Below are 144,179 nucleotides of genomic sequence, written 5' to 3'. Positions count from 1 at the left end.
TTGGTTTCTTGGTGGATCTACAAGCAAAGTAGAAATCAAATTTGTATCACTAAGCATTTTGAGGCCACAAGCTTTAAATTACTTACACAGCTGGAAAATGCTGCGTTTTCTGGACAGACTCCCTTCTTAGTCTCATTTTTAATCCCTCATTTTAGTCTTCATGCCTTGTCATATGACACTTAGCCTTATTTACTCAGATCGTATCCTTCGCTCACACATCTAGCTGAAAACCTAAGTAAATTTTGAGGAGTGCATAGAAACATTCTGTGAAGAGACGTTATAAAGAATACAGCTTTTCTAGATATTTGCTCCAATAGGAGCAGCTTCATCTTAGTCTGCCTCCCCAAAGGTAATTTCTTTCCTTCTTGAAACAGAAATCTATAATGGCTCAGATTTACAAATCCAGACCCCTCAAAATCTAGTCAAAACAACAAACTCTGTTATCTGCTGATCCATTTTCCTATCAGAAAATACAGAAATCAAATGGTTACACAGACAAGTGCCTATTTTCACATATACAATAGATAGTCTGTTTTAAATTCTCTCTAAACTATAAATTGCCACTAATCACTGGATTATATTTGTTAAATGCTTTTGAAGTCCATTGAGTATTTTTTGTAACTTTATCCAATGACTTCTCTTTTCTCCTAATATATGTGCCATACTTAGCTATACTTGTTGAACTTTCTTTAAGCAGAGTGTCTAATAAATACTTAGAATTTACTTAAAGTGTGATAAATGAAAGGGAGTTACATGGCAATTACTATGAATCTGTAGTATTTGGTCAGTTTTAGAGCTCTGCCTTGTTGAGTATCTAACACCATCTATTACGACATCTTCTGCTAAAATAATGTTAAAACCTGATTACTTAATTTTCTAAAATTGCTTCAATTTTTATTTCCTGCCATATATCTCTGTATCACTTAGTGTCATTTGCTAATTACTTCTAGGCATGTTTTCCAGAAATCTCACATTTAAATGACTGATTTGCCCAGGGATCCCTTTGCATTTTCATGGAATGCAGTTTCTTGGCTCAGAAGTAAACTTATGCAGTACCCAACTCTTACATTGTTATGTCATTAATACAAATATATTGGATATCTTTAACTTACAAAGGCTGTTCCCTTTGTATGTAACATTTACCAATGTGTGTATGTGTATATCTTTTTTGTTTCGCTTTCTGAACCATGAAGTTAAATGCAGACTAATCATTATGTTACAAAGAAAATTAGTAAGGCAACATTTGTGTTCTAATGACTGCTCAGGGAAAGCTGACAGCGTGTTCCTTGGGAACATTCGGCTCGTGAGCAAAGCTGTTTATACAGGGTGGGAGACATCCTAATGTTGGAGCTACATAAAATTACTAATCATCAATTATGGCATTTATATGACATCTGTCTTTGAGGCACACCATGTTTTGTGTGCCTTCTAGCTTTAGTACCTTTTCTCATTATTTGGCTGTCATTTCCAGCTACCAGTCTCTCCAAAGTAAACAGTTTTCTTGTTTCTCTTAGTTTTCATATGCGATGAGATTTATTCCCAGCTGCCTCTGTAAGAAACTGAACTGATTCCAGCCACTGCAGTTGGACTTTTTTGTTTTGTTTTGTTTCGTTTTTCCTTTTCTGTAACTAATACTTAAGAATCAAAGCGACGTGTTTATGACTTTGAGTGTCCTAGTGCACAGCTTCCCTCAGTGTATTCTTGAATATAAAAGCTCTGCCCAGTCATGTGCACATCCAGATGCATGCCCATGTTCACACTGGCACATATTAGCCTTTGTGCTTCCAGCATAAAACTAATTTGAATCTAAATGCAACAGTCATCACTCTTGCAAATTCAAAAGCCACCCACTGAATGGATGTTATTGTTCTGTGTGTAACTTGTGCTGAGGATACCACAAATTGCAAACAGGCTACTGAGTTGTAATGTCTTTGAAAGTTGTTGCTGCGGTTGTTTCTTAAAACAATGAGAAAACCCAACATCCAGCCCTTCACTAAGTCCATCTGGCCAGACTCATGGCCAGTGCTATCTCTTTCTAGAAACAAATCATGGAAGAACATAATATTTACAAGTTTCAATTTTTGCTAGTGTAAATAATCAAACTTTGGGCCTGATCCTGTTCTCAATTACTTAAATTAATTAATGACAGATGTCCAAAATCAGAGTGAAATTCAACCCTCAAGAGAGAATTCCCACAAGGCCTTTATATAACTGTTTTAAAGGACGTAAGTGATGCTTAGGCTCTCTGCTGGCCCTCTGCAAAGAATAAATTTTACCCAGAATGCTTATTGCTTTGATCCCTTATATATAACTCACATCCTTAAGTTTGCACAGCCACAAAAGATCTATACAGACCTAAATAGCCAGATCTTCAGCTGGTGTAAATTTATGTAACTTCATTGACCTACATGGAACAGTACCAATTTTCACTACTCTGGCTTAAAGAATCTCCATGGGATAGAGGTAAGTGCGTATGGTGGGTAAATGGATGAAAGGCTCTTCAAATGATGAAAGACTGTATTGCTCTGGAAGTGATTTAAGTTAAACTGGAAAAAAGCCACTCCTTTTCCGGAATAAATCACACAGGGAGTATAATTATGCAGTTAAATTTCTTCTCATGCAGTCAAGCTTGAACTTGCCACCACATTTGTATAAGAAATGAAATATTTCCCATCTCTTAGCAATATGCTAAGTTCTACATTTAACACACGTATATGTGAGCTATACAAGTATACATACAGATTTGTGTCCTCCTTTATTTTGAAGGGAAGAGTATTTGTAATTTTTTGTCTTATTCTGAAGGCCAAAAATTTGGCCTGGACCTGCATTCCCTATCACCTTGCTGGTAAAAAAGAGGGTGGATTTCTAGAACAATTTCAAGGGCAGTGAAGAAAACCTCTTATTTCCTGTTTTATGCTCTCTAGTCTACATACTGTTTTTTTCCTAAGCAATTGCATGCTGGATTTTTACCACCCTGTTACACTGTTAAAGCAGGTAATTTCTAGAAGTACATGGTGCAGAGCTGTCTTACGGTATTTTTGATTCTTCTGCTTGTATCTGAAATCACAGAATCACAGAATGAGTGGATCATTCAGTGAACTGGTGTGCTTAGCATTGCTGAGTTTTAAAACCAAGAATATTTTTCTGTCATGGGAATTCCTATCCTACTGCAAGGCTTTTTTTCTGTCGTCGTGTCGTCCCCCCCCCCCCCCGTTATGTGTTGAAGTAGAAATTGCTTTCTTTCCAGCTGTTACACATCTGTATTGAAGGCTGGGGAAACTGGCGGTGGTCTGAACCATTCAGTGTGGACAATACAGGGACCTTTATTCGTACCATTCAGTACAAGGGTCGGACAGCATCACTTATTATCAAAGTTCAGCAGCTCAGTGGAGTGCAAAAGCAAGTAAGTATTTGATCCAGTTTGGAAAAAATAACATGGGTAATTCATGAATTAGTCACCTTGATATTTATTCTCTCCTAGTGGGATCTGAAAAAAAACCCACACCAAGTATAACAGTCTTCTGGGGGCATTTTGGGGAATTTTTACAAGTTTTTCTTCACTTTGATATGTATCTTAGCATTTAAAAATTCAATTGCCACCATGTATTTTACATGTTCTAGTAAACATGTCTTCATGGTTAGTAAGTTTTGACAGTTTTGTTAAAGGAGAAAGTAGTAATGACCAAATTAACATTTGAAAATAGGCTTCTGTGCAGCAACTTTTCACATACTATCTTTGTAAAGAGATCTGTAATAACACTGCAGTCCAGAAGCCTGCATTGTCAGAAGCCAGAGCATGTGGTGAACATAACATGTTCAGCTCATGGATATGGCAGAGCACCTTATGTTGTGCAACAGAAATACAGCTGGTCAGATGAGAACAGTGCCTGGTGTCACTGAAAGCCCTGCTGAGACTTTGCTTGGTAGGTTGTAGCTAGAGTGTGCACCTTTATTAATGAAAAGCAAATGAAAATGGTTACACAGGGATACACATGGAATGCTCTTCCTTCATATTGCCTAGAAAAAGTCGGCTATATGTTCTGTGATAAACAATTCATGTATGATGGACAGCAACAAGTCTGAGTCTAATTTGGTAATTTTCTAGGTGGGTGCACTTAAATACAGAAATAGAGTACAGCAATTTAATGGAATTATAAGCATTAAAACAGGAAACATACTGAAAGGTCTGGAACACTGGATTGTGCTGGGAATGTGAGGTGTCGGTAGAAACCATTCACTGTGTCTGCTTAAAAAGGGCTCAGCATTCAGAGACCATCACTCTTAAAATCCAATCCAGAGCTATGTCAGCCTTGGGCAGTACTGCTGAGTTCAGTGGGAATGAAAGTGGATACATTACATGTTTCTCTCAAGCCCGGATACTGCCTTAGCAGTATTTCAGGCATTTTAATGCCTAGGTTTCTATGAAATTGCACATACATTTGGCCAACAAAAATAATGTTTTACCATTCATTGCCTTCAGCAGTGCTTGGGAAAACCTAAAATAGGGAGATTACTCTTGTTCAGGTTTTCACTCTATAATTCCATTTTGACCTTTCTTTTTCACAGTTGTTTATATATGAACTGCATATTTTTGTGTGTTTTAGATCCTAATCTGCGGAAGGCAGACCGTCTGTAGTTACCTTTCCGAAAGTATTGAACTGAAAGTGGTTCAGCATTACATTAGCCAGGATGGACAGGCCATAGTAAAAGAACACATCAACTGCCTCACAGCCCAGCAGAAGTTGCCTTCGTATGTCCTAGAAAATAATGAGCTCACTGAGCTGAGTGTGAAAGCTACAGGAGATGAAGACTGGTCCCGAGATGTATGTCTAAGTTCTAAACATACAGAACACAGCACTGTCATTCAGGTATGACTAGAAATAGGTATATGGAATATAGCATTAAAAATGTTTGAGAAAGCCAGGGACTTAGCATTTAGACTTCTGTTTGATATGATGAAATGTTGAACATTATCATCCTGAAATAATTTTAGTGTAATGCTGCTGATCTCTCTGTGTACAGGTACCGTCTTCAAAGAGTTCAATTACATATGTGTGGTGCACAATTTTGACTTTAGAGCCCAACTCTAATGTGCAGCAACGATTAGTAAGTACACTTAATGTCTCTGAAATCTAAATGTTTATGCCTTACATGTCATATAATAAATCAAGGGCAGAATGACCTACTTGAAAGATTTATTAATAGCTTGTTTCAACAGCTGTAATACTGGAATAAAATTAGCCTTGAATTGGTATATAATTTTCTTTTTGTAGATTGTTTTCAGCCCTCTTTTTATTGTAAGGAGCCATCTTCCAGACCCAATTATCATACATTTAGAGAAAAGAAGTCTGGGACTGAATGAAACACAAGTGATTCCAGGGAAAGGACAGGAGAAAGCATTGCAAAATATAGAACCTGATCTTACACACCACCTGACATTTCAAGCCAGGTAAAATACTCGCTTTCCTTGAAAATGGTTCATTTGTATGGAAAAGAAGGAATAATTTACACTATAACTTCTGGTGCATTTTTTCGGAGAGCATGGCAAATGCAGAGGAGATAGAACAGAACAAGCATATGTGACCTGAAACAATATGACAGAACATATTAAATTTGGTATAACTATCCTAAGCACATTATCATTTGTTTGCTTAAGCAGTCCACGGTTTTATGTTTTGAAAAATGAATTCTTAAATGATCTTGAAATATTTTTGGGGGAATACTGAAGAGTTTCAGGGTCTCAGACACAAAGGTCATTACAGTGTCATAACAAATTCATGCATAGCAGTTAATGCTCAGGAAGTTGTTAGACCTTGTAACTCGATTCATCCATGATTACCTTGGCAGTGTTCCTACTGCAGAGTAAGCTTGGAAACTTCATTAAAGAAAATGTTCATGCTACTAATCCTTAATCTTGTTGTGTAAGTGACTGAATCTGTTTTCAATGACAGGGAGGAAGATGATCCATCAGAGTGTGCAGTCCCTATCTCAACCATGCTAATTAAACAGATAGCGACTAGATCCCATCCAGGTGGCAATGTCAACCAAATACTGTCCGAGTTCTACGGCACTACTAATCCTCCCCAGCCTACATGGCCATATAATAGGAAGGATTCAGACAGGTAAGTCTTCGCTAAACCTTCTCCATTGTTATTGCATTGCCTTTTCAAGTAAACTTAAATCACATTCAAGAAGACTATATGTGATCAACATCGAGTATGTTTTCAGTAATTACATGATTCCTGTACGTAAGCTGCAGAATCTGTTGCAGGTGGGAAAAAATTGAAGTCAGCCTAGGGGCTGCCCTTCATTACATTGTGAAGATTGCATCAGCAAGGATTTAAAAAAAAATTAATCTTTTTATTGTGAATGCACGTTCTTTACTGCAACTCTAGAGGCTTTTGTTGTTTATTCAGCAGCTGTTTCAGTACAGAAACAGGTTGCTGCTGGAAAAAAAACCCATGGAAATGTGATTTTATGACTTGAAAAGTTACAGGTTTAGTTCTGAAGGATAGTGATAATTCTATTAAGGTATTTCTTTAATTGACCAAATCAGGTTGAGCTTATGCAGTTAAAAATATGTCTTTGTAGCCTATGCATAGCTAGATCTGTCTGACAGCAGGTGGGTATGTTCCAGAATGACGAGGAGCTTGTTTTTCTATTTCAGAACCAGAAAAGCCTTGGAAATTTCTGAAAATGACAGCTTATCATTTGTAATCTTGAATTCATTGTTCCTTTGACTACATTTTTTTGTTTATTTGTTTTGGAACAGTAATGAACAACTCTCCCAGTGGGATAGCCCAATGCGGGTAAAGTTGTCGGTGTGGAAACCATGTGTTAAAACTCTGCTGATTGAACTTCTGCCATGGGCTTTGCTTATCAATCAGTCCAAGTGGGACCTCTGGCTGTTTGAAGGAGAGAAGATTGTTCTTCAAGTACCTACTGGGAAAATAATTATACCTCCCAACTTTGAGGTAACTTTGCCATTGATGTTAATAAGCACAGTTCTGCTAAACCACCTGATTCTGAAGAATGGTTATTAGTGCAGATGATTTGCACTTTCCAGTCGCTGTTAGTCATATGATGAGTAGAAATAACAGTAGAAATTTGCCACGCTGACTCACTGAGTAGGTAGCACAACATACTTGATTGATAGCAATGTTTGAACAGCAACATGTCTTAAAGATGCATAGTTAAAAATTGTCACTGTGGAAGACTGCATGCCATCTGATTCAGCAGCCTTCTCCCTCTCAATTCAGCCAATGAATCTGCAACATGGGCGTAATGTAGCAGCCCAAGTAAATTGCTGTAAAGGCCAAATATAGGCTTTGGCCCCTGCTGTCCTGACCTGTCAATTGGGAAGTGGATTGACCGCAGCAGCAAAGCTGACCACCTGGAAGGAATGTTTGGTTTGAGAGTGGTTTAGGTTGAGTTGTTTCATAGTTCATATGCTACCAAGAAAGACTGGATAATGAGATAGGGCGAATTACAAACGAGGAAGATTCTTTAGGATACCTGTCTTCCTGAATTCAGAGTTTTGTGTAATGGATCGTCTCACATATTTTAGCTTGGCTATGCTTGTGCTTTTTTATTACAACCCCAGTATTCTTTCGTTTTGAAAGAATTAAAATAATTTGACACAGCAGCTTGTCAATTCCAATTCCCCCCAGGTATGTTACTGTTAATAAACAAAAGGTCTCCCTATTAACATGTCTCAGTGTAACTGATCTTCACGGGCTTGATTCCACCATGAGGATCAGTCCCATATCCACATGATTGTGATTTCATCTGTTGTACCACATAGAAAGAACTGGAGGGAGACAGGGAGGAAATGAGGTTGACTTTATACTGGAAACTACATTTAACTCTAGTAGAAGTGTATCAAATTGCCAACAAGTAATAATCGGTCATTTTTCACTTGCAGGAAGCTTTTCAGGTTGGAATATACTGGGCAAACACTAATACTGTGCACAAATCAGTGGCAATTAAACTGGTTCATAATGTGACCTCCCCGAAATGGAAGGATGCAGATAATGGGGAAGTAGTAACATTGGATGAAGAAGGTTTTGTTGAAGCTGAAATAAAACTTGGTGCTTTTCCTGGTCATCAAAAGGTTAGAAGAAAATTATCATGATTTATAACTTTATCATTTAAAAACAAAGTCAAATAAATAGAGAGTGAAAGTAATCAAATGTACACAGTATGAAAGCTCCTCCCCAATTATGTTAATGAGAGTATAAACAATGTATGAAGTGTAATTTAAAGAATTAGATCTCCAAAAACATTCTGCCCAACTCATTAAGATAATGCACTATTTCCTGCAAAATAATTAATGAACTCTCCGTCTTGTTTGGAAAACATTGACAAATGCAACTTCAAAAGTATTTGTTGTGGCTCCAGTTACGAAGTGCATGAATATAGGTGGGATTTTCACAGTTAAAAAGAAAATGGCAGTTCTGCCACTATATTTTATGGGTTTGTGTGTGACCTCATCATCTTTTTTATTATCTTACAGTTGTGTCAGTTCTGCATTTCTTCGATGGTTCGACAAGGTATACAAATTCTACAGATAGAAGATAAGACAACAATAATCAATAGTACACCATATCAAATCTATTATAGGCCACAGCTTTCTATTTCTAAAACCCACTCAGAAGAAGAGGTAAAGCACTGTGGATCCTGGTTTTGTTTGTCATCTGCAGTATGTTTAGATTTGTATGGTCTCAACTGCATATAGCAGAGCTTGAACAGAAATCTTTAGACATAATAATGCTGAAGTATTTTATATAAATTTAATTTAAAGTACAGAATCCTGGGTAAATTCAACTCCAGTAATTAACTGGGATCAGAAATCTGTGCAAAGCAGGAGATTCTTGCACATTGCAGAATTAGTTCTGCCTGTTCTCCATCTGTTCAGGCACTAATGGCCATTTCTGTAAAATAGGCAGCATAATCTGTAGTAGCTGTTGAAATTGTTCTCAGAATTTTTACTGAGTTCGCATGTAAAAGAGGTATGTTGGTCTGGCAGGCTGAAAACTTTTTGTTATCCTTTTGGGAAGATTCCAGTTATCTGAACAAAGCTGCAGAACTAGAGACGTGCCCAAAATCTATGTATTTCAGCGAACTGCATCAAATCATGAATATCAGTTTTCTAATAATCGCACAGTGTATATAAGGACTAGTCTGCAGGAACCAAATTGTATGCATGGTCAATATATTTTAATCAACCATTTATATGTATTTATTGAAGATTACATTTATAGTGAAATATGTGGAAAGAATTCTCAGGGTGAACTTACTGGAGGAGTTGGCAGATGAACAAATTTTTAAAGTTCCCTATTTGTTTTGTTTTCCTTCTGCATTAGTTTTCTTCACATCAGTATCTACATTTGTGCATCACGCATTTTGTGGCAGTCTTACGGGATGGGGAATTAGAAGAATGTTGAGGCTAAAACCCGTTTTTAGCTTTGTATCTATAGATGGATTTTCTTCTCACAATTTTATTACAGTGATGTAACTATTGCTTTTGGTAGAGTGATGTAGACTGGACTGTAGATAACTGTGCTTAGTTAATTGCATAAGTATACCTAAAGACAGATTTTGGCCAAATAGCTTTTAATACAATGGACTTAGTGCAACCTTCAGTAAGTTGTGGTCATTAGCTACTTGAGACTGTTCTGTTCAAGGTCACCATGAATAAATTTCCTGTTAGAAGCCAGTATGTTGTCCTACCACCATCTTTTTTCTTCCCAGGACTTCCACTCACCGGACAGTACAGTGTTCAGTGTCAGTCCAGCTGGGGCACCACCCAGCGAGGTGCTGAGTGCTGTGCCCTGCTGGGACCTGATGTCGGACACCACTCCCTTAACTTCAGGGATGCCTCTTACTGAAAAACGCATGCTGCTGAGTTTCAGTCCAGGCGGCTGCGCTGGGAGTTGTGAGCTGTGGAGTCTACCAGCTGTCATTAAACAAGAGTTTGCTAGACAGAGCGTGGCGGTGCCCACAGGGGTCCGTAGTGAAAGTGGATTTTCAACCAGGTACTGTATGCTGAACAGTCATGAATAATGATCTTTGCGTGTTGCTATAAAGCCTCAGCTAGGAAGAAACCATAAGACATTAATGCAAAAGTCAGAGTAACACATGCCCCCCATATGTAGAGGCAAGCCTTACTTTAATTTAAAATTTGTTATCTTTTGATGGGTTTGATGCTTTTATTATGAATGGTTTCATGTTATGACCATGTACAAGTTGTACAATTTTTATAATGTATGGACTGCTATTTTTTTATGTGCATACAAAATAAGAGCATGAAAAGGGGGTTTTTTGGAGATTATGGTCTTTTTTTAATTTGTGGGTAACAATTTAAGAGTTCAAAGGCAGAGTGAAATAATACAATACAGAAATTTAGGTTTCGTTTATAAGAAGTAAAAATACATTTTAGTAAGAATAATAAGAAGATAAACAAGAAAAGCAAAAAAGGAATGGAACTGGTTCGAGACAAGCAAAAAATTCCACATTTTAGAGCTTGAAATAATCCAAACGTGCATTCTACTTGCAAAAAAAAGGACCCTGCTAGTTTAAAGTAACAGTCCGATGACTTGTCAGATGCCCAACTTCAGTTCTCAGACCTCATATCTGAATCTGTTCATCCTTATACTGGTATAAACAAGAAACAATCTGCTGAAATTAGAGAAGCTGCATCAGTACATATTACCAGCAATATGATCTTTCTCTTGCCTGAAGTGCTTGATATCATTCAAACCCTCATACCATTCCTCTGTAGTCTAACAGGTATCATTGTGAAATCTAAACATTCTCATAAAGACTTCAGATTTAAAAAAAAATTTAATGGGAAGAACAAGGAAAAGATTTCTCATGATTGTGAGATGGACATAGAGAATCTTGTGTTCCTAATCCAATTTTCAGAATGTTTGGATTTTTAAAATCACCATGAGGTGAAGTTTCTTAGAAAGAGCCAGTAACTTTGCATAAGAAAAAGATGAACTTCTGTTTATGCATGAAGACATTTTATGTAGCTAATAAGTAGAACTAAATTAATTTATTTTCATTTTGGAAATTTATGTAGTGATGATCCATAAGATTAACATTTGAAGGGGTGATAGCATTGTGGATCATTCCAGGGGAGCAGTCAGTTACAGATTTATGTATTTGTTAAAAATGTCTTTCATGTGTATGCATTCAAATTCTTCTGGAAAATTTTAAAGATTTCTGTTGAAAATTTGCACCTACAGTCTCATGTTTTTAATTTAATATAAATCTCTGCTGGCCAGGGCTCTCATCTTGTAAACACACATGCTTGATTTAACTCAGGAGTTGTCTCTATTAAGTGATTTCTTCTCTAATACTGGTTCTTGTGCTGTGCTGTTTCCACGCATTTCTCTGTTTCAGTATAATTCTCAGTGCAGATATGTACTTGCCTAAATATTTGTAAGTATCTGTGAATAGGAACTTGATGATAAAGATTCTTAAAGATGCTAATTTTGAATGTTTTTATTGTTCAGGGTAATGATATGTAAATATTTCATCCAAAACATGCATAATCAAGTATACCTGCTTCTGTTTTAGAGCTATAGCACTCACTTACCAAGAGCATCTTGGCGTGACGTACCTAACACTTACAGAAGATCCTAGCCCTCGTATAGTTATTCACAATAGGTGCTCTGTTCCATTGCTTGTAAAAGAGAACTTCAAAGGTAGGTAGTATGCAGAAACAGTGCGCTGTTATAGTATAAATTATTTTACTGTATCTCCAATACAAAGTTGAGTTCAATATGTTTTGGATACAACAAGAACTTGATGCCCTCATAAAGGTCCATCTTAAAGTGAGAGACTCTGGAAGATACTGAAGCCTGGAAGCTATTGGAGCTAATCACAAGGTCAGGAATATGAACTTCCATGACTCCAGACTTTTGGGTCTCCCTAGTTCCAGCCATCAAGGTGACTCAGCTGTAGGAAACTAGTAGGCAGTAGAGTCTTGTTGACATCAGTTCAATCCCATGGAACATTTAAATTTCCTAAGATTCACAAGTGTAACACAGAACATTAATGTTAACTTCATGATCAGTAGAACATTATTTATGTAAATCTTAGTGTATTAAAAAAGAAAGAGAAAAATACCCAAACTTATAAAATTCCAACCAATAGAAAAGTAATGTTTTTATTTATTAGTGATATTTTAGACAGAAACTTCCTTGTTTGTGTAAGCATAGGTGAGTTTTGATTTTCCTGCAGGTTTTAGAAAGTCCTAATCTTGTATATTTTATGAAATTTCAGATACACCGAAGTTTGAAGTTTATTGTAGAAAGATTCCAGCTGAATGTTCAGTTCATCATGAACTTTACCATCAAGTCTCCAGCTATCCAGATTGCAAAACTAGAGATTTGTTGCCCAGCATTCTTCTGAAAGTGGTGTCATACGATGAATTAGTAAATGAATGGAGTGATTTTGTGGACGTCAACAATCAAGGAACACAGGTAAATCATTATAAACTATTTCCTAGTTCACAGTGTAAATGGTTGTCTTCCTGACCTGCACCGTATATTGTTGCTCTGCAAGAAGCATACTCTGTTGGTTAACTAAACTCTGTTGGGTTTAGGGGTTTTTTTACTTAAGTATTGGGAGCTCTCCTTCCTCTAAGTGCTGTTGTTTTTTTGGGGCTTTGGGGGTTTTTTTGGTTGTTTTTTGGTTTTTTTGGGGCAGGGAGGGGTTGGGGTTTTTATTTTTCATTTTAATAGAAGTTTTGGAAGTTCTCCTTCCTAATGCCTGTCCTGTGGAAGTTTTAGAATACAGATTACCTTCTTCACTGGCTATTTTTAAAAATAGGTAGGTAAAAATACGGGCTTTCTAGCACTGAATTTTTTCACTTCTTTTTCATCAACGTGGTGTTCCCTGGAAAAATCAATCCTGAAAATTTCTGGCCCCTGTAAGCAGAGGATCCAGGAAAATCCTTCTGTTTGGTAACTTAATTAACACAGGATTTTTATCTTTACATCTTGTAAGAATCATCACTGTCATTCTCCCTCTATGTCTTCACAGAAGCTACTCATGTCTTTCTAAAACAAAACAAAACAAAAAAACCCTTTTATTTCCTTCTGTTATTTTTCTTCTGTTTTGAGGTAAATGAAAACTTCCTTGACTGGAGTAATTCTTTTTGATGGGAATTTTTTCCATCTTTGAAGTCATTAGTTTACATGGAATCAACATAAACTGCTTGGCTCTTTGAAAGAAATACTAGTTTCAGATGTTTTCCCTGGGGACCAATCACAAAATGCTCTTGATTATTGAGTGTTATGTTATATTGCAAGTAGTTCAGTTTCATTCAGCAAGCCAGTCAAGCAATGCAAGGTTTCAAATTTCAGTCATTAATGTTATGCCAGACCAGGGTTCTTTATAAGTATCTGGCTCCTACAAGGAATTAGATGCTAAGACAACATTTGGGGATCATTGTCTACTTGAAGAACTTTCCAAATAAGAAGTGTAGCTTTCTGTTAGCAAAGTTTTAGGGTTTAGATGTAGACAATTTCCTCAGGATTTCTCAGTCCGTCTTTCTCTTAGGAAACTGTAAATATAAGTAAATAAGGAATATGCTAATAGCTTCACATACTTGGATCAGATTGTGAAATAACTGGGATTTAGAGGATCTTGAGTAATTTGTGCTCTTTCTACCTAGTCACAGATAGGTACTTATTCTATTAGAAAGAAAATGTTATTAATTTACAGAAATTAATAACATCTGAAATTGGCCTTAAAATTTCTGATCCTTAAGATCAGTAAGAGTTTTTTAGAATAATGAGGGTGTATTGAAAATTCAGTAAATGTCCTTTTTTTGTCCACTTCCATCATGCAGGACTGCAACTCTCTTTCAGATAAGCAAAGGTTTAAAACTGAAATATCAAAATTATAAATTCTCTTATATGTAATTCTCAGAAGAATAAGACATAATTTGACAAATGAAATTAAATTATCTGTACAATGTTGTTATATATAGTGTAGCGAGAATCGGTTTAAGGGCTGATCCTACTAAACTTCCAGGTGCTTTCCTTCTGGTGACTTGTTAACAGCAGTAAAGATTCTTCAAGGCAAACAACTGTTTATTTTACCTGTGCAAGCCCATTATCTGTGTGTTATTCCTTGAGTTTGTATTCCTTTAAATTATATCTTCTGTCATTACAATCTAGTAAACAATTGTGTTGATAGTAGCCTTAAAAAAAAGCCAGCTTGCTCTAACAAAGACTGCTGTGATTTTTCCAAGACTGAAAAGACCTCAGTTTTTTATATTCAGGAAAAACACAAAAGTTGCTCAGAACTATTGTTGAATTAAGCTACAAAAACAGTATGTCATTTCTTTAAGTAGAATATTTATTCCTAAGGACAACTTGTTCAGAATCAAAGTTTGCACTTCTGTAAGCAAGACACAAACCTGTTGTCAACTTCTCATTTTCCTGCCTTTTAAAATCTTTAATGCTTTTTAATGCTTTTGCTATTTCTTTGTGGCATCACCTTGTTTATGAATGTGTTCTCTCAAAAACGGTTTAGATGGCTTAAGAATGTGTTCACTGTTGTTAAACAAGTCTTCATGAATCCAGAAAGTTACTTTAATTTTTAGTCTTCATGTGTTTTGCATCATGCTATCGGCTACTCATCTAACCAGCTCTTGAGCTAGGGCATAGCAACATAATGTTAATTTAGGGTTGGTTTTCCAGAGGAGGTGTTATTGTGCAGAGCTTTAGGAATATGCCTTTCTCCTTCATCTAAAATCACAATTTAAAATTTCCTATTTATTCTCTTCTCACATAACCTCCCCCCTCTCCAGCACATCTTGCTTATTTCTGGAGAAAAAGTTTCTTATTAAAATGTATTCAGTTATGCAGATAAAAGATGAGGTGCAAATTTCATCTTGCTGTACAACTGAAATATTTAAATTATCAGAGCTGTTATTTTCTAAAGTATTGAAATCTGTTTCTGTTTTTCCTGAACAGTGTCATGATTTGAGTAAGAGATCTCACCCAGAAGGCACTAATAGGATTAATTCATATTCTGACCTTAAAAATAGTAATTTCAGTGGCATTCCGTATGTTTCTAACTCTCTTCTCTAGATTGTGTTCTTAACTGGCTTTGGCTATGTTTATGTGGACATTGCCCATCAGTGTGGAACAATAGTTGTAACCTTGGCCCCAGAAGGAAGAGCAGGACCGGTCGAGATCAACCTCAACAGGTACATAAAGCACATAAAACGTGATAAAAAAAGCATTGCCAAAAGCGTTGACCGGCCAGTCAGCTTTCTAAGTGTTAGCTAACTTACAAACTTTGGCTTAACTGTTTGTTTTTTTTAATACTGCTGTGTGCTCTGTGGCATATGTTTAGACCAGATGTTATGCTTTGTGTATCACAGTTAAAAAAGGACAATCTAACACCAAAGTCATGTCACTTTAGGGTAAACACTAGATGTTTGATACAAAAAGAAGTCCAGTGTTGTTCGTTTAAAAAAAAAAAAAAGGACAATTTCCCTTCATAATTAATTTTGAGTGTGTTCATCAGTATAAAATGTATTTAGCCAGGTCCTGCCATCTGTAATTGTACAAGCTCCCACTAAAACTGGCAGGAAGCTTGAAGTGCAAGGGCTGTAGAAATAGTCTTACAGTCAGTAATTAACTGTACTTCATTATAACACTATTCTTAGAAGATTTCCCCACTTCCGTAACACACTGCAACTTCAGCTCCATTTGAGTGCAATTATAACACTACCTCTTTCTAAGATGGAAAAAGCCTGGCCTCCAGCAATGCTGTGACAATTAGAGTGGAATTTATTGTACTGTTTTTATTTGTGCTGTAAGTAAGTATTAATCCCCAAGAAACTGGTCATCAGCAGTACATAATAGCCCACTTGCTAGTTAAACTTGGCAATGGGCAGTTAACACTGGAGGAGGGAGGCTGTCAGTGTTGTCGTGGCTTCCTTGGAGGGTACTCACTGTATGTGACGTGAAATAAATTATCCATAATAGTAACCTTCAGTGGTGGCTCTCAGAAAATATTGTAACATCTGAGGCTGTACGTGAATTATCAGAAAATTGTCATATTGTCTGCTTTAATATCTGGCTCTGTTGCAAAAAAAATAGGAAATTACTGTGTATATAGAGATGTTCCTGTCCAAACTATACTGTTGATTGATAAGAAAGAAAGAGAAACCTGGCATACATGGAAATATCTGATTTCTTAGAAGACCTCCTGGGTGTTATCCACAGTGGTGGTTGAAGCTGCCAGACAGTAACAGTAACAGGACTTGCCATAACAGTAACAGGACTTGCACAATGAGTTTCCCGTGTATTATAGAAAACATCTTTCCTGACAGCTTTCTAGAAAGCAAGATGCTGGGTGAACTCAAAATACATGAAGTAACAAAACTTCTTTTCCTTCCTGTCTAGAAGTCAAGAGCAGACCCTATCGCTGAAAATGTTCATCAGTCAGTTAAGTCTTGCTGCGTTTGATGATATTACGAACCACAAAGTGTCATCTGAACTTCTGCGTCTCACAGCAGACCACGTTTTCCTCCACATGGCCCCAGCCACCAGCTGCCTGAGACCCCTATTGCAGGAGTTCCAGCAGGACACCATGGAAGGCCTCCCACAATTTCATAGTCTCCAAGTGTATTGTGAAGACTTGCAACTAGACAATCAGTTGTACAGCAAATCCAATTTCCATTTTGCAGTCCTGCTGTGCCAAGGAGAGAAAAATGAGACTGTGCAGTGGTCCAGAGTGAACAACCTCATTGTTTGTAACAAAGATTTGGAAAGCTATAAGGAAAACTGTTTTATAAAAGTCTGCATTGCTTTTTCTGAGGAAGAGAATTTCATGTTTCACGTAAATGACCTCAGCTTTGAACTCAAACCAGCTAGGCTGTATGTGGAAGACACTTTTGTTTACTACATTAAGACTTTGTTTGATACATATCTTCCAGAAAACAAAACTGCTTTTCAATCCATGAATACTTCAGATACTACCCTGATGCTGCCTGAACAAGTGAGAGAGCATGCAAGAGCTTTAGTCAAGCCAGTGAAGCTAAGAAAATTAACAATACAACCTGTTAATCTGCTTGTCAGTATTCATGCTTCATTGAAACTGTATATAGCCTCAGATCACACCCCTCTCTCTTTCTCTGTGTTTGAGCGAGGACCCATCTTCACCACTGCCAGGCAACTTGTCCATGCCTTGGCCATGCATTATGCTGCTGGAGCACTTTTCCGAGCAGGTCAGTACTTCTCCTTAACATGTAACATTTTTATTAGGTACCAGGATTCTGTGACTGTGTCTCAAGCCGAATAACCTCGATGTTAACCATACATTATTGTTTTCCTCAGACACTCTTTGATAATGATATTTTCAGATACCTTTCATGTTCTGCCATATGACAGAAGGGAAATAAAATGGCTGAGCAGACACCAGTGGAGGTTTGTAAGGTTGTGCTAAACATTAGCCAGCCACCTGAAAGCTTTACGAAACCCTGAACACAGCATAAAAATGTATTCTAGCAGGCTTAGGTTTTGTCATTTTATATTACAGCACTAGTCAGAATCAACCGACATTCCTCACATAAACTCCCCAAAACTACATTTAATCAAATTATTCAGCATGTTACTCTGCATTAAGAAGTAAATTATAGCCCTGAATGTTTTTTTGTTGTTAAAACTCCTTTTGGTTGCAGTTTATGATTAGGAATCTGTCTTTCTTCATACAGCCTTCATGCTAAACTGGCACGCAGATGTTTGTTGTCCTTTGATCCAGGAACTATGAAGTTTGCTGTTACTAGCTTTTTCCCATATAGCATCAATAGTGAACAATTAGTCTATTAGTTTAGCAGGTACATTCTGTTTCCCATAAATATTAATTTAGAAATTACGAAATTTGGTCTCTGACATGTCTTAGTCTGGAACAGAATTTTTACCTGAGACAGGAGGAAGCTTCTCCATGATCACACATAAGTAACGTACTCTGCACTGAAACATGGGATTTATTTTCCTGCAGTACTAATGGTCAGATTTTCTGGAATCCTGATGTGCTGGAAGCATAGCTGTGACCTGATTTCTTGCACAATTACCAAAATAGTACACATGCATTTCAGGTATTTATAAATGGAAATAGTGAGATGTTGATCTGGTCTTTCTCACAGTTGTGCACCAGAACAGTGTGCACCGATTCATTATTTTCTTGCATTATTTTGCTTGCAAAAATTTGCAGGTTTTTCTTTTTACTACTTATTTGGATTTGTTTTACAGTCAAATCCCATAGTACAAAAGGGGAGATGTAGTTTCTTGCTAATTAAGAGTGAAACTATGGCCCAATGTGAATGTTTCTCCCCACAACTGCCTGTGAGTGGTGATACAAGTGGTGATAGACTGCAACAGGAAATTGGGGTTATACTGGTTTTTCATCTGCAACATCCCAGGTGAGGCACATATGAGAGTTAGGGATTTCTGAGCCTGGTCTTGGTCTCACCTGCTGTGCTACCCTTGCAGTGTGCAGTGCACAGGCCACCCCTTCCTCTGGGCTCATGATGTAGCTGAAAGCAAGCAGGTTTAAATTTTATGAAGTAAGATTTGCTTCAGTGGAACTTCTCTTCAGGAAAATTCGTAAGCATATATTTAGTCACTACTTAAACCACACTCCAAGCACTAAAACTGAAATGTGTTTTTTGAAAGGTTACTATGATTGAAATGATTAATGATATGGATTAATGTTTGCTTGGGCAAAGAAGATGCTGTATTTTGAAGAGTTTGTGACACTTGTCAGGAGGCTGTGTCAACAAAGTTAAAAAGGAGATAAAATTAAGCAAAAAGCTTTACATGGTCTGCTCACCCTGAGACCTTCCCTCACCATCAGGTGAGTTACACTTGGATTGGTCTCCTCTGGAAGAGGACCTCGCTCTCCTGCCTTTTAGCCACATTAATCTGCAAAATGACGGGTTGTTTGACCCCCTTCTCACCACTGTCCAATGCATAAATCGTTGTAGCATCTGCACAAATGGCATTCCCACACAGCTGTGCCTTATGCTCCAAGCGGTTTATAGTCTCATTTTGCCCTTAGCTGTGTGAAGGATCATTGCTGCCCTATGGGAGAGGGCAGGATTGACCCCATAGCCTGCTAAAGGGGGTGTATCATACTGCCCCATATGTTGCGAAGGAGCAGCCAGAATCTGTGTCTTGTAAGCAGTGAGTGGGGCTGGAGAGCTTTGCTCAGGTATGCTGATTACCATTGCTTGTCTCAAATTAGCAAAGCTTGCAGTGGAAATCTCCCATCCTTTTCTAATTAAGTTGGCTTCTATTTAAAAGTTAATAAAATTCTATTTAAAAATATCACTGGTATCAGCCAGATATAACCCTGTAGTTGCCTATAAAGAAAATGCAGTGGCTCTCTGCTAATATAGTCATACTAGTGGACATAATTACTAAGCATACCTTGGGAAATGGTAACCTGACATGATACTATATTTCTGCAAAGTAAAACGCAGCACAGAGCTTCTAAATGGAGGGACTATTCCTGATTCATCACTCTCCTATTCCTTACTTACTCCCACACCTTCCTTCTTGGATTGAGTGGCCCATGCTGGTAGTGAGGAGCCATTTGGTTTGCCCTGAGCGTGGGCCAAGGAGGGTCACACTTGCTGCAGGTTGCATATTCTTCCCATGTGCTCTCCAAGGGTGAGCATGCTCCTTCCAGAGCTTCCCAAAACTGGCAGCCCACCAGCCAGGGCCAGACTGTCACAGCTCACCCCCAGGATACCAGGCAGCCCCTCAGCTTTGTGTTTAACTGGTTTCATTCCTGCATTTAATGTGGTTTTCATTCCTGAACACACTGGCTGGTCAAACAGGTGAGTGGAGTTGGAGTCTCCCATGTTCCAGCCTGGCAGTGTCTGCTGGGGATGTTGGAGGGCAGCAAGGCACTAAGCTGTGGTGTCGTGCAGCCCCTTTCCATCACATGACTCACACCACCTCAGGACAAGGAATGACAAGAATATTTAGAGGGAAAAAAAAAAAAAAGGCTGTAAGGGATTATTGTAACATTATTGATCTGAGAAAGCAGAAAGAACATCTCTTCCATGTGTACGCACCTCCCCACCCCTCCAGCTTTTCAGCACTTCACACATGGCAAAGATAATTTATTAAAAATACTACAAGGAGGGAGTACAGGCCCAGCCTGAGCACTGTCCTGGCAGGGAGGGACTGCCAGGGGATGCTCCTTTCCAGGGCAGGCACCACGGGGCCACAGTGCTTGTTGCCTTCCTTGTTGCATTGGCAGTAGTACCTGGTTTTCGTTCTCATAGTCCATCCCACCCTTTCCCTTATGTCTGCTGTGGTTCTCACTTTTTATGCTACAGATACTGGAGTTCTCAACCTGCCAGGGCTAAAATGTGGGACAGATTCAACAAGAATAATAGATTTTCCAGGAGCTTAGAATGGTAGTATGAGATTAATTCATTTCATATGAGTAACATTTTCTCTTCTGTTCAGTTTCATGATTCAGCCTTCCACAGGAGTGACTGGGAGGGTCTAATAGAAAACAAGCATCTGGATAGCAGGATTTTGCAGTGATGAGATGGGAGTGAGGAGGGCAGCGCAGATCAAGGGCCCTCAGCGGGAGAGCAGGAGGACAGTCTGTCCATCTTTCAGTGTCCCAGCCCTGTCACACCCGGTGTCATTCTGACAGTGCCAGCTGGAATTTATGGTGCCAAGGCTCAAAGAGCAGGCAGTTCCCATTAAAGGTTTATTGCCATTTCTGAATCGTTCTCTCAGGGCTGAAAAAAAAAAGAAGTTATGCAGCACTATTTCCTAATAAATCTGCTGCCAACCAGCCTGAGAAAGACAAGACCTGCAAACAGCTTTCCAGCAACAGATTGCTGTGCGCTTGGCCATCCAGCAAGCTGCTGGCAACCCTGCATTTATATAGGAAACCAGATCTGCAGATACCTCTCCTGGGATATGCATAAGGAATACTCCCTTATGAGTAACCTAATCAGCATGTAGATGTCATTGCTGTTTACACAACTGTACTGAGCAGAAGACATTTGTCTGGCTTTCACTGCACTCTGAAAGAAAATGATCAGCTTAGAAAGGTTTGGGTGGATTTAAAATAACTTCTTAAGCACTTGTCAAAAATCTGCATCCCCTTTGCTAACACTCCATCGAGCAATTGACCTGCACACTCCCGTAAAGCAGTACATTGTATCAGTGTAAACTCCCTGTCACAATTCTATCATGTGAGGATGTGAAATCACCACACTGCCTTATAGTGTCTAAAACCGACCCGGCGATCCGAACTTGCAGTCCCATCCCTTTGTAGCTGTGAGGCTCTAGCATCCGCCTCCCTAGTACACTTTTAGCAGAAATACGGGAAGCTCCTGGAAGGAAGTCATTCTAAAGCTATTTGTGAGTTTGCCAAAAGAATTTCTTTGATTTACGAAGTATGAAAGATTGCCATTTCTGAATTCATAGTGGGTGAGTTATTTCCTGTGTTTTGCTCAAAGGAAGGTCAGAATGCGATGAATACTAGTGTGAAAAAGATAATTAAGGAATAACCTTTTCACAACTACTGCTTCTGCAGTTTTTGCAGCCATAACATGTGTCTTGTTTTTCCATACAGGCTGGGTTGTCGGATCGTTGGAAATTCTTGGGAGCCCCGCTAGCCTGGTGAGAAGCATAGGGAATGGCATAGCTGATTTCTTTAGGCTCCCCTATGAAGGGCTGACCAGAGGCCCAGGAGCATTTGTCAGTGGAGTTTCCAGAGGAACGACATCATTTGTAAAACACATTTCCAAAGGTAGAGCTTTCACTTTGTTGCTCCAACTACTGCTTTGTTGTCAGGCGTTGTTAAAGGATGTGTTTTAAACAATATTGCTTGCAGCTTTGTTTGGCTTGCTAGGCTGCAGTGAAGTGCTGGGAGGGTAACAAAGCTCACATATAACATCATATGTATTAAACAGATCACCGCTTAACTACAGTGTGTAAGAACATTTCAGAAACTTCAGAATTTTAAACCTCCCAATGGGAAATGGAGATTGGCTCAGCCGGTATTTCATGTGATAACTGCAGAAATATTAAAGGTGTTCTGTACTTCTGCTAACCATCAGAAATTCTACACTCTGTCGCCTCATCATATTTATTATTCCTTTTTAACAAAAGAAAAAAAGAGTAGATACAGTTGTCATAGCTGTGTAAGTGCGTGGATGGGTTTTGACAGCGGGGCTGGGCTGGCCTGAGAGCAGGAGCAGCTTTTGTGTTGCGAAGTCTGTACAAACAGTGCCATCGCGTGGCTCCGCCGCCCGCAGAGACCCCAGCGGGACGCTGCTGCTCCTCCCCGGGGGCTCCCTCAGGACACCTCCTTCCCAGCTCCTCCTGTAAATAGTTGTTTACCTTTTCATCACACACCCCCCCCCCTCCCTTTGGGTCAGCCCTACAGAAGTTTGGGACCTGAGGAGGGATGTTTGCATGTGCTGCTGTTCCCACCAGACAGGCAAACCTGGTGCAGGCTAATGTAAAAGGCGTGATGTGGACCGTAGAAGCAGTGTGGTGATGCTTAACAAATAGTAAAGCATGTTACACATGGGTGACTTTTCAGCTGACTTGCTGTTCTCATAAGCTCAGTATTGCAGTGAGGCATAGAACGCCTCCGTGTTTTAAATTAAAGCATTTTGATCCAGACCCAAATGTATATCTCCATGTATTTAGGTACACTGACGTCAATTACCAATCTGGCAACAAGTCTTGCTCGGAATATGGATAGGCTGTCACTGGATGAGGAGCATTACAACAGACAAGAAGAATGGAGAAGGCAGCTTCCAGAGAGCCTGGGAGAAGGACTGAGACAGGGGCTGTCTCGTTTAGGCATTAGCCTTCTAGGTAACGTACTATTAAATATCAAGTTGAATGATGTTATTGTTTTCTGATCTGCTCACCAGCCTTTGCTACATGTGATTTATAATTGCAAATTCTGTTTATTTTGGTGTTTTCTTGTGAAATAGCCTCACGGCATGTGTATGAGATACTGTTTCTTTTTATCAAGGTTTAGTGACTTTTGTGTATGTTTTTTGCTGATAAAATAATTACAGATATAGAATGAGTTTGCACACTCTTTGCGAAATATTTTCATTGGTACATGATGCATCTCTGAGTAGAAAAGAATAATTCTGCCCAGGGCAGGGTGACTTGTAACTAAGCACAAAGACGTCATCATGCTGATGTTTACTTTCCAGTGAGTTATAGGAATGCCTCCAAACCTGCTTGGTTTTGCTGCACTGTAGATATCGGGGATTCTTGGTTTTGTTTGAAAACCATTTGAACTTAGTGCAGATGTTAAGTAAGCTTTGATGAGGAATTCTGCTTTTACAAAAAGACCCAGATCATCCTGATTCGGTGTAATTGTATTCACTGAGCAGCCAAGTGGTTTGGTTAGTTAGAAGTAAAGATTACTCTGGCCTTTTCAAAATAATACTTAAAAATTTGAAAACTAACCCACACTGGAAGAAATCTCTGAGAGAAGTTTTGCAGTAAGGGGCTGTATTTTCTAGGTTTCTTCTGTTGTCACACAGCAAAAGAATGCAGAACTGTACTGTTTGGCAGAGTTGCTCAGTATGTATTAAAGAGTATGAATCCCTTCGAGATCAAAGTGACCAAAAGCAGTCCAGTGCAAAAGGTTAGGAGAGCTGAAGCTTGAAAGGATTTGTCCTCCTTCATAATCTTCACTAGTGTACACAACTCCTAAATTTGCAACCGCAACCCTGAAAGCCCCGAAGAGGAAGTGGTAAAAATGTTACAAGTTTGGGTTAAGTTACTGGAAATTATTTTGAGCAATAACATTAGATGATGTGAAGCCCTGTCATTTGCTAATGCCTGTAAAGCAGCAAGCAAGTGTCCTGGGAGAAATGTGTATAAAGGAGAAATTTCATATATTAGTAGCTACTTTCCCAATAGTAAGCTGTTACTGGTGTTGCAAATCAAAGGCACTTTGAAGAAGGTTTTATTTTTCCTTCTTGTTTTATTAGGCTAAGGGCAGTCAGGTTGAGTAACTGGATGAAAGATTATACTTTTAGAAGCACTGTGTCAGCCTGGTGTATATGTGCTGGTGAAATGGTTTGGTGATCTTGGCTCAGTTATTGATAAGACAGCGAGATAACGTGGTTGTCCCCTTCAATGACACACCAGAGCCCTTCGGAACTACAAGCATCAGCTGTACAGCCTGAAGAGCAAAACTTTGTTGCTTTGGCTGTGACAAGGCAAAGTTTCTACTGTTCAGGAGAGCCAGGAATTCGTACCATGCATGCACAAATACACCGCGCCTGTGCCTCCCTGCACACAAGGCTTTCGTTGCCACGGGAGTATGCCTGAGTTAAAAACAAAACCAGAAAAAAAAGACTTAGAATTTCAGTGTCCCTGAGTTCCTAGGAAATCAGACTTCATGTTAGAAGCTTAGAGCTTCATACTAGCACTCAAAACAGTGCTCCTCTGCAAGCTAGGATCTTGCTCTTACTCCTGCCGTTACGAGATTCCTGCCTGTTAAATACCTCCGTTCTTAGCAGCGAAGGCAATGAAGCACCCAGATAAATAGCTACGGATACTGTGTATACAGACTTGACAAGTGTAGGACCTCTCACTAAGGGAAGAACTGGAAATATTCCACTGAATTTTTATCAGGCATAATTATTTTTATTTAAGCCTGATTTTTAAAAGGCATGTTTTCTTTGTATGCACAGCAGCATTCATGTAAATTGTATCGAGACCTAAATTATGAATAGACCTACATTTCAGATTTTACAAACACATCAGAAAGCTGTTTCTGTCCTGACCATTTAGTTTAAAAAATATTGTGGCTTCCCTCAAAAAACAGTCATAGTTGAAGGGGAGGTATCACCGTATTGCTTTCTTTCACGAGCATGTTCAGAGTAAACATGAAGATGCTTACTCTAAAAATACTTCCAGGTTCTTCATACGTAACAAAACGAAACTGCTATCTTCTTTTCCTTCACAATGGTGAAGAGTTCAGATGAGCACAGGAACGCAGGGAGCAAGACCTTTTAAAGCCGTAATTTCGATGACTTTCTAATGGCAAAAATTGAGACATGTGAAAAAGATTTCTGGGATAGTCACAGGACTGTCATGTTTGTAAAAGCCATCTGACTCAGGCAAGCAGCTTTAAGAACTGCAAATGCAGAGTTCACGCCTAGGCACAGGCATGTACGAGCCTTTAGTTCACTGATACATTGTGGTATCTACACAAGAGGAAGAGTTGCATTTCTGATTTTTCTGAAAATCTGGCTCATGGTGGCCTTGATTCACTTAAGCACATGCTTAAGTGCTTTGCTGAATGAGGGCCAAAATCATGTACTCTTGTCTCCTCCTCAGTGCAAGTTGTTCCCTGCGGTACATTCTTAAGTGCTTTGTCCTGTCTCATTTTAAATGACTCAAGCACTGTCAGGGTGTTGTTTGATTTGATTGTTATCTTTGGCTGGTTGTCGTCATCTTTTCTAGTTTGGGGGAGACTTCTGGATCACTTTAGTAATGTTTATGCATGAAAATAAGCAAAAGCTTATGGATAGGTGTGTTTTTTCTTTTATATGATTAGACAAAAATGCAGTGGAATTGTATTTAAAATATTTAGATCGTTGGCACTCCCCACCAAGGAACTGTCTTTTGCATTTTGCCTGACAGGGTCAAGCTTTAAAATAATAATTTATAACTGTATAAAAGAGGATATGGAAACTATAAGCTTTGTTTTCAACTACTGGTCCTAGTGAAAAATATCATATTGAAGTAGCTCCCTTTAGGAAGTTGGGCATTTCAGAATAACCAAAAAGCTGACAACTATTAGAAGAGCCATTTTTCACAATGGCAAGAGTGCTCAACATTTCAGTTACTCGTGCCTGGTTTTGGGGAAAGTGAACTGATAGTAATAGGGACTGACAGTGTAACTAACTGTGCTGCTACAGAAGGTAAAGCCTGGATTTCAGAAGTTCAATTTTTTGATATTAAGGGTGGTGGTGCTTGTTCTTGCTGTGCAGCTATCACTGAATCAGAGCCACTCTACGTTTGCATATCTATAGGCAAGATACTAAGAACCACTGCTAATCCTGAAGGTGTGTGCTATTCCACACACTAATTCTGCAAATATATTAATGCACAGCAACAGGTGCTCTTTCCTGTTAGCTGTATTTTTATGTGATGTTTGCTGTGATGAGACTAGGCTTCAGCCATTTTTTCGGCGTGAAACACTTGCAGCAATCCCGAAGGACAACAGAGAAAAGAAAAGGAAGCAAAATGGTTTCAGCTTGGCTATGTTCCAGCCTCGTGGCAACGGATGGCAAGTTTCTGCTGGTGGGGGATTTTTCCCAATTATTTCTTGGTCTGAAAGAGTTTGTCACAAACAACCTGAGCTTCGCCGAGTTCTGTAAGCCGTGCTATGTTTACCAAAGACTCAGTCTGCGTGCAAACCAGTTGCTGCCCGTAATCAAATTCTTCTTGAAGTAATACAGTGATATACTCTGAAGTATCTGAATTTTGTAGTTATCAAAGTATCTTTTTTATGGTTACTGAGCAACATGTATTAACCAGAGTGCACCCCATCTGATGTTTAGCAGATGTTATGGTGTTGCTGGAACCTTTTTGTCCAGTAATGGAAGAATATGTTTTTGTTTTGTTGCTTTGGTGTTTAATTTTATTGAGGTTTTCTTTATACATACATAATCTGTGTGTACATATGTGGACATGCATATAAAATTAAATGCCTAGGGTAGGGAATGAAAATAAAATGGAGAATGGTTTCATTTAAAAAATAATAATGAGTAAAGGACATTACAGAGAAGGGACAGGGACAGCAGTAGGACACCATAGCTGCCTCCAGACTGTGCTTCCCTGATACCCTACTGAAAACTCAGGGGAGAGACCTTCTGTGGTAAGCCCATCCAGCATGGTGCTGCTACCACTAACGTTACGTTCGAAAGGAAGAAGCCACATGGACCCAGGGAACAACTGCTTCACATAGTTCCTGGTACTAGGAGACGCAGTGAACCTCACATGTGTGTCATCATTTTCTCGCTGCTGTCGGGTTTTGAGGTTGCTCAGCCTTTGACCTTCTTATGGGTTTTTTTCTCCGTTGCCCACACATGGTGCACCCAGGAAAGGAGCAGCACAGATCCGGCCTCCCTGTGCAAGGGTGGTAGGGGCAGCCACTCTTGAATGAAAGAGTAATGTTATAGCTTATTATGTGATTTGTGGGCATGATGACAGCACATGAATGAGCTGTCAGTGAGTTGCAGTTTGAGATAAGAGATTACAAAGGGTGATCAGAGAGGGAAGAGAACATCATTGGTTATATTTTTTGCAGGTAGAAAGACAGGACTTGCAGAAGGATTTGAGGTACAAAAGGGCAGTGGCTTCACAGACGAGTTTGGAGCATGCATAAAATGGCAGAATAACAGAAAGTGTGGAAGTACTAAACAACTGGTTAATTAAGCTATATATTATTTGGGATACTATATAAATAATGTTATATCACACAGTCACAGTAGTTTCCATTCTGTTTCCTTGTCCTCTGGGCCTAATTCCAGCTGAGAAGTGCCCGGAGCATACCGCAGGTCCTTTGGAGTAGGCTCTTATTTATTATTACGTTATAACATTGCTCAAGTGTATTGCAGTAAATAATTTACTAGTGCTAGGACTTAGGTGGATTACATTTAATAAGGCAATAACTTCTGTTCTGAAAGTGCAGTTGCTGTGGATGACCTCAATAGATAGGGTGACGGAGGTCACAGGGTAACGTAATACTGTAACTTAGCAGAACACCAAGTATTGTTTTATGTCTTCAAATGCATCACAATTGTACAAAAGACTGGATGAACAATCCCAATTGTGTAGTGCCGTGTTGGGGTATTATTTTAGTCAAGCAGCAGGAGCAGCTGGTGAGTACTAATGAAACAGAATTGAATTGAAAATTGTATCATTTCCGTGGCATGGCATTGAGGAAGCTTCACGGTCTTTGTGGTCCAGAGGGTAAATGCTGCATGCTCAGCTTCAGTGAGGGAGCTCAATAAAAGCTCATGTTATCATGTTAAAAATAGACCAGCATATTCTGGGGAAACACTATACGTTTATCAGTAAAGGATACACATGTAGAAGTTGGAAGCAATCTCTCTGACAGGGAGGCATTTATAGGGGATGTAAGTTTCTTGAATTGCTGATAGATAGTATCCCAGGGACAAGGATTTAGAGAAATGAGTGCTGCTTCATATCCTTGTATTTTTTTTTAATTTTTTTTTTTTGGACAGAATACCAGTGTACAAGTATGATATTAGTTCTTGTTGTTCAAAGTCAGCAACTTCTCCGTTTATCCAGTAACAGTAACTAAAACCATCTGAAAACTTGGTTAGCAGCTAGCTGACTAGGGCATTTCACGCCGGTAAACACATGGGGCCAAATACCTCAGCTGTGGTTGTCCAAATCTGTGGAATTATGGCTGGATTTGCTTCCACATACAAAGCCGAATCTTCAAAGATGTTTGGGTTGCAGTAAAAATGCCTGGTTACCAAGGTGATACTGGGTCCTACTCCTTAATTGTTTTATCTTGATATTGGCAGCTGAAGGTACCAAGGAGCCTGCAAACTTGCTTTTCACTGAGCAGAAAACCTCGAATCAGGCAGACTGTTTCCTAACTGATGTCACTTTGTCCAATCCTTGTACTCTTAGCGATTTCCAAATAGCTTATCTATCAAAATTGCAATAACTAGAGACATGTCTGTGGTTAAGTGGCTAGCGTAAACTCAAGATCAAAGAAACGTACCACCTCAAATACCTGTTTACATTTAGGAAGATTTGAGCCGGACTTCTCTGTTGATACTAAAAGCTGGGAAGGTCACTGTGTCACTCGTAGAAGTTTGACCCATGCACATTAAAGTAAAATATGATCGTTTTCACAAAATGGTAACAAAAAGTCTCAAAGTCTAATTCTGCTAATCTTAGTAATATATCAAAAGTTGCATTAGCTTATGAACATTTCTGGCAGTGGAAGAGGATATAAAAATGATGTATTGAATACAGGCACTTTTTATTCTCATGAAGTCAATCTCAGTCTTACATGAAAATCTCATTTCCATAGCAGCTCCGGTCTTCTAAACCTGGTGGACTTTAGTCTAAGCCCAGCATTTTCAGAATTGCTACACAAAATGAGCTAAATTAAACTAACTCAGGAAAAGTATTTAGTGAAAGTAGTTGAAAGATGAAAACATACTGTCAGGTTAAGTGATCTGAATGTTTGAAAAGTAAAATATGTTTAAAAATAAAAAAAGGAAGTTGAGCTTTATCTTAAACTGAAGCTAAGGTACTGTTTAGCTAATTGGTTGCATGCTAAATAGCTGTAATAAGAAGGGTGGGGTACAGTCTGTAATCCATGCAACATTCACGTCCAGCAATAAGATTTCCTCTTATTCTGGGATATTAATCTTCACTAATTGCTGGGGACTCCTGTTTTTTCAGGTGCAATTGCTGGGATTGTGGATCAGCCAATGCAGAATTTTCAGCGAGTATCGGAGGCCCAAGCTTCAGCGGGGCATAAAGCCAGAGGGGTTATCTCGGGTGTGGGGAAAGGAATCATGGGGGTCTTCACAAAGCCCATCGGAGGAGCAGCTGAGCTCGTCTCCCAGACAGGTTACGGTGAGTTTATTTCCAACGTTTAAATTTTAAAATGCTTTTCAGGTACAACCTGCTGTATCTTTCTTACCTGGCTCAGTAGCTGCGTGACTTAGAGAAAGGTTATAAATGCCACCGCTGAATAGTTATAAGTGTTGTGCTGGTTTTCTTAAAAGCCATCCTGTTGTGCTTCTCTCTTGTGTTACTGATCAGTGTTGTACAGCCACAGCAACACAGAATGCAGAAAGCATGAAGTAATTCTTGGAATACAGTAGAATTAGTTACAGAAACACATGTGCTTACAAAAGAGTTTTTGACATAGAAGTATTAGAGCAACGCTGTGCCCTATTAGAGTGTTATTTTCAGATTGCTTTGTTATGGCAAGGAAAGAGTTGTGCTATCTCTATGCAAAGAGAGAGTTATGTTCCTGGGAGAAAGAAGTGAGTCATGTAGTGGGAGCATCCCCTTTAAACTGCAGAGTTGTGAGAAGACAGTCCTGGTTTTGGAGACACGAGTAACCTTTTAACAACCAGAGGTGGGTTTTCCAGCTAGACTGAGCACTTTGTGGCAGCAGTGGTGAATCCTTTCAAATTGATGTGAATACTTCTGAATGACCAAAAACTGTAAAAGATAAAAATAAAATAACAAAATACACTAATTTCTTTGTTTCCAGTACCCATAAATCAAAGCTGTTGGTCTGGATATTTAAAAGGGGGTGGGGGGTGTCAGGAAAGAAAAGCCTGGAGACCTGTTGATACAAGAACAATGTGTCAGTAATTTTGCTTCACTAATTACACAGGATAAATCTTGAAGATTTAAGCCTTTAATTGCTAGCAATATTTATGTTTGTGATGTTGATTAGAATATGAGTAGCTCTCCCAGGGCTTAAGTTTAGGATATTGTTTCCATGCTTCCCATCACATGCAAAACTCATTCCTTGAAGCAATATATTTAAAGAAATAATGAAACAATTATTACTATTCTTTCAAATTAACTTTATCTTGTTTGTATGAGTGTAAATAATAACCATTCTCCTGAATTATGCATCCCATAGGTGTAAAACCTGTATCAGTAAAACCAGAAACTTCAGTCTGTTGCTGGCTGCCTGTGTGTTGGTTTTGCTGCCTTCAGCATTATTCTTTCTAGATTTAATTCTGCTGCAGTCTTTATCAAGAAACTCATAACAGTAGAGGGACACTTTTCATGGCAGATATGATATACGAGACATCATGTTTTCCATGAGCATGTGACAAAAAGAGTTAGCCAGGAAAAAACATAAAAACTGTATCAATAATAGCTGACAGTGCGTGAGAGGAAAACACACAGAGTTCAAGTAACTCTTACCCACAACTGGATTGGAAATGGGACCGCGCCTCTTGGGGGGGACTGAGGGGTGGGGGACCACACAGAAATAAACACATGTTCTCTCTTTCTCCATCTGTAAATAACATTTTCACGCACATAATGCTGAGAACCTCGGTAAGCCAACTGTTACAACTGGGATGCTGCTTTTAAGTATTACCATCAACATGTGTGCTAAAAATTAAAGGGTTTTTTTTTCTTTCAGTGCTGATGTTTTGTTTAAATTATTATCCATTGTGTAAAAAGGAATCTGAGTTATTGACACCCTTATGCAAAAATGCCTTTTGCTTCCATGGAATGCTTAATTAGACAAAAGAAAATGTCTTTATTTAAAGAGTAACTTTGCACTGAGCTGTCTTACTGCAGTGCTCGCTGCGTAACCTACTTCCTGTCTGCCTTGTAAAAATTTTTAAAACTACTTAATTTGTTATTTTTTTTGCAACCCACTCATTCTTTCTGGTGACCATACCTCATCTTTAAACGTTTCCAGGCTATCTGAAAGCATACATACCGTATCATCTTCAGCTTTGGATAGTCTATTTAGAAACCTGTTTAACTGCTGCTTGTAGTCTCTGTTCTGTGCTGGCATTAAGAAGAATTCACAATAAACCAGATGCCCTGGGAGATCTCATGAATGTCTACGGATCTGTGTTTAATAGCTGGATTAAGTAACTGAACATTTAAGTACAGTATCTAGGCAAACTTGCCTTCTAATTTGTACCAATCGTGACACATATATGGAGGTATTTTAATATTAAGCAAGAAAGTTAACAAAGGTCTTGATGTTTTCTACATAAATGCTAAGTGATGTGTCCGATCCTACTCTGAAATGATGGCTCTCAGGAGCATTGTGTTTCTCTTGATTGCAAGTATATGGCTGGTTTTTAGAACACGCAGTGGGGTTTTTTGTTTCTTGCTAATGCAAGATCACTGGGGTTAAGTGCACAACTCTTGTGCTGTAATATTTAATGAATTATCTTGACTACAGCTTCCAAAGATGTGACATCATTTTGGATCTGCACTATTTTATGAACTGCTCTAAACAGATGACATCACTGCAACACGTAACTGTTTTGTAGAAAACAACTACTAAAAAACTTACATTCTCTTACCACAGGTATTTTGCACGGAGCTGGACTTTCTCAGCTTCCCAAGCAGCGCTCTCATCCAGATGATCAACGTGTTGAGCGGGCTCCAAATAGCCACGTCAAATATGTCTGGTAAAATTATTTAGACACTTGCTCATTTTTACATCCACATTGTTTATTAATAGGTTCTGGCCTGTGGTCAAGTTAACAGGCTGCTTCCCTAGGAAAGGCTGAGTTATGGCAGTTTGTTTAGGAACATTAAACACAAAGGTAGTGCATAGAAACCCAATCTGCAAATGATGGGCTGCTGATCTGCTTCCAGCTTTGGAACTACAGAGCTGATCTTTATTTAATGGCATTCAGTGAGTTTTTACTTATTTACCATTGCACTGAGCCCAAGAAAAATACTGCACATCTCCAGAAACAGCTGTTAGTGAAGATAGCTTTATTTTCTGCGCTGAATTTGTAAGCCACTTCTCAGGGTAATTTTTCTATTAGGATGGGAAATAGGCTGACCTAGCACAGTTATTAGGCCAACTTTGCAGTGAAAGATTAAGGAGTTTTGATAAGTAACAGTTTCACATTCATTCTCTAAATCTTAAGTCCTACATCTTTCAGTAATGGAGATTTGAAAAATACTCCCTGGCTTACAGTTTGTAGGTGATAGCTACAGGCTTAAGTGATCAAAAAAAGTCCTGGTGGAGCCAATGCATAACACTGACTACTTTTTTTTTTCTTCTTCTTCTCTCCTCCTCCTCCACCCTCCCCTTGATAACGCAGGAAAATGCTGCAATCTCTAGGAAGGCCAGAGGTCCATATGGCCTTAGACGTCATGATTGTGAGTGGATCAGGCCAGCAGCATGAAGGTTGCTTGCTGCTCACCTCAGAGGTACTCTTCGTGGTCAGCATCAGTGAAGACACGCAGCAGCAGGCATTCCCTGTGACTGAAATAGATTGTCTGGAAGGTGATCAGCAAAAAGACCTGCTGAAAGTGCAGCTAAAACAACAGAGAGTGCCTTCTGATTCGGAGGTAAAGACCAGAGTACCATATTTTTTTTTTAAGATAAAGTTACACCGATGATGAGGCTTTTAGCAATGGGCATACTCACCTTTGGGTCAGGAGGCCAGAGGTCTTGGTGCCAAACCAGGAGACCTGCTGTTTATGTGCACCTCATGGTTGACCTTACTCTTTTCCCTTCTGTCCTCTTATTGATCATGTCATTTCGTATCTGTGACAGCAATAAAGTAGAGGAAGTCTGGGTTCTTGGTAAGCACCATCTCTTTTCCGAAGAGGTTCTCACAACTACATGTGCACGAGCTGTTTATTGTTTGGCAAGTTACAGGCTGCCTGTGCCTTCAAAGTCACAGTGAGAACAGTTCCTTTTACTCTTCTGTGAAATCTAACAGCTCCTTTCAGCATGTTTCTTACCTTGCCACTTCCAGCGCAGTGGTCTTGCTTGGCTGTTGGCTGTATTTACGTGCCTAGATCTTCCTTCTTTTGCAAATGCTAACTTTAAAATGGATCAGTTCTTTTGCTGAGTTTGGATGCACCAAGAGTTTGCCAGTAAGAGCATAAATCCTTCATCTTCATATTGAAAGATCTCTAAGCCATTTGAATACTGAGGTTTTGGATGAATTATCTTCTTTTAATGGTAGAAGAATGTTATATTTTTACACTTTCGGGAAACAATGTTTATTGTGTTAAATTCTCAAGTGGAATCATATGAGAGATCATTTCAAAAACAAAACATATCCCAGTTGTTGTTTTTCTAAAACTGTGTCAGGTAGTTCATGGACTGCCATACCAGAAATTTCTCTGTTTCAAGAAAAGAACATGTAGCACCCCATAAAGCATGGGGTGTGCCAAAAAGTAGGGGAGGCTTCAGCACCTTCAGTAACATCCTAACTTCGCTGAAGTCACTGAAGAGTTTTGCCATCATCGATTCCAGCACAACAAGGATTCATCTGTGTCATGACAGTGCTTAGATTTCTTTTGTGAAAGCTTTTTTTAGTGGTGAATTCTCTATTTACACGTATTCTCTTTCCACTAGCCTCAGTCTCACAGAGTGCTGTTGAAGTTGTCTTCTCTCACCACAAAACTGCATGAGGCATTACTTGAATTTTGATGCAAGTGGGAAAAGCTCAGCTTTTTTTATCCCTGAGTGCCGAGTGGTTGCTGGAGGCACAAATCAGACTGAATCCAGACTATCCTGCTTAGTTCAGGGCTACTGTCCTGGAGGGAAGAGGAATATAGTTTGTTCTCCCTAAGACATTTGATGCACTCAACCCATCGTAACCCTAACTTTAGCACCAGCCCAGATCTTTTTTTATTAGGCTATAGTGTGATGGCTCTTGTCTTCCTTTGTATCTGGTTGTCCAAGGGGTGAGGAGTAAGCTACTGCTCTGGGGTTAGGGCTGCTTGCCCAAAAGGTTGCTGCAAGAGGGTGATGAGGCAGAAGGGCTGCCTGTTTGGGAGAAGGGAAGGTGAGGGACAAGGAGCCTAATTCTAGTCCCCATCACTGCTGCAGCTGGGAATGTACAGGACTTCTAGGCAAGTGGCTCCAGTACATGCACAGTGCAACCCTACATAGCATGTGCAGAGCCCAGTGTTCCCATATTCACATGCTAGTACAAACAGTAAATGGGATCTGCTTTGGAGGCCCTGGACCAAATACATGGGTTTTTTTGAAGTTCTGGATAGAAATATGGGAGTCCTACTCAGCAGCGTAGCAGTGCCGGGAGCTGTAAGCTTCCAGCCACCCAGCCTCAGTACACAATCTCTTTTGCTGATGCAGGCTCTTGGGAGTGCAGTGAAAATGTATGACAAGTCACAAGCAGTGAAGGGTGCCTGTGCCCCAGTTGTGCAAAGTCACTGGAGACAAAACAGCAAAAACTGAGTGATGCTGTACAAAACAGACCTGGCAAAATATTCCTTCAGAATGCGGATGCCGAGGCTGAAATTTGTGTGAAAATCTAAAGAAAGAAATGTGCTATAAGGAGGAGCAGTTGACAGTAAGGCAAGGAAAAATAAGAAAGTTTAAATTTTTTTATGCTAAGGCAGCTACACAAGACAAGATTCCAAAAGCTTCATAAAGTTTTACTAATTACTTAAAGTAATACTCTCATATGAAGTTTGTTATATTTTTTTTCTTAGTGGATTGGGAAATGTCATACTTAGTAGCTTCCTTTCTGTGGTGCTTGCGGTGTTACATGCAGCACTGGTGCTGGCGGGAGCTTCCCAACAAGAGCTTCTAAAAGCTCTTAGAATGTGGTTAGGAAAAGGAACCTTAGGAGCAGCATGCTGTGACTTGCAGTGAGCAGCCTCAGAGCTGGAGACCTACACCTAAACAGACCTAACTATAAATGGTGGCCATCCTGTTGAACTGCAGCTGTCCTCAGCTAAAATGCAGGCACATCTGTACATGATTACATTAGTGAAGATGGCCAGAATTTTTAGCTGGAAAATGCCCAGTCAGGTCAACCAAAATATTATGGCGAGTTTAGCAAAATTGAGGTAATGTTACCAAATGTAAATTGCATCTATTTTTCTGACTAATTTTGTCAAAGATTGAACCATTTAGTTTCAACATTCTAAAAATCCACCTTTTTGTCTTACTGCTCACAAAAATAATTGCCAAAAGTTTTGTTTCACCTCTGCCCAAACCAGTTTCTTCCCTTCCTTCTCAGCTTCTTGGAACTATTAGGAAACAAAACATGAGTTATTCTACACCTGTAATCACCAGAGATGTTATAGAGCATATTTTGACTTGTTCAGCAACAGGTTTGCCTGATGGCTTGTTCGCTTCCACAATATATATATCTTAATCCATCTGGCTAAGAATAGCCTGGATGGAATCTTGAAAACTCTGGCACTGACAACATTGTTATTGAAAGGGAAGCATTAATTGTACTTGGATTATCTTCCAAAGTAATTGAGACACTGCTTTCTTCCAGACAGATATCAAACTCAAAAAGCCTGTTCTTCCAGCTGCTCTTGGTATAGCTCACAATGTCAAGAAGACAACAAAAAAAATTAATGCCCCTGAAATTTCAGGTATTCCAGAATTTCTTTGTGATGTTCTGCAACAGGGTTTCCATAATAATGCTACATGTTATCATCATGGCTGGAGCTGAAAACCAGTCTCTGGGTTTTTCAAAGCAGTGAAAAAAATCCTAAAGAACCAGAGTCAGTGTGCATAAAGCAGCCTACCAGTGCCACACACATCTGAACTGCACAACAAAGGTGCTGTATCTACTGTAGAGTTAGAATTGCTGAAGGCTTATTCTTTATAAGCTGTAATGGGAGGAATTTCAGAAAAATTCTGGATTTCGTAACACAAAAATATGGCCTTATAGCCTGACAGCACATATCTTTAAGATTCCTCTTGCAGGTGCATTAAGCAACTCTTGACTCAGTTTTGATTCATCGAATGGTCTGGCTATTAAGATTGTTCAAAATAGCAGGCTAAAGCCCTTAGTGACAATGTTAAGTCCCATTTGGAAAAAATGTAGAATAAGAAGAACAATTCCAAGTTTGTGGTGTTGTCTTGACAATATAAGGTAAACTGAAACTGGCTGGAGAAGTAGATAGTTGCAGATAAAGTCACCTGGAAGCAAGTAGGGTCCCACTTACTTACTTTGGAAGACTATCCAAGGGCAGTTAATATTTCCTCCTGAATAACTATGTTGTATTTGTGGGATATAGCCTGGGGCTGAATGAAGAATGGGTTTGCAAGAGCAGGTGTGTGGGATACCAGCACTCTTTCCATCTCCTTTAATAACTTGGGTCTTTTGGTTGGACTATAACCCAGCTTCCCCTGGGCTTACCTCTCCTGAAGAAGAGGAGAATCAGGAAAAACTGTGGAGCCACCTACATGCAGGATTTACCCCATCACTTAAAATCTACTTATGTAGGTGGGACTTCAGCATATTTCTCTCCTTTCAACTGGTAAAACAGACTGACTGCTCAGATACTTTTCTTGTGCCACCAGACTGAAGATGAAGGGGGCCTACAAGGATGCTGGAGAGAGACTCTTCATCAGTGATTGTAGTGATAGGACAAGGGGTAATGGGTTCAAACTTGGACAAGGGAAGTTCAGGTTGGATATAAGGAAGAAGTTCTTTACTGTGAGGGTGGTGAGACACTGGAATGCATTGCCCAAAGAAGTGGTAAATGCTCCACCAGGTTGGACAGAGCCTTGGGCGACATGGTCTAGAGTGAGGCGTCCCTGCCCAGTGGCAGGGGGGTTGGAACTAGATGATCTTAAGGTCCTTTCCAACCCAAACAATTCTATGATTCTATGTGGCTCAGACACCATTCTCCACTGTTTTTCCCTCCCTTTAAGGTCATTCATGGAAACCACACTCTCCTCTGCTCATTTCATCATTTCCGCTCTTTCTAGGTATGGGCTCCAACCTTGAGCTTCTGAGCTTGTTGATGAGCCTGCTTCCTTTAGCATTTTGTGGTGATGATTGAAAACAGAAGTGTTTTTACTTGCTGAGCAGCAAATGTATCTCCAAAGGCATAGTAAAAAAAAAGAGGGTCCTGTTTTGATGTGGATGTGACATCTGTCACTATCTATCAATCAATCACATTAATTCTTTCTTCAAATAAGCAATGGTTTGTTTAAAACGAGCCTTGCAGTCCAGAGATGTGACAAGATACTGATCATGGATGTTAAATTGAATCCAACAGCACTGTTTGAAAATGCCACCACATCTAGTGATGCATGTGTAAAACTCCCTGAAAGGGAGTCAGAAGATAGCAGTCTTTGAATCCTTACCATGACATCCAACAAAGACATTTTAAACCCTCCAGAAATGAAACTGGTCAGCAGTTGTCCCAAGTGTTAATGAGGAAGCATCAAAGCCCAGGCCTAGGATAGTTTCTGCTTTTTTGCTCATTTTCATATTTTGGAAGTAACTTCTATTCTGGATGACTTTGCTAGTGATACCTCTTGTAGCATCCATGGTGGTATTTCTGAAATACATTTATTTGAAACTATGTGACTAGCTTGATGCCTGCCTGCATGCCTTCCCTTCTCAAGCTGGTCATAGTCATCTCCGGTTTCTTCTTCAAAAAAGGGCACAGCAGATCAATCTTCCAAAGCCAGGTTTGCCTGTGGCTTTTCATCTAATAACTTTATCTGGAGTATATATGGTAGAAGCCACCTTTTTGTTGACAGTATTTGTTTTCCTGTATTCTTTTCCACTAGAGGTAGCTTATTAGCATCCCTCTTGCTAGAGCCTTGAACCTCTATGTATTTCAGCGTGCAAGCAGGGATTTCTACAGAGGAGTCCTACCAATTCATGGTGGTGGAAAAGGCAGTTTGCACAGACACCTTGATTTCTTCTCCAGAAATGACACGCCCAAACCATCTTTAGTAAAACCCTTTTGTTTAAAAAAATTTGACTTCGTGGGTCCTCTGACCCAGCCTGGCTTTTTTGATTACCAGAAGCAGATGGATATATCCCATCATAGAATGTTCCTCTCAAAGGTAGCTACTAGTCTTTATTTTAAATCAAGTTAAAGACTTAACTGCCCAGGTGATACAGCTATGTGCTGTCTTTGGACTTTGTGAGAAAATGTTTTTGCTAATTAGAATTGCTATCTGATAAGCACTGCTGAGAGCTACCGACATCTTTCTAAGAGGGGTTCAGATGCTTTTCCTGTCTAAAAGACTTGATCTGTTGCAAAGATCTACTCTTGACCAAGGTGTCCATCCCTGAAATTGTCAAAAGATAGTGCTTAAATTTTCTATGGCAGCATTAGAGCTTCTCAAAAGGGTCCAAAACAGTAAAGGAGAGGACTAATCCACCAAGCACTAGACTACGGGAGAACACTTGACTAAAACATCCATTAGACCATTAAAAGAAAGATCCCAAGGACGAAGATTTTTAACTACAGAAAGTTACGTGGAATTTACTGTCCTTACTACCAAGTTCAGCTACTGTCAATTACTCAGTAACTATTTTATATTATCTATATATTACTATTTAATATTTTATCTGATTTCAGGCAGATGGAGCTAGAGAGAGACTATCAGAACAACAATACAACCGCCTTGTGGAGTACATCACAAAGACATCTTATCACCTCACTCCCAGCACCTCGACAGTGCCAGCATTGCAGACTGTGGCTACTGAACACCTTCCAACTACAATGAAAACATACCAATATGTAGTTGATCCAAATTTTGCCCAAGTATTCATTAGCAAATTCACCATGGTGAAAAATAAAGCCTTGAGGAAAGGATTTAATTAATAATAATTTGGGGTGAGTATAGCAATGTCTTACTGTTTTGAAAATAATGCTTTCTCTGCAGTAACCTACATTAAGTAGAGTTGCATACAATTTTTGAGGAGGTAGGAGATGATAACAAAGCCCAATAGCTTTTTCTAATCTTGACAACATTTCTGCTCCTTAGCCAAAATACTAGTGCTGGAAGGAAAGTGCTATAGCAGACGAATAAAGGGAAAAGGAACAGCCTTGGACTATAGCTCAATCAAAATCCTTTTTCCTTTCAATAGCCAAAAATCAGAGAACAAGGCAAAATTGCGTGCATACGGACAATTTTGCCACACACACAAAATGTGTATCAATACTCTTTTTATCATATTTTAGGGTCTGCCAGTTTCTGTTATAAACCAGGTTTATAACTCAGCTGTAATAACTTGCTCAAGGCTGAGCCTTTCCCCCGCTCCATGCACACCACACCCCCACCCCCACCCCCACCATGTACGTCCTGAGGTAAAACTTTTTCCCCCACTAAATCTGAAAAACCCGATGTGGCTGGTTTAAGTTACTAGTGACAGCTGGGTTTTAGCACCACTTTAACCTTAAAATGGCTTCCTTTATTTGACTGAAGTTTTGCAGGACATTAGTCCTTAATGTAAACTAGTGCCTTTGTGTAGTTTGGAGAACAAACCATGAGCTATAACATGAATTTCTTTTTAAAACTCTCTGTATACAGAAACTTTATTTTATCCACCGTCAAATTTTCAGAAGGACTTTCAATGTATATATGACATTGTGCATTGTCTGGTCGTTAGCTAGAAGCCAGTAACATGCAGTTCAAAAATTTAAGAAACAGAGCTTAGTCTCCTTAAAAATCTACTAAAAACCTACAAGCTCAATTTAACATAGATGTGCAGGTGTTAAATATTGCCTTGCTGGGACTCACTCACTTCTGATGAGCGCCTACTACACTTGAACCCTGATTCATTTTATGTTATCATCACTGACCAGATAAAACCAGGGATATTTAGAAACATGACCCTTCAAATGTGTGCTAAGCAAAGTGAGATTTTTTTTTTTCAAGTTGATGGAAAAGTATGGACCCACAGGCGCCAGTTACATTAACAGTTCATGATGCCATCACAATACACTTATAAATATATGTTAAACACATCTCCAGATGAAAGAGCTTTCTAAGTGTCTTATTTTTCAGATGTTTTATAGTTTGTAATAGACAAGAAATGACTCTTTCTGGGCACAGTTGGATTACTTTATAAACCAAATCTGATTATGGCAGTTTTAAAACCCAAAAGCTTACTTGGTTTTCAACTATGTGTCTTACTTTTCTCCTCTTTTCTATGTACTTATGGACATGAATTTTGTATGGGGATTCCTGAACATGGCCAGAATTGGAGACAAGAACTGGAATAAAATCTGATCATCATTTGAAGCAGATGCATATGCTTTATAGTTAATAACTTCTATGCATAGTTGATATGACCAAATGCACAGTGAATAAGAATGTAGTAACTGCAATCTTTTTCTCATGAGTTCTGTTTTGTTAAAGGGTATTCGTAAAAGCCATGTCTCTTGTGTACCGAAAATAGATGCCTGGGATCTGCATTGCCCTTTTCTGACTGTGAAATAAGCCCATCCATTATCAACATTTCATACAGTGATTTGTCATTGTTGAAATAACACTATTTAAAAAATGTATATGTATATACACGCACATGCTTAATTCCTGAATATTTTATGGAAATAGTTTAATACTTCTAATTTTGCATATTGGTGGACAAATTGTAATATAATGAGATTGTTTAGAGATAATAAAGCTATTCCTATAATACTGGTTTTGTGAGCTATTTGGTCATTTGGTTACAGGGAATGAACAGGTCACTGTGTAGAACAAGGACAGGACAGACACACAAGCTTCATGTAGACCCCATTAGATTCCAGTGGTCACTGGACTTCCATCATGTCCTAAAAAATGCAATAAATCACAAGAACACATAGTAAGTAAAAACTGATGATTAGCTTGCCAAAAAAAGAGTGCTGGAAAGTTTTCTGCTTTTGTGACTGAATCAAAACAGCACTGCAGTCACCATGTGAATTAGCTTAATCTGTTCATTATTTATGTAGTACACAGACCAGCCAAGAGAATGCAAACACACCTGTAAAAAAAATGAGAGAAGGCAGCAGTTTAATTTCTAAAAGTTGGTAGACTGCAGACTGAAGCCATTGTTTAAGATACATTTGTGTTTTTCTCCTGTAATAAACACTTGCTTAAATTACACTCCATGAATTACACTCAGTGACTTAAGCTAGCATCTTTACTGTGTTAGGCAGGTTCCTTCTCCCCCTTCCAACCACATGTATGGAAACATGTGTGGAGATGGCATATAAATGAGCTTCTCCTACGTACGGGCTGCATGAACTATGAAAACAAAAAGTTGTCCAAAGAGCAGCTGCCTGTACTTGGTGGCTAAAGCACTCCAATGTGTACTCTTACAACATGCCTGCTCTCATAATGCTCCGTAGACCTGGAGAGCTCACAACTTCAAATGTGTCTTTTTAGTTTTTAGCTTTGCCTGCTGAACCCATTTTTTACACCCATTTTGTTTTACACCCATTGTGAAACCATACACACAGAAAACAACAGTTCTACCCTGCAGCCTCTCAAAGCACAGACATAAAAGCTGAAGCTCACCTGTCCTTATCATGGTTGAAGAGATTTAGCTAGAGACAGCTCTGCTGTAGGGTCAAAAAGCCACCATCAGTCACAAAACTCTCATTTTTTTAAATCAGCACGTGCTGGTAACTGAAGGAATACAGACTACAACAATAACTGCTGTTGGCTGTAACAGTTTAGAAGAAATTTAGACTTTAAAAGTAAATTAATGCACAGCAACTGGGAAGAGTAGAGAGGCTAGAGCTGCAAGGGAAGGCAGGTCTGCTAGCCGGTACACCTGGCAGTAGCAAGTTTCTTTGCCTCAGAAGATGTCAGCATGACTGAAGACTCCCGGCTATTTAAACCTGCAGACAAGCCTGAGAAAATGCTAGTCAGTACTTAATGGCATGCAATGTTTATACTGTACATTGGGAAGATAAATGGGTATCATTTGCTATTGTTAAGCTCTGGTTTACATTTATAGGAGCAGGGGTATTTTGATTACAAGATGGTTTCCCCTGCACCGCTAATGTCAAATTCTTTCTTTGCTTAAAGGAAGCACTGCCTGGATGGAGAGTTTAAAAATCCCACATTGCTCTGTAATAGTTCTCTGGATCAAATACATTACCTATGTGCTTTCATTAGTCCAAATGTTCCTCACTGATACCTATTAAGTGTTAAGTAGTTAATGATCCATTTAAAATAATAAGAGTTACTCCAAACAGGATTTGAACTGAAGACCTTCAAATACAACACAGATGGCCTAATTTGTCATGCTGCTCTGTACAAAGCCTTCCCTCCCTTCACACCGTCAGCTCCGACTCCTCTCCCAGAATTCACACCCGGCAATCAAGAGCTACAGTCCCAGTACCATCCATCATCAACCTCAGCAACAGGCAATGCACAAAGCATGTTCCACATGACAGGTATCGTGGCAGAACACAGAGCATCAGGTCTTGGACTACAGAATGTAGCAGAGATCAAAAGTACACTTAAAAAGGAAACAATACATATCTAGAAGCAGCACGCAAAGATATTCATTACCGTAATACCCTAAAATAAGTATTTCTTTTATCTTTCCCCTTCCCTGTACATCAAATACCTGCAGTTTAGAGTCATTTTCCCATCAGAGTAACATACCATGTGTAAGAGTGGGCATTTGCACAGTTTTTAAGTATAGATATAACATGTAAGTTGGCTGCTGCAACAATGGCAACGCAGTGATGACAACAGAAAGAGATAGGAAGGTTGGCCAGTATACTTCCAGAATTCCTCTCCAAAGACTTTCATCTCAAGGCCAGTTCACCCTGTGTAGCCAGAGGCCAGACCCTTCCACAAATCCAGCCTCTCCCTGTAACAACTATCCTCTTGCACATTCCCACCAGCAGCTGGGACAACCAAGCTGTAACTGCTTAAGGATACACTTTGTTATCAAACATGGAATTTGGCCAAATCAGAGGTGCAAACAGTTCCTGGGGAAATGAAAACAAGACTTAGTCACCTTGAGCATTTTATGAAGACTTTTCACCACTCCTCCCAGCATCTGAGCAGTTAAGCATTTCAACATTAATGAAGACAACTAATGCCACTGTGATGTATTTTATTTGAGTTACATTAGAGCGTGCCATGCACTAAAGTGCATTACACTTTACAATTCAGTGAACAAATAAGGTTCGGTCATCACAGCTCCTTAGACTGACGGGGATCTGCAAGGTAAAAAACATACTAAGTTAAGTTGGACAAACTTCATGCTCTAAGTAAACATTATTAGCATGTATGAATGCAAAGCAAGAGAGAAATGTTTATGTGGTGGTTTCGTCTAAAGGAATTCCCCCTGTTATTTCCTGATGGGTTAAGATTCACACACCCTTCATGTGGCAAACAGAAGTGAAACATGGAACAAATCAAGAGCTGGAACAATATTGCACAGCACGTCAGATCCACTATACATGCTGCACCGATAACTGAATCAATCTTGCTAAGGGCCTGAAAGAGAAAGGAATGCAGCTTTCAGATAGAAGCCAGAAAGGAAACAAGTGGTGTAGGCAACCTACCAAGGAAGGAAGAAAACCAAATTCAAATTGCTTCTCCACATTACACTGAACACAACCCAAGACCAGCTGCGCTCCATGACAAGTCATGCAAGTGGGGGTTAGCACCAAACTCTTAGCTTGCCCCTTTCTTCTATTACTGAGCATACTTTAGAGATAGGATACTCCTCAAATTTATACTTGCACTCATTATCAGTATCCCCACACAAACTCCATGCCAATTCACCCACAGGTACCAAGTTGCCCGCATGCCCAGCAGGAACAAACTCCATGCAACATGCCAAGCTAACACCTCAGCTAAGGAACTCCCCTCCCTATCCTCACTTTTGGGGCTAAGTGCTGATTCCAGAGTCAGTATTCAATGAGGTTAAACCACTGTAGTTACTGCCACATACAGAATATATTCCAGTAAAATGGGATATGTAGAGCATGCATGACCAGTATACTCTTTAGGTAACTATAGCAAAAAAGCATCAAATCCAACCTCCATTATCCAAGATTTAAACTACTCGGGCAAATGAAAATGTCCTCCATTTGTTCTGTGTACTTGCCCTTTTCCCAGTCTTTCCAGAACATACGAAACCCTGGCACTGCTTTCCCCTTCTTCTACTAAAGTATTCATGTGCATGCATAAAAAAACCCCAAGACTCTCTCTACTGTAAAGGAGTGAAGTATCAGTTACGATATAAACAGGCTAAGGAAAAAGAACCATCAGCAATTCAAACAAAATCCTATATAAAGCCTTGTCTTTTACATTTTCTTTTGAGCTGGTGTAATTAAGGAATGGAAGAAATGTTTAGGAAACATTTAATTTTAACAGGTGCTCACAATGTGCAACTTTTTTTAAGCTGCAAACATCAGCTAATAGACAGCAAAGCTCTATTTGCACTGAAAAAAGTCCTGTTCATGATTCCAATTTAATATTCAACATGCATCCTTGTTGACAGTGTTTGTTTCAAATGATTTTACCACCAGATGGCCTTTCAGAACACTCTGATGAATGCCACCTGACTAAAGAATGCAATTCCAGATTCTAGTTTAGAACTGCCTATACCTATATTAGCAATGGGACCAAACCAGAGGCAGAATTAACAAAAATAAAACCAGGTAAATGTAGCATTTCAATATTTATCTTTGTTGCAGTCATAGCTAAAGAACAGAAGTTTCCCCCTCACAAAAAAAAAAAAAACCAAAATCCCCAAAATCCCAAACCAAAGGGACTGTCACGGACGTTTTTTCTTTTTTTAACTTCTAAACTTCTTAGAAGAGCTCTGTTTTTTTTAATGTAATGGTGGTGTTCAGAAATCAGATAGTTCTAGCTTGTCACACAACAGAATTTAATATTAATAGTGTTGAGTACAAATCGTTTATTCAATCTTGCTGCTTTATGCAAACAGGCTGAGAAAATCCAGCTGGCCGGGATAATTAGAGCCACAGATTATCACGTAATGATCACAATATGAAAACATTCCAAAAGAATGAAAAAGCTATCATCCTAGATTAGTTAGAAGTAATTTTAAGAGAAGCAGAGAACTCAATGTAAGAAATGTGGATCAAGAAAGGGGGAGGAATTCTTTACTGAGTTGTCACACCATGAGCTTGTGCAGTTTAGTGAGTGTGGCTATTAATAACTACGACAAAGTTGAAATCAGAGCTTTTTTTCTGGTGTTATGAAGACTAAGGGAGGACAAAGTTTGATAGTCTTCAAACAGAAGGCAGCATTAAGTGCTAGGAAAACAATATCATGAACAAAGCTCTATTCAAGCTTAATTCAGGATGGCAAAAATCTGAATATTAGTACACAGAGCAGTATGCCATTGCAATTTTTGTATATGTGTGTGTGTATGTATGTATTTAAACATATTTCCTCTCAGGATTAGTTATCTTCCCCCATCACCAACTTCGAAAGACAAAAGGATGTGTGGAAGGTGCCTCTGTTCCTCACATTAAGATGCATGCTATGAGAGAGAAACAGCCTCTCCGTCTCATTCACTGTACTACCTCAAGTACCTAAGTAGTAGATATAGATAGCCTAAAGCTAAGCAGTTCAAGGTGTGACAGCAGCAGCATAACGGTGGCATCAGGCAAGTCTCCTCTCCATGGCTGTGTGAGGAGTGAAAGGCCTGGCACCACTTTCTGCAAGTCTCCTGTATCACACAAGTTAAACAAATTATCCAAAAGGTATTCAGGAGCTTTGTATTCTGTCCTTACTCCCTCTCCCCAGCTCCTACATTTCTTCATATTTTTATTACCCAGAGGTATCTCAAGCGCAATTTGTATACTTTTTCTTTAGGAGCACCTTTCCATTTGATCAAAAAGGAAGAAACTCCAAATGAAAGCAAGATGTTTCACTGAACCTAATTTACTCTTGTCCTAATGCAGAGTAGCTTACTACCTGTAAATGCAGGATGCCATCATTCGGGCGGTGCAGACTCAAACACACCGGCTCTTCTCATGGCTTCAAAGTCCTTCATGGGATCATAGTTTTTGTAGAACTCTGCATAAGCTCGTTTTCTGGGCTCAGCAACTCCAAACTGGAAAGTGACACACAGAAAATTAAACCTTGCCAAGCTTTACAACCAGGATTTTTTTTTCTACTGGCACTGTGATTTGTACCAGTGGATATCAGTCTTGAAAGCCTTTATCTCAAATTAGTAAAATATTACTTTGTTTCTGTTCAAATCCACAGTTCAGTCTACCTGACCATTGGCCAGAAAAACAACTATCTGAAGTAAAACCTTAAAAAGAAAGTCCGTTACAAGATAGCACATTATACTTTTAAGATGCAGAAACACTCCACCTATACTGACACTCAAGTGTCCAATGCCCTCCCTGTTAATATTTTTGTATGTAAAACATGCCATTATGGCAATTTTTATGCCTGTGGGCAGCTGCAGAACTCTCAACTCCAGATAAAAAGGTGTCCTGAACAACTACATTTGAGCTACACTGTAGGTCAACTACAGAAGTCTGGTAAAATTTTACAAGACCTCCAAGCCACCCGTACAGCTCACCAACACAGAAAGACACAATCTTGACTCTTTGGATTCTTATTCACCTGAAGCACACGGATATGCTCCAACAGCCCCCAAACATGTGAAGGGAAGTCCAAGGTGGGTTTGTCCAACAGTATCTAACATGTAATGAAGTAAATCACTACTAAGATCCATGCTACTCATTCTAAATATGGTCTGCTGCCGTTCTACTGTATTAATGTGGGAGCACCAAAGAAGGTATAAAACCTTCTATGTTTTATTAACTATTAAAAAAAAAAATATTGTAAGTCTGACCAAAACCAAGCTTGCCTACCTCTTAACAGAGGTCTTTAGTAATGTTGAATTTTAACTGTGCAAACTTATTTCTGAGATGTTTGCTGGTCTCTCAGAAGTGTAGGTAGATTGGGATATTTTTGTGATGAACAACCTGAAATCAACTTAATTTCTAGTCACTTTTAATAACAGCTTCCTGAGTTCTCAAATGCTGCAAATAGCATATGAATGAGTTCAACAAGCAAACCAAGATCCAGTTCTTCCACAGTAACTCTAACTGTGTTGCTTGCTTTGTGTATGAGATCCAAGAATCATTTGGTAAAGGCACACAAGAACAACTACCACTCTTATCTTTACCAGAAGTCTCTTAAGGACCATGAAAAGCAATCTGTAAGTGGATGGGGCTTTTTTTTTAAATGTAATGCTCCATTTCCACAAGATACTTCAAAAGAAAGGATAAAATGACCACACCAGCCTTCCCCACACTGAGAGCCTCAGTATCGAGGATGGGTTTTCCAAACTGCTTTTGAGCAAGTTTTCTGAAGTCAGTCTAGAAATAAGAATCTGACAACACTCTCAAGTCTTGAATACTGTGACAGAGACACAGACTATCTAGAGTTAATGCGCGTGATTAAGAGTAGTCTAGGACAAGGAGACTCAAGGTTAAGTTGTCATGAATTGCGTGATCTTGATCACACAGTTTAAAGCATCAGGTTAGTCATATAACTTCTTCAAACGAAGATTAGAAGATTTATTTATGTTCTGGAAACGTGCTTACAAAAATATGTAGCTAAAGCTTTCTGATGAACAGCTCAACCAAATCTCAAAAAAAAAAAGTTATGAATTCCTAAAGCACTCTAAAGAGTCCCATTTATAACTGAATGACTACAGAGCTCACCTTGTATAAAGCCGCACATCCCAAAGATACAAAAAATGCCCCAAATAGGTGAAACTTCATCCGCCTGGCCAGAAGGCGCCGCATTTGTGGCTTAGGTAACAGTGCAGACGACATGGTGATTTATTTTCTAAAAGGAAAAAAGAAAAAAAAGACTTGTGGGACAAAAAGCTCTACTTAAACAATTTTCTGTAGCTCTACTCTAGAAAGATTGTGCTTTTTGTATGGTGTAACAATCACCCTCACAGCACAAGCAACAGCACTCCTCTCTATCATATGACTTTTCAATGAGAATGTTTAACGGATGACATTCAAGGACAACCTATTTACGACATGAATTTATGTAAGTTTTTTTACTCTTTACCTCCAGTACTCATCAGATCAAGACTGGCTTTCACTGTTCATACTATATCCTTCTCTCTCCGCACCATTTCAGGCTTGCTGTCCTGGTGTTTACATCAGATGACATTCAGCATATTGATCACATTTTATTCATTTCTAAGGAAAAGCACATGCCTCTTGAACTCCCGAGCTTGTGTGTTGGTTTGCTGGGGTTTTTTTTAAGTAACTGCAACTCTTATTGCATTAAAGGATGTTTTCCTATTCCGTATGCTTTCACTAAAACCCCGCATGGCCTGACGCAAGGGTCATTCAGCTGTGAGCTGCCCGCAGGGTGCTGCCCTCTGCGCTCACAGGCCCACGGAGCGGCAGCGAAGCCCGGGAAGTGGCCCAGCTGTCCCCAAAGCCCTTGGTGCTGCCTACCCTCCTCTCACACTTCATAGGAACCATCCCAGAGAAGCCCCTCTCCGGCCGCACCGCCGTTACCGGAGAAAGAGGCCGCAGGGCCCATCCCCGCACCCTCAGGGACGCGCAGAGGTCACGGGCTGCGGGGCGGGCGGCGGCCGCCCGGAGGGCGGCAGCGGCCGCTGGGCTGTGGCGGGACAATGGGGACAAGGGGCCCGGCGGCATGAAGAGGGAGTGCGAGCGCGGCCTCACCTCAGCGCGCGCCCACCAACGTCCTTCCGCCCCGCCGGCCGGGCACTCTCTGCGGCTCCGCTATCCCGCATGCGCGGGAGGCGGCGGCCGGCTACGGCGAGCGGCTCGGCCCAAACCCGGCAGTGCGCGCTCTGCAAGGCATGGCAGGGAGCGCTCCGCCCCGCCCCGCCCCGCGCGGAGCCGCGCTGCGGTGCAGCGCGGAGGCAGGAGCATGGAGCGCCCCGGCGAAGCCTGCGGGGCCAAGCCGGGCCGCAGGCCTCACACCCACCAAGAGCTCTCACAGTGCTACGCACCCACTGCCCCAACCATTTCCCACACAAATAGGTGCCTTCTGCCCTTTCTGCACATACCAGTCGCTTTTCCAGACCTCCATCAAACCCAAACGGCTGGAATACCAGAGTGCTTGAAATAATAATCTTTATAGAGTTTGCTAAGAAGGGTTGGCCAAGCCTAGAAACAAATGAGGCAATCAGTAATCCTTTCTACATATCCTTTAGCCAGTTTTTGTACCTTTCTTGGAAATGAGGCACGTATGTGCTTTGCCCATGGATTCCACCTGACCTCCACCTGCATGTGGTATTGTCGTTTTTATTCCTGGGGAGTCTGTGTGGGATTTACACTAAATGCTATGAATTCCTGCTTGAAGAAACTGAAGCCCCTCCTTCGCAGCAAGATACTCATAAGCCTTGCACTCCTTTGTCGAAGCCAGCAGATCCTGACATCAAATGACAGAGGAGATGGGCCCATAAAACTGAAGAGAAATTTCTTTTCCTTTGATGGGATTGAAGAAGAAGAAAGCATCAGCAGAAAATTGCAGAGAGAAATCATACAGCCACGGCTACAAGCTGGGAGAGTGTTCTTTGCTACAGCAGTCAGAATAAATGTATTTTGGACAACGTTCCTCAAAATGAAGAGAAGTTTGTTTTAATAGTTGAGACCAAAACGAAGAATGTCTGTCCAAGAATTCTTCCCATGTGGATTAACACAAAAAGACGAATGTTAATGATGTCCTGCAGAAGGAATGGCAAGATAGATCTATAACCTGGTTGTGGGGGTCTAAAGGAAATGTGTGGGTCCACAAGCATACTGCTGAGGAGAGCTTATGCAGTCATTTGGAGAGACCAGGAAAGAAATTGCAGGGAGAGTTGTCTAGGGGATCTTAAAATCTGCACTCAACTTGCCCTCATATTTCACAATGTCAGAAAAAGAGGATATGAAATCAACTGGAATAAAAGCATAGCAGGTTTTGTGGTTACTATCATTATAAATTATAGATGAGGAATTTTCCTATAAATGCCAGTCTTGGTGAGGGAGAATATTTTGGTGGATGGACCTGGGTCTGCAAATAAAAAAATCTTGGTTGCTGTTTTCAATAGCTTACTTCATGGCTGGCCAGGTCATTGAATTCTTTTCTATGTGACCAGTTTCCCCATGTGCCTGAGATAGTGCTGGCTAGGCATCTTTGTGTTATAGTTAAGATGCTAAATGAAGTGCTAATTGTTATTATTCTTTGATGTCATTGCTGTGGAATATACAGCCAACTCCTTATTGTTCCGTATAAAGGGCAGTTCAGGACGGTGCAAATAAGGGATAAAAAAAGGATGGAGAGTACATTGGAAGAAAGAGCCATGAAAGGAGGGAAGGGATAATCAGCTCCATTAAGTCAGTGCACAGAGTTGCTCCTGTCACTCCAGTTTCTGAAGGGATTATAAGGCTGAATGTGGTTTTGGACCTGAGTAGACCTTGTGCATCCAAATGCATCAAAGCAAATAAACACCGAGGCATACAATACAGCAACAGCAGTTATTTCCTTCCCAGTCCATCCAGTCCCTGGGGTTTCTGGCACCTGCTCCAATTGCTTTTTGGACATGAATATTAGTACTGTTTGCTCAAAAGGTGCCACAGTTACCAAACTAGAATCTGCAGTCCTCTTTTCATCTCCAAAATACTGTAGCACCAGCAACAGTTGACACTTCTTCATGGTGTCCTTGAAAGGGATCATCTTTTGAGGAGTGCAGGAAGGCATTAATGCTAAATCATTTCTTGCTTGTACTCCATTGAAATGTAAAATAAAATTTACCTCTGACTTTAGTGAGAGAAAATTCAGGCAGTGAATCCTTGTTTTTTCCACAAAGAGTGCCAGCTGTGATACTTAGGACTGTACTTTCTGTGGTGTGGACAGGAGCCAACTAGGAACAGGACTGTGACAATCAAATGATTTTGCATATGCCACAAAAAGTCTTTAGATAATCATAATCTGGATCAAATTAGAACCAATCTACTGGAAAAAGATCACATGGGACATCAGCAATCTCCTGAGCCAGATGCATTCCTAAATAGTTTATTATAAAATCTACCTCTCTATCACAGAAGAAAAAGAAAAATAAAACAATGCTATGTGCAACATATGAAAGTGCATGCATTTGTGCTCCTTCTCCCTGTTCTGTGCCAGAAATTCACTAATCAGACACTCTTTTGCCATGGCTTTGTTGACATCAATCAATGGTGCTATGGAACAAACAAAGATATTGTGGCACAATAAGTTATCTAACAGAACTGGAATGACAGCTGTACAAAAAATGAGGGTGAATCAAGGATTCCTAAATGGAAAAAGTCAAAATTAGTAGGGGGAAGAAAAATATTTTTATACTTCCAAAAGTGCCTTAGAAATGGGGGGTGGGGGTGGAGGGGGTGGAGGAAGAAAAAGAAAAAGTTCAAATCAGAATAAACGGAGCAGACAGGGATTTCATAAGCCTCTGCTGATTTTACACATGCTTCTGAAATTAAAAAATCTCCAAAAAAAGGGCAATTTTTAAAAGTTTGTTCAACTCATAAAGAGACAGGTTTTGGTGTTTTTATACACATCAAATAGTGATATAATTATGTGAATGATCCTGTGTTTGTTACCATCATGAGTTATATTGTTAAGCAGAGACAGCTATTTCTCAAGTTCCCAACTTGCAGTCAAGACATGGCTAATGTGTGTATTCAGGCCCAAGAGCTACAAACACACCAGGTCCCAACAGCTGAGACATTTTCATATGACACCCACTTTCTTTTCTGGAGTATGGTTTGTGGTGTTCTCACTCTGGAGTCCTCCATGTTTGGAGGGCTTATCTGAAACAAATACACTGATTATTTTAGCAATGGGAAAACCTTGTGCAGATAAATTGGATTTTTAAACAAGTAATACTCTCTCTATATTTCATTCTTACCTGGAAGATTCATTTAGACAAGTTTAACCTCTTCACTGCTACAAACATTCTACATTATCATCTCATTTCTTAGGAAAAAAACGAAAAACACACCCACAGAAACACCTCCTTCCAGACCCTGCTCCTTACTCAAAGCCCTTTAGATGATGTCAGGATTATTCTGTCTTTTGTGATGTAAAACATTATGTAGCCTGTCTGCATTGGAAATAAAATCATCAAAGGCAATGTTGTTATACTGTTCCTTTACTTCTCTGTATTTGTGTAGAGGTACCTTATCTGATAAAGTTTTTTCATTCCTCATCCTGTTTTTTCCGGGAATCTTCGGAGTTAAACCACCTTTACAGACAAATACTCCAATCTGCAGTTTAACCAATCAACACATAAAATTGTTACACGTAATTCAGTCCCTACAGCTCAGCAACTGACAGCCCATCAGATGTAGGCCAGAAGCACTCCTAGCCTGGGTCAGCTCCAGAAAGTGTCAAGTGTAAGAACTTCACAGGAGCAGAGCTCCTCCTTTTGAAAATGCAAACAAGGACTGCAACACAAGGACAGAAGGCCAAGCTTCTCACACTCCTTTTCAAAGCACAGTTCAGGGGATGTGCTGTGGCATGGTTTAGTTTCACACCAGGCGAAACTCTCTAGCTCCAAACACCATGTACCATATGGAAACGACTGTATGGCAGAAAATGTCTGCGTGACCTGTCCAGCAATCCTGGTGAGTCTGTACACGCAAGCACCTGGTACATTCACCAGTACTCTCCTCCTTGGTCATGAATGCATTACAGTAAGTCTGAACAGAAGATTTGTGGGTGCCCTTCAGTAGTTCAAAGTCATTGGAACAAGAAGTGTTCTTCATACATTCATAGGGTTTAAACCAGACCTTCTGTTAGCTTCTATTTTTCCTTGATGTGACCAGTGACCATCTGACCTCCAGGAAAGCAGTAAGTGGCCAACTGCTGCTGTTTGTGCAGCTATAATTTTGTTCAGGGAATTATTTCTCACAGAAAATGACAGACCAACTTACCTGTGGGTATAAATCAGTGGCTGTGAAGTGGGAAAGTCTCCTTCAGATAGAAGGTAGGACTCACTCTCTACAAGGCACTGCCTTTAGCCCCTTTCTTGGTTAGGTTCAACATGCTTGCTCAGTGTGCACCTCTCAGAGGAACAAGCTGCATGGAGTAGAGGAGAAGGGGCCTTGATCGGGTTAGGGACTGCACCCTAAGAGAGTGACAGTATAGGATTTAACGTAGAGACATCTGTGCCCCTTACTCAATTCACGTGCTACAGTACAGAGCTCATTCTGACAAAAAAAAACCAACCTGGCCCAGGTTATGTATAAAGTGCCACTTTGCAATTGGTTCCTGTAGCAAGTTTTTAGACCTTTTTTCATAGGTTTCTAAACCTCTTGTTTTGGTCTATTTTCGTTCGTGTTGAGGTGATGACATGGTGAGTGTTAGGAGATGTTGACAAGTTTTCTGGGACTGAAATGACAGTCTAGAAGGAGAGGGGGTGTTTCTTTCAGGTTTGTTGTGACTTGTATCATCATACTGCAGTCATGTCAACCAAATTGTGTCCATTTGTGAAGAGTACATGAACAGAATTAAAAACAAAAATAAAATAGCAAGTACCCTAGAGATGATGTATTTCTTGACCTGGTGAATAAATTGTGAGCCTGAAAGCTTGTCCATTGTTTTCAATTACATCACTGGGTCTAATAAAAGATATCCCCTCTTCCTAAAAAATGACATTGCTTTTGTTTATTTTGGTGTTGGAAGAACCTATCAACTTAGGATGGCTACGTCCTGTAAAGGCTCCATAGCTTTTATTTTGTATTTGATGGTACTGCAAATATAGATTTACAATTCTAACTTAGGCAACACTTAAAGTCCCAGCAGTCAAGGAGTCTCTGACTCCAAAATCCTCAGTGGAGCTAAAATCCATGTCAGACTGTGGCCCCTGGTTTGAAAGGTGAGGCACAGTTAGGCATGTGAGGCTTCCAGAAAATAGTCAAATCATCTGTTCATGTTTTTTTAGCAAACTTGTTGCTGGCATAAACTTTTAAAAATACGTATGCTTAAACCAGCCTGTTTTAACTTTACTGTTTTGTTTGAAACAATCTAATTAGGAAATTGTGGATCTCAGGTTTCTACTGCATTGAAATTTTTCGGCTTTATGATTAACAAAACTGGCAATAGATAACAGCATAAGCAACCTTGGTTGAATATATTTCGATTAAATGAGTTCATTTTCCTAAGACAAATTTGGCCATGTTCAATACGGCATTACATGTAAATGTCTGGAAAAATTGCGTTTTTCCTAGCAGGAGGCATGAGATTACTATAATCCATAGCCTCCACCACAGTATTAATTAGCATGGCTCACTAACCAGGGACGTAATATTTGTAAATGAAACTCTAGAAGGGCATCAGTAAGGAACAGGATGTTGAAGCCAAATGGAAAACATGAACCAATAAAAAGGCTAAACTAGCTAGAAGTGCAAGCTCAGCCTTTGAAGTTAGTTCAAGTACTGCATGCTTTAATTTTGGCGTAATCTTATGATGGGGGTACAAACAAGAACTCAGAAACAGATTTTGTAACATTTGGCCCAATTGTAGATGAATCAGTATGTTGATGGTTACCAACAATTGCACAGCCAGAGAAGCTGTGGTCTTTGTTAAATTAGATTGAATAATTGGCTTCAGTGGGAGTTTCGGGTGCAGAGCAAATGAAGTGTCACGGCCCTTGACTCTCATAAGATTCCTTAGCAAAGGCTAAGCTTTTGCATTCAGAACAACCTAAATATGGATTCAGAGAAAGTAAGTCCCTCAAGAGTTTGTCTACTCGCTCCCCTGCCCCAATATGAGTCTCAAAATACATTCCTGGCAGATGGGCGTATCTTATCTGTTTTTAGAACCCCTCTGTTGACAACAAGGATACCGAAAGGTCTCTGGGCAGATTGTTTCCAATGATTAACTATTGTCTTGGAATACAATCTGTGATTAGTACTACATTACCTTGGCAAGCCTTGAGTTCTGATTTTGTTTTGCTTTGAGTTTTTTTTAATCTACTTTTTGTGCAGTGACAAAGCCTTCCTTTCCCAGTGTTTCTGAAGGCCTACTACTGCCAGGTGCTGAAGCACCTCTGGAAATCTGTATTAATTAAGAAAAGAAGTTTCAATATATTCAGCAAATTTAAGGATCAGGCAGCCAGGAATTAAGATGATCTTTGAACTGGAAGGTCATAACTGGAAGATGAACACAATCATACACTTTCTTTTTTAGAGCAAACAGTCCGTTCATTAGCTTGAAAATAGTACATCATTTGTCGTAGTCTTTAGTGAATGGCCCAACACGTGCTGTTAAGTACTTTTCTCATTTGGGAGAAAAAACACAGAGAAATATTTTTTTTTCTTGTATATAATTTCTAGAGGAAAAAGAGCTCCCAAAAAGTGCATTTGTTTTCTCTTTCCAGCAGCCATGCAAACCTCTGGAAAGAACCATAATCCTCAGCAAAGCAAGTGTAATGGCTGCATCCCCTCAAATGCAAGTGAACCTCAAACACAAACATTTTAATGAAACACAAAGACCTTTATTTAAATTAAAAAAAAGTACATATAAGAAAATGGTTGGAATAGGAAAAAGTTGATATACAACAAACTTAAGCCCTATGTGATTATGACAGTAAAATAGTTTACCAAACAAGGTAATTTTATGCATATATGTGTATAGTGTGTCTATATATATGCACACAAACACACACACAAATCCGTGAAGTACAGGTTTTATAGACGTGTACATGCCTGTGCACACACATATATACATACACTCTAGAGATGTGACAGACTCGTTTCCCAAAGTACCTTTTTCAGGAGTGAGTGGTATTCAAACCAATCCTGGTCGAGGGGTTTCAAAACCAGTACTAATCAGTTGGGTCTCACAGCTGGGATGAAGTTAATATAGTTGCCTACGGGTGAAAACTACTAAGAATGCTGTAAGCTTGTTGATTGCATTTACTGATCCATAGGCACCATGGCCGATCATAATGAGTATTTCCAATGAAATATCTGTATTAACTGATTTTGACAGATGGGAGATATTGCATAAGCTATTGTGTGCCTGTGCATTCCTTGAGTGTGATGCTGTGTTTTTTTCTTGCCTGCCTTGTCATTTGTTTCATTTAACTTTCTCGTTAATGGCATAATTGCTTTGCTTTGTTCAAAAATCCTCTTCTGAGAAGCGAGTATTACTTTCTTTTTAAACTTCTTGCCAACAGCAGGTTTTCAAACGCATATGGTACAGAGGAATCATGTACAAGATTGCTTTAGAGGAAAAAAATTCTATAATTTTAATCTAAAATTAAAAGCACAAATCCACTTACTACATTTCAACTTTTCCTTTGACATGAAATGAAATCTTAACGTGAGAAATGCACACTCTGAACAAATATATAATTAACATGTGGAATAAGCAATGCTGTTGTCAACGCTTTCACATATGTTACCATGAAACTGAAATATTTCAGTTAGTAGAGGAATAGAGGGAAATCCAAGTAAATGCAGCCTATGCTTGACATATAAATTAGCTTGGCTAAATGAATATTAAAAATAAGACAATCTGTGTGTTGACTACCCTTACCATACTAGGACAGCTTGATGGGTCCTGCATCATTCCAGTCTGTTCCAGCACTCTGATTAATTATTACTTGGTGGAGTGGCCATTGTGCAAATGCTTTCTCGAATCACTGGCAGAAATCAAAACATGTGAGTTCATTAGCAGGTAGGTAGAAAGTGCAGACTTTGGTAGTTTGTGTTAATCCAATGTGCTGGACTGGCAGAAACTTATTTAAAGGCTATGTAATAAGAGGGAAAATGAAAAACTATATAGCAATACCATGTGGCTTCTGATTTGGGAGCTACAGTTTAGCCTATTAGACATGGACCTGTTCCAAAAGTGCAAATTCAAACAATCATGCATGAAGGAGTTAGAAACACAGATGTGAATTATAACTCTCTGAAATCCTGGGAATGCTCCAGATCAGGCCATTAGAGGTAGATTTGAACTGTGAGCACAGATCCAGATCTAAAATTTTTGGTCAAACCTGTCTTTCCCTAACATTTTTACAGCAACTACTGAATGTATTAAAACCAGCAATGTTCCATAAGCTTAAAAAATAAATACCAGTTAACCCTATCTTAGCTGTATTCAGACATGATTCACAGTGACTGACTAAGAGCATTTCTGTAAAAGGCAGAAACAAAAATCTTCCGTTGAATGTAACTGGACAGTTTAAACAGGTTAAATTCAAACTGGATTACTGCAGCTCCATTGGCCACATACAGCTGCACAATGATCAGTTTGGCCCAGTATTAACATTAGAAACATAAATAATTTAAGGATTTTCTTTTCTGAGTTGGGACAGAACTTTGAAACATCTGGTCTCTTTTCAATCGTTTTTACACATACACAAGCTAAAGTATATAGTTCCGACTAGAGCAATAGCACTGGGTGGGATTGAGGCTGGCCATTTCGCAAGCATACAAGTGGTAGAGGATAGAAAATGTTCCCAGGTCTGTAATACTGCACAGGGCTAGAGGCACAGAAGGAGCAATGAAGGGACGCCTGCTATTTTCCAGTACTTAGCAGGAAACTGAGCACCCTGCATTTATGAAAATACCCGGTTAATTTGTGCTTTTATCTCCAGACTTCATTAATGCAGGTTTCTCCTTTTTTTAAGTCAAACTTACTTGCAAAGCAAGGCACATTGATTCTTCTCATGTAAAAGATGTAGAAGGTGTGCCACAAACCAGTCTGGCCTTGGCCACCCAATACTGTATAATAAGAGAACCAGTAAATAGAAACTGGGTCTGCTGAACCTGGTCTACTGCTGTGTCTGCAAAGCGCCTCTCTTCATTCATTGATCTCAGTGCCTGATGATTAAATACTAGATTTCCGCGCCTTGGAAGGGACAAATGAATCCACAACTTGGAGTTTTAAGACCATTCCCTGTTAATCATACTTCAAGAAACAACCCTTAAAAAGATAACATAAGGAGTACAGAGGCAATGGCAAGAGCAGCATTTTACAGATACAAATAAGAAAGCATTTTGCCCTTTTTTAAATGACCACTACCACTCTTATAAACTTGTAAGTGTGGTGTGCACCTTAGTAACATAATCCAGTGCTACATATTTTCAGGAGTTCATCTCACAGTCTGATACTTTGTGCCATGCAGTAGCAGGAGAGAAGTCAAAGCAGAATGTATAAAGCCCCTTCCTGAGGTGTGTAGTCACAGCTTGTGTTGATACCAGCCGTACTTGAATGAGCAACATCAGGACTGCACCCTCAAAGATTATAAAATGTTTTAATAAACATGCCAAGTCTGATGAGAGAAAAGTGAAATACACAGTAATAGCATCTAAGCATAAATATTTATGAATCCAAGTGATGGCTTAAAAGAATTCCAAAGTAGTCCCAATATGTTGCATTACTTTGGAGTAAACCACAGAAGTAAGTCTGAATTGGATTGTGTATTTTGAATGCCACTAAAGCATAAATTTGTCTAGAATTGTTTCTAGGGTTGCAGGTTTCTGGAAAAAGAATTGGTTTTATTGTCTGTAGTAGCAAACTCCACAGAGAACTGTTGTTCTGCTGTAGACTTCTGGAAGTCCCAAAGTATACATAGTTAAAATAGACAAGGAATAACATTTTAGTTATGTAAAAGGAGAGGTGCTAGTGTTGTTGAGTAAAACTTTCTAGCCCTTTAGAACTGCTGAGTTCACATAGATGTAGATCAGCAACCCGAGAGAGAATATTTCTCAAGAACAAGATAAAAGGCAATAGGAGTGCAAGCTTTTGAAGTAAGAGTCTTCGTTTAGTTAGTCTCTGTACCTGTTCAGTTTTCAGGCTCTGTGCTGGAACTGGCAATAGTCATTACTTGCTCCCTCAGCATGAGACTAAAAACCACGGTTCTGTTTCAGATGTACCACCAAATAGCAGTTATGGGGTATCTACCATTGCATCAGTTTAGATCAGTAACCCAGAAATGAAAGGTTCCCTGTCTCTTAATATATTCTTTGTCCAGTTTCTCAATACTTCTTCAGAATTAACACAGTAAATGGGCATAATGGTATGACCTGTGTTTCTGGCGTTACTAATAGATGTTATCCTCCTCAGTGGCATACTAGAGACATGGGCTATAGGTGACTGTGCATGTGTGTGTGCATACACATATATACACGCATATATATTTCAGTTAACATGGAGAAGAACTGCAAACTGGATTGAGGGTTGTCATCGGTTTGAAGAACTTTGAGTGGATAGAGCCAGTTTGTGAAATTTTACTCACTCATGGAAGTACAGAAAGTACTTTTTTTTTCTTTGTTTTAAAGTTTGATAGATGTGTATGGTATTAACTATAGTAACTGTCTGGGACAGTAGATTTTGTGTGGAGGCTGGTAAATTTTCATTAACAATTTGGCAAGGCTGGAACATATTCACAAAGACTTTGTTTTATCATCTGTGACAAATATCTCAATAATATTTTTCATTTTAGAAGTAAACCAAGTATGATTCAAGTCAAAGCTACCAGCGTAAGATAAGCACTGTCTACATATTATTTGTCTCAAAATGCCATGAAGGCAAGAATACAACAAAACAGAAACTGACAGCCGCGCTCCAGCATTTGGTTGCGTGCACTGTTCTGACCACAGCAGTAGAAGGTGGCCTTTCACATGTTTTTTAGACTGATATACATCACTGCATTTATGGCATTTCATGATTCTTCTTTGCCTTTCACATTAATGAGTGGTAGGCCACACAGTACCACATGTGCTCTGCTCACTAAAAGATGCTACATTCCACCCTCCTCATATGTAGTGTGCATTAAAGTTTACTGCTTCTGTTAAATTTGGAAAAAAGTGAAAAATGGGGACAAGAATTTTATGGTTTTCTCTTTTGTGGCTTCCACCCAAGACATCTTTGTCAGGTAATATCACACAAGCAAAAAATCCAAACACAGAAGGAATGGAGATAAGCATGCAGCAAACTCTACAAATTGTGGGGAAAGTAGGAACTGAACCAGTGATCTCCCTTGCTCCTTCTGCAAGGATATATGAGCAGGGCAGCTATATCCATAAAAGAGAATGTCTTTCTTCCCTGCCGGTCTGTCTGAAGCAATTCCTGCTGGAAATCCCATATAATTCTTGGTCATTGTGTCAAGAGTCAAAAATAAAGAGACAATTAATCAGCCGCCACTTCACACTGAGAAGGAAAGCACTCATGAATGGTGCTTAGCAGTATGATCTAAGAGCTCCACGTGAAGAACCTTTGCTTCTGACAACTGAGACAGGGCTGCATGGCTCATTCTCCTTGTCCAAGAGGTTGAGAATGATAATGGAAGACAATCCCATCCATAACACAGGAGTAGTCCTCAGGAACTCAGCAAGCTGGAGCTCACTGAAGTGCCTTTCTCTTACATGCGTTACACACATGTAGACATGAATGGAGCCAACAACTTCGTGGCTGGGGACTGGTGTTTAAAGTGGTCTGAAAAATGTGGAGAGGTCTATCATCATCCTGTCCCCTGCCTAGCAGTTAATTCTGCCCCTGTCCCCTCTTAACTTCTCAATTAATCCTTTGGCCCTAGTCCCAACAGAAACTCTGATCCAGTTCTTAAACTCTGAAAATTGTAAAAAGAAGCAAGAAAGTAGAGAGGGCTGCACAAGAGCGAAGAGCTCCTGCAATCTTCTGGTAAGTAATGCCTTGGGACTAATGACATTTTACAAAAGTTCTCGATCACATCTCTTCCCTGATGTATTTTAAGCCTTTCGGGTGGATCGAAATCAGAAATAAGGCAGAAGATGTACTTTGGACCAGAAATCAGACCAAATTGGAAATAAACCACAACAGCATTTGATTTTATGATAGCTCAGACGCCTCTTGAGTTATCCTTGATGAATAGAAGTTGCGAGAATAGCAGTACTGAGAGCACAGTGTGCCAAGACACACAGCTTCAGGGCTGTCAGTTCAGTGCAGCGTTTCACTTGTTCATAAGATCAGGCCCTGAAGAACTGGGTTTGATTGTAAGATCTTTAGGACCAAGACCACTTAGTTGTTTGTACCATGCATACTTCACTGGAATCTTACTCTGATTTGAGCCTCAAAGTGTAGTGTTAAACAAATAAGTAACACAAGAGTCAGCATCACAATCATGCTGATATGGAACATACTGGAAGATGTTTATTTTCTACCCGACTAATGTCGCATGGTTCTTAATAATAGGTCATCATCTTCGCTCTGGAAATGTAAGGACAAACCAAACCTTGCATGCACATTAATTTTGTGTCTCCTGACCACCTTCATTGAATGTCTCTCCATTCCCTTCCTTCAGAGAGATTTTATTTTGCCTGCAAAAGATAAAAGAATGTCATTGCTGTGCTGCAGCCAGTTGAAATTGTCAGAACAGTTCTTCAATAAATGCATCAAAAAGAGGGAAAAAAGGTGTGGTTGTGTTGACCCTCACTAGCAGCCAGTCTCCCACCCAGCTGCTCACTCCCTTATTTCCCCCACCTCACCCCACCCAACCCCCCCAGCAGGACAAGGAGAGAAAAGAGGAAAAACTGGAAAGGGAAAGCTTGTGGATCAAGATAAAGGTTGCTCACCAATTACTGTCACAGGCAAAACAGACTTGAACTGGGGAAATTAATATATTGTCAGTTAGAATAAATCATTACTGATTCAGGTAGTGGGAGACAAAAACAAGAAAAAGAAGAAACAGACATTTACACACTTAGAGAAGGCACTTTTCCTGCCTTTTCCAGGTTCAAGTTCACTACAAGCACCTCTTCTCCCCTCCTTGTTATGACCACAAGTTGCACTTAGTTCCTTTGGTGAGGCACTGGGAAGCCCCTTCTTCCTTCTCCCTCTTTTCCTCTGCTGCAGCATGTGTTCTCCAAGGGCTGCAGGGAATATCTGCTCCACCATAAAGCACCTCCTCCTCTTTCTCTGGCCTTGGTGTTTCCTCTGTTGTTTTTCACTCTTTTCATTCTCTCCTCCTCTCTCTGTCTTTCTTTCCTCTTTCTTAAATACATTTCCCCAAGGTGCCACCATGAGGGGCTCAGCTGTGTCCTGTGATGGGTCCGTTGGAGCTGACTGGAATGGGCTGTATCTAGCATGGAGCAGCCCTGGCCTTTCCTCAAAGAGGCTGCTCCTACAGCCCCCCTGCTGCCAGCATCTGCCATTTATACCCAAATACACAAGGTCTGAACACCTTTGTAACAAAGTGGAGAGAAGCTGTCCCATCGTGAGCAGCAGTAGTCTTTTGTAGACATCTCACCCTACCAGCAGAGCGATCAGATCACTGCAGAGCACAGTTGAGGACACCACCAGCGGGTCGTGATGGAAGAAGAGGAAACCACTTGCAGGCAGTGGGAACACATGAGCTATTGGGAGGGACTGGGCAGCGCAGGCAAATCAATGGTATTGCAGAGCAGGCTGCAACTGAAGCTGTTCGGAGAGACCTCTCAAACAGCTCAAGACCGCTACTTTATCATTGTGTGAGCCTGTAGCACAGCCTGATGCCTGGCAGGACTGCAGCTTCAGGTTTTGAATAACAGGGTGGGCCAGGGACTGCTGGGCTGGACTGCAGCAAGTGCTGCAGCTGCCTTGTAGGCCCTTGTTGAGCACTGGGCCCAGCTGCAGGCTTCTCAGCTACAGAGCAGGACCAGAGCCCCTGCACAAGGACTCCCCACACTGATACAGCCATGTGTGAAGCAGAACTGCAGTACAAAAGGCATGAATGTATGAAATATAGTAATATCTGCAGATGTGCATAAGGCCCAAGGTGACTGGAAGACTTTAGCTGCAACTAGAGGATGTGGTAGGAGGAAAATAAGAGAACATGAGGAAAACCAAGCAGTGCTGCAGTTGTCTCTAAAGCCACATACAGAAAATGCTGCCATGGGAAGAGTGTGTTCAGACACTGGGAAGTTCAGAAGGACTAGCAAGGGCAGGACACCAACTTCCCTAAAATAGCAGTGCTAAAGTACAGAATTAGAAGAGGAAAGAGGAGCAGATGAGGAAGGGCAGCAATAGTCCAAGTTCTATTAATTTTTTCAAGTCCATCTAATTTCAGCATAGGCTTAAAAAAACAAACCAAACCAAAACCTCCAGGGGATTCTTCCATCTAGGAATTCAAGCTTTCAAGCAAACTCTGGTTTTCTGTCTTTATCAGACCTCTTTGCTGTCCCACTTCTTTCTTCCATTCTAATATTTAATTGGCCTTGGCAGAGATGATCTATTGCTAGTTCTGTGTCAAGCCTTTGCCAGTAACTCCATGAGGTCTGAGCTTCCTCCAGTTATCTCACACCCCTATTTAAAATACTTTAACTGGAAAGCTTACATAACAGCATTTCAGAGACTACCATTTTGCAACAAAATTCCATCTGGTCAACATTAGGTCCACTAACCATGATTGGAGTGAAGAATAATTTTGCCTTCACGTTGAGGCTGTACAGCTTCAGTTAAACTTGATTTGGAGTGGGATAACTTGCTACTAATAAGAATCAACACTGACAGCAGGAAAATTAGCTTTTAAGAATCCAGTTTTCAAAGCTCACTTGTTGGCATCTGGTACTCGCTTTCTGCTTCTTGGGAAGATTTGAGTGTTTCTCCAAAATCACACTACTCTTTGGAGAAACGGTGGATTTTTCAGAGTTTCCAGGCTTCGGGAAGGACATAGACGAGGTACTTGTGTATGAAAAGAAAATTAAAATGATGGGAAACTGAAGGGGTTTAATATTACATAGTGCTATTGCTAGTGCTACTGCTAAGTTGAGCTATTTAATGAACAAACAGGTCATCATATCATTTGGGAAGACGTAAGAAGATATTCATGGCTGAAACAAGGATGAAGCAATGCTTCTTACATCCCCCAAAAGCACACTGACAAACTGGTGAGAAAAAAGTTGCATCTTTCTGGTGGTATGTAAGTTCATGAAGCACGAGAAGCCAGGGGGGTGAAATGTGTGTGTGAACCAAATAGGATTGCCATATCACTCTGCAGAATGAAGAATGTCCATATTCCTCTCTGCAGTAAAGGCAATGCTGATACCCTGCAACTTTCACTTTCCCTTTCTTAGAAAACTTACTGTCACTCACAAGTATGGTGTAGAGAGCAAATTCCCATGCAGACAGCATAAGAGAGGCAGAGATTTATATATGCAAATCTAAAGGAGAATTTTACCAAAGCTACAAGCTTGTTCTCCTAAACTACAGAGCTTGGTTAACAACCTGTAAGGACAGATGATGAAGCTTCCTCCAGATCTTCCTGCATTTTAAGAAGTACTCTCTCCTGCTCCAAGGCTTCTATATACTTGGAATAGGACCAGGAAGCCTGCAAGAACCATTAAAAACCATCAGCCTCCAGATCATATCACTTGCAGTTCCTGGTCAATTTCAACAGTAAGACAAAAATCTTGTTTTGTTGTATTCCTGATATTGAATAATCACAATTATTAAGAAGAGAAGTTTTGTCACAACAATATTGGAATCGTGAGAAAAAAAAAAAAGTGTTGCTGCAAATAAGCAAATCTCAAAACATCATGAAAGGCAATTTAAGCAATTTTGACAGATATGATGTTTATATTCATTTATTCTCCATCCCTGGTCTGAATGTTATTCTCTCTCCTTTTTTCTTCAAAACCTAAATACAGCAGACCTTTCCCCTCCCAAAATATCAGTCTTTTGTGCTATTGAGGACGTAATTTTATCTCCCTGCAACATCCTTCCCATGTGTCCTTTCTCAAATCATCAAAGGTTTCATTAATCGCACAGTAATTTCTCCCTGCCCTCTCCAGCAGAATGCTACTGCCACTAGAGGCAGATCGACTGGAGATGTCATCCTTCCCTTTTCTAAGGAACAATTACTCTTTCCATTGCCACAGCCACAGTTCAGGTTCCGTGTAAATTTTAGGTCAGTCTCTCAAATCAGTATGGAAACTGTACTTTGGGTCTTCTTGAGGGCTTAGACATATGATATTGATATACTGGCTCACTCAACTCAAAAAAAAAAAAAAAAAGGGTGTGAGCAGAGGTAAACAGGTCTGTTTAAGGGAGAACAGTGTGAGCTTAACTATGAAGTTTGCACGATGGTTTCAGATTTTGGGGGTATTTCAGACTGCCTGTTTCTATGTTCTGCTCATCACTAAAATGATGCCATGGGCAGAGCTCTATGGAATACAAGGAGTGAGCAAAGTGCAAGTCCTGCATCACATTATAGCTGTGATTATGTGGTTGCACAGATTCCCCATTATGACAGTATCAACTCAGCTATGAATGATCCCTTGATCTGCCCAAGTTGGCATGTCTGTTCTTCCTGTTTCTCCAATAAAATGACTGTTACCTTTTCACTACAGATTTGATATATCATGAGAGTTGTTCTGGAATACTAAAACCTGTTTTCTGTCAGATTTTCTATACAAATACCTAGATTTCCTAAATGAGTTCAGCTTCCATTTTTGACATATGAGCAGAACAGGATGCAACCCTAAACCAAGTTATTTCAAGGTATGAATTTTACAAGTAATTAAAAGCTTCTTATTCCAGAATTGAACTTTGTTTTCTTCAATTTGTCTTTAAATAAAAATTATCTTTAAATCTACACACATAAAGAGTTTAATAAGTTGCTGGATAGCAATACTACTCAGAACCTAAATCTTAAAAAAAAGAAAAAAAGAAAAAAATATAATCTATAAGGTAGGTAAACTTAGTGAAGTTAGTTGTAGAAGAATGAATAATTATTGAAGAACCATGTGACAGTAGTATTCAAAACCAAACTCCATCCTCCCATTCTCCCAAGAAATTTCCCCTCTCTTGAATGATGATATCTATAGCAACATGCTTATTATTCACCTGCGACTCATGTCCAACTGAAAATGGTGCTCGTCCTGTCTCCACACCAGTCTCATCTGTGAAGGCACTGCTTAGCAGACTGATGGGTTTTGTCCCAGGTTTTGTCCCCACTTCTTTACCCTGCTAATAATAAGAACTCATAATTAGATGGAAATTATAGTTACTGAGCTAAAGTAAAAAGCTAAATCTGGGGAAACAAAAATTGACATTGGAAACAAGATAGTGTCATACGCTGTAACATTTTGTAATGCCCAGTTTCATAATTCATCACATTGGCATTATAAAAAATAGCAGAAGATACTGCTTTTAAAAAGCATTTCTTTGTACTAATCAAAGTTTCCTGACCTCTACACTCCTGCAGACTATCGTCCTTTCAGATTCAATATCTGCTCCAAAATATAGCTAAGTGAGAGGGCAGATCTGAAATAGAACGCATTTTAAGGACAGAGAGACCATTGTGATCCTCTAATTTGACCTCAGGTAAAAATGTAGAACATAGGATTTGTCATGATTAATTCCAGCTTGGTCCAGTAGCTGTGAATGAACTACAGTATACATGTTAGGAAAACAGGCAATCTGATTTAAAACATTTACAATGAAGGACAAGGCATTGTAACCCTTGGTAAGCTGGTCTGGTGATTAACTGTTTGTCATTTTCGTGTTGGTTTAGTGTTTTACTGAGGCTGCATCTTTGTCTGCACATTCTGTCCAATGATACCAAAACTCTATATGAACATTAATCAATGTTCATATTTAACCTCATCTAATTAACCCCACAACATCTCCATGAGGTGAGTGATATAACCCTCCCATGTCACAAATGAGAAAGTAAAAAAAAAAAAAAAAGAGAGGTCAGATGGTTCCCAAAGTCACTCAGAAAGTTCCCAGAAGATCTGGAAAAGGATCAGAATATCCAACTTCCTTGTTCCCAAAGTGCCTCTCCTTCCTCATCACCCTCACTGTCCTATGAGCCCTTCATATATAAGGATGACTTTTGGGTATAGAACTGCCCAGGCAATGTGATGATTTTCTTCTCTCCAGAAGCAAGCTTACTAACTTCTGTGGCCCACTCAATTGACGGAACGGGGATGCCAAAGCAAATATAGCAGTAGCGTGTATACTAATATACTGCAGTTTATATTTGCTAGCTTTTTCAGTGAGAATGGTGAATTAAGTGAGGTCTTTAATAATGTCTAGAATAATAAATTAGGCAATGTTATGGCAATGTCATATCCCATGACATAGCACCACTTATTAACAAGTAAGCTTACTACTAAGAAGTTTAAACAGAGGTGAGGAAAGCATGGAAAAGGAAAATCAATGCTTATGGTTTTACCTTTCTCTGCCAAGGGCGTGGAAAGAGTAAGTAGAGATTTACAGTGAAAGTTGAAACTATTTTCTACACTTGAAAGTAAAAAATCCAAAATCTACTTTGGCGGTAAAATGCAGTTCTATATACAACAAATTACAAATACTGGCATCAAGGCAGTCTGCAAAAAGTGACTAATGGTATTTTTTTAAGTATGGCTCATGTGGATCTAGCAGTTAATAAAGGAACAAATACACAGACAAGTCGAAGGTGAGCCCATATAACTGTGCCACACTAAGGGCAAATATGTGAAAATGGAGAAGCAAACCATACTCTCCCAAGGCAGTATCTTTCAAAACAACTATTTCAGCTCTAGACTGAAGCAATCATATTATATTGAATGTTCAAGCTTACTTCACCCTGTACCTACCCCTTCCTGCCTTCCAGATAAGAGGTCTTTGCGTTGTACCGTGCTTGGTTGGCGTCCCTCGCTGTGGGGAGAGAGGCTGTCAGCCTCTCCTCCCTTGCCCTGAGTCAATTGCTGAGTAGCCTTTGATACCGTTTCCTCCATAAGTAACAAATAGGCACACACAAAAATTATTGAGGTAGTCAAATAATAGTAAGTCATACTAAGTCATGCGTTACTGTCCAGTGAAAACCTCCCTGTCTGCCCGGTTTTTCCATTATACTACATAAAAGTCCAACTCCTACCCAGCCAGTTCAGAAAGTGAGGTGAGCCCAGGTAGATTTGGCACGCCAGGAGCAAATTTGTGAGGAAAGAGAAAATAATATTTCTCCCTCAGGATCATGATTGCTCTGTTTGACATAAACCCAAAATGGCAACTGATTTGTAGGGCCAGGGATGGGGGGGATATATGTAAAAAATATTTTGTGTCATGTGGATCTAGCAGTTAATAAAGGAACAAATACACAGACGAGCCAAAGGTGAGCCCACGCAGCTGTGCCACACTAAGGGCAAATGTGTGAAAACGGAGAAGCAAACCATACTCTCCCAGGGCAGTATCTTTCAAAACAACTATTTCAGCTCTAGACTGAAGCAATCACATTATATTGAATGTTCAAGCTTACTTCACCCTGTACCTACCCCTTCCTGCTTTCCAGATAAGAGGTCTTTGCGTTGTACCGTGCTTGGTTGGCGTCCCTCGCTGTGGGGAGAGAGGCTGTCAGCCTCTCCTCCCTTGCCCTGAGTCGATTGCCAGGAAGCCTTTGATAGGGTTTCCTCCATAAATAACAAATAGGCACACACAAAAGTTATTGAGATAGTCAAATAATACTAAGTCAGACTAAGTCATGCATCACTGTCCAGTGAAAACCTCCATTTGCCCATTTTTTCCATTACACTACATAAAAGTCCAACTCCTACTCAGTCAGTTCAGAAAGTGAGGTGAGCCCAGGTAGATTTGGCACCCCAGGGGCAAATTTGTGAGGAAGGAGAAAGTAGTTTTTCTCCCTCAGGATCATGATTGCTCTGTTTGACGTAAACCCAAAATGGCAACTGTTTGTAGGGCCAGGAATGGGGGAGGATATATGTAAAAAAATACTGTTTCTAACCCTTGCCAGAGCTTTACTGTCCTTCAACATGAGCCTGGTGTGACAGAGGAGCACAGACATTATTTTAAATGCCAAGAAATCATCACCTTCTACAAGCTGACAAGTGAGCCTGCTATCACTTAGTTTGGATGAACCTTATCAGTACTCTTCAGGGATACTGAATCATTTGAATAGTTATGTTGTTACCAAGAAGGCAGAAATCTCAGGCAAGAGAACAGGGTATAGCACATTCTTTAAACAATAATAGAAAGGGAAAAGGGTTTAAAAAACTTAACTGTTCCACCTATTCTTTCAAGAAATTTTACAGGGTAATTGGTTTACTTTTAATTGTTTCTGAGAATAGTCTGCAGACTGTTTACTGAAATGCATTCTCTGCCTGTCACTTTCTAAAATTTCTTACCCTATTTCCTAGCTTAGAAGGGTAATTCACCTTTCCCATTTGTTCTCCATAAAAGCTGAGCTTTTGCCCTCCTGGCCAAGATTTGCTCTTTACTTCCTTGATCTTAATCAGAAATCTTATAGACAGGCAACAAACAGATGGAAAATATAAGTCTGTGAAAACGCAGAAGTGCGTTACTTTGAAATATCGCATTCTTGCACTGTAAGTATTGCCAATGGCCTTGCCAGATATATCTGTATGGAGGCAACGTGCTTTGGGGAAAGAAACATGAGTTCCTGGATTTTAGGCTTCGCTTGACATTGGTGTGTGGCCTTGAGTAATGCTTCACTGGTCCTCAGTTTTCATGCGTCTAAAAGAGGATCACAATGTGTACATGTTCCTGTGGGCATATATGTCTTTATCTGTCCAGGTACGCATGTGGTTCTCATCATGAGTAACATCTCAACACATGTGTACATGGTATTTAAAATATGTAAAAGTCTTTTAATGCTACTTATGATGGTTTGCAAGTCCAATAATTTCTCTGCCCTTAAAGGAATGTTCTTTCCTCAAAGCTGGCCAAACAATTACATTTTGTAAAAAATAAACTTTTGCAAAGCCTATAATCAATAGGAAAAAAAATCCATTATATTTTAATAATGAAATTCCAAGAAAAACAATTTTACAAGCAAGCATTCCTCTGTAGAGGTCACAGTTCTGTTAACGCACTGAAACTGTCTGGAAACTCATTGTGAACAGTCTAACAAATTCAGTGTCAAAACTGAGAAACATTCAAGAAAAGACAAAGACAAAGCAATTAGCACTTTTTTTTTTTTTTTAAATAATGTGCAGACTTTTCAAATGCTTCCTCTGAAAAATAGATATGAAATCTGGTTTGGTTTTGTTTTGTTTTGCTTTAAATCGTGACCCAGAACTGTATATTCTAAAATACAACAGTACATCCTGAAAATGCAAACAGGGCTGCTGTTACCCATTGTACACATGGACCATACATAGATTTATATTTTTTTAAAATCAGCTCTCTTTTTCACTCTTCTCTTGGCACAAAAGATGACTGAAATACATTTTCCCTTCTGCTTAATGAATGGAGTATTCCATTGGCTCATCTGCTTCAAGTTAAACATATGTATATGCATTGGCAGGATAGGGAACTAATTGCCCTAGGACTAGGTTGCATGTAAAGCTTGAATTCTAGCAAAAAGATCTTGGTAGCTTTGGATCAGGCTGAGAAAGGGATATTTGAATTCATGTATGCTTGCTCATGAAGGAGTTTTTATGCAGTCATCAGCTGTCACCCGAAACTTTGTGAACCTTACCTCTGCTGTTCTGTCTCCCTTCTTTTGCATCTTTTTTCCCTCTTTTCTCTCCAAGGCAAGTAGAATTTTGTCACCAGCCAAATTGCTTTGAAGCTTACAAAATTTTGGCCAAAATTTAAACAGAAGAGCAAAAATACTCATCTGTGCAGAAAGAAAAGAAAGTCAATCTTGTCTATATTAAGAAAACAGAGTTTACTGTAGAATAAAATGTAGTTTACCATAAGAATGAAATAACTATTTCTTTTTCAACACACAGCCTTGTTCCTCCCACGTACTGTGTCCTGACATTTCAGCCCAGCTTTGCTCGGCACATGCTTTTCATCAGTGTGTTTATTACTGGTGAGAAATCTTCCTAAAACACAGTTAAAAGGCACTTTCTTTTTTTATATATTTCCCTAAACAATTGTTTGCATTAATGAAAACATCCATCATTTTTTACAAGTATTCTTGATAACATATACACCAGTAGAATTGCTTTTGCACCACTGTTCTGCTCAAGTATTTCAAATATTCAGTTCATTAGGAAGAGGGCTTTTTTCCCCTCCTTAAGAGAAAGGAAATACTTTTTTGCCTCTGGAAAGGCTCTTAAACCACATTACAGATCTATGAGCAAATCTTGGATAATTTCTAAATGATATAATCTCTCACAGGGTCTTTTTTGAACTAGAATAAGAAAAACAATTTTAGAAAAGCAAACAGAGGGGCTCAGTGAATTCTGTTGCTGCACGTACTAAGGCTCACATTTTTCAATTTGTTTAGATGTTTAATTCTCATTGAGAAACTGGGCTTCAAAGGAGCCAAACATGCTCAGTACCTCACTGCTTCTGGACTTGAAAGTGGCATGTGAGTCCTTGTCATGTTCCTGTCACAGCTTTTTGGCCAAGTTCTTCCCTTGGTTTTGTGCCATGTTTCTGAACTTCACTGGGTTTTACACAGGCTGAAATGACACTTCTATTTCTCTTAGGACCTATATTTCTCTGACAAACCATTAATCTTTTGTGGTCCAAACACTATGAACTCACAGTTGATGCTTAAAGGTATTGGTGATGATTTTAAAGGAAAAGAAGAACTAGCTTTCTTAGGTTTAGAAGATAGAACAGAGAAGACAGTAACAAGGAATAAGAAAATAGTAGGTCTGTAGTAAAGGTTCACAAATTCCTGTTCAGTTTGATTAGTATGAAGATCAGAGAGAAAATTGTCTACAGCTGTTTAATACATTTTCTGTAATGAAGGGAAAGACATTCGGTAAGTGAAGCTGTCTTGTGCTTTACTCACATCTGCATTTTTTTTATAAATTACAAAAACTACAAACTTTCTAATTATAAATTACTTTGCTTGATATTAACCGAGTGGTAAAGAGCGAGCAATTAAAAAAATAGACATAATTGATTTCTACTGCCAGAATTCCTAACACAGTCCTTGGTAACACCTTGCCAGCTGTCAGAGATTGCCCAGTTTATTGAGCAGTAAATCTGAAGCCTTTCTATCATCTCCACTGCACAATCTTCATTGAAATGCATTACTGTACCGTTCTCCTTCATGCCCAGGCTTGTGTATTGTGTATTGTGTAAGTCCAAATTGTCACCTAAGCAAGAAAGACCCTCCTTAAAATCAGACACACAGACTCTAGACAGACCCATTATGGAGATTCTCCCAGCTTCTTACCTGTGCCTCTCTAAAAATGTAAGGTCCTAGATCTCTCCTGTGCTCCAAAATCTTCTTTGCTTGTTCCATTGGTATGTCAATCTGTAAAGCTGGGGGTATGGCAGAATTAATAAAGCAGTCAATTATAGCAGTGATCTTTTTCTGGATTGTGGCATCATCACAGTGAGAATGGCACAAGTCCTGAAAGATGAAAAATAGCATATTCAGTCTAGAGAGAGAGAGAGAGGCAAGACCCTTTCCAGGGGCCCAGTGATCAAAGAGTGATAGTCACACAAAAATAATTATACAGTAGATCCCTTCAGTATGTAGGACAAAATTCTTATAGCAAATGTGCGTGGTCAAAGACATAGTTAAGACATGAGCGGGCCTTCTGGTTTGCAAATGCAGATAATAGCAATCTTTGCTTTTAGGTGATAATCTCTGCCTGCACGTTCTAATGGAACAGGATAGTATTTATCCTGCGTTCAGTCTAAGTACATTACTGCCAAATAGGAGGCATTTCTGAAAAGATAAACACACCTATAGGTGTGAAATGCACTGATTCTCACAATGAGCCTGCTATGACTAGCATACCAATGGTAACTAAAAGACAAAGACATGCTCTAAACTACCGGTACAATCTTCCATTCATTGAAATCTTCTAGTTTCACCATTCATTAAGATTTTCTATTTCCCAAAACCTCAGTGTTTGAAAAAACTCTGTGCAGAACAGAAAGTAAAATAAACCTGAACTTGCAAGGTTGAGATGTCAAAGGAACACTGGAGGTTTTCTACTTTTTTTAATGTGATCCGATTGTTCTTGTAAAACCTGTTATTACTGTGTCTTCACACTCTGACAATGCTACCATTGGACTTGGACAAGAAGGAAAAATAATTCAAAGAACATCTTTCAAATGCTTTGAAACACAAATTTTCCATCTATCCATAAAACTCAAGAAATTTCTATAACATTAGGAGATCATCTCAGATATCTACTAGAGACACAATGAGCCCTCTAGAGAATTTTCAGGAAGAGAGCTCTAAATGAAGAATATGCATTTAGTTTTGGTATAGGAGGCTGGATATTTACTTTGCAAAGAAATTAAAAACAGGGCTTTTAACCAGAAATGTGGTATGCGAAAGAGCTGGCTTGTATTATTATGAATACTTCTTAGTTTTGTGAAGGAAGAAAAGAATGATAACAGCTACAATAAAGAAAGTAAGGCAATACAAAAACATATTCAATATATCCTAAGAATATATTATGGCTTCCTTTGCTCATCTAACATAGAAGAAAAGGCAGAGAGCTGTAGTAAGAGGGAAGACAAACAAGCTATATGATATGAAGAGGGATGAGGCATGAGCACAGAGGAGCAGATGGAAATGATCCACAGAGTTATATCTTTTCATATTTGTTTAAGAAATAAAAAAAGTTTTTTGATTGTCCCAAGATGTGCCGCCAGCCTGATGGGTTACAGGGAGTGATGCAGTCATTGACTCCTAGGGGGAGTTCTGTCTAAACTGATGGCATGATAGAGCTCAGACAATACAAGTATGCACTGTGCAAAGTGCTGCCCACGTCTTTGGCAATATGCCTCCAGTTCAGCCTGACCCACAACACTCTTACTACTCCAGCTCTTTGCTTCTCTAAAGAGCATCAGCTGCCAACCATGACAAATCGCATGCATGTAGAAATATGGTCAGATCGTATGGTCAGATTGTACTTTTTCTTGATAAGAAGACAAGTAAAAGTAACAAATGACAGAGAGGGGGTGGGGCAAAAAACAATGAAGCCTTTCTTCAGAGAGTATATCCACACAGAAAACAGTCTAAACTACACTCCCTGTGTCCTCCACAATGTAGGAATGAAGAGTCACAAATCTGAGAAGGGTTTATGCCATGGAACTTTAGGTGCCTTCATGTCAAGCTTCTAGGCTAAGCTAGTCACTCAGTAAAAGTGAGAGAGACAGCAGCATGACCAGAGAGCATTTCAGCCAATGATTCCTTGCTTGGGGATCAGAGCCTCTGTGAGATTTCAGGAGATTGCCCCTGAAAACAGAGGAGCTTCAGCTTCTTAAGCAGACCCCAAATTCAAATGTGTAAAATTAAACAATGAAATTACACCCATATGCCTACAGCAGGATCTCCAAGCGCTACTGCAGCATCAGCTGTGCTTCCCTCCTAATTTCTGAGCATGTTCTAACCTCATGCTCTCTGCATGCCATGTGCACACAGCCTATGGTTAGGAACTCAAGAAAGGCTCTGGATTCTGGTAGCATTTTTGCATCAGCAATATCCCAGAAGCAAAAGGAATGAGGAACAAGTGAAAGATCTGTGGTGCCCCTGCATTCAGTCCAGGGTGATGCTAGGAGGCTGCAGTGTGATTTTAAAGCTCTCTCCAGAGGTTCCCCATTGTGTTTCACCCCACAGAGCAGCAATTTCATAAAAGGGCATGTGTTTGGGAGAGAGGAAATACTTGCTGACCTTCCCTGTCACGTTTCATCTTGGCCACATCCTCAGCTGCAGTCAAATGTGACTGTACAAAATGCAAGGGAGCTGGGGTCTGCATTGTACATTTAGGCTTTTTGTGTAGATACTGTCTTTACATCTGTACATTTCATTGAATTTAAAAGTTTTATCTGATTTTTGAGTGATTGCTGGATACAGCAATAATCCCATTATTTAACAGTGTGCAACTATAAAGACAGAATGAACGTTTTAATGCTTGCACATTTTCTGCTGCTCAGCAGATGTATTCCAAAATCTGGGCATTAGCTAGTTAGTAGTGTCCCTTTAGAGACTCAGAAGAATATTACAGTTTGACAAACATAAAGAAATGTAAGAATAATACATTCAAGCAATTTAAAATATCTACCCTTAAGAAGTGAGAATTTTCATAGAAGAAAAAAACGTTTAAACAGTGAAAGAGTTTTTACAATGCACAAGAAAATGCCTAGAGATATTCTTGTTAAAGTTCTCCTAATATGCAGTATTGGATGTATTTGCTTACAAATTGAATGATACTTCCCCTGCTCCATTTTGCCACTGTACCTTATATTTCTGAACTTCTTGCCAAAAGAGCACTCCATTCTCCAGTAGGTCTCCTTGCAGTGACACAAAGTGTTGAAACTCATTGGCTGTTACTGGATTCAACAGTGCTTTGCGGAAAGCAATTACTTCACTAGATGAAGAAACACACTTATTGTTCGCATGCTATCAAAAGAAGAAATAAATGCACCAAATAAACTTTGTTTCAAAAAGCAATAACAAAGGCAATAGTTAGCATAAACTGTCTGATTCATATCTTTGCACTGACCCTAGCCTTCAGTAGTTTATGAGTTTATGGCATGGATAGAATAGAATGTGGCAAGGTTTCATTTCTTTCTTTCCTTTTTTTTTTTTCAAGTTCGGTTTGGGCAGCATTTTTTGGAAGACGTGATGGGAGAGGAAATGACTGACAATGATTTAGACCATATGACTACGTACTATAAAGTATGGAAACAGCTATTGTTATTGATTATGGCAACAGGCTACTTTTCTAGAGAACAGTTTGAGTTTTGTGCAAACAAACAACAAACAAAAAGGAACAGACAAACCACATAGCTTAAAGTTGTAAAGTGCTTCTGACAGGGATCTCACCAACAAAATGAGCTTTGAAATGTGTTGCCGTGATCACCAACAGAAGCTGGAGAGTTTGCTCTCTGTAGAATAAAGCTACCAATAGTAAAACAGAATTTAAAGTCATCGAGACATTTCAAAGTCATCGAGACATACTGCAAAGGACAGAGTGGTAGGCAGCCAGGAAAGGGTGGAGAAAGAAAGATGGCTTATGCAGAGACAGTTTGTTTGAAACGAGTTCAGGCTGGCCTGCCTTCCTGAACAAACAGTTCTTGTGTTGTCACTGAGGAGCAAGCCAAACAAGCCACTTTTGTTATCAGATGGATGAATGAAAACTATCCTCTAACAGTGGTATAAAACTCTTGAAGTCCTGGAGGCATGGAGTGCTGTTCAATGGTCAGTATAGGACAAAGTAATTTTTAGTTCTTGCAGACAGTCCTGGAAATCTAACCTGACTCTAACCTGAAGGTCTTTCTGCAGCTTCTCTTATACTTTAACAGGGGTTATACTTTGTGTCCTGCCACAGAGTCTGCCAGGGGTAAGAGCCTATCCTTGCGAGAGGGTGAGTAGTGGCTATCCAAAAGGTCCTTTGGTTAAAATAAAGTCAGCTCAAATTAGACAGTAAGGTGGAATAGTCTCACCCCTCTTCCAATTCTCCAATCATGTTCTATCCCCTGTGACCAGGATTTAGGCAACTTTTTGGAAAAAGTATTTCTGGGGCATGTGCATGAAGGAAAGAACAAAACATTGCTCCCATCCCTATACTAATATATGAACACTGCTTATATTATGGGTCAACCTTGAAGCAGAACAGGGAAAACAACCATCATCCTGACAAACAGACAAAGGGAAAACTCAGTTAACAGAACCCACATGCACTTTGGATCCCTTTTGAGCTAATGATTTGCATGAATAATTGGTGACCGGGTCTCCAGTTTGATTTCAACAGACAATAAAAGTTCAACTGAATAAATGTACACAACTTGTGTGTTGGCAACCACAAAGAGTTCACTGCTCTTCAAGAGGAAAAAACTGGCAAACATCTGATGAAATGTATTATTACAAAGGTTTAAGATGTTTAAAATTGATATTATCTCAATACTGTAAGATTAAAATACAATTCTGAATGAAACAGATACTGTGAGATATGATTAAACCTGCCCACTCCACTGCATACTTCACATTCCCTTTTGTGTCTGCACGTAATCCACTCGCAATAATAAATAAACTACCAGATGCTGGAATGAACAGCTTGTCCCAATAAGTCCATTGCATGCAAAATACAGATAAATATGAATTAAAGGTACAATATCAGTTTGAGGAGGGTTAGTGCTCCAAAGCCCAGAACAAGAGACATATTTTTTTTCAAGTATGACCTCTCCAGCCAGGAATTGAGAGAAATTTACCATGAACACCCAGCAGGGAGCTAAATTAACCAGTGATGTGAGTAATCAGTCCACTGCAGCCAATACAATCATGCCTGCTTTCAACAGCATTACATTTGGGCCACACACTGTCAGCAGGGAAATTGTGAAGGATGTGCAAGGTCCAAATGAAAAAGACAGTGAAACTGCAGACACAAGAGACAGGAAACTTCACTTACCTTCCACAGCCTAGTTGTCTTCTGTTTTTGTCGTGAAGTATCTTCAGTCATGTCCCTTATCTACGGTTGAGCAGAAGATTATAATTGGTTTTTTTAACTCTTCTTGTTTCATGTTCAGCCCAGTAATGATTATAGCTGATACATCTTCATATGGATGTTTATACCTGAATCTTGTTGTGGACCCACGCTGAACGCCATCCCTCATTCAGCTATAAATGAGCACATGCTTACCAAGACAGGGGAGTTAAAGAAGACAACAGGCAATCGCAGTCAGACTGCACTCTTCCACTGGTTTACCTTATCCATAATGCTCTGAGGGATCAATTATGTTAGGAACAAATTTGGGACTTTTTTTTTCTTTTTTTTTTTTTTTTTTTTTTGGTATGAAATTGTTTTGGTTCCTTTCGACAGCTGTATCAGAAATACAGACTTGACTCCACAGTTCTCTGTGGGAAAAATACACCTCAAATCAAGGGCAGATTTTCTGAATAAGGACTACATAGCATGCCCACAGTGTTTGGTCACTGTGAAATATGAAGCCAATTGGAGAATGTCATCTGGTTTCATTTCTTCTAAAATACTTTCTTCAAAGGACCTTTTCATCCTCTGAATTTGCAATAAGAAAGAGAAAAGAGCAGTCAGACATAAATGGAGTTAGAAAGACTAAAATCTCATTAGAAGTATGTATTTCCTGTAAACTGTTGAATACAGCATCTTCCAAACTGCGTGGGCTATTCTCCCTGCCAGTGCAGTGCAGCAGGTGCAAGAAGATGCATGAGCTAGCTTCCAGACCTGGAAGCAGCTTAGCCTTAGTGCATGGTCTTGTGCCAGGGCTTGGAAAGGAGGCAGAGTTCAGCTAAAAAGGGCAGAGGGTTAGGAAATTTTGCTCTAATTGACATATTCATTATTAAAATCACTGTTTGTCTTATCAGAACCTATACTTCTCAGATTGCTTAGTGGTCTGAATCAATGAAAGGGATACAGTTCATATGCACTTCTGACACTTCTGATAACCTTCTTAATATTAAAAATAGGGTAGAAAACAAGTTTTATGAATCACTGCAGTGTGCATATGTGTCTGCTTGGTGGAACTGTCAAGTTTCCTTCTGATGTGACATTCGCATTTCAGAGCTGTTGTGGAAGCGCAAAAAGCCAAGTCTTTTTGCATCTGTCACCACCAGGATGATCTCCCTACATAGATCCCAGCCACACAGGCACACTCATAAAAGGCAGATGTTATCTCTGCCCATTCCCCAGCCCTTCTAATGAGCCAGCAGGAGTGAAAGGCTCCTCATTCCTAATTTTCTGGCAACTTTCTGAAGTAACCAATTGGAACAAGGCTTGTAGCAGTTAACCTTCCCACTCAGCAGATTTCACAAGTCCTGGAGTCATTTCCGCAGGCACCACAGCTCCAGATGCTAGAACACAGGCAGCGTAAAAGAGAGAGGGAGAGAAAGAATACAGCATGGGAAGCCCCCTCATTTGCTTGTGTTCTCGTGCCCTTGGGCAAATCCTTTATACAAAGCATCATTTCTTATGTATGCAAGGGTATGGCTAGGGCAAAATAGCATATAGACAGTGAGGCACTACAGCAAAGGTTAGATTACTCTCCTGGCAGCCTGGCTGGCAGCAGAGCTAACACCAGGCCCTTCACATTTAGGATAAAACAATAATACTGTCAGCTAGACTAAGCCTTCAGAGGAACTGCCCTCACAGTTATCAGGCTAAATGCTTCAACCTGTACATGCTACAGCGTCTCTTTAAATGTTAACTGAATGTGAGCTGTGAGCTGCTTTTCCTCTGAACCATTTTATCCCAATAGTGAATTATGAGCCAAACAACAAGCAATGTCTGGATGTGTTGCTGTTCTTAAAAAATTACCTTTGCTTGTCCCTCCACTCGATGGTGTTCATCTGCCAGGAACAATGGCAGCCATTGTTTTTCTAATCTCTTCTGGACGCATTGCTGAATTTCTAGCAGAACCGCTGCCGAAAGTTGATCCTGAAGGATTTGTCCCCATCCTCCACCTGAATGAATTAGCTAAGCAATCCAAATACAATAACACATGACATAAACTTCTGTGTATACCAAAAATCCTTTATCTCTCTACATCCTTGATTTAGCAAAGCCTGAGCTTAACTGTAAGCAAAGCATTTAATGCATGCTTACCCAAGGCTCACATGTACTTTTCATAAAAGGGAACAGATTACATTTGTCCCTACCTATAATAGCATACAGACTCTGGCAAATACTACCCCAGCTTGACCAAGTAAATTTCCTAAGTATCAAGACATATCAGAGTACCACAGCTCAGACTTGCTGTCTGTGGCTTTACTGACGTACTAAAATAGAAAGCTGGAACAAGTCACTCTGCCTGACAGACATTTTTGCACTTTTTCTGAGCTTTGTTGTGCATGCTCTGGCTGCCGACTCGGATCAGGGTTTAAGAGAGATGTTCTGTAAAGAGAGGGGGAGGAAGAGCCTGAACAGGAAGGAAGGGACCCCCACAACCAGAACCAGATTTCTGATCAAAAATATAGGTAAGATTTTAGGAGGTAGCCTGGAGCAAATCTGGAGCAAAGCTGCTTATGGACTTTTATCTCAGTCAAATTCAGTGTGATTGTTTTTGATGAAGTTTTGTAACTGGTACCTGTTCTTGTTGTTCTCTGGTAGCTGGGCTGTTGGGTCCAAAGAAGTATTGTTTGTTTAAGTACTTGTTTTTAATGTCTTTAGATTTTTCCTCCCTTTTTTCTTTATCCTTGTGGAGCATCTTTCTGAACTGTTCAATATCTAGCCAGCACATGAGATCCATGCTACAAACAAATTTAAACAGAATGTCTTTTCAATATTGAATTAATTTCATCAACATTCTAGAGAGTTATTAGTTTAACCACAAGCCACCAAAGTGTTCAAGTCCTAAATACCAGGTCAGATTGGACTGAAATTTTATGTCATTTTTTCTTTGCTAGTACCATCTGGTGAGACCATAGCACTTGTTGAAAAGGCAGATCAAACACATCTTTGGGATCTTGTTTAGGGTCCCTTGTGGGTACCGTGAATGGAGTAACCTCCACAGTGTGTTGCTGCTAAATCCAGTGGGGACTGTGAGCCGGAGCCGTAATGCAGAGCTCACAGAGAGAATGAAAAATGAAACATGAGAATTTGAAGCAGTACTGAGGCTGTGAGCCACCAAGAGGTGAATTGACACCTCCTGTTCTGTGTCCTTGTCGTATTGCCTGAGAAAGAAGCAGGGATGACATCTGGAAACATCAGCCCCAGAAATCACCCCTTTCCTACCCTGTGTGAAGTGCTAGAGCTTAAGTCAGTCTGCAGTCAAACAGACAAAACCAGTTTATGGTAGATTTTGTTTCTATGGCTTTGTGTGGGCTGCCTGTCCATAAATCACTGATTCTACTACTTATTTCAATATTCATAGTAAATGATAATTAATCACCATATGCAATTCTTGAATCTATATGTTGTTCATAATTGATTGTGTATACTATTAATTTAAGTTTGTTTTAATGGAACATATATTGGTTTTGTTCTTTAAAACAGAGGACAGAATAAGTGAGATACCTACAGTTTCAGTTTAATTTATAGGACTGTTTTCTAATAGTATCTTACTAGCTGAAGTTTTGTGAGCATTTTAATGAGGACATTCATTGTATTTGCAGCAGGAAATATGAAACATTAAATTCAGACAAATCCGTTTCACTTTTCTATTCAGTTAATAACTGGCTTTTTCAAAGCATTGATCTATAAGTAAAATTTTCAAAAGCATCTAACTGATTTAAGAACAGATGTCCACTTTCAAAAGTATCTTGAGACCTATGTTCTGTTGAGACTGAATTTTTTTCATTTGCTAGTTCATCACAACGTAAGTTCACCCAAATGCAAGCGATCCAAGTTACTGTGGTTTATGGAGTTACTCCTTGGCATCTACCGATGACAAACAATCAAATATGTCCATCTTATTTAAAAAGCAAAATATATAATCTAAAAGTGTGTTAGGTTAAACTGTTTACAGTGGTGCCTTGTCCCATCATACTCTACTTTTTCCTTTCAACAGATCAGGAGCATGTGCATAGTCAGTTATTCTGGCAAGAGTAACAAGTGTAACCCACTAACGCAAAGTAATGCAAACTGTTTTGGAATTGTGTGAATATGTCCTATATATTTAACAAAATATTAATTGATGGAACTCCTTTTAGTTTCTTACGAGAATTTGTGCTCAGGTACTCAGCCTGTTCTTCCTGAAACTTGGATCACTTGTAATTGGGCAATAACAGAACTATAAATTTTCATGGAGAAGCAAATGACATATTTGTTGGTTTTTGCTGAAATTTTCTAGACTGCATTAATTCTAGGATCCCTTCAAGCTTATAGTACCATTAACTATCTTTACTGTAGCATGCCAGGTGGAATTTAGAGTTACTAGGTCTGGACCCAGCTCTGAAACACTGTTTCATGAGACTTTTTCAAATTCTTAATTCGTTATGAATTTTTTACAAAAGAAGATTTCTCCATAAATGAAATTTTTCTCCACCTGGCTCTATCACGTAAGATGGGACTTGTCTATGATTAACAGAGAGGCAGGAAGTCCCAAGGGTAATTCAGTGTACCTGTCCAAGACCTCATCGTAGCCAGTGACCTGTTATCTGGTGATTCCTGCCATTTCCCCAGTTAGAGACAAACTCTAGACCAGTGGTCTCCAAAGTAGGGTGTGCAAAGAGATGGTTCATTGGGGACACTTTCGGAAAAGCTGACCAGTATCTGATCTAAAATGTTAGCAGTGCTTGACTAGAAACAAGAGGCAATACGCAAAGCATCAGTTTATGGGAACCCAGGTGAAAGGAAGGAAGTGACAATTAAAGGACTTGCTAGCAGTTACTTAAAAAGTATATTTGCCTTTTCCTAAAACAAGATAGAGATCGGTGTGGTGCTTGGGGGGAAGAGGGGGAGAGAAAGTGGCAAAGTCGCATTTACTTCTGCTAGAACTAGAACTTCTGTTTAGATGTTCATTGTTAAACAAATGGGCTCACTTTTTCAAAAACCCTGCATAAACGGTATCTGCTGCGAGCTGGTCCTTACTTCTGTTTAGATCAGTGCAAATACAAAACTGCAGTTGTTCTCACACTGTAAGAATAACATGGCTGTCTTCTATTTGTACATTTTTATAATACCCAGCTTTAATTTTTAAAATGTACAAAATTGAATCTGTACTAAAAGAGAGAAATTTTTACTCATTATAGGCTAATTCCTCTACTCAGGGGTTTGCCACTAATCAAAGCAGAAAGTGAAAGCAGAACTGTAATACAAACATGTTATGTAAGGAGAATTTTTACCCCAAAAATGTTAAGGCAATTCAGTTGTCTGAACAATGTGCATGTGTATTTCATAAATATACAAACACATTTGTAAGACTAAAATCTGTGAACATTTAGATAGCCAAGATCCCCAGCAAAGATTTCTTCTGAACTTAGAAATGGATAAAATAATAATAATGAAGAAACATACCCAGCAGAATGCTCATTAAGAAAAGCCCAGAACTGTTCTAACTTCTCTTTGTCATGGATGAGGTCAGATAGATTAGAACCTGTCAATTCTTTGGGAACTTGATGCAAGTGCTTGTCTTCTTTGAGAGCATCAGGGCAAGATGGCAGACCAGTGTCAGCAACCACACTCTGAGGAAAGAAATTATTTCACTTGCATAACTGCTTCTTTCATCTCTATGTTTTTCTCAGTCTGATAATCCTTGCATTAGATAACCTCTGTCTCTGTAGAACAGCTTTTGATTGCTGAGAAAATAAATTAAGGCTCCAGCTCTTAAACAGCTTTAGTTTTATGTTTGCTTTAAACATACCAGGTTCCATAATCAAATAAACCAATATATACCTGTAATTTACTTGAAATTTAGGTATTTACTCAAGATTAAGGGCCCAAAATACATTCTACAGACTTTAGTGGAAACTCTCTCATTGCCTCCAATCATACAGTGGTCTGATGCTGACGTTACTGACAGAAGACCTATATTTGTAATTAACACAATGGCTGTCAATCATTCTCCAGAATTAATGGTAGAAATCAGACTACTAGCTTTTCCAAACTGGCATGTAGTCAGTCTTTCAGTGCTGATACTCAAGCCTCTCTGATAGAAAAATGAGTTTGTTTTTGTTAGTAGGTACTTGTCTTACCTCATCCTTCTTGGAACCACTCTCTTGATGCAAAGCCTGGAGCTTTCTAAAGTACACAGAGTCCAGCTGTCGAGTTTCCTCCACCAACTCCACCTAATAAAAATAATATCTTATGTCATCCCTACAGTACACATTATAGAAAGATGGAGAGAACTGAACGGGCACCTTGCCAGTGACAGAGGATAGAAAAGAATCCATTTGCCAGTAATGAGACTGATGTTTAGAAGGTACTAGAAGTCAAATTTTGTGACAAACAATTCAATTAAAAGCTCCAGTAGAAAAAAATCTTCATATCTGTGTAGGATCACATGTAGATTTCTAGAGAAAACCACTAAATAACTGTATCTTTTTTAAAAGAGCTTTGTATTAAAAAAATTGGTAAATTATATTGTGCATATAATCTATTGTGTATATTGTGTGTATACTCTATGGTGTATATTGTGTCAGATATACCTGATTGCTTATAACAGCAAATTTTATATCAAAGTTCCACTGTGAAGCAGAAAAACAGTTTTTAAAACTGTGACTCTCAGTGGGAAATGTCAAAAAGAGTGGCACAGATTTCCAGAAATGGAAATTTAAGATAAGAAAGATGCTATAATATCTAAATATCAACGGTGGAAGCTTTCAGACTTTCTTGTCCCCTTCTTAGTTTTATAGCAGGTAATGCCTTAAAATAGTAAGTTGTCCATGATTAGAACTCATGAAGTTCTGGTGTTCTTTAATTTAATTAGAAGCTTCATGTATATAACTAGAGCAGTTCTCCATGTTACATGCAAACAATCAGTAACTGCGTACAGAATAGTTTGATAACCCTCTCGACTGACTAAACCATTCAAATGCAGGTTTTAGGATATTTAGCAAAATTAAGCCAATGTGTTATACTGATTAGCACACCCACTACAAAGATTAGAAAGCTGTGGTCTTATTATACAAGCATTTATGCACAGGAGAGAGAAGGCCAATTTTAGATTAATATTCATTATGCTTTTGTCTACATGTGAACACCACACTAATCACTGTGTTATCTGAATGCCTTCAGGCTCCAAGTAATTCTATTCCACTGTTATAAAGTGCTTTTGGTTATTCTTTCTTTTAAAAGAAAACGTAGTTTAAAAGTAAATAGGAAAATAATCCAGAACATTTTTTATATAATTTAAACAGAAAGCAGATAGAGGCAGGATGAGAGTCAACAATAAAAAGGAACCCTCCTGCTTTCATGTTTCATTTCATGAAAATGTAGATACATAGACTATGTCCCAAATAAACAATTTTGGACTCACCTAATTCTTGTTAAAATATCTTGTTTCATTATGGGCCAAATACATCCTGCTTTATGGTAGAACAAAGGGGAAGAGTAGAGCCAGGGACTGAACAAAATATAAAGCAGACCTTGTCTTTGTGCTGAGGAGCGTGTGCCTAAGCATTAGCCTGTGCTTAGTACAAAGAGACTCTAGTGCCTCCTAGAACAGGTCGTGTTATATCTGTGTATTATAATTCTTCACAAACGCATGTATTCTGCACTCAAAAGTATTTAGTTCTGTTTTTTCATGCTCTGATTAAGATGTTTGTGTTATTAGGGTGCTGAGAAGTCTGCACATAACTACACTTGCAAAACAAAGCAGCATCTAAACTGAAAGGGCAATGGACTATCCCTCAGTTAACTCACGGAGGTATAAACTGACACACATATTAATTTAAAGCAAAAGATTATATTTTCAATTCTTACTTCGGAGGATTTCTTCGATCACTAGAAGCAGTGAAAACAGTGTATTTGGAGAGTGCTCAGAAGCAGAGTCCTTTTCATACAAAAATGGTGTATAATAATACTCGGCTGAGTCCATGACCTGGCTCAGTGAGGACTGGCAATAAATACTAGACAACTAATATTGATAATACACATGGAAAATACACATTTACAAAAGACTGTAAAACTAGTCTGATAGAAAGTAACCAAAACTTCATATTAATAAAAGCATCGATCAATTACATGGTGTTCTGCAGTTCATTAACAATTTTAGCTGAAATAGCTTAGAAAAAATAATTTATCTGAAAGCTGAGAAAAGATGCTGAAAAGTAAAGAGAATATTTTGCAGATATATTTGGATTAGTATATTTCATTTTGATAAGGTTTTTTCAATGTTCAAACTTTCAACATTTCTGAAGGAGATTAAGTTATCACAGGATGAGAGGGAAAGTCCCTTTGTGGATTAATTATAAGGTAGAAAGTACAAAATAAAGAAATAAATAACTTTCATTATGGGGTGGGGTTCCTATTAGAGTCTCACAGGGATCTGCTCTGAGGTTGTTTTCTTTAAACATTCAGAAATTATCTGGAAAAGGAGGTGAGTGAGGAGACAATAAAGTTTGCAAAATGATTCCACAGGGCAAAAAAATTATATTGACTTTGAAGAGCTGCAGGATTTCAGGACACTTCAGTGTCTGCGTGATAAAAGGGCAGCTGAATTCAAGGACAACAAACATTAAGTCATTCCAATAAGCTCCAAATTGGGCTTTCCATTAGTTGTTCCTACTTTGTAAAGAGATCTTGGAATCATTGCAGATGGCTGTTAGCTTACGTGTTGCACATCCCCTCAAAGTTCACCAGGAATCAAAAGGCAGTTAGTATCAGAAGAACAATTAGGAAAGGAACAAAGATCAAAACAGAAAACATGATTCTGCCACTGAATAATCCTTAGTGCGTCCAGGCCTTGAGTACTGCTTGCATCTCATCACAAAGATATGAATTAACAGTTGGGGGTGATAAGTGTAACAAAGGTATGGAATGCCTTCTGTGAGAGGAGAGGTCAAATAGTCTAGGATTCTTGAGTTTCAGAGATGTAACTGAAGTGGGATGAAACAGAAACATGTAAAAGCATAACAACATTAAGAATATGACAAGATAACAATTGTTCACTCTTCCTCATGAAATACGAAACTAGGGCACCAGGTGAAATTATCAGGGAGAGGTTTGCAAGCAAACCAAGATATGCATTTTTTCTCCTATTTTATGATTAAACTGCGGAACTCATTACTGCACTGAGGCTAAAGACATAAAATGACTCAAGACACATTTACATAAACGCATGGGGGAAAAAACCCCAACCTACTCATCAAAGACTATTAGACACAAAAATGTGGATAAGACCTCTGCTTCATTAATCTCCTCAGTTGCAAAGTGCTGAAGCTGGCAATACTGCCATATGGTTTTTTTCTGTTCTTATACTATATTCTTAAATGTTTAATGTTGGTCACCACTTAATAGGCTTAAAAGATCATTGTCAAGTTTTATTTTAGGAATCTGTTCTCCTGGTTGTTCATACATGCATGCACAACGTAGTAACAGAAATACACTGTAGTACGAAACTGCCACAAGAGGAATTCAAAATCTTTAGAGGAGGCAATGCATGCATGCATGTTCTCATTACATGCTGACAGAAGTATCAGCAGTAAATGATGATATTTCCTGTAAAAATGGAGATGCTTCATCTAAGGTCATAGTGGAGAAAAACAGGAACAAGAGCTAACTTCCTGCCCTCCACCTCCTGATTTCCCATTTTAAGTTTCTCCCTCTGTACCCAAGAGAGAGATCTTAAAGACTTGGAATTAGAAGTTTGACCTGCAGCTGGTAACTTGTAGGTAAGTTTATAAACTGCAGAGAGCCACAGCATCCACTGTGGCCTCCAGTATTTCAGATTTGTCAAAAGCAGAGTCAGGATTGCAGCCATTTCCCCTGACCTGCATGAGCCTGCTCAATTCAAGCCTTCAGAGGCTTTCTGGAATTAGAACTGAGTAGACCACGGAGCCACCTGCTTCAGGAAGCCTGCAGGGCACAGTTAGACCTTGCACAGCAGGGCAGCTATCTAAAAAGTGTTTGGGGTAAATACAGCTGGATCACCATATCACATTTCCTCTTATGCTAAGCAGTAGCTGCACTTTAATTCCGAACACCAGGAAATACTTTATAGAATTAATATGGACCTAGCATCACTGTACTAACACTCTAGAAACACAGCTTATTTTTATTTGATCAATGGTGAGATTGCAGAAACATGACACTTCCTGAGTGCAAAGAGAAATTTTGCCATAGTAAGTCACATTCCTACTTGCTTGCACCTTCCTCTCAGATAGGAAGTCTGCTCTCCACAGGAAGCTCAGCCTACTCCACTCATCAGTGTAGAAAGGAGTGGGTGAGCAAAACACCACACAATACTTCTCCCTTCCTGACTTAGAAATGTAACAGAGTTGCGTATGAAGGCTCTTATAATTTTCTTCTCTGTCATAAGAATTTTTCACTATGTCATCCGGATGAGTTACCTTGCCGTAAGTATATTTGTCTTCTTCCATCATCTTCATCCACGGTTCTATCAGAACAGTGAGGATATATTCTTCTGCTGGGTCAAAGAGATCCTCAAAAGCTGGGTCAATTTTCTGATAAATCATGTTTCTCTTCCTCTGATGAAGTCCAATATCCATACTGGCAGATGGGGCAATGTAAGTTGCATAAAGGAACTACAATAAAACAGAAGAAAACTGATTCTAAGCCACCATCTATTCCAATGGTCATAGTCCATTGAAGAAGAGAATGAATACATATTTGTCCCACACTGCCCTGCTGTATATTCTAAACATATATCTAGTTACACCTGCCTTGTTTTCACCAATATTACACTTTTGCCCAAAAATCAGTTATTGCCATAACTGACTTCCCTGCCATTTTTACTCGTTAAAATGGTTAGATCACAAAATAATACTTAATGCAATTTTTATTTGGAAATATTTGACTGGTTCTTAGTTAGATTCAGGAACCACAATCGTTAAAGCAACCGCATTCTTCATGAAGTTGTATTGTCGTTTTGCAGAATATGTGCTGGGCCACCTTGTGAAGGAGTCTTACTTCTTCTGAATAGATTGGAATTTGTAAATCTAAGGTTAAAATTAGTGGAAAAGTGATTTAATTCTGTGTGGAGATTCTCATGCACAGTTCTTCGACATCACTGAGACTATCATGGTACAGGATCCATAGCAGGAGATAGCACCACACAACTGAGGTCTAAATCCTTAGCAAAGCAGGGGTTGTAATATGCTTGCTTGTTTATGAAGCACACAGAGTTTGCTATTCAACATGTACAAACAGAAGAAAGCTGAACCTGGAGAATGTTTCATTCTCTCTGTCAGCTCATTCTTGAAACAGAGAGTTATTTATTTATTTATTTATCTATTTATCTATTTATCTATTTTTTATTTTTTATTTTTTTATTTTCCAAATTGTCCCCTAAGTCAAATTTTTGCTTTATAAATGTTTCATAAATTGCTATAAAAAAGAACATTGAAAACTCAATGAAAGAACACTTTTTTCCAGGAATATCTTGGAAGAAGATGTTCTAGAATATCTTTCTAATACATCATGATTCTGACTGCAACTAGGAACACAAGTGAAAAAAGATGCTGCCATAGTAGATTTCATCTACTTATAAATGTTTTCTCTTCTTCATATTTTCAAAGTCTAACTAATTTTCAAACATATGTTCAGCGGATCAGATTAGTAGCATAATCAAATTTCTCTCTAGGATGGCCCTGAGGAACCCACCTTCACTATTTATTATCGCACAATTTTGGCAATGAAGAACGTAGGTTTCTGAAAATTTACATTTTCCTTACGTTGCCAAAATCTAGCCGTAACTAGATGTACAAAGCAGTAGAAAAGAAGAAAATAATACATTTACTCTGTGTTCAGCAGTAATAAAACACTGTTTTGTTTAAATTTCAAGCATAGCCAGAGAATGTTTAATTACGTTGAATAATTATGTTTCTGTTTGTTTTAAATGAAATTCTGGCTTATTAGATTCTTTCTTTAAAACCACCAGACTACATCCCTATTATTCTGGACCTTAACAACTTGAAACAGACCCTTTAGACTCTCCTAATACCAGGTCATTAAGGAATACATGGCTATGATGGCTGACATCCATCCCCCAGTTAGAACTTGTTGTGATTAGTGTATTTTTTCTTTATGCAGGATTTCTGCCGCCCCCACCCCCCCCCCCCACCCTCCGTCTACATAGATCTAATCACTGAAAACAGAGATGGTTTCTGGCTATTGTGACCCATGTTATCAGTGCAATAAAGACCCCCAGGTGTAAGGGTAAGGTGAAAGAATGAGGACACCCACAAGAAGAGTCCTAGCAAGATGAGAATAATACCACATTTATCCTAAATTATGTCCTTCTCAGCAAATCCCCAAATAAATTTAAATTTAACAGAGACAGCATTAATTAGATTCAATTAGTGATTTCAAAAAGTTGGAAGTTATGTTGAAGAACCCTAACACTAGAAAAGTTTCACTTGCATCATGTTCTACTCTGATCCAAAACATTTAATATATAAAATAGCCAAATTAGAAGGGACTAGTCCAATGATACCAAGATGTAGTATCTTCAAAAATAGCGGGGTTAACTATTTTATTCATCATTAGGGCTACATTGCTCCACCTATTATGAGTCATAAAACCACACAAGAGATCTGTAAATTGGTGAAAAGGGTCCAAAATAGGTCCTTAATATTCTAACCTGGTTCCTTAAATGGCTGATCACTTTTAGCATAGTTTTAAGAATAAAATCAAAACAAACACTGCACAAGTTTCTTGGATGAAACTCTTGTTTTCCCTGTGATTTTGTATGAAATGAGTTAACTTGACTATATTTGCTGCTTTTCTTCAGAGACGACAAAACTTTCAGCCTACAGAGTCAGAAATTGCCCAGACCAAGGAAGCTCCGGTCAAAAACTGTTGAAAATCTGCTCATATAAACACTGTCATAATATATTGCCATATTAGGGTCTGCCTTTGCAGGCTGCTCTACCTGCAGAACTCCTCCCCACCTCCAGTCCCGTATCATTTCACACGCAAAAGTGGAGCATGGTAAATAGAGACATTTTTTTCCCAGAAACAATAGTCAGGGCTGAAAATACATGTAAAGCAGAGATTTAGAAGTGGTTAGGCTAACTACAGGAGTCCATTTTTCCAAACATAAAGGACCAGACCCTCAGTGCTGTAATCAGGATGGCCTCTTCACTTCTGAAGGATGCAGATTTACAGTGTCTGAGGATTTGGCATGATGCCATCTTTTTCTTAAATTTTGGTAAGAATCCATTGCTATGGGATTTGGCCCACCAAGTAAAAAGATAACATCACAAGGTGACAAAGTGAATGCAGACAGGGGAGAAAAGAGAAGGAGCTTCCATCCCTGTGTCCCTTGCTGAGGGTTCAGGTGCATCTGTAGATCTAGATTTGAATGCAAGGACTGCAGATAGACCAACTGCGAAAAGTTCTAGACATGCCAAAATAGAGGAAAAGTGGCTATATTCACAGCCTTTAGCACTGGGAAATTTACTTAGCAAGGTACAGGGGGAAAATACATTTTATCCTTTAAAAAAGAATATTCATAGCCTTTTTTGACTCCCATGTCATGGAAGTCTTGTGGGTTTCTGAATCTCAGTGAATTAGTGAAACTGTTGTATTGGCCAATCTCTTAAAGCATCAATGGGAAAAAATGACATTAAATGAACTTAAAGGTTATCGAATACACACAAAAATCTTGAGCATGTGACATTAACTGCACATCATACTTCATTTATTCAATGTTTTGTTCCTTTTGTAACAGACAAAGAATTTTCCTACCTGCCAGCTATATGTTTTCCTATAATTGTATTAGGATAAGTAATGGATTAAACCCAAAACCCTATCTGGAAATTTGGTCAGAGTTTGCATCTTGATATTACTTATAATGGCACAAATCTGAAGATATAGAATGCTTAAGAAATTCAGATTAAGTCTTTAGCCTCATTTATGACTTTCCAAATCAGGATTTGTTTAGGCCTTGGGCTTTGGTGTGAATTCATCCCCGGATCAGAAGACTGTGGTAAGCAATTGCAGAATGACTAGAGTGAAGCAAGAAACATGAAAAATATTTAACTCCAAGTGCCTTATATTGCTGCCCAAGGCATGGGATATTGCTCTGATCTAAATGAGGGGCTTGTGCAGCTGCTTGACAGAATCACATGGTGGAAGAATACAATGCACTGACTGGTCTGGAATGGAAAGGTTAAACTGCCTTAACCCCCGTCATCACTTTCCACTGATATAAATCTTGTGTCTGACCCTGAAAGTTCACAGTAATGATAACTCCCTTTATCTAAATTGATTCTAGTGTTAAAATATTGTGCTTCCTGTAACTGTATTAAATTTTCTAACTCTAAATAACTATTTTTATATTTTTTTATTTTATTATTATTAATGTTTATTTTATTTTATTTTTTATTTTTATCAAAAACTACAATATCTGTTTGTTGCTTTTCTTTCTCAATTTATTTTACACTCTTGTGTGTATGTTTATAGTGAATAACCATATATGTTCCTGGATGATTACCTGTACTCATTGTTATTTTTATCCATCAGATTTCATTCTCACTGTAGTTTCTGTCTCTGGATGAATGAATATATACCTTGGAATGCATTTTCTTACTCTATCATAAAAATGCCTAACAAATGAAACAATGAGTAACAGATACACAGCAACCCGGGTTTGCTCTTGTTTCTAACAGGAAGCAGGCAGAACACATACAGAATACTTTGGATGTCTCTTTCTGTAATAAATAGTAAAATATACATGATGATGTGTTGTGCGAATCTGACCCACATTCTCTTAGGAGTATTTGGAATGACTATCTTATTGTGCCAAAGGTGAGCACAGAATTTGGGAAGGCATCTCTTCGATAAGCAGACCCTGTAGATTGGTTGCAGCTTGATTCTTTACCATGTTCCAATGAAAACAAGAATTATTTTTGTTCATCCTTAAAAGGCAAGCTAGAGAATGATACCAAATGTTGCAGCACATGTGTTGATTTATGTTACATTTCAGCTGTTAGTTATGCTAATGGAACAGTTTCACGTATCTCGTTTTGATGTATTTACTTTAATGGCTATGTGTATGGAGCTCTCTGTAATTGCCTGGTAACACAGATTGTATGAAGTTCTGCTGTCACCACCAGGCCAGCACTGGAAATAAGTAAAAAAGACTTTGGCCTTAATTTTCAGCCATGCAACCCCTGCAGAGAGAATATGAGCTTGTGTGAAATAAAACCAAATTGAAAACCACCATGGACCATTACCTAAGATTTGGCCTTCAACTAAACATATAGGAAAATGAAGACAGTCTAGGTTTAGATAACTTGTACACCTATTGTGAGCAGGGTCCCTGGCCATACACTGGCCTGGGCAGATAGGGGAGACAGTTAGTCTCAGGCTGTAAGTAGAGCTGGAGGGGAAAACAACAAGTTTAAGTTAGCCAGTGTGTGACAGGAGATGCCTCTGCTTGGCATTTCTGTACAAATAACACTGATTCAGCTGATAATTCGGGACAAATACACAAAATTCTGTCATTTGCTCCAGTAAAACCTCCCTGTAGGAAAAGAAGACAAATTGAAGGAAGTCCAGATGCCCAGTAACATAAACCATATAAAGAGATTATTCTCCACTGCTCTCTACAGATATTAGTTTCAAAGACATAAAAGACATGTGAAGTAGCTTTGCTTATTACATGTATTGAAATATGCAGATACGATATACGATACATACAAGGTTTGCAGAGGAGAAACAGATCAAAGTTTCACAAAGTGATTTTAAAAGTTGCGAGTTCTAATGTTATCACACTGCTGCAGCCTCCTTCCCTGGCAGTGTCAGACTATTCTGCAGTTGTTGACAACATCAGCATGCATGGCCTGTGATGAACCAGTTAACTTTTGGTTTATTCCCTGACTCACAGTGCATGCTCAATTAAGGATTCTTGTTTATAGGAAATATCAGTTCCGCTTGACAGTAAGTGAGGGTCTAAAGATCAAATGGAGGGGATGAGAACTGCAAAAAGAGCATAATGATGCCCTGACAATCAGAGGGAAAAAACAGGATTCACCACTGAAAGATCCATTTTCATGACTAAGGTCATTATCTGAGGTCTGGACTGTGAGACCTGCAATTCTAACTCACACAGATCGAAGGAAAGGTACAGCACAATTAGATGATTTAGAAAAATATTATCTCTGATGTTAACACTAAGCAGACATTTTCCAAATATCACACAGAGCAAAGGGAAGATTAGGTAAACTGAGTATAATAGATAAAACTGGGAACAGGCAGCAGAGCCTAGAAATCAAACTATGCATGTTTAACATTTAAATCAAGAAATACCATGGAAACAATCCAAAGAGCTTCTTTCATTGTCCGCAACCCAGATTTACTTTGGTGTGTGTTGTCAAGATTTGGAAACTTTTCTACTTTCTACCTTTTCAGTCTTTATACTGAACAAATGGATTTTTGAAGGGAATGAACAAGTGTATTTGTGAAGAGAAAACACATTGTTTACAACTTACTTGAGCTTGCTTGCAAATTTTGAAAGGATGAAGAGTTTCTTGGTAGAAAAGCTGATGATAAGCTTGTAGGTCAAACCAAAAGTACGCACTGTTCTTCCACAACTACAGATGAAAAATATTGTAAGTTATTGCTACCCAAATATCACAGCTTTATAAAACGTTCACTTTCCAATGCAAGCAATTATTTAGCTCCTTGTGGTCACCATAAATCAAGCTCAATCTAAGATGGATTTAATCTTCTGTTGTATATTGGCAGAAGGACAACATATTTAATGGCATCGTCACTGTGATATTACAGCTTTTATTGTATCCTTTATGCATAATTGGCCATTAAAATTGTTAACATTGTAGTTAACATTTGAAGAGTAACCACATTTCAGTGGCATAAAGCCAGCACTAAAGAAGAAATGCTGATAATGGACATGCAAAATTTGTGCCATGGTGAAATAGCATTTTGCAGCAATAACCAAAACAATTAAATATTGTGTACTTGACATATGTTACTCGGACTATCATTACATTTTTATTGCATGCATTTCTGAGGCACAGTGTCTTGGCCTCATTTCATAAATTCAAACAAACACCAAAAGTTATTTCAGGAGGAGGAGCCTTTCCCCAAGTCCTCTCTTCTAATCAAGTGCTTACGGGGTTTGGATCTTAAAAATACCCTGAAACCCCTATCACTGGACAATAAAGAAAGTGTTCTAAAAAGACAGGGGCAGGGAACTTTGTTTCACAAACTGTAGGCTAACAGACCTGGTATATGGGTGAAATAGGCTCCACAGTTGTAGAAAAACCTTAAGGAAATAATTTTCAAAGGAGTCTGGCACCTGCAAAGGCTAGAGGCCATGTGGGTAGGTGCTTATCTCTGGTGAAAAAAGAAGTTACTTTTATTTAGATTTCTATCTATACACATTTAACGGTTTTAGATGAAGGTATTCAGCTTTGGAAACATTGGCTCTTGCCTTCTGGTAGCCAAAGGCATTTTTAGCTACTGCTGCTGGATTCTGGGTTGTGCCAGCAGTGAAACAGATGTCCATCTTGATTGCACTCAAATCTCCCCTAAAGACTCAATTTTTCTGCAAAGCCACTGAACACTGACTCAGATTCATAACTTGTTCCAACCAATCCTCAATTTACACCCAGCAATGAATGATGGATCTGCTGACTACAGAGAAGAAATAGTGTTATGTTTCTCAGAAATCCAAGAAGCTTCGTGGAAGCAAAAGAACGTTTTTAAAACATTGGAGAGTTTGGACATCACTAATCCAACAAGTAAGAAGGAGGTATATTATCATGAGTAATAGCATAGCAGATTTTCCATCTTTTTAAAAAATGTTTTTGTGGGTTAAGACCTCATTTTTTCTGCCAAGTTAAAGGCTAGTTTTTAAAAACGATTAGTCTTTTTTTATCCCTGATGGTACAATCAGATTTCCAATCAGTTTGAGACAGTTAGGATCTGACAGCTTGGTTAAGACCTGTCATTAGTTTGAATATACACATGAACAGTTTATTGTTGTTGAGGGATTGAAGTCTCACAAGTAATAATTCATCCAGTCATCAATCTTTCTTTCTCCATTTTTTTTTTTTTTTTCAGTCTGGCTGCCCTCTATAACTTGGCATTCAGTCAATTGTAGACTAAATTATCACAGGGTAGGAAAATGCTCATACCTTATTCCCTGACTTCTCACAGAACTGTGTGAAGTAGTAGCCTGCTCTGTTGTCCAAATAAAGAGACTGCAGCATGCTTTCCATTCTTGATCCCCTTAAGACAGCACTGCCAGCAGCACTTTTCCCCTGGACAAATAAAATACAGTTATACAGCAAGAAATAACAGGCTTTCATTATTTTCAAATGTCAGTACATTGCAATGGAGGGCCATGCAGTGTGTTCAATTAGTATATTCACCCCAAGAAACTAGACTCCATTTTCTACTACACATGCAGTTGATCATAGCTCTCCATACCTTTTCCCCACTAAATACTCACGTCCAATGGAATAAGTCTGATGACTGAGGCATGCAAAATGTTCATAGTATCCCTCAGGTGGATCTTCAATACTTGAAACAAAAAAGCAAACCCGGCCTTAATTCTGTCATTAACTCTTTAGCTCTGAGTCCAGGGAATTCCAGTGATATTAGACTGTATCACTTAGCTGTCAAAAGCTGACTCAGCTCAGGCTACCATGTTTTGGATGAAGAGAAGCTAACAAGTGGTTATTTGGTCAAGCGTCAAAACAATTAACTGTCATGGAACAAAAGATATATTTCCTGGGCTTACACACTGGCATCAGCAACAAAATCATGAGCATTTACGAGGCAAGAAATCCATGCTCTTTAATCTGGCTAGCTCCTGAAACATTTGAGGAAGGATATATCCATTTTGACAATGCTCACAGGGAAGCTGGAGGAGGCTACAAAATAGTAAGTTTCTGATGATCACAAAAGAGAAACTTCGGCTGATTTGCTGTCTCTGATAGCAGAAGTGGGAGCAGATGAGTGTGGTGGCTGACAACAAGCTTCTTTCCAAACAGTAACAGTGATGGAGAAGGGCAGGAAGACGCCAGATTTCTGAAGCAGAGTAGGAAGATCCCCCTCCCCAGTATGAAGTTGAACTATGAATTCCTGCATTCCCCTTTGCATTATGGCAAATTGGGGTCTTGACTGTAGGTTCCAGTCTAGCCCTGCACATGTAAATGGATAGTATTTTCCTCTCTCAGCTAGAGGAAAACTTTGAATTACGAAGTTGTATAAAAACTAATAGTTCATGGTGTGAACGTTTCCTGAATGTAAGTTTCTAACTGCAAATGTCCCCTAATTGCAAAGACTAGCCTTTTCTTCTGTCAAAATTAGCAAAGAAGTTAAATGGTTGCAGTGAAGTAATAAAGTATGATTTTGATGTAATAAAAACAATCAATCATGTGCTGAAGGGATCAGCCAACTCCATACATGTGTAAACAAGCCCAGATTTCATAATATGGTGGGCTGTTTTAGTTGTGAGGCCACGGGTATCAATATCTCAATGAAACAGCAGGCTGTTTCAAGACCATTCCACAAACATGAAAAGTTTTGGATATATTTTAAATTTCCAGATCTTGACATCTCACATGTTCAATTTGTCAGCATTTTAACAGTTATTGAGAAGAGGCTCTTCTGTGCAGCCTGTGCCTCCTGAGGCTTGCTGGACTGAGGGCCTGCTTAGCCGGCAATAATTCAACAAAGAAAAGAGTGAATTACCAAGCACAAAGAGGAGTAGTACAAGTGAAACATTTTCCTCTTCTGAATTTTACTGTTTTAATGACTTTCTAGGGCAGATTCAGTTTTCACTGTAAGTCTGGTATACTCTCCTAGGCAATGATTCTACTGAAGCATTTCTTCAGTAAGTTTTCCATAATAGCCTACTGAACACATGGTCACCATGGAGAAGATCAACACTTTCTAGTGAAAATAAACCTCTGTACATGCCATGATTTCCTATCAGACAGGTGAAAGATACCACACAGAAAATGCTGACATTCTAATTATACCTCTGCATAAGGCACTGACATTCATATAATCAAACCAATTTCTCACCATCATTGACTACTTCCCCTTTAATACTAGAGAATAAAGTGTTTTAACCCATGATTCAAGACAACTAATATTTTTAAATAGTACTTACTTGGAGCAGCTCAGCATAGGTGTACTTTCTATGACCCTGGTATTTTGAGTCTTTGGTGTCATCCAAAGCCGAGTAATGAATCATGTCTCTGTTGGCTGACTTTGGCCTGCATCCACAAACAAACAAAATTTTCCATACATACTTAAGAAAAAACTAGGACTGCTTATAAAATAAACAAGGGGCATGGAAAGAGGTAGAATGACATAGTGAATAGTAGAGGAAAAAGTACATATAGAGTTCAAACTTGTAATAAATGTAAAAAATGTAGAGGACTACTTTTTCATGCAGCCCTGTGGAAATCACTGACACAGCATGTCTTTGAGGGCAAGCACTTGAGACAGGTTAAAAGAATATTAATGCATGTGGAGGATATCAACTATTACACAAGTGAAGGTAAAACACTTATGTTTGGAGAAATAAACCCTTCTGTGTGGTGGCACAAACGAATGAGAAACTAATCAGCCAGGGAGGAGTTCTCCATGCATGCAATCTGTACCATAACTGTGCTTCCCTAAGCAGATCATTATATTAAAGAAAAATATTCATTCAAACAGTAGGATCTAAAAGCCTTTCAGAAATATTTGAGGTACACTGGTATGCAGAAAGAAGTATAAGGGACTTCTGTACTTACCACTTTCTACTGGTAGAAATGTCATCCCTTTGGGGGCTCTGTCTTGATGGCAGGGTAGGTGATAATCTTGATGATTTCTTCAAAGAGAAATTTGGTGTAGGTAGTTTTAGTAGAGTTGTTGGTGAGCTTGTTCTACTTTTCTAAAAGACATAACAGAAAAATAAGGCAATTCTGATTATTGTTCCACATTTGTGTTTTCTTAACATGTTCTCATTAACTACTTAAAAATATGCAAGGGTTTTGAGGTCTATTTTTCCTTGTCAATCACAATATGTAAAACTGCAAATTGCAAAAATCTTCTCTGAATATTTTGCAAGATTTTTCAGCACACCTTAATAACCACTATAGCTTTAAAATTGTGTTTTTAACAGGTAGAAATATGTTACATGCACTCTGGACAGAATTACAGCAGATGTCAGGTGAAAAGCACATGAACATGTTTTGTGAATCTTTACTAGGATTGCATTAAGTAGCTCACTGTAAAACAGATAGAGTCACTCAGATTAGGACAGAAAGGGAGCATTCTGTCACATCATTGGGAAAGAGAGGGGAAGGGAAGAGAAGAGGAGGGAAGAGAAGGGGAAGGGGAAGGGGAAGGAGCAAGAAACAGTCCATCAGCTGATTCTGTGGGGTGCATGGGTGCCAGGTCATAGTTTTCTTCAAGTGCAGAACTCAACAGGGGCTGGAAAACCTGCAGAGTCAAGATCCTGTCTGCCTGACCTACAGCTAGTCCTGCATCATTAGCACACCTTGTGAAGCCAGCACTGGTCTCCGTAAGAGGCAGCTGCTTCTGACTCCCATTCCTGCTGTGATCAGGAGGAATCTGGCTCCTGAACCCAGCTTCTTCCGAACAGGAAATTTGTCCCCCTGCTTTTCCTCCAGTATCTCCATGAATTAGCTTTTTAAAGAATAAAATTGTAGTCTAAAACCATCCAACTCAAGGTAACAGATGTGTGTGTGAACAGATCTATGGCATAGCCCATCCAGTTCTTGATACTGGAATCACAGACTCGAGCCACATTCTCCAGGTACCTTCTGTCCTGAGCCTTAACACTGTGTTGCTGAAAACCTGCAGCTTTCATTGCAGTTATCTCTCAAATTCAGGCTTTCAAGGAAGAAAAGAGTCAAAACTGAACTGGCCACCTGCAAGTGGCATGCTATGAAAAGGTCTGTGTTGTGTGGCTTATGACCCTCTATAGAAGCAAAAATAATGTGTAGCTGACTGAAGGATTCAGGTGACAGAAGATGAGAACTGTGCCCTTTTTACAAACATAATGGGTAAATTCAGGGTAACTGCAGTGAAGTTGTAAGAATTAATCTGGATTAAGATAAAGCTGGTTGAAGGACAGAATCTGTGCCAGTAGATACTTCATTTTACATTTCAATCCAAAAGACCTATGAAATAGCCACAATGTAACTGAGAAGACAATTTGACTCGTTTTATAGCAACCTGTTGCGTAAAGTATAGTAAAATTGTGTTGCGTTTTTATATACAACCACCTGCCACAGACCAGCTTGCTAAATCTTGACTTCATAAGAATCAAGTACCATATTCTTATTCCATTGAATTCAAGGAGTTTTATCATTATTTTTGATGTGACAAGGCTTTGTTTTTTAATGTAGTGATCCTACCTACCTGAGGAAGAGAAGGTGGTATCTTGGGCATGCAAGACTTAAGTGTCAGTGGTAACAATGATACTATGTGTGGAAAAGGATCAATGTCCACCCTTGGTCTCTGTTGGCATGTGTGCCACATCTTCAGTTTTGCATTGGCAGTTTCTATTGCTGTTGAATGAGTGACACAAAATCTGGGACCCCTAGATGAAAAAAAAAAAAACAAAAACAAAAAACAAAAACAAAACCGCAAAACAAAACACAAATCTAAAAAGTAGAACTTCCACAAAGCATTAAATACTGGGCTGTTTGGCTTCTTTCCCCTCCTCCATGATGGTGTTTACTGTATCAAGATATGGAGCTATATGCACCTACAATTAAAAAGCAGTTAGTGTTAAAGATATGTTTAGACACTGCACTCTTCCAAATCTAAAACCAAGCCACACATAAATAAACATAGGTTGCAAATTCTGCACCATTACATAGTTGCTTTTGTATGAGTCTGCAGTAGGATATGTCCCATTCATCCTACAGCAAATAATAGAGCAGGATTGTAGGTCACAGGACATATACCACAACTCTCTTAAGGCTCCACAGCAAAGTTCACAATTGCAGGTACTTGTTTATGTCTGCAATTTGTTGATCCCCCTTGGAGAGGAGAAAAGACATTCAAAAATTTAGCTTATGTTTTGGAAACAGGTTAAAATTTGTATCCTTGCTTAAGCCGTCAATAACGTAAAAGGCATTTTGTATGACGGACATTGAACAGTAAAGTCTCAGGGTCAAATTCCACACAGATGTACGCACAGAGCATCCTCAGAAACTTGAGAAGGGCAGTATGGAGAATAGCTTAGGACAGAATTAACCTTCTGTGCCTGGAGGGGTTTCTCTAACCTGCAGCCTAAAGTTTACTTGAATGGTGTCCAAGGTAGCTATACACAAAGTAGTTCAGATGCTTTGGCAGTAAAATACCAGAGGCTCAGTAAGGCAGATCTACCTGGCTTGTCAGCAGATTGCAGTGTAGTTTAGGATCAACTAAAAATTCAGAGGCAACATCTGCTAGTATTTATAATGACATTGCTCCCCATAATTGCAATGGAATAAGTGAAGTGAAAGAAACCTAATAGGCTTACCAAAGAAAAAGGAAATTTGTTAAAAAATAGGATCTTAGTTCATGTTCACTTTTTCATACCAGTAAAGAAGTAGAGGTTTCACTACTTCAGGCTGAATCCGTCTTAAATGCCTTACGTTCCACTGATCTCCATGCAGTAGATTAAGTCTGAGTAACACTTCCGAACTGAGGAAGTAGTCTCCACTGCTCAGAAGATACAGTTTCTTCATCTTATTGAGTTGCCTTCAGTCAACAAAAATAGTCATATAAGCATGTATCAGATGCTATACAGAACCAAGTACAGTTCATCCTACTGGTTAAATTGCTGTCATGCAAAATGCTTTTAGTTGAAAATGGCAGAAACCAAAAGAAAAAAACCCCACAAATTAGAGACAAATCGTGTATAAGATAAAATGTACAGTGCTATAGAATAGACAATCTGAGTTCAGCAGAGCCTTTCATTAAAGCAGTGTGTCGTACTGAATGCCCTATTTGTGAATTTAAGTTCTTTTATTCTTTTTTTTTTCTTTCTGTTGTCATCTGTTTTCCAAGTCTCTTTCTAAATAACACCATAATACTATGATAATTCTGACTTCATGTAAGCTTTGAAACATGATTGCAAAAATTGTTTTATCAGCTTCAACAGAGTCATTCCTAACTTACCTTGTTATGACACTCATGATTACTTTAATTGTGTCTGTTCTATTTAAACTTTACAAGTTATTCTGAATCTCAAAACCTGCATTAATCTAACTGGGTTACAAGTATTAAAACAATGGGAATAACCGTTAAATAATGAGAAGTACCTTTGCTGCCTTGTAGTGGTTTTGAGCACCTTTAGTCTTTCAATATCCATCCAGAGCCACCAGTACCTCTCCCCAAGTGTTCCTTTAATGAACTTCTTGAATCTTTCAAACTCATGTCTGTTGCCAGTATCAGAAGTCCTGTGACTAATACACCAGGCAGCTCTACTGTCTGACCCATCACTTTCAGAACTTGATTTTAAGCTTACTTCTTCAGAGTCTTGTTCTCTCACATCTCTGTGGGAGTCCAAGACAAAAAATGGAGAAGAACTTTGGGAAAGGAGTGACTTTGCAGCACCATAGGCAAATTCATTATTTGATAGCTCATGTATAAATATTTCAGGCTGTTTGTGGAAATCCACATTACTGTGAATGTCAGCAGTTGGCGGGTGGGTCAGTTCTGAAACAGGTTCCTTCATTACAAATTGAGTATAATCTGGTATGAATTCTGGTGTCTGAACAGTTACACTTTCCTGTTCATTTTCTTCTTTTGCTGCACTGTCCCATTTCGGGGCTACATAAACTCTTAACGGAGTGTGAGCAGGCGGTTCAGCAATGGCCACAGAAGAACCCTCCTCAGCCTCTCTGGATGTCTTCCTTAAAATGATGGCTTTTGCTTTCCTTGAAGGGCGAAGGAAACTCCATTGATGGCCTTCCTTAGACAGGGAACCTGCTTCTGCATTAAATCAGAAAAGATCGTTGAAGACTCTTTTGATTCAGGACTGTTCTCTTGCATATCAACATTTCTAAGTTAAAAAATGCAAATATATTTTTATATTGTTCTACTGCAGAACAATCAGACCATCTAACACTGCAGAATAGAGAATAGCAGAGGTGCTTCTGCTGTTGCTATGTGGTTAGAAATTCAGCCTCATGACTCATAAACTCATTCCCTGTTGAATTCCAGCAGAGCAGCAGAGTTCAGGAATAACTTCCTCTGGAGCCAATTGTCTTGTTTACTCAGCTGAACATCCCAGCTCCTCAGCACTTGTTAAACCACCTTGTTGTGCTGCAAGGCCCAGTTTCTTCCTGAGCATTTGATCATAGTTTGATCAAAGTCACAGTATGTAGCAGGACTGTTTTTTGTTTAGGCCTAAGAAAGTTAGTAAGTGATAATTCTTGTCTACTTACGTTGGTTATTGCAAAAGACTAAAACATCGAACAGGCCTCTGTCAGTTGGGTAAATTCTTGACATACGTAGGACAACAAAACAAATGATTATGTCAAGGGCTCTGGAAACGTTTAATAATCCTGCAGTCCAGTCTGCCACCCAGGAACGGCTCATTTCCATTGAAAAATGTTTCATAACTAACAAGTTCATAACAGTGACCAGCCCTGTTTTTTCCTGGTCTACGCTTCTCTATTTAATTCATTTTTTCCCAACTCCTTGTCTCCATGCTATTAAGCATGCCCCAGCATACAGAAACTTACTGATTTAACTTGCTCAAATACCTTTTCTATTTCTGCCAGACTTTTAGCAAATTAAGTAGTTCTGGAGCATGTTGACAAAGATGACCTTGACTATACATACTGCTCAGCTAGGTAGATGCTGCTGTCACTGTACAAGTCAGTCCTATAAAACTGAGCAGAATAACTACAGGTATTATGAACAGCAGCAGAATCTAAGTGAAATAAAGAAAAAAAAAATAAAGTCATAATTCAGCTGTGGCTCTACAATATCTTCATATCAATCCAGTGTTTAAACTATAGAATAGACTGAATCTTCTGTATTTCCCTAAAGTCAAGATGTAGGCTATTGTATCGCTATTGTAGGTAGGCAAAACATTGTCAGTGAAGAGACTGCTACAACCTCTGAGCACATGTACTACATAAGGTTGTGACAGAAAAGGGCTAAATCTCTCAGATCCACTGAATTCACATTTGTGACATTACCAGCCAGTGAAACCATCTATGGTTGCCTAGTCAATAAATGGCAATGGTAGTTAGACATTCTTTCCATCTTCCTCCAAAATGAAGCTACATCTAACTAGTGCTGGCCACTGTCACAGACAGACAATTGGATTGGGAACATGGCATAGGGATTCCCTGCTATGCATTTACATCATTTTCTGTGTAAGTATATATGGCACAATATTTTGACATGAATATTAAAATCAGTGTGATTTAGAATATCTTTTCTTATTTCTAAACTATTTCAAATGTTTTCACTTTACAAAGAAAAATTATAGCTTCTCAACACAGTCCTGTGAAATCGAAACACGAAGAATGATTTCACAGGACCTGAGACAATTAGGGAGGGAGAAACACAGCTCTTGAATAATCAAAAGTCAAGTGGCTCAGGGTTTTGCTCAAGACATTAATTGATAACCTTGATCCAACTGAAGCAGTGAGCAAGAATTTCGAACTGGATTGTCCAAGCAAATACCTTCAGCTATTGAACTCTTTCTAATTGCAGGCTGGCTCTGAGAAACTTAGCTGATGTGCTTTATTGCTTCCAGTGCCTGACCCCTACACCAGGTGAATACTGTGCCTGAAAAGAAATTCTGACTGGCAGACTGCCAGTTTTCCCATGAAATAAGCATAAAGAAGAATAATAAGCACAGGGAAAATGATGGTCTATGTTATAAAATAATTTTTTTAGATGTAAAATGTAAACTGAGGCAAAATGCTGTTGTCTGCAGGACAGCTGCAGCCAAAGTGGACAGAGAGGCTTTCCACAGGCCCATGCCCAGCCCATTGCAATACAGAGCTACATAAATGCTCTGCAAGAATAGAGCATTTATGACCTCTCTGATCAAAGCACTGCAAAAATTAGTGGTGAAGTCGTGAGCTGTAAACTAAAGCAGCTTCAATAACTTTGTTAATCATCCATGCACCAACAATATATATCCTGGGGTGATCCTCATGGGTTTGAGGAAGAAGACAGGCTTCTGGAGTTACCATGTCTTCCAATTTTCCATCCAGCCATTGGACACCAAGGTCCCAGCAGTACAAGTCTCGAAGTGGAATGGATGCTTTTCTCCCCAAGAATGGGAGCCAGAGAACTCCTAACATGAGCTGAGACTTCCCTGTTCATCTTGCTACTGCCTGCAGAACAGAAGCAAGGTTACCAGGCATGCCCATAATGTCCATAACCTGCAATCAGGTATGTCCATAATTCATCTGTATGTTCTCTCCCAGTACCTTTGAAATCTGCTGAACAATTTCAGTTGAATTTGACAGACAAGAGTGTCACAATTACATTCTGTATGACTCATAAAAATTGGCAGCCAAAAGGCCTTTAAGTGCCCAGCATAAATACCCTAGGAAGAAGGCTGCAACACAAATCACACACTATCAAATACCCAAAGAATCCAGACAAGAAGGCAGGGATAGAGGAGGTTGGAACTAGATGATCTTTAAGGTCCCTTCCAACCTAAACCATTCTGTGATTCTATGAAGAAAGTCTTTCAAAATATATCAAATGGAAAAACAAACAAATAACAAAAAACCAGCTGAAACTTACAGGTATCTATGAGACAGAAATATCAAAGAAAAGATGCTTCTACTATCACAAAATTTCTTGGTTACTAGCTCAAATTTTCACTGAATGTTGTGGCTGTGGAAAGAAACAAATCCCTGTCTGAACCCTAAGATACCATGTGATACTCAGAAGATAATGAGTTAGCAGCAATTCCTTGGAATGCCTTTTCTTTCCACCTAGTCAGAGTTCTGTTATAAGTACTATGGCTGAGCCACTGTTACTTACCCAGAAGACTATCTTTTTCACTTAATGAATCGTCTCTTTCATGCTGTCCAGGCAAACACTGAATTTGACTAGAAGCTACAGGATGTGAAAATGAATCTGCAGTTTTCATGAATTCACTTCCTTTTGCTAACGTAAACCAATCCTTTGTCTGAGAAACTGTTGCCTAAGAAAAGAAATGTCATAGAATAATTCAAATTTTTCTGTTTATTGCAGTGTTTCTGAGAGGAGAGAGCTTACTGTCTGTAGTCATTTTGTGCAGTTTGTGTAGATTTCTGTAACGATAGTTCCCAGTGAAGAGCTGTATGACAGTAGCTGAGCATAATTGTAACACAGCTTGTGTTTTAGCTGTATTACAAAACATCAACCTTCTACTGTACAAAGAGCTTTGAAAATAAGGGATATTCAGAGAATCAGATGTCCAGTAAGATTGTGACCTCAGTTACAATAATTTCACCCAATGCATTCAATATATCTTGGTGTTACATCCACTAAATATGTTAATTTTACCTGGCCAAGCGATATATAGAACTGCCTCATAGTCAACGAAGTGTCATCCTCCTCAGGAGGGGGAGGACTTGGGTCTTGCTTCCTTATCCAGGGATAGTAGTCACTATCGATAATGAAATTAATGCCAGTCTTGCTCCATTCTACCTGCGATATCAATTTAGCTAGCCTGAAATTAAACATTGATACAAGAAAATAGTTAATTTTAGCTTTTAATCAGAGAAAAAGTTGGGGTTTTTCCCCAGAGTAGGCAATAAAACCCATGACCAATCTAAAAATAAATTGTTACAGAGAAGTTCAAGATCTGCTTAATTAATTTACCCTTATTACGTCACATTTGTAAACACCAATACTACCATTCCATAGTCCACCAGCTTTACAGATGGTGGCCTGCTTTGCATTATCAATCTTTACCAGTAAAACTGATTTCTGTCAGGATGCTCTTGCATGTATCTGCGCAGTCCCAAGCCCTGCCAAGAAGCCCTCAAACATTTTGATCATTAAAATGGAACTATTGTCCCAGATTGTAGAAGTCTGGTATCATCACCAGACACTACACTTCCTGTTCCTGATACAAGCAATCTTCCAGCAGTGATGCCACAGCAGTAATCATACTAATTGACCTTTCAGATGATAACTGACAACTGGCACTATCGTCTTCAGCTGGCATATGTATGAGGACATTACAGGACTGAAGAGCACTCCAGTACTATCTTGTGTTAGTGTGAACCTCGGGATGTTCAGAAAGGCAATCTTAGAACCACACATCTGTAATGTGGGTGTTCTGGGCTCAAGCGCTGGGGCAAAGCTTAGCTGAATTAGAAGGCAGTACAAAACCAACCAGGGTGCATGTGAAGGAAAAATAAAGCCTATGCCTGAGCCTACAATCGTGAGCGAATGCCCAGTTTAATTTTTCCGCACCATTTGAAGGCAAACAGGATTTCATTCTAGAGTTGGGGTGTCTTCATCTACAAACACAAGTTTCCCTCTTAGCATCTCAGCTTATCTTGGTCCTGATCCAGGAAAGCAACTTAAACCACTGATGTCAATGGAAATTAGGTACATGCTTAAGGTTATTTTTATGTAATTCTCTTAGGTAACTGCTTGACCAAAGAAACATTTTGCTATAGCAGAAGATCTAAGTTAGTGTTTCATGAGGCCCAGATATACGTAAAGCAGGCTGCTACTAAAGGTAAAATGGAGCACTCTTCCATGATTTGCTTATTCTTTGCACAGTTTTCCCTGTGCAAATCTAAGCTCGGTCTTCAGGATATTGAAAGTTTTGAAAATATTTTGAAATTTTTAATGTAGAAGTCTATACCCCAGTAACCAGTGTGTTATTACAATCAGGAAACGTGAGTTTTGTGAACCATACTGCCAGCCTGCCTCTCCTTTTAGGACCCCTGAAACACACTACTATTATCAGCATCTAGACACAACCTTGAGGGATGTAAAGGCAGATCCTCAAAATAAGCATGCGAAACCTGAAGAGCATCTGATGAAAGAACATCTGGAAAAATATAGCAAGTGTATAACAGTACATCATCCAACTATGCCACAGCATCCCACAGAGAACCTTGAAAAAGGAAGTCTGACAGTGGGCCCAAAGTCACAAAGCCAGTAATTGAAATAAAAAGGACTGGCTCATTTTTTTCTAAATAGATTTCATGGATTCATAACTTCCACTTATATGGCTTACATATTGATTAGAGAAAGATGCATTGCTACCACGATATCTCTGTGGAACGCAGATTCAGAAATCAGTAATTCATGGTCAAGGAAAATTACAAAATGATGAGTGAAAAAAGTCACTGATTTTACTTTACCAAGGTCACTAAAATGCTAAAATTAAACAAACAGGCCTAGAGGTGAGAGAAAACATATTAAGATTACTGTCAAGATAAATTAAACAGAAGAGAAAAAAATGCACAAATTTAAAACTGAAAGCATAAAAGATTGTAATACCTGTATTCAAAGTAACAGTCACTTTCCAGAAATGCTGGAAGCCTTTCTTTCTTAATCCACTGAATTGCTTGTTCTCGATCAAGGCACTATGAAAAGAGAAATGCCAAAGATTTGCAGTTTTTTTTACTTCCTTGCTTTGTTTGCCATGTAACTGATTCTCTCCAACTCCTTTCTACAGAGGCATGGTCTCAGGAAAACAAATATGCAGTGAACATCATTGTTATACAGTTTGGCCTTAATCATGCTGAGACAATTGAGTTCATTTACTTTCTTATCAACAGCTAGAAAGGTCTAAATCTGATTTCACCTGTAAGAGTACATTTTTCTTAACAAATCATGGGTGTTTTTTCTTCAGAAATAATATGTGCATTGATCATGCATTTACTGTACAATTCCAAATGCAAAATAGATGTTCATAATATTTTTGAAATAGGAAACAGCTAGTTTTTCTGATTTCATCACATTTTATAAATACCCACTATTTTTCCTCAAGAATCTGAAGACTAAAAAACACTTAAATTAAATTATACTCTCAGAATTAGAGCGCTGTAGATATTAATAACAAATTCAAACAAATAAAAAGCCAATCAGTTATCAAGTTTCTCACTTCTATGTTGAAGCTTTGCATAACTGCATTGCACAATGTGACACTTATAGTGGAAACCTAAGCATGTTATGAATCGGGCCCATAACAGATTTCTGCTCAGGCGGTCCAAGCATCAGTGCCTCATCAAAGCAGAAAGGGAGGTGCCTCCAACGAGTGGCCTGGGGGGTGAAAGGGATGCGTTGAACAGCGAGCAACACAGAGCCAGCTACCAGAAACAACGATGTCCAAGAACTTACACAGAGAGAAAGATCTCTGACTATGGGCCACAGTGATCCATAGCTGTTTCCCTTAGAAATGGCACACAGCACACTTCAATATTTTTTTAAGAGCGTACTTTTTCCATTCTTAGGGGATGAGCTGTTTTATTTATCTGAGGTGCATTTTTCCTTTTAGTGAAAGTGAGACTGATCATTTGGAAGAATGCAGTAACTCTCCTTGCCCATAAAAACAGGTGAAGTTGGGGCAAAGATGGATGCTACTTGCTATATCAAATAATCAGTTGTGTAGATTACATTTTAAATTTTCTTTCCATGAGCTAATATTCCATTTGGGACAAGGGTTATTCTGCCTCATATATATCTGTAGGGGATTAAAAAAATCTGAATTACTCAGAAAGTGGGTGGTTTCATTTAGAGAGAAGAAAATATTTCAAAATATGGAAAGCTTATGTTGGCAGTGGCTCATACGCTGTAATTTGTGGAGATGGAGACTAATTACTCCCAACCACACAGTGTATGCCTCTTTCTAACTGACAAGCTTTTTTGAAATACAAAAGATTGTCTCTTTATTTTGGCATTCAATATTTATGTATTTACTGAATAACAGCCCAGTTTTTTATCTAAGTGATTCATAACATGTTCACGTCTGTACGTGGCTGGTACACAAAATTGTATATACTATCGGAAGGAAAGAATCTCCACTCTTTCCCTTTCCCCCAGAGAAAGATGCTATATTTAATCTGATGGGTTTTGTTACCTTGGGTAGCTTCCTTACCCAGTCAGCCTTAGGCCTTGCTGGGACCCAATCCAGCAAAGCTTTTAGCACGTGTTTAAGTTTAAGCATGTGTTTAACTTCCCTTGATTAAAGTTAAACACATACTTAAGTGTTTTGCTGAACTGAGGTTTCTCTGAAGTAAGGTATGTGGGATGCCAGCCAGTTTCTTTCCATAGTTGTGATCAATTCTACCCAGCTCAGCAGGTTTTTTTCTTAATATGTTTTACACCAAGTTGATTTTGGCTGTTGATAAGAAGATATTTACCTCCATATCAATAATTTGCAAGCGTGCATGCACACATGCAGAGAACTTTTTTCTATCTATAAATTTGTAACAGTCTGAGAGGGAAGTAAAATATAGAGAAAAATACCACTGGGTGTATTTCTTAGGTAAGATGTGTTCAAATTCAGGCTGTAGCCTGAAAGGCCTACTAGGATTCTCCAACCATAGCTCATTTTCATTAGTAATGTGCCAGTCATGGCCTCTTAACGTGACTTTTTGTAGCAATTTGTAACATTCAAAGCAACTGTCAATCTCTTCAGTCAGTGTGAAGAAAGCAGTCAAAGGAAATAAGCAGCATCAGCCGATGCCTGAAAGATCAAATCCTATTTGAGTTGAACTGAACTACTTGATGCGGTTGGTCTGGGATGACTTCTTCTGGTTCAGTCATAGGGTAGTACAATGAATAAAGCTGGCTTCTTTCACCTTGTGTAGTTGCAGTAACAATTTTTGGTATGCTATTTTGCAGGCCATTTTGTTCCAGCTCGGCCTTGAGATGCCAAGGCGTCATCAACTGGGTGAGGAAGGTATGTTACCTACCCAATAAAGAAGGAGTCAAAAATAAGAAAAAACATCACCCAAATAGAGGAGAAAGTGTACTGAGGCATACCACTCCTCAAAAGACCATCATCTATGGAAAATGGGCCAGAGAAAGCAATGTGTTCTTAAATCATATAGGAGCCATGTTGCTCCAACCCACATGAAAGATGTAAGCAATAATAAAATGGCTTTAAATTTGTCAAGAAAGGCCATCCACAGTTGGACTGATGTAAGGTTATCCCACAGAGCGTTAGCCACACTTGCACAAGCACACAGCATTTCCTCAGTTGAATCCTGAGAGCAAGTAAGAAATCAAGAATAGCTCTTCTGGTTTTGTGCTCTTAAGCAAAATATTTGTGAAAATAAGTATTTAACATGGTAGGGATGTCTGTGAGCCTTGTCCTGTTGTAGCTTTTTTTCAGTCTAGATGCAGATAATTGCAATCTCACATTCCTACCATTTTGTTAAACATCTTTGCCTCTTGACCCTTCTCAAGACTGTTTTCTTTTATGAAAATCATTAAGCTCATACTAGGCAACGTAGCTGTTTGTTACAACTCCCTGATTTTCTCTCAGCTTTCCAGCCACAACATAATTTAGAGCAGCCACTTCTAAAAATACAGCAAGACTTTAGCCTGGCCTGGAATGAAACGAACTGAAGTCACATCAGTCACACCAATGCAAAGTAAGCAAGAAAAGAATAAACGAACTATCCCAGTGAAATATTTTTTCTCTTCAAAAGCTGTTGCTTAAAGGTAAAGTCCCACAACTAATTATACTGTCTAGTATTCTTTCAGGTGCATATGGTGCTTCAACTCCTGATTTTAACCTGCATAATTTGGTGCTGAAGAAAGCCCTGAAAGTAAAGTAAACAAGTAAGAATACCAAAATTGATAGTGTCTGAGCAAGTCAAAAACAAGATTATTTTTCTAAAATCCAACCTATATTTCCATTAATTTAGCTTTCTTATTGCCAAAGATTATTTTCTCTGGCCATTTCAATTGATGCTAACCATGTAAATCCTTTGGGAATTCATGGAAGAGAGACTTATGTGTTGCCAGACCACAGATGAGCTCATAGCCACACAAGGAAATTAATTAATAAGGAAAGACTGAGATGCATTAGTTTCAGTCAATTTTCACATTCCAGGGATCACTAGTAAAGTAACTGTTGTCATAATATTTTTTCTTTTAATATTAAAAAGTATTCAGACCACACAACTGAATCCTGCCCTACAGAATCTTCAAAATTCTCTGCTACAGGATGTGCATCTGTAATTCCATTCACTTGTCTGCTAGACACATGTGCATTGCTGGGCATAATTTGGCCCATCATTATGTTTTCCTAACATAAATTAACATTTTTCCCAAGCTACCAAGCCAAACACAACAAAAACTACTGCCAGTATCTCTACAGTAAGATCTAAATATAAACTCACGGGCTATAAGATGCTTACCATAGTGTTGTAATTTGTATCAATATTGAAGGGTGGAGAAGCACCGCGCATTTTGGAGAGCTGCCCATCATTCTTTGCTTTCCTTAGAACATCATAAGTGGGATTTGGAGGTTTCTGATCATGCAGACTTTTTTTCAGCTGGCTTTCCAGGCGTCGTGGGGCATCATTAACAACTTCAAAAACCCCAAAGTCAGAGTTAAACTTTACTGGCTGGGCGAAAGTCTGTGAAAAAAAATTGGAAAGTTTATAACATTGTAATAAGGGAACTTTTCAATGTAAGGAAGTTATTTTTTATAGTATAGGAGCATCCTACAGGATGCAGCCTGGTATTATGAGGTTTCTTTCTCTTGCCTGCAGTAGCTTATGTTTGGGGCCTGGAACAGTTTTTTTCTGTATTCCTGTTCTTTAGCCTCTTTGCTGTATAGTTTTCCAAACCATTCCTACTTTTCGTCTCAGCTATGCTTAATTGTGAAGAATTTTAATTCATTCTAGATCACAGACCATTCTTTTTCACATGCAAATAATAGGCCCAGTACACAGATGTCTGGAATATATAATTCATGGTGACTTTAGTAACTGTTCAGCAGGGAACTACTTACCTATAGGATCAGATCTCCAGTGTTATTCTCCCATTCATTACCACAAACAATCAAGGCTTGAAAAGATTAGTGATGAAGCTGACCTTTTAAATGAGATGCATTTGAAGAGGATGAATCTGAAGATTTCTGTATGTGGGAACAGCTTTTCACCATACTGTTACTTGTAGGTCAAACACCTACCAGAACCTATGGCCTGTAGTAAGTTATACATCACCAGTTCAGATACTGTATGACACATGAGGTAGACCAAACTTCAACTTAAGCTATATAACTGTGACTTTTGTCAACTCAAAAAAACCCCTACCGAATGCATACACATTAAGACAGAGCCATCTTTCATCTTTTGAGCTCTGGTATTAGGTATTTCCCTGAAAGACTATCTTCCAAGTGCTCTTACCTGAAATGAAGAGAGAAAATATGAATGGATTTTACAAGTAATGAGGGATACCTAAGACGGTTGTGAATATGAGATGATATACAAGCAGAGCATATAAGCATCTCCACATGGAGCTGGAAGACAAGAAGGCATGTTGTATTTAAGAACTGAAGAAAATCCTGGCCATATCCAGATCCAGTGCCAAAATTCTTTTTGGCTTTGTTCCAGACAGGATCCCACCTGGTGTTTGTACAGTTGTCATTCCCCTGCACTTAATAAGATTATTTTGTTTTTTCAAGCACTGTGTTTTTCATTTCCTTTAACTTTTTATATATCATATATATAAAAACATAGACATAATTCATATACATACTGTATATGCTGAATACATGCTACATATAATATAGAAATATATTACAGACAATTTTAGTCTTCTCCACACCTATATAAGTCCAAAGTAACCATGTCAGTGTCAGCTATTTTGTTGCTTCTGTTTGAAGCCCCCTTGTTGATCAAAGTCTTGTAGAGTAATGCCCAGGATCGAACCATGTGGCTGCAACATGTGGTTACAACATTCCCTACTTATCCCATAATGTCTCACTGTGGAGGCTCAGCCTGGCAAAGCACGTAGCATGTGAGAGCTTTAAGTACATGGTTAGTGCCTATGACATCAGACTGTCACTGCTCAGAGCCATGCATTGAATTGCATTAGTCTGTTTAGTTACCGAACTTCAGCTGAAATTATGGCTTGGTTTTTGTTCTCTGACACCTTGTGCCTCTTTTAGCATTAATTTTCTCCAGGGTACTCTGCAGGTTTTAGTGGGTTTCCTCCAGATGTACCAAACAGTATTTTAAAGAGACTTTTATGTGTAGTAGATTACTCTGTACTTCGTTCAGACCTCCTCCCAGTTTGCTATGTGTACATTTCATTTACTTTCAAACCTGCTAACAGCTTTCAAGTGACTAACTGTGCAACCTTAATAACCTCCAAATGTATTCTTCCCTATTTATTTTTTCATGTTTTTAAAAAAGAAACAGAAGTACACTAAGAAACAAGGTGCATCAGTCTTTCAGGATTTGAAATTCTCTTGCTTGTGGAAAAAAAGCAAACAAAGTAAAAATTCCATAATACAGGGCTACGTGACTAGACGTGACCAGATTATGTTAGTTCCATGTTGTTCAACTTTGAAAACTAAGCAACAACATCAGTTTATCACACACATCTATTTTTACTTAATCCTTCATAACTAACTCTAGATCTCATTTTTTCAGTATACATTCTAATTAACTAAACAGAAAACACACAACAACTTAAATGTAGTAAAACAGATGCAAGTGACGATTTTTAAAATGTGAAGTGTGTTGCTATTTTTGGAGTCTGACTACAAATAATTTATAAGACAAATATACTAATGGAACAAAAGAACATACACTGATGGGATAAGAAGATTAAGACTTCATATGCTACATACTTGACTGAAAAAGGTGGTTCTAGTCCAGACTTTTGGGGTTTGGACCAAGGTGTAGTTACCTATGCCCAAGAACATTAAAGAGGCATAGTTCTTGTATTGCATCTACATTGCATGTAAAGCATTGCATACTTCGTGTATCAGTCAGAAAGTACCCAGTAGATACTCTTTACTTGACACTAGTAAGTCTGCATTTGGAATACTGAATCCAGTTTTGGGTTCCAAGTACAGGAAGAATGTTCATATATTCAAGTAAGTCCAGCAGAAGACCACTGAAATGGTCAGAGGCTGGAGCACTTTCCCTGTGAGGACAGGCTGAGGGAAGAGGGCTTATTTAGCCTGAAGAGGCAGCTCTAGGAGGACCTAGCAACAATCTGACAGTACTTACAAGGAGATTACTGAGAAGGTAGAGCCAGGCTTTTCATGGAGGTGTATGGTGAGAGGACAAGAGACCATGGTCAGACCATGAAAGAGTAGAGATCTCAACTGGATATAAGAAGAAAGGTATTTGTGTGTGGAATGGTTAGCATTGGAACAGGCTGCCCAGAGAGACTATGAAATCAGTTGTTTGAGGTTTTCAAGATCGAGAGAAAGTACCAAGCAACCTGGTTTCAATACTAAAGCACTGACTCTGCTTTGAGCAGGAAGCTGGACTACAGACCTCCCCAAAGCCCCTTCCAGCCTGAGTGACCTATGATTCTGTACAAATATCAAATTCTACCAGAGAGAGCATCTCATAAAATGATCATATAAAAGCATTTTAGAATAGTTTGGAATAGTTTGCTTACTTAGGAAAACTAGAATGATAAATCAGAATGTCTTTACAAGCATAATAAAAGAAGAGGTAAGTCCTGACCTCTTTATCTCATCCCAACCACAAAAATAAAAATGACAACGTTATGACAAAAAAAAACCAAAAAACAAATGAGAACAGGAAAGAAAAAGAAATAAAATTAAAATAGCATGATTTCTTGTAGGTAACATTTTCCCAGTTACAGCATAGGAAAGAGGATCAGTCAATCCATTTCCCTTTTGGTATGTGAAGAACTTTGGAGCAAAACACAATCTAACCATTCCCACACATTACAAGCCACAAAAAAAAAAAACCCAAAAACTGTTCAATACCCTGTAGTGAACTTAAAACCTTTTCCACAGAAGCCAAGTGCTGTAAAATCATACAATGTTTCACAGGACAGTAATGAGAGAGGTTTATAGCACCACCAATATTCTAGGTCACTGCAGTAACAATGAATCTCTTCAGTGAAGATGCCTATGTTAATGAGCAGGTGATAACCTACACTAGGAAGGAAGGAGGAAAAAATCATCCGTGCCAATTTAATATACTAAGAAATATCTTTCTTACCCCACATTTGGCAAGTGCTTTAGCTTTTTACAGACAAGTAAAATACACTAAGCAAAGACTAAGTGTATCATTCTCTCTCTAGTTTGGGCCAAGTTTTGATCCTTTGAAGATGGAGAGGGAAAACTCCAGAGACAAATTATACCTCTAGATGTTAAGAAAAAATAAATATGGTTTGGCAGGAGCCTTGAAGCTTGGGATTCATACATTATCAATTTAACACAATAAATAGGATCAACAAGGACTTGAGAATACCAACAAATAAGAAGTCTGCAGATTTTGCAAACTGTTTCACTCGGGCAATTCTCTCCTTGAACTCAGTATGAACAATGTAACTCAGTGTGGTAATCTCAGCTTCAGAAAAAGTCTCCAAGCAAACAACAATAAGCTGTTTTTCAGATTGTAGTACAGCAGTACTATTAAATAAATAATTGCATGTACATTTTTGACAGCAAAGAAATTTCTTAACTGTCAAATGCACATTGAATATGGTTTCAGCTGAAGAGTAAATAGAATACATAATTCTGAAACCTGAAGTTATACACTTAACTGAAGGGAAGGCAGATTTCTCTCAGTTTTCCCAAAACAGAAACCAAAACAGCATCCATCACCATGTTGCCAGGATGTCAGACATATAAGTCTCACTGTTCTCTGCTTTAACAGTTTTCAGATATACTTAACTTCAGATACACTTAACAATGCGTAAATATGCTCACCACATCCTACCCCAAATAATGTAGTTAGATCCCAAGAGAAATAGAATGACCACAGCTTGGCTGCCTCTTAGATCAAGGCCCTGAAAGGGTGGGAATTAATAGAGACCTCATCCAGGAGCTCTACCAAAACTTCCTTAGAACAGGTATGCATGTATCATAAATAAATGTCAGTGAGAGTCCAGACCAGAAGAGAATTTAAGCAGCTCTATGAAGTATCTGGAAAATTTGCACTGCACATGGTCAGTGGCAAATCTCCCATTGACTTTAATGAGACCAAGATTTCCTTTCCATTGATGAGAAAGGCACAGGTCACAATTACATACCACAATCTAATTAAGAGAGAACAGAATAACATTGTGAGTAAACCCAATGTCAACAAGAAAAGAAGTAAAGAATGCTTCTTTTGCTTCCTTGAACGTCAAAGATATCAAGCAAGTTCTAGTCCTGAGTAAGTCTCGACATAATATGCATATGAGGCCTCATAGGCATAATATGCATATGAGGCAGGTTGTGTTGGCACCTGCAGCCTCCTTCCACACACCTGGAAAAGACAAGAGGAAACTAATGAGCATGCATTGGTGCCTTGAATTGATGCATTGATGCATCAAATCAGTCACAGCCATCTTCAAAACAGAGAAGGGCCAGAAATATACAGCACAGTGGATTGCTTTCTGCCCTTTCCCTCATTTACTACTTGTAGATCAGGGCTGTTTCTGCTCTTGAGAGCAGTAGGTTTTCAGGACCATTCTGTTTTCTGAAAGACCAATCAGCCCAAACTTTATTACTTGGGCTTTAATTGTTTTCAGAATCATCACCTGCATCAAATCCTGGATCCTGACTACTCAGCAGAGAGCTTTTATAGTGAGAATTATTTCAAAAGAAGTAGTCTTCAAATCTGAAGTTGATAAAATTGTGATCACTTGGTAGCTTTCTGCTGCAAGGGAAACCCACAGCCAGGGACTTGCCACCAAGAGTGTCATCTGAATATGCTTCAACTGAGGTGCAGCTAGCTCTTTTGTTGCTAGTGCAACTCCCTGACATTGCAAAGAGGAGTGTGTCTTCATCAGGATCAGTGGTAACTGGAAAATGGGGGGTAAGGCCCCAGCATGGACTTGGAGTGGAACAAGTAGCAGGCAGCTTGCAGAATTCAGGAGAAACAAGTTGATATTACTGCACTTTCTTACTGAAGCCTCCAACACTGAGCTGGATGGCAATTCCTGACTTCCAAATCTTCATTCCTGGCTGAATATATTAAAACTGGATGTTTTAGATACGTGGATCGAAGATTCAAATTGTAGGGATGCCTGTCAGGCTAGAAATGGAAGTGTACCCACACCACTGTTTCTCTTAAATCTTTCATTTTAGATTAGTTACTAAGGAAGGTGTAACTCGTTTGTGTGTCATGTAATTGGTTTCTGCTACTGTGAAGTCACTGTACTACTGGCAACAAGTGCCCTCATGAGGTTTTTTGAATTATTTTATCTTTCAGAAGTATTTTCTGTACAAATTATCCTTCATTACAGTATGTAGATCTTTGGAGTACCTAGATATTCATGTCATATTGTAGTGAATATTATTATAACAACAGGATCACTTAACGGATATACTGTAAATCAAAGCAAAAAAAACCCCAATCTGCTGCTGCTCCAGCAAGTCCCCAGTAATACAATTTTCCATACACTACTGGTGCATTATAAATCAATGCAGAGGCAGTCTCTCAAAATAAGCATATGCTACCCCTGATTTCTGGTATCAAGTCACACAATATTTTCAGTTTAACTTGTTGCCTAACTACTAGCACACCTGGGTAATACTGTTCCCAGGCAACTGCATATAAATACAACAAGAATAAAGCAATGGAAATTTCAATGCGGTGTTTTAGTAGAAGCCTTCTGAGAAAGAGAAGGAAATTGGGAATATAAGGTATTCAAACCACAGAACTCAAGGCATTAATAGAACTTAATCCTGAAGAGGGTAAATCCTCAGGAAAAGATCAAAGAAAATAAAAACATTTATGAGAACATTACAGATGAAAATAGCTAATAGAGTACGTTTTCAGAAAGATATGTAAATATATAGAAGAGAGACCATGTGTCATCTTAGAAACCTAACAAGATTACCAGCGTAAAACAGTGTTTACTCGGGAGTGTCTGTAAACTCTTTTCTATGGGCTTCCAGAGCCATCAGGAATGCCTGGACGATCACTGCGGTTCAGAGCTGCTGAGCTGTGCCAGGACTATGGGCTGAGGAGCCCTCTGAGGCCAAGGAGAATTCTGGCCTCTAATAAATGTTCTGAGATCTGTGCACGTCCAGGGAGGCCCAGAAACTAATCAGGCTGAACTTCTTACCCGTTCCATCCTTTGTGATTTGGGGAAAACTTGAAGTATAGTTTCCAAATAAGCAGCAAAAGCATGGAGGATGGTATTCCTGTGCTAAGAACAATCCGACACATGGGAGGAGGCCTGGGTTTAAAAGCTATGTAGTTAGGCTTGGATTTAGGCAGATATTCTAAAGCAGCTGCAAGGGGAGGAAAAAAAAAAGGAAAAAACCCAGCCCTCTCACACACATTTTCTTCCACCTGTGTCTTCCTAGCTTTTTAAAAATTATTAGGAATCTTGCAGTGTGGTGAAAGTATGTAAAGGCTGAGCTCCTCAGGGAAGTCAGTATCACACAAAATCCACATTCTGATACAGAGTTAATACCTCCAGATTCTATTTTAAGATAAAAAATAGGTATGGAGAGTCCATTCTACCATCCTTAGTTCTGCAACTCCCATTATGTGTACTTTTACACAAATCTGTGGTGTGGCTCAGAGAGCACATCTATGTCCAGTTCAGTTTGGTAAGCCTGAATCATGACAATTTCTTCCAATGGTGGCTGCAACCATAGTCTTAGGTCCAAGGAGCATCAAAAAATATACTGCCCCTTCCAAATGCTGGTGGTGGTTCCTGCAACCAAGCAAGTTGCAGAAATAGGTGTATGTTCTCATAGTGCAGCCTGTCAGACTGCAGTCCTTTGGGAGTGGACAGGCCGTGGGGCAGCTCTCTGGTGGATCAGACCCCACAGGAGCCATGAGTGACACTGTGGAAAGGTCTGTGCCACTTTGCAGTAGAATAGGGATGTGAGGTGTGGGGATGGAGAGAATGGGGATAGTCAGGGCCAAGACTAGTAAAATGAAGTTGGGTGAGGCTGCCATGTCGAGGGAGCAGGACGGTATATCTGACTCTCACAAGAGTGTGGGGAGGCAGGGTAGCTGATGGGGAAAAGGAGAAAAATACAGGGCAACTCGTTAAATACAGGGCACCGGCAGGCACCGGCTACAGTGGTCTAGCTGCAACCAGATCAGCACACGAAATACAGTGTAAGGCTGCATCCTTCCGGCTGCAGATGGGAGAAGAAGAAGGGTGCCAACTTTGAGACTTGCAAAGCCATGAATGAAGAGACACAGAATTGGTTCCCAAGCTAAAATGTTTATTAACCACGGAGTGTACTGCCAGAATAATGCAAAAAGACAAACAGTTTTTATGTTGGCATGTTGTGATACCGGAATAGATGTGGACTCCTTGTACTATTTAAATAAGTATTTATATGTTTTTTTCATTTCCTATCCGTATTATTTTAGTGTGCTGTGGTTTAAATATATTAACTTGCAAAAGAAAATCAGAAGTGTAGATACTCTGTTATTTTTCTTGACACCGATAATAACATTGAACAATAAGAGTTGCTACCATTAAAATACAGATATATTGTATAAGCCATTAAACTACTCAGTGGCAAAATGCAAAATGTTCTAAGCTGGGTTAATCTTAGTAAGGTGTTTCTTGTATTTTGCAAGGCATTTCTGTAAGGTACTTACCGGAAGACTCAAAAATTCATTAAAGTATTCCACAAGCGTATCATCTGTGGCTAAGCATTCTTCCTACAGAGAGACAAAACCACAAAGCACGCTTGTACTACTGTGCACTAACATGGTTTGAATGCACTATGCCTCAAACAATGTTTTTTCCATGAGACATGATATGCAAACTTTTGCAAAATGTTGTTTCCCACTTTTAAGAATACAATCATTGTATCGTTATATTCTAGCCATTGCACACTGCTGAGGCCCTTAGCAATTTAAAAAACACACGTGAAGGTAAATCCTTTGCCAAGAAATTTACAGATAAAGTCTTCATAAATCCAACAGCCTCTAAATGCTGGAAATCTGCATGTTTACTTTTGAAAAAATGTGCATTAAGCTAGGAGTCTAAAATTCCCCACATTAAACCTTTCTCTCCTGCAGCTGGGAAGAAGGGGAGTATAAAAGTTCACTAGAGCCTGCTTCTCCTCCCACACTGCTGCTTGGGGATGTTTTGAGGGATATTTGGGAATAAAAGGGAGGTCACTGATCTATAATTTGGCTCACCAAGCAAGCAGTGTATGCTATACTTTGAATCTGACAGAACTGGGAGGCTTCTTGTTGACCTCATCAGAAGTAAAGACTGCATCTGCAGGTGGGTTTTGTACCCGTTCTGACCCCTGCGGTATAAATCCTACTAATCAGACTCAAAAACTGCACAGTAGAAATTAATCTTTTTTGCTACTGACAGATCACTAAGCATGGATCCCAATCTTACTTCTACTGCACTTAATACCACCCCACCCCAATTACCATTCAACAGAAGACAAAAGTAGAACATTATTTCATTGGTTTTCAGAAATCCGTCTTCAGTATAATGAAGACTCCTAAACAGTTTGTGATAGTTTCAGATTCTTGAATATTCTGTTATTTCTGTCTTGCAACAGAAGGAGAATTCACCCAAATCAAATGTATTTGCCAATATCAGCAGAGGTCTTGTGACACAAATCTTTTTTCTCTTTAAGTTCGTAGCATCAAAATGCACTAGTGAAGAATAGCATTAAAGAGGGGTTATACACACTGTACGTGGTATCACTTGTAGGCAGGCAGTATCTTGATCCAAACCCCACAGTGTCTAACCTAAATAGATTCAGTTTGTATTTGGGTAAGGAAGAAACCTTGAGCTAATGTACTTTAACATGAATTCAGGAAGGCTCCGATGTGCTGCATGACAAGTCAGAACGAGACCTAATAGTGTTTGTCTGGCCTTAGTCTGACAACATTTATTCTTTGGCAGTTGTGGTTGATGCTATGAGTGATACAGGACAGGCAAGTTAGCTCACACTCATTCCTGGAAAAAGGTGACAACCCTGAAAGCAATTACAGAGATCATGTGTTTTTTGGATCACAGGCCCATGGTTCAATGCAGTTACAGTACCATGGACCTACAGCTGTTAGGGCATTGATTAAATAGGAGAATTTACCAAAGTGTCTAACCCAAAGCATTTTGAAGTCAACAGAAAATCCTCTCCCGAATGTCACTGGGCAACCAATCAGACCCAGAAATCTCAATTCAGCAAGTGTTAGCATAATTAACAACAAAAAAATCTAAACAAGCTGCAGTCTGCCTCATGTTTGGTTTGGGCAATGCACAATTAGATTTGACACTGGTAAGCATGAATCTGAAGACAGCTAGATATGATAATAACCCATGAAAATATTTTATTGTTTCAAAGGACTTACTCAAAACAATTCATGTATTACTGGCTGAAGTATAAGCTCTTTAAGAATATACAGGTAACGTGTTTTTAATTTGCTAAGGATATAATTCTCTGCAGACACATATAACAGCAAGGAATGTAAACAGAGTGGTTGATTAATCAATAAAATGTTTATGATCTTATTAATGCAAGCTTTACTACTTACTTATCTTACTGCATCTATGCACAATATACTTTCCTTTGATGTTTGAAGTTTTTTTTTGTGGTCAGTGTTATTTTCATTTGAAAGCATAGTTGCACTTTCATATTCACACGTTATAGGTTATCAAGTCCAACCGTTAACCTAGCACTACCAAGTTCACCACTAAACCATGTCCCTAGGTGCCATGTCTACACATCTTCTAAATACCTTCAGGGATGGTGACTCCATCTGGAGGTATTTACCACTACAAGTAAGTAAGTATGGAGTATTGAGTAATTTCATAGTATTTTCTTAGGGGGGGTTATTCTTTATATTCTAAAATACTTAGTTTATTCTTTATTTACCACTTCCCTGGGCAGCCTGTTCCAATGCTTTACAACCCTTTCTGTGAAGAATTTTCTCCTAATACCCAATCTAAACCTCCCTTGATGTAACTTGAGGCCATTTCCTCTCACCCCATCGCTTGTGTCACTTCAAATAAGGTAACAGACAAACATATATACTTTTCAAATGGGAAGGCAAACTACAGAGAAATCCTACACTGAGCTATGAGCAGAGAGCAGAAAAGGTAGAATAAGGAGAAGATTGTTAACCTTGTCATGTTGAACCTTCTAGCTCATTATTTCATTCCTTCATCCTATTTCACTTTCCTTTGCATTTCCATCCTTCTTCTCCATAGTTTCCTGTTACTTTTTATTTTCTAGTTATTTTCAACCTAAGCAATTCTTTTCTGTCTGAGAAAATACCAAGAAATTACTCAGTACTCCATACGTACAGAGAGAAAAGAAATGAGAAATCAGACAACAGTTTCCAAAAATATATTTTGCTTTTTGTGTTCTACAGTTGCATGACAAAATGAATGATCAAGCTTTATAAAGCATACTTACAAACACTTCCTCTGTTATACATGGAGGTTCTGAAACACAAAAATGAAATATCATATGTTATTCGAGCAATACAGTCAAGCTTGTTCAACTACGATTACTGAACAGAAACAAAAAGTAGTGAGGCATGACAACCTTCCTGGATATTCTTAAATAAAATAACTTAGCCTGAGGAAATAAAATAAACTCTAAGAACATGCAGTAATGTCAACCCATGCATAAAAAGGATAAAGGGATAAAATAAAAAATCTATCAAGAGAATGATTGAAGTATAATTCAAGTACTATTTAACTAGATTAGTTCTCATATGTATCAGTTAACTTCATGTCAGCTTTGCTCTGCAAAATTGATTACTAGAATCTTGCTGGTTGTAACGAAAATCCTATGAGACTGGGAGCCTGGAAGAGCAAATATTATGAATCATATGATAAAATTTATAAAAATGTCATAGTTGGTGTTCTCAGATAACGAAATCTCACTCATTCTAGAAGAGTATTCTGTCTTCTGTGATGACATCTGAAGGGAGTAAAGTTCTGTCTTGAGATTAACAAATTCTGCTGAGTTTAAACCTAGCAGTTCCAAATCCCCCACTTTCGTATCACCATTTCTGTACCTAAGATAATCACGCTGGGGTCAGACCCCCTGTCTGACATAGATTTAGTCCATCCGCCTGCGTGGGAAGCACTACGTACCAGTGGTTAGCCTCTTCGACTGCATCCTGGATCTACACACATAAGGGCCAGAACATACACCTGCAAGATTACAACCTCATTTGCAAAGGTGAAATCCTTGACTGCAGACCAGAAATAGAAGCTGCAGAGTTCCTGGGCCTGGCTGGTGAGTGCTGGTCTGCACCAGGGCAGGCTGGCTCTGCTGCATGGCTCACAGCAAAGCGGGGTTGCTATGGCACTGCAAACAATGCACAGGGTGAGCTGAGCAGTAAGCAAATACTGCTCCTGCTGATGCAAATCTCCCTGAAGCAGACTTGGATATCAGGCACACTGATGATACGGTCCCAGAAGAGATGCCTGTGAACTAGGAATTTCAGGATGCGTGCAGCAAGAATAGAAATTAAACACTCTTGTCTTGACTGACCTAGGGAGTTCTTAGTCCAAAATGATATTCTATCTTCTCCTACATTAGCAAAACCCTCCAGCCACATGGGATTTTGCCTTAAAACAAATCCCCAAACATATGGCTAATGACCAATGGATTTACATCATGTATCAAATAATTCTGCATCCATATAGGTACAAACGGCTCCACTGTGGTGTGCCAGAAACACAACTTGCAGCCTTGGTAACAGCCTTCCTTGCTTCCTCCTGCTGCCAAAGCCCAGACCTAGCAGAAATCCAAAGGCAGCTACATGTTCCCCCAATTAGGGAAAAGTTTATAATTAGACTAGGTGGAAGGAGAAAAGACATTAAAAGACATAGAATAGAGTCTACTTCCAGAATGTTAGTTTCTTCGTTGGCTTGAGGGGGTATTCCAGGATATAAAAAGTCACATCTCCATTATGGTCAGCAAAAGCTAAATACAAAGAAGGAATTCAGGCTCCTATATGAGGATTTCAGTGGAATTTAGGTGTTCCACAAGTGGGATCTGAAAAACACCCTACCCAGCAAGTATCTGATCCTAGAACTGCATAAATTCTTCAGTCTTTCTGGCATGCAAGTTCTCTCAAAGATTCTGTTCTGTTGCGATTATGAAATATTTCAAATAGGTATACTTAATGTATATGAAAGAGGAACAGCATGACAAGATAGCCCATAAAATGTGAAGTTAACACTTTCCAACAGGTAGAATTGCACTGCACTGTATATGAGACTGCATTGTCTCATAACCAAACTACTTACTATGACTTCAAATGTTTAAGCTAATGTTCATATACATTGGTGTATAACATTCTCCTAAAGCTCCTTAGCTGCTTGTAATTTTTGAAGAAAAAAAACCCAGAAACATGGTGAATGCGTTTTGGGTTCTTTTTTTTAATCAGAAGTGAAAGCCACAAGTCAGCTTAGATAGAATTCAAGTTTGGAAATGAGTTAATTAAAAAAAAAAAGTCCTGTTTCTCTCCTGTCACCTGGTATATTTTGGTATAAAACTCTTAGGTCTTTGTTTTCTTCATAGTGTGCTTCAAAGATTGCATTTTAGATTAGGAAATACTGTATTCTCTCATGAAGAATGTACATCAGGAAATACTGTATTCTCTCATGAAGAATCTATTAGCAGTTGTTATCATTTTCTCATTATCTTAGTTGACAACATAGATTTTAGTCAGATACTGGGTGTGTGTGCATTTCAGTCTTGATTTTATATTGCCAGTTAAAAGTTCACTAGCTGGTGAAGCTGAGATATAAAGATTAAGCTGATTTTTCCCCTTTTCCACATTTTTCTCTTTCCATGCTCTTACTTTCATGTTGATTATTATTTAACTTAGCAGAACTGCAGACCTACAGAATGTTTCATAAATGTAGTCAAAGCCATGATCTATCCCAAAAAGCATCTGATCTTTAAGAAAAGATGAATGGCTAAGTGTGGTGGAGAATAAACTCTAAAAAAGGTGACACCAGTAAAATTCTAGACAAGAGAAAGCAAAAAGACAAGAAGTAGGTTTCAAATTATTAGTGTAAGGCCAGAATATGAAGAGATCTGCACAGGAAGACAAATGGGAAGAAAACATAGATTGGTCCTCTCCGTTCCTGCCGGCATTTCCCTCCTCCGATCATTACTAAAGAGCCATTTGAAAAGGTGAACTTTCAGTGAAGACTTTACTCTGTCATTGTCCCTTTCCTCCACATTTCTCAGAAATTTAGGCTTTCAGCAATTTACCAAGCAAAGTTATCACTCAGGCAAATCAGATCAAAACGGCGGGGACAACTTTGCGCTCAGAGAAATAAGCATGTAAGCTATGCCAGATTGCTGGGTGAACAAGTCTCCTTGTGACTTGCTCAGTAAAGACATAAATTGGATAGCTTTATTAAATCCAAATGTGCACTTGTGTTTTCAGGTGCTAACCTGTGTTTGATTCCTGGCTGCGGTCACAGTGAAGTCATGAACATCCCCATAATTAATTACTCATTCAAAAAAGTAGCAAATACAATTTAAAAAAAGGCAAATAGTCATTCTAGAGGGATCTCAAAGGGCAGCTATGACCTAATTCCCATCAATTTTCAATGGAAATGCCCCATCTCAGATATAGGTGGGCATTTGGTCATGTGATATCTTTAATATCTAAATATCTTTACAGAAATCCATCTTAGTTAAATGTAACTACTATTTCTTCTTTGGATGATTGCCATATACATTTTAGCTTTTGCATCTGAAAGCAGCATCTGAAAGCAGCAATCTCATAAACTGGAAACAGGTGCTAGGAAACCTATTTTAATATTGACTGCAGAATTGCCAAAATAGGAGTCAGACCCTGACAGGAAAACACAAACTGATTGTCAGATAACTGGCCCTTAAGTGCCTTATTCGGTTGGCAAACAGCAACAAAATGGCAGAAGCTGCCTGTTGTGGTGGTATGACCTCTGTGTGTTGAATCTGATAGTTGTAGTTTACAGCACAGTTTAATGCAATTCTGTGGCTGTCAGAAGTTAATTCAGACACCCAAGGAAACAGTTATTGGGAATATGAGCACTCAAAAGAATTCTGAGAGGAGGAAAAACCCAAAACATTCCTGAAGGTAGTATAGGAAAATAAAAACGGCCAACATCATTCTGGCTTGTATCAGAAACAGTGTGGCCAGCAGGACTAAGGAAAGCGATTGACCCCCCGTTCTCGGCCTTGCAGTTTTCGGCCTCTCACCACAAGAAAGACGTTGAGGTGCTGGAAGTATGTCCAAAGAAGAGCAACAAAGCTAGTGAAGTGTCTAGAGCACAAGTCTTATAAGGAGTGGCTGTGGGAACTGGGGTTGTTTAGCCTGGAGAAAAGGAGGCTCAGGGGGGACCCTTATTGCTTTCTACAACTACCTGAAAGGAGGTTGTAAGAAGGTGGGCATCGGTCTCTTCTTCCAAGTAACAAGCAATAGGACAAGAGGAAATGGCCTCAAGTTGCACCAGGGTACGTTTAGATTGCATATTAGGAAAAATTTCTTCACAGAAAGGGTTGTCAGGCATTGGAACAGGCTGTCCAGAGAAGTGGTGGAGTCACCATCTCTGGAGGTATTTAAAAGATGTGTAGATGTGGCACTTGGGGATATGATTTAGTGGTGGACGTGGCGGTGCTAGGGTAAGAGTTGGACTTGATCTTAAAGGTCTTTTCCAACCTAAATGATTTTGTGATTCTAAAATAATAAAGCAAGAGATGTGACAAAGCTTTAGTCTATCAACATCAGAAACCTTTTACTAATGGAGGAGACTGCCAGAGGGAAGGCAAGTCCAAAGAGCTAGACCTCTACAGAAGTCTCTATTTGGATAGTCACTGGAGAATATTCCTTGACTTGTCCATGTTACCAACAACCCAAGGATTCCTATAACAATCTTATTCTACCAGGACAAGGTAGAGGTTTTAAGTTTAAAGGCTTTTAGAGATTTCTAACTTTAAAGACTTTATATAAAGTTTTATTTCCCTTTGCTTAGTATAAGTCTGAGAAAAGATAAAGGGAATACGAGGCACACCTGGAAAGTGAATCAGATTTGGAAGGACCACTTAGCAATTTGTGATATACATACCTGCAGTCATCTGATCCCTTCACAGATTTGTATAAGTGTCCTAAGAAATAACTGCTGGAACTCTGGGAGAGTATCACACTACATTTTCTAAGTTTGGAAAAGAGCATTAAGACTTAATTGAAAAAACTATTCAGCAAGATTGTGGCAGCTTGAAGAAGTATATTGGAAATAAAGTCATTCTATGAAGACAATATGAAAATTAGGAAAGAACTACTAGACCCACAGCTATCAAACCACATACAAGATAAAAGAACTGCCATAGGCTTACAGCAAGGCGGAGAGAGATTTTTCCTAGCAGCCTGTTACAGTTAACATAGCATAGCTTTCAACTGAAACAGAAGATACAGATCAGAAGAAACTATGACAGTTATTTCTCACAGAGATTTTACTATCAGGCGATGTATCAGAAATTTTGGCACTATGTACAAAAGATTGTGTTGTCACTGTCTATCCTAAATTTTTCATGTAGATAAACTAGAGTCATGGTTTGTAATACATTTTGGCTGTGCTAATTTAAGCTTTGAGGGTTTACCACCATTTCCTTCTTTTAGTTGTGCAAGCAAATTTCATGATAACTTTGTTTTTCCTTTTTTCTGGTGTTACTTGTAGTTTGGTTTAAGCCAGCCGGTTCCTTGATCCTGGCTTAACAGCTGTTCCAGCCAACTAAAGGGCCAATGTAAGAGGTGTATGAAGACTATTCAGCAGACAGGAATAACATATGCCAATAATGCCAACCAGGTCCTTTAGCAACATCATCTCCTGACAGTAGGTGGCATATACCCAACAAGAAACACTAAAAGCATGCATGCCTTTCTCCAGTCTGTTTTCCATCTTTTTTCCACCTGTTTGAACCTGTAACTTGTTGTTACAGTCAAACAGATGTCAACAACAGTCCTCAAAACCAGGATTCTCCAGCTAAGAGCTAAGTTACCCATGAGAGATACTACTGGTGCATCAAGCCTGTGGATAGCAGCAGTGTTGTTTGAAACAACACATCCCACTGACCACCAGCTCCCACCTTTTTGCGTCACACTGCCGTGGCTGCTTGTGTAGCAGCATAATGAAGCAGACTGGGAGACTGATCCAGATGGGGCAAGGGGTAAAAGAAAGAAAAAGAAAATAAATCAGAAGGAAATAGGAATAAGATTTCATGTACATCAGCTCCCAGAACACAGCAGCGTCAACACAATAGGTGTTAAAAATGGTGCAAGAATCCACAATTAATTAGTGTTCCTTAAAATTTCAATAATGCTTCAGAAAAGCATACAGAATTACAGCCTTCTTATTTGGTAGGTATTCTACTTTCCTACCTATTGCTCTCCTGGACTCCAAAAGTACCTAGTTAGAGGATAAAGAACACATTAAGTGTTCTCACCCAGTCTTCATTTAACAAAAACCTAACAAAATGCTGCCAGGCATTGTTTAAAATATCTTCCATGGAAATACTTAGTCCCTTTCCAATTTTGAGTTAAAAATAATAATACTACTATTTTCCCTTTCTTGTTCACTGAAGCCATCAGAACATCAGAACATAAGATGCACACAATAAGATATATTTCCTGTGATCATTTTAAATCATGGTAGATTGAGGAGGTACTTGCAGATTATCCATACTTTGTAAAAATATATTGGATTTTATTATTTTCTTTGAGAAATAAAATCCAGAGCATGCAGGTCCTGAAACTATCACTTTTCAAACACTTCAATTGCAACACTTCCATGAGAGAGTTATGTTTTGTAGCCAACACCAGCCTGGCATGGAGATTGCTGGATAATCCAAGTCCATGGCTAAGAGAGGAACTGAGCCAGCAGCCACTGTTTAGGCCAACCTATGATTCTATGATCTTGCCTGGTTGCTGTAGGATGTGGCTGTGTGCCCAGCACAGCTTCACCCTTTAAAGGAGGCCCCGATGAATTAATACCATCTGAAATGCTTCCAAAGATGCCACTCTTCTCTTGAAGATTTTGGTATGCAGCTCCTAGGGGCTGGAATTATGGCCACCCTTGCTTTAAGCTATTCAAAACATTTTGCATTTGTATCGTGGAGTTAGTGCGTAAGGGTTAAAGCAAGAGGAAAAATGACTACAGTTCTTCTCGGTAAGAAAAATCTTTGGTGCCCCCTTGTGATAAAATATTTTTATCAACAGAAATGCATTTGAAATCAAGGACTGTTTTCAGTGAGAAAAGTAGTTCAACACTTAAGATGGCTTCACATTTAAGTTAATTAACTGAGCAAAGCATTTCAAGAATTAGTTTGTTCTCTTATTATCCATTCTGTGTTGTATAATATTCTCTCTGGACCACACTATGACAATTATTTAAACCAAAGAAAAAGTCCAGAACATTAACTTAAACAGTGCACAACTGAGCATTTCTGTTTGGAGCAGAAAACAGGACCCATTGTGCTCCCTCATACCATGCCTATTTGGGATACAGAGTCTTGGAACAATATCTTGTCAGAACCGCTACCAACAGCAAGGCATCTCAATAACAGTTTTTGCACACCACAGAGTACACAATGAGAACAGAATAAATGAAAATTGAACCTGAAATTCCAGTATTTCATGGGAGTTCTTCTTGTGTACAAAACTTTTCCAAAGATGGAAGAATGTTGTCAACGCAACCAAAATTCACATTTAAAAGCCAAAGATGTTGCTATTGCCACAATCTGTGCAGCATCTGATCTACTGAAATGTGCACCAGGAAAACATGATGGATTCATACCAGAGGAAAACTTCATTTTGTATCGTGATGGTCTACATTTATATGTAGCTAGGCACTGAGCTACCAAGTCCTGGCAGAATAGAGCACTTCTAGGAAACATGTTCTTCAGGCCCCAAATAATGTATTACACCAATTCAGTACTTGAGGAATGAGACAGGAGTCCTCCATTTCAGCAACAGCAGTACTTCAGGATGATAATTCACATTTTTGCCAAAGTGGAAGACCACTGCACAACTGCTGACTAATTCTGCAATAACCTTGCAGCTCCAAATTATAACTTTCAGTATTACTGTGTTTATCTAGGGTACTATTGCTTCCCAGAAGTTACTATCCTACTACTGCTTCAGCTAGTTCTAGTCATGACACAATGTTTAAACAGCTTACAGAAACAGGCTTTCCACTGTGATTCAGGACTGAAAGGAAGCAGCTGAAATACAGGCACAGTTTCCACATCCGATTTGCCAGGGATTGGAGGGAATTAAGACACAACCACCCTTGCAGAACTGTCTTCAGAATGAGTTTTAGAGTGCAGAGGGGAAATTAGAGGGGTTTTTAATGCATGAATTTTGGTCTCCAAGTCAGAAATCTATTTTTATATGAAGCTTCTAATATTCAGCAGTGTTTATGAGTTCATTCAGAATGCCATGCCATCCATATTTTCAGCCGAAGAGTTGTTTTCTTTACCACTCATCCATTAACACCCAGCTCAATAAGGCCTTACGAGCATTTAGGCTTGTGACAAGTTTGGGCAGAAACACTGCAAACACTGCACAGTGGCTTGTCAAAGTTAAGAGGAAAAAATGTGTTAAGTCTTTCTGTAATGAGAATTTCAACTAATCAGAGCTCAGAAAGTAAAAGCAAGCTTTGTTTTTGTTTAACTAAAAATAAACACATAATTCCCAAGAAGCAGTCAGATTTTCCTGGGGCATCTGACAAGTGGTAAAAGAATCAGCTAGATGTTTTGCATCAAAAATCATGTAAAAGTCACTACAAAGAATTTGCATTTATAAAAATATAATATAATCACACCAAATATTAAATCGTCATGACATTGAAGTAGAGAAAGAAGAAAGCCTGAAGCTTTGCCGAACAAAGTACGAGGTTACCCACTTAAGGTTCAGTAAGAATTTATGGAAAAAATTGATCTTTTCAAAATTTGTGAGAGAACAACATGGGAGTACTGCACCTAGTGACTAAACTGTGAGTGTGCAGAAGACTGAAATGGTAATCTTTGTATGCATTGGTCAAATTACTTCTGGCAGAGAAAAGAAAGCCCTAATGTTATTCAAGGTCTTGTGGAGGTTTTACCCGAAATACTGGTTGCATTGATTCAAAGAATAGATTCCAATTGAAACAATGAAGAGTCATTAAGACAGTACAAGAAACAAAGGTTTTGTCTAAGAGATGAGACTGAGTTCAGAGTTTTTGGTCAATGAAATAAAGAGTGAGGGGGTGTTTATACTACACAATCATAACACTGTGGGGAAAAAAGTCTTGGTGGAGGAACAGAATAGCTACTTGAATAGCGACACTAAAAAAAAGAAGGCAACCAGTTAAGTGAACAGTAGAGCAAAAAGTCGCCAACATAAAGGTCATGAGACAATATTATATCCAGTTTTAAGACAGAACTTGATGAGTTGACCTAAGAGCTTGGCGCTAGACTCTAGGAATCCCTTTTCTAATCTGACACTGCTGTATTTCTTCATGTGCCTATGGAAACAGAAAGAAAGGGAATTACTTCTTGTATTAAAATTAACCTACATTGCCTAAATTGCCTAAGGGGTACTAATGAATAACCAATATATGGAATAGGAAAATAATGACAGGTATTGATGAGCTCCTTAAATTAAGAGACAAATTTTTTTATCATTTTTAGCTAGCTAGTGATAGAACATACAAACACTATCCTATAAACAATTCGAAAGATTTAAAACTTTTTTTTTTTTTTTTTGTCTAAGCTCTTCCGTACTTTTCACCAAGGAAAGAATGATCAGAGGCTTAAGTAATCTCAGTTTCCTTCTCATAAACCACTTGAGGTTTATGGCTGCTGGTCCAAAAAATAAAGATTTATGAAGTACCATTCTTGCAGCAACTTTTGTCAGCAGCAAAAGGTTACTTCTAAGATTTCTGTTTAGGAATTTAAACCCACAGCTCTGGTTCAAATCATCAGCTTCAAAAAACTAAATACATTAACGCATTCCCTGGGCATCCTTTGTAGGCAATATCACTCCTCCTACTATAGATCATGCCTGTCTGAAGGGAAATAAGGGTTGCAAGAGTAAGACTTTCAGCAGCCAATAAACCAAATATTATCTTGAACATGAATTTTAATCTCATCATCCCCATCTTCCAGAGTGAAAGACAATTCTCTCCTCCCTTTCCAACAATCTGTTGTCAATTGTAAGAAAAATTCTTCAGCTAGAGAATAATGATGGGCAGGATATTTTAGGAAACTTTTGATCATTGTCATTTTTACCTAAGGACCACTTTTGCATCTTTCTCTGAGCTAGCTGTAAGTATTAGTACCTGACCTTGAGTCTCTGAGAATTAATTCAGCCCAGCAGAAAAAGATGCTGAACACGAATCCCTAGACCCCCTGACTCTCATGGACTGTTGGCGTTTGGGGAGGGGGGTTGGGGTTAGGGGCGGGTGGGTGTTCTTGGGTTTGGCTGGTTTTTTGTTGTTGTGTGGGTTTTTTAGGGGGTGAGGTTGATGATTTGGTTTTGTTTGGTTTTTGGGGTTTTTTGAGGGGAGTAGGCAGGGAGTGTGGGGTTTTTTAACAAAGTAGGAACCTATGTTCTTTTCTGTTTCGTTCAAGTCCAGACTGATAGAGCTTAGTGGTAGCTGATGGAGACTAATTAAGAGATACAATATATAGAAAATGCATATGAACAAGGACTCGAAAGTTACTTCCACTCTCCTACGCCAGAGACTTCATTTCTGTCAATAAAGCAATGAAATATCAGGAAAGAATTCTGTTTCCTTTTACCCAAACTATTAGAGGCTATGAGATATCTATAACATACCTTGGCTCTATTAGATATGTTATTCTTTCCCCACACATTAAGTATACCACTTTTATTTCTCCCTTATCTCAAGGCAGAAAGCTAATTTTACTAAAAAAAAAAAAAAAAAAAAAACACCACCAAACACACACACAAAAAAAACCCCCACAAAACACAACCAAAACCACTGTCATAGATGTCACAGAGAGGAGCATCACCCACAGATGAGAAGGGGAAAAAAAAAAGTGTTTTAAAGAACAGGAGAAAAACTGTTTAAAATTGTGAAATAGTATTCAAGCATTTTTTCCTCTCAAGCTACTCCTTGTTGGATGGACACTGTAGATGTTCAAGATGCTACTTTCAAAAACCAATAATGCCTATCCTAGAACCAATAAACACCCCTAACCCCTAACTTGCTCCCAAATCCTTCCCTTCAATTGTTTCCTCAGAACTGATTCTATACAGACTCCTCTTTCAGCCTTCCAGTTCAAGTGCTGGCGGTCTAACCCTAGACAAGAATAACGCAAAGGCTTAGCAAATACCAGTATGTATGGAATGAAAGTGTTGATAATTTTATTCATGTAATAAACATGATTGTCGTAGATATATTGCACTGATCCCTTCTTTAATGATACCATGTTTGGTTAATGGATTTAATACCAAAACTTCTATAAGCATTTTATTAACCATGTTACTTCTGCTCCTTCCAAATCCTATGTGAAGCTACTACCCCAGAAATCGGGTACACTAAAAGTACTAACCAAATTACAAATCACAACAGTTAGAAATAAGGAAGAGGAAGTGATGTTTCTAGAACATCCTGAAGTGAATTATATATGTTAATAAATATTAGAGGCAAATACACAGCTTATTGTGCATAGTTGAAAGCTTTTTTTGTAAGACTACTTTTTAAATGGCTCAGTGACAAGGCTTACCTACAAACACAGTAAAGTTACATCATCACAAATATAACACATAGGACAAAAATCAGAAGAAGAGTGAGGAAGAAACACCAGCTGACTACAAGTGTTCTGCAAGATGCTGGTAACAAATGAACTCCTTGAAAGGACAAGTAGGACAATGTCAATTGAAGAAGTAAATTGATATTATCGCTTCATAGAGCACGTACTGTGCCCACTGCTGTCTCCTATATTTCAAGGAAAGAAAAAAAAAAAAAAGCAAACAAAAAAAGACCTCAAATGATTTTATGGTATAAGAGATAGATTAAGTTCTTTTACTGTAAAGGGTCAGCATATTCAGTTCAAGAGCAAAATCAGTGAATTCCCTTAATTAAATCCTCAGATAGAAAAAGAATGATTTCTAGCAGTAGATAATCCTTTAATTCAAGCAGAAGTATGAAGATGTTCCAGAATCTGAGAGCCAAGGTAAAGTCAGACTAAGTATAAAACTAAGTTCAAGGTGACAAGGGTAATGCAACAGCATAGTTAGATGTGTGAATATATACGCTATCACCTGAATTTTTCAAGTAAAGGCAAAATCTCTGTAAAAAAAACAGTACAATGGAACATCCACACAGTACAGCTTGGTTTAGAAATCACTATTCTATTGACTTGCATTACAGAGGCTAAGAGAAAAACAAAGTAATTATTCTAATACAAAATTCAGACAACTAATATATTGCTTTTGAGGTATTATCATTTACATAGGTAGAAGTATTTTTTGTATATGTACCTAGTGCTCCACTTAATTTTTATAACATTTACTGTAATTTAAAGTGAATAAATCTCATTAAAAATATTTATTTAAAAAAATAATTTTCTTTAATTTGTCATTAAGACAAAAAAAATAACATTTTTAAACATCTACAGGGTGCTGTAAGCCAGATATTGAAGACTACATTTAAGATACTTTATTAAAAAAAAATCCAGATGTTAGTAAATGCCCAGCTACTACACAACAGTTAAAACATGACAAAATATTTTAAAATGTTCACTTTTTTCAGAAACAAAAATCTGACAAATGGATTAAGATATATACATGAGAAATTATCTTGACAAGTCAGCAAAAACACATTGAACGAGACTTTCAAAATGCATATATTTAGGAATAATATGAACAAGATTAGGAATTTAGGAGAAAGGGGAAGGGAATTAAATGTAAGGACTTACATGCCTTACAAATTTAGAGTCTTCTTAAATTTCTTTTGCTTTGAGCACTTCCTGGAGGAGCATCTTTTTTGTTCTTCTGTTTTGCAGATAAACTATTACATTCTTTTGACCCATGGAATGCACGCAAACATAAAATACAGAACTCAAATGCACATGTCTCTCTGCTACATAGTCCCCGTTTCTTTATCAATTGATATTTAGCAGGATATTGACATCTCGGACAGGGTTTTATAGCTTCATCAGTGTACAGAGTTTTAGCAACCTGTAGCAAGAGGAGGGAGACAAGAGCTACTTAGACCTTGTAAATGAAAAGTTTCTAAAAACTGGGAGAGTTTCTTAGCTACCTACCTTGATGTATTCTTCCTGTCTACGAGTTGAATGGGGAACAGAACTGCATCTCCTGGGTGTAACTTCAGTGTATGAAGGTGGTGTTTGTAAGACAGGAGTTCTGGCTTGAGCTTGAACAGGCCTTAGAGCAGATCTATTGAGGACATTAAGTCTTGTGGCAGCATCTTCAGCTTTCAATAAATATTCCTGTTAAAGTTCATGAAGGAGGGACAGTGGACAGGAGGGGAGAGAAAATTAAAAAACACACAAAAGGAAATTAGGTTTTAGTTGAGATTTGCAGCTGGGTTTTGCTCCTTTTTTGTTTTCCCTCTGCAACAACACATTAGGAAATGAAATTATGTATAGTGCATGTATTTCCATTAAATATTTATGTTTAGTAAGGGAGCAAGAGACAGGAACTATTAAAAACAAAGTCCCATGAGCAGGGTAAAAAGCGAACTGTCTTTTAGCACTCTCTGCTAGAAGTCTTCATGTGCCCAAATTTGGACACATCTCAATAGCAAGCATGGAAATAGCAAGTATAAGTTTTGTCACAATTAAAGCAAGGTTATACTGAAGTGTGGGTGTATACGCATGTGGAGGATCTGGAAAAAAAAAAAATATATATATATACACATACTGCTATTAACATGTTTGCTTTTCTAGATGCCCCTTAAAAAACTTCTATATGTCCTTGTGATGTTCACAAGTACACCATGAAGAAGTTTTGCCACAAAGCAGTCCTGAAAATAAACAGGAAGTAGTCTAGGGTTGGTCCTACAGCACTGTAGACTAAAGTGAAATGGAAAATGAGGAAAAGCATGACACACAGGTATGGAACAGGGTTTCAGATCTAAAGCCAGAATCAGTTAAGGAAGAGAACCTAAGGATTCTCAAGGGGCATGGGGCAGGGAAGTGTCTTGCATAGCTGAAAGACTAGTACTCGAACTGTGGACAGTTGAAAAGTAATAAAAGCTATTACATTGTCCTACTAGAATCCTTCACATGCTTACATTGGAAATGTATCAACTACTTTTCTGTAGCTTTACAAGATGTTTCCTCTTTCCTCTGACCTGGATTCTTTCACACTTGAAAAAAAAAAATATTACCTTTGAGAACAACCTTACCCCAGCTTCTTCTTTCAGGTGTTTTATGTACAACTTTCTCCTCTTATCTGCACTTTTATCTTGTACAATGATTTCACGCCAGCTTTTGCTTACTTTCCAAATGCTGCAACAAATTAATGAAAAAAGTTGCCCACTTCCACATTTTTGCCAAGAAGTACAGAAGTCATGTTAGTAAGACTACCTTTTAAAGATTTTTGCATGATTCCATGTCCTATTGGTTATTTTACAGACTACTGCTATATTCTAGTTCACCATATTGTTAGAAATACAGCCCTCATGTACTCTTATACACCACTGTATAGAATGATAGGAGAGTCTAAAGAACAATTGCAATATAAATAACACAGAATATCTTTGACTTACAAAATTAAGTAAGTTCCTTCCTTCCACGTAGGCCACTTACCAAGTTTGTTTCTAAAGGAACATTTTTGTGCATTAAGTGTTACAAAAAGCATCCATGCCTTTATACCTATTCTCGCGTTCCCTCTGTAACTAATAACACACATGGCACTCTTGATTTCTTTGAAATAACTGACATCTTCTATTGATCAAAAAACTAGTCTAAAACATTACTCAGGAAGCAAAATTCTTTGAGCATCTTTGTACTTAGAAATAACTGAGGAAATTAAATACACAAGAAAAAAATCTAGAAAACGTGTTTTGAGTACTATGCATTGTTGGGGAACTTGTAATGACAAGAAATTACTTCCTAGGCTTAAATAAATTTTTAATATATTTTAAATTTTAAAAAACACTGTGATTTAGTTTTAAATTTACTAATTCCCATGATCGGCTTTTTTTTTTGTTTGTTTTTTAATTCCCCCCATACAGTATATTTTTAAAACTACAAAGAAAGAGTCACTTGGTTAATAGCAACAAACCTTTTTCATTTCCTTAGAAACAAACAAAATCTACTGACAACACCCACTATTCCAGAAGTTATTCTGATTTATTTGCAAAACCACATATTTTCCTCTTTTGGGAAGGGGGCAGGAGGGAAGAGGGAAGCAGTAGTACTTACCTGCATAGACTTTCCACTGTCAAAGCATCTAAAACTATAGCAAGAACATGTTTTAAATTTCTGTATTTTAACTCTGTTAAAATATCTAATTTTTCAAGGCCCATTTTCTTGCCAATAAGTCCAGCAAGAACATGTTCTAATGCAAATATTTCTGTTCCATCAATATTCTCCAATATTTGATTTTGGTCTGATCTTTGTCTTTGCAAGCAAATTTCATGAACTACTTTCAGAGCTGGAGTTCTTGAGAGATCTCCATGACTTACAACTACGTCTCCACTAGGCTGTTCTGAAACTAATGCATGGTCTTCGTTGACAAAGTTGCTTTCTTCTGTTAACATACATGCTGAAGTAGAAGGACTGCCATGATGATCTTCTGTCTCTGACTGTGAGCCCTGTTCCCGAAGAGTGGATAACCTTCTAACTCGTTCAAGTTTTCTTGTCTTTCTTTTACTATCCAGAATTTTGGAATCTTCTTTACGTTTTTGGGAGAACTCTTGGAAAGATCCCTCATGATCAGACAATGAGTCTCCGGATTTGTCCAAATGAAGTGAATTATATCCGCTATCCTCAGGTGTTGAAAGATCTGGGTAACTTGCCAGCTTAACAGGGGAAGAGCTTATATCACATAGTTCAATGTTAAAGTTCCCTACAGGACTGTTGATGGAAGTCAGGAACTTACCCTCATTGGCCTCAGGTAACACACTGTAAGTAGGAGTCCTAAGCAACCCACCAGTAACACTTATAAGGGCACTTTCATTGAATTCATTAGCATTTCTAACAATAACATCCTTACATTGTATTGGAGATAAACACTCTGGTTCTAGCAATATGGGATCCTTACATTTGGACTCATCTAGTGTAGAAGTTCTTTGTTGTGAAAAGGAAAGTCTCCTCTTTGAGCAATCAGGAATAGAGTCCTCAGTTTTTGAAGTACTAGTTGTCAGGCGTTTGTAACTTTTCTCTTTTAGAAAATCTGAAGCAGTTTGTGAAAATTTTTCTTCAGAGCTCAAAACACAAGAGAGTATTTTTTCTCTGATGCTTCCTGAAGAACTAGCTTGTCTTTCACAGCATCCTACAGTTGTGTCAGCTGGAACAGCCTTAGATAAAAGCAGCCTCCTGCGTAGTGAGGAGCCTTTTCTACTCACTTTAGGAGTTTCAAAAAAATCTGCACTTCTATTTGCTTCTTTTCTGTCTGATAAGGTGATAGAATTAATTTCATTTTCGATAGATGATGACACAGGAAAGGGGACATTTGGATGAATGTGCTCAGAATGCTCTTGTAGCAATGACAAACTTGTTGCACTCAGTGCTTCTCTATGTTCTACATCAGGATCTTTTACTGACTCATTGCATTTGCTGTCCAAAAATAATGAAGTGCAACATGTGTCTTTAAAACTGGAGTATTTCAAACTGCTGCTGGGAGATGTTAATCTATTTCTTTTAAGAACATTGAACATTATGGAATTACTGTCCGACATCTTCTGCTTGGTACTTTGACTTTGTAAATGAGGATACCAGTGTTACTTCTGAAACAAATGATAAAATCACCCTCAGATTAGTGAGAAAGCCTTTTGTAAATCTATTAAACTAGCAGCCATGACAAAAAGTATTTTCATTAGCCCTAGGTAGAAACAGTGCTTATACATGAATACAAAGATAAATTACAATCAAGTAGACAGTTAGAAAGACTAATTAAAATGCATAGTATACCATGAGGCATATTAAAATGTACATCCAGTTAGCTGATTGATCTGCCAATCCTCATCCAAGGAAAAACACTTCAAATAAGTAACACAGCAATTAATCTCATCTGTGCTGAAACTGGTGACAAAACTCCCCCTCGTTCCAATAAGACCAAGATTTTTATTAGCACTGTGATACTGGTTCATCCAACCACCAACAGTTCAGTCCTCAAGAACCAGCTGGAGCTATTAAGAAGGTAATAGATTAGTTTGGTTAAATTTTCCTTGAGAAAAATGAGAGGATTAAGCATGAAGTCACAAGTTTACAGGTCTCTCTAGATCCCTACAGTCCCTGGGTGGAATAAAATTTGATCTCTAGTTACAAAGGGAACAGTAGTGCATTCTTACCTGCCTCAACATTTAAATGTTATTTTGTAAAGAAGCTCTCTGCTTTTGCTCAGTTCTGTGCGTAAACTGGGTGTTCTGAAGCTTTATGCTTTAAAGAAACTGATGGGCTGGCTATACATTCTCTCACCACATACATAGAAATAAAGTTTCCTTCAAACTTGTTAAGTATGAAAGCTTTTAAGAGCTACTGTATATTTTCCTAGAAAAAAGTTGCAAGTGGTTGATGCACCCATTGAAATAAGAGATTTAAGAATACAGACTTATTTTTTGCCATTCATACCCTAACCAGAAAGACAATAGGTCACTGCTTTCTGAACATAAGACACGGTAAAAGATGTTATGAATAAATGCCAGTCTGAGGGCTGTTCTCATGGAACCCATAGCAGTTCACATCAACATTGCAAGACTTCCAAATTTTGAATCAGCACCTTTTACCAGGGTATGTTACTGGCCTCTAGAACTGGTATTCTGGAACATAAAGCCTGGAAATAGTGATCGAATTTTCAAAACAGACAATCATAGGAAACTTTAAAGATGGCTTAAACACCAAATACTAAGACATTGCTACTAATACTCCAAAAGTTCTGACTTAGTCAAGCCCTAAGACACCAAACACAAGCAGTAGGAACGCAAATTGCCAAGAGGTGAAGGGGGAACTATTCTTTGATGATCTTAGGTGATTTAATTAGCATTTTTTGACCCATACTGAAGGCACTTTAGAAGATCATTGCAGTATAGAAAGTGCTTTGTTTCGGTTTCTACTCTGAGGAGAGAGCAATGCATAGAAGTTCAAAAAGAACAGGATATTGAACAGCAAACAGAACTTGGCATAAAGACCTACAGAATCATGCTAGTATCGTTATGAAATCAAATAGATTTAAAACAACAACAACAAAAAAAATTTATCCATATAATTGAGGAAAATTCTTCCAGAAAAGAAAGGTATGTAAAAATAATTCCAAGATGACAATAGGAAACACAAGTGCATAGCATTAAGCTAGTTATTAAATGAATTAGGGATAACTTCTTTAACAGTGCAGGACCAACTCCAAGTAGTGTCTACTGTTTCATCTGCTTCACGTTTCAACATTTTAGGCAATAGGCTGAAAATGCTGTGTTATGAACTAGAAAATAACTTTAAAATATAGGAAAAAGGTATGAAGAGTCTTTGTAGCATATTGCTGCTCTTCGGATGATTATTCACGCTAAGATCAGAGAAGCACATCAGCACATCTCTTATTTTCATAAAAGGCGGAAGACCTGTAAGAAACCTGTAGTAACAATAAGGCATTATCATTGTGCAATCTACAAGAATACAGCTTTCAGTTTTCTATGCTGAATTTTGTTGAAGTGCAGTAGTTTGCAAACGTTGTCAGGAGATATTCCTACCAAAAATGCTGATAAATACACCTTTAAACTTTGAGTGTTATTTAAAGTCAGCTATTCAAAATCTCAATGCCCCCTGCCCCCCCAAAAAAAATCACATTCCCCCACTTACCTTTAAAAATATTAATATTTTCCTTAAACACAGTGAAACTAACCACACATTTAACAAAAGTGCACAGGCTTGCAGGTTTAGAAACTTAGTGTTCAGGCAACATGCTGAAGAAACAACAAAAGGAAAACCTCACTCTTCAAGTTTCATTCTCGGACATTCCATGGGAGAAATTACTTAATCTTATGAACAACTGAAAGTAGAGGAAATTTAAAATATTACAGTTTAAAATAACTTAAGCAAACTTGTGGTTCAAATAACATAAAAATCACAGAAAAAAACAAGTTTTTGCAGCTGTAGGGGAGAACAGAATAGCAGAGTTAAAGGAATGTTGGTGACTCAAGCAGAAGCTAAAAATACGCTGTAAATACGCCAGCGCCCAGCAGGAGGAGCCTGTGAGCTTACCAGATTGATTCTGGGAGAACAACTTTGAAACAATTTCAAGCAAGCCACTGCAATACAGACAGAGTGAACAAAGTCCATTGCTTCTTTACAACAAGTCCCGGTATACAGCTCGGGTTTGTACACACTTTTTTCCTCCAAAACGTATTACTTGTACAAATTAATATTTAGTTTAACAAAAAGTCTTGTTTTACAAACACACTACAGAAGGGAAAGACTTTCAGAGTTGCTGAACATCTCTCATAATGGAATGAGATGCTACTTATATTCATAAGAGATGCTTAATATAACCTCTTATGACTTGTCTAAATTATAAAACATTCCCTTTTTTATGAGGGGAAAGTTTCATCTACTAGATCTGATACATAACATCAAGCTCTTTTCATTTGGTGATCTTGAGGTAATTTCTGAAAGTGTTATTAACCTTGGCTTAGACATTATAAAATGTCTAAGATGTGCAGGGAAGACTGGTCACACAAGCAAGTCAGTTACAGAGGAAGGACTAAAATCCTTATCTTCTAAGTGTAGATTCTTGTGCTGTATGCATTTCTCACATCTATTACTAATTTTGTAGTTCTTCAAATTGATCTACAAGTCAACTGCAACGTTCCTGGCAGTTTACAGAACAAAATATTTTATATTCAGAGTCCCAAGCTAAATTAAGAACAGGATTCTGGTATTTAGACAAGGAATAATTTCTGACAAGCTTAGTCTTACAGTGTCCTAAAGAGGTAAAAATGTTGGTTGTAGAAGGCAGTGATAAATGGTGCCTATAACTTAAACAGGGTTCTAGGGTGGAGTCACACTTATTCGCGATACTAATTTACATTCCCCAGTAACACACACTGAACATTTATGCCTTGAACTTTTCTGTCCTTGTCACCATTGTTAACAACACAGATAAAGGCAAAGTTCCAGTGATACAAGATTATGTTCCCTGTTATTTAAACAGATATATCTGCAGTAAAACTATCTGACGACTCTGCTCTGTAAGCACTCAGACCTAAAAACAGAGAAGTCGTGAATGCCTTCAAAGGTATCAATATTGAAGATGGTATAGCTAGGTCGTATCTGTAAGATGTGGGGCACTTACCCTAATTTGTGAAGCAACTCGAAATCTTCCAAAGCAAAGGTGCTGTATTCAAAGTATTGTTTACCGCTACTGATTACCTAAAGCGAGAAAGGATGTGGAGAGAAAAGAGAGGTGCAAGAGAAACATTACCTAGCTGAGACACAATTTTGTCAGTTCATCTACATATGCGTTCACTGCAATGTCTAATTACCCAGCGATGAAGGTAACGGCTACCTAGGGACCAACCCCCGAGGGTCCCTCAGGCACCTGGGATGCCGGACACGAGCAAAGCAACAGCTTCACCCCCTCATCTGGCAAACAGCTGGGCACAGGACAGAGCCTAGAGGTCCCCTACCACCGGGTGCAGCTGAGGCGTTTGGCGGGGCTCCCTGAAGGCGGAAGGCGAGAACCTGCGAACTGAGGAAAACAGGGATCCTGCCGCCTCAGCAGCTCGCCGCCCGGCTCTGGGGCCCGTTGCCCTTAGTGAGGAGCCGCTTCGCTTCTCCCCACCCACACCGGCTCCTCGCGTGCGGCCGCCGCCGCTTTCCCTCGCTTGGATTTGAACTACCCGCCTCACCAACCGCCCCGCGCTGCCTCCCCCACCCCCTTCGCGCTA

General features: G+C 38.8%; 4 protein-coding genes and 1 long non-coding RNA gene across 32 annotated transcripts in view; 2 read left to right on the top strand and 3 right to left on the bottom strand.

The window, feature by feature from the left end:
- LOC115605766 overlaps positions 1 to 1,950 on the top strand; it is a 6,405-nt gene extending 4,455 nt beyond the window's left edge. The window contains exon 2 of the long non-coding RNA XR_003990714.1: positions 1 to 1,950. This exon is cut by the window's left edge and continues 1,112 nt beyond it. This is a non-coding gene — a long non-coding RNA (uncharacterized LOC115605766).
- VPS13B (vacuolar protein sorting 13 homolog B) overlaps positions 1 to 41,217 on the top strand; it is a 444,484-nt gene extending 403,267 nt beyond the window's left edge. For 13 of the 15 annotated variants that reach the window (XM_030480526.1, XM_030480557.1, XM_030480551.1 and 10 more), the window contains 19 exons: positions 3,248 to 3,403; positions 4,605 to 4,868; positions 5,023 to 5,106; positions 5,274 to 5,449; positions 5,952 to 6,122; positions 6,773 to 6,974; positions 7,925 to 8,113; positions 8,516 to 8,662; positions 9,754 to 10,037; positions 11,587 to 11,714; positions 12,295 to 12,494; positions 15,117 to 15,235; positions 16,443 to 17,266; positions 21,652 to 21,828; positions 22,737 to 22,907; positions 29,529 to 29,705; positions 32,161 to 32,263; positions 32,912 to 33,161; positions 39,150 to 41,217. In XM_030480526.1, coding sequence (XP_030336386.1) covers positions 3,248 to 3,403; positions 4,605 to 4,868; positions 5,023 to 5,106; positions 5,274 to 5,449; positions 5,952 to 6,122; positions 6,773 to 6,974; positions 7,925 to 8,113; positions 8,516 to 8,662; positions 9,754 to 10,037; positions 11,587 to 11,714; positions 12,295 to 12,494; positions 15,117 to 15,235; positions 16,443 to 17,266; positions 21,652 to 21,828; positions 22,737 to 22,907; positions 29,529 to 29,705; positions 32,161 to 32,263; positions 32,912 to 33,161; positions 39,150 to 39,395 — 4,068 coding nt within the window. In that variant the 3' untranslated portion in view covers positions 39,396 to 41,217. The remainder of the gene's footprint in view (positions 1 to 3,247; positions 3,404 to 4,604; positions 4,869 to 5,022; positions 5,107 to 5,273; positions 5,450 to 5,951; positions 6,123 to 6,772; positions 6,975 to 7,924; positions 8,114 to 8,515; positions 8,663 to 9,753; positions 10,038 to 11,586; positions 11,715 to 12,294; positions 12,495 to 15,116; positions 15,236 to 16,442; positions 17,267 to 21,651; positions 21,829 to 22,736; positions 22,908 to 29,528; positions 29,706 to 32,160; positions 32,264 to 32,911; positions 33,162 to 39,149) is intronic. The other 2 variants (XM_030480515.1, XM_030480546.1) reach the window with 2 other exon arrangements.
- A 2,405-nt stretch (positions 41,218 to 43,622) lies between these two features.
- LOC115605752 (cytochrome c oxidase subunit 6C) lies at positions 43,623 to 49,379 on the bottom strand. Of its 3 annotated transcripts, none has more exons than XM_032919841.1 (4): positions 49,080 to 49,379; positions 48,258 to 48,384; positions 46,486 to 46,624; positions 43,623 to 43,745 (listed from the first exon to the last, which is right to left on the bottom strand). In XM_032919841.1, exons 2-3 carry the CDS (start codon positions 48,369 to 48,371, stop codon positions 46,505 to 46,507), a joined length of 234 nt encoding a protein of 77 aa, XP_032775732.1. In that variant the 5' UTR covers positions 48,372 to 48,384; positions 49,080 to 49,379; the 3' UTR covers positions 43,623 to 43,745; positions 46,486 to 46,504. The 3 variants fall into 3 exon arrangements, with proteins under 3 accessions (XP_032775732.1, XP_030336514.1, XP_030336523.1); XM_030480654.1 differs by having other exon boundaries at positions 49,251 to 49,379; XM_030480663.1 differs by lacking the exon at positions 49,080 to 49,379 and adding an exon at positions 48,619 to 48,709.
- Positions 49,380 to 61,673: 12,294 nt separating this feature from the next.
- RGS22 (regulator of G protein signaling 22) lies at positions 61,674 to 124,333 on the bottom strand. Of its 12 annotated transcripts, none has more exons than XM_030480404.1 (27): positions 124,188 to 124,333; positions 123,499 to 123,527; positions 120,707 to 120,769; positions 112,331 to 112,552; positions 108,456 to 108,541; positions 106,494 to 106,659; positions 105,987 to 106,149; positions 102,281 to 102,953; positions 101,556 to 101,717; positions 100,386 to 100,566; positions 98,750 to 98,889; positions 98,119 to 98,224; positions 96,131 to 96,256; positions 94,460 to 94,561; positions 88,352 to 88,546; positions 84,035 to 84,127; positions 83,358 to 83,524; positions 80,488 to 80,650; positions 79,719 to 79,877; positions 77,838 to 77,897; positions 75,668 to 75,829; positions 72,638 to 72,817; positions 70,973 to 71,113; positions 68,790 to 68,924; positions 66,376 to 66,498; positions 64,756 to 64,858; positions 61,674 to 61,871 (listed from the first exon to the last, which is right to left on the bottom strand). In XM_030480404.1, exons 1-27 carry the CDS (start codon positions 124,210 to 124,212, stop codon positions 61,852 to 61,854), a joined length of 3,945 nt encoding a protein of 1,314 aa, XP_030336264.1. In that variant the 5' UTR covers positions 124,213 to 124,333; the 3' UTR covers positions 61,674 to 61,851. The 12 variants fall into 12 exon arrangements, 10 of the variants coding, with proteins under 10 accessions (XP_030336264.1, XP_030336271.1, XP_030336280.1 ...); XM_030480411.1 differs by having other exon boundaries at positions 66,376 to 66,495; XM_030480420.1 differs by lacking the exon at positions 68,790 to 68,924.
- An 11,709-nt stretch (positions 124,334 to 136,042) lies between these two features.
- FBXO43 (F-box protein 43) lies at positions 136,043 to 139,982 on the bottom strand. Its single transcript, XM_030501012.1, has 4 exons — positions 138,505 to 139,982; positions 137,484 to 137,586; positions 136,378 to 136,563; positions 136,043 to 136,291 (listed from the first exon to the last, which is right to left on the bottom strand). Exons 1-4 carry the CDS (start codon positions 139,980 to 139,982, stop codon positions 136,043 to 136,045), a joined length of 2,016 nt encoding a protein of 671 aa, XP_030356872.1.
- Between the last annotated feature and the right edge of the window lie 4,197 nt (positions 139,983 to 144,179).

Source organism: Strigops habroptila, chromosome 1 (assembly GCF_004027225.2).
Source record: "Strigops habroptila isolate Jane chromosome 1, bStrHab1.2.pri, whole genome shotgun sequence".
In the NCBI taxonomy this organism is placed as follows: domain Eukaryota; kingdom Metazoa; phylum Chordata; class Aves; order Psittaciformes; family Psittacidae; genus Strigops; species Strigops habroptila.
Note: the sequence above shows the minus strand (reverse complement) of the source record. Positions and strands in the feature narration are given on the sequence as shown.

Coding starts and splice junctions, on each gene's coding strand:
- LOC115605752 (XM_032919841.1), bottom strand. CDS start 48,371: ATGTCGTCTGCACTGTTACCTAAGCCACAAATGCGGCGCCTTCTGGCC. Junction 46,625..48,257: donor GATGTGCGGCTTTATACAAG/GTGAGCTCTGTA, acceptor GTCACTTTCCAG/TTTGGAGTTGCTGAGCCCAG.
- FBXO43 (XM_030501012.1), bottom strand. CDS start 139,982: ATGTCGGACAGTAATTCCATAATGTTCAATGTTCTTAAAAGAAATAGA. Junction 136,564..137,483: donor ACCTGAAAGAAGAAGCTGGG/GTAAGGTTGTTC, acceptor GAACTTTAACAG/GAATATTTATTGAAAGCTGA. Junction 136,292..136,377: donor GACAGGAAGAATACATCAAG/GTAGGTAGCTAA, acceptor CTCTTGCTACAG/GTTGCTAAAACTCTGTACAC.
- RGS22 (XM_030480404.1), bottom strand. CDS start 124,212: ATGCAGTCGAAGAGGCTAACCACTG. Junction 101,718..102,280: donor ACCACTACAAGGCAGCAAAG/GTACTTCTCATT, acceptor TGTTGACTGAAG/GCAACTCAATAAGATGAAGA. Junction 80,651..83,357: donor CTTAATGAGCATTCTGCTGG/GTATGTTTCTTC, acceptor ATTTGTTTGTAG/CATGGATCTCATGTGCTGGC.